Below are 144,179 nucleotides of genomic sequence, written 5' to 3'. Positions count from 1 at the left end.
CAGTACACATACAGAAACAACAAGAAAGAAATCAGATGATGTACATCAGTACACATACAGAAACAACAAGAAATCAGATGATTTACATCTGTACACATATAAAAACAAAAAAGAAAGAAATCAGATGATTACATCAGTACACATATAGAAACAACAGGAAAGCAATAAGATGATGTACATCAGTACACATACAGAAACAACAAGAAAGAAATCAGATGATGTATATTAGTACACATAAAAAAACAAGAAGAAGAAAGAAATCGGATGATTTACATCAGTACAACAGGAAATAACGAATTCTTCTTTGCTTTAATTTTACGGTAGACATATTAAGGCTATATGTCATTCATAGTCGAGAAGAACAAAGGAAATTAGCCGACAACACCCCCACCCCGAATGATTTGTAGGAGAGAACAACACCGTAATACCCTCACTGTTGAGGCAGTGAACATGTTTGGTACCAGTCTTCCATCCAGCGACCTGCAGGTTGCGAGTAATGTGCCTTAACTGCCAAGTAATGCTGATTTCGTAATGAGTAAGATTTAGAGCTATTTTGTGTTCTTGTCGCATTTATTTGGTATATTTGGAATGCTCCGTTTCTTTCCTCAAATAACTGGAACAATGTCTAAAATAAACCTATGTTATTATGATGGAAGAGGGTGCTTGTCACTGGGAGCTTACCAACAAAAATTAGAATTTCATTGCATTATGTTGACTTTAGAAAATGTGTTTGTAGTGGTTTCTTCCAAGGCAATTGGGCCCTAGCATGGCCAAGTGGCTGAGACGCTAAACTTATAACCCGTCACATCAAACATGTTCGCTATTTCAGCCGGGGATGGGCGCTATAATGGTACGGTCAATACCACTATTCATTGGTAAAAGAGTAGCCCAAGAGTTGGCGGTGTGTGGTGATGACTAGTTGCATTCCCTCTAGTCTTCCACTGTTAAATTAGGGACGACTAGCACAGATAGCCCTGGTGTAGCTTTGCACGAAATTAAAAAAACAAAAAACGAAGAAAACAAAACCAAGGAAATTTGATAAAGAGTGTAGTAAACAACCTGAAAAATGCAGTTTTCTGTTATTTAATGTTACGAGCTAAGTTTTATTGACGTCTCTGGGCCTGCACCGATGTATTTTATAGAATCCTGTTGTAGATAGGTGGCGTTGAAAATCATGTTTTGTTTTCAAAGACAGTTTGTTTGATTTCACTCAAATCGAATCGAATACTATCCACACTACCTCTCTATAATTTAGAAGTGATACACTAGATAAGTAGGCAGCTAGTCCACACTACCCACCGACAATTTTCTGGTTATTACTCTTTAGAAATAAATAATATGATTTACCATCACATAACAGTAACCCTACAAACGATCCTAACAACTAGACCATAGCAAGTTTTTAAAGACACCAATATAAAGATTGTATTCTTTTAATTCTTCTCTTATTTTCCATTTTAAACTGACATCTTGTCAAAGTAAACAGACTAAACCACACCAACAACAAGAAAATTAATTGAGCTTTCAGTTTTGTTTAAATCAAACAGAAATTTTCATTACAACTTTTAGTGAATTACAAAATGTAAGATAAACAAACAAAATTAATCAGAGAAACTCTGTATCCTCGTCCTGCCACTCCTGTTTAGGGATTGCATATTTTTATATTGGATAACGCCAATTTTTACCTTCGAAAATTCAGATAATTCTCCTCTGATCCAGAATGATCAACGACTTCGGATCATTTCTGTTGTTGTTTTGTTCTATGATGAGAAGCGTTAACATTAGTGTGCCCATGAAATACGATACAAGTGTGATCATACTTTGCGAAGTTATTCACACTAAACCACAAAAAAGCTCTATCTCTCAGCTATAAAGAATGCTTCAAAGTGATCCAGAATCTAAATCCAAAACTTGATCTGGATCAAATTTGGGGAGAACTGTCGCACACTGACTTCACCTCTTATGCAAAATGTTCGTGTTTTAAATTGTCTATTTGTTTTTATAGATACGCCTAACATACACAAATCGACCTGAAGACCATACTCTTGCCTGCCACCTATGGGGTCGAGGGTAAAGTATAATTAACTTTCAAAGATCATGCTTAGCTTACTTCATGGTAGCAAGGGTATGCCATCTACCACAATAATAAATTAAAACTAATGTTTATTTCATTGTCAGGGCTCACTTGTATGCTGTACTTGCTTGACTTACAAAAACGGATATTTTTGTGTGCTTGACTGACATGATAAAGGGCGTGTCTGTATGCTTGATTGACATGATAAAGGGCGTTTGTATGTTTGTCTGACATAACGTGTTTGTTTCTTTGCTTGACTGTTAAGATAAAGGATGTGCCTACTTACTTCTCACTAACAAGGTTATTTTTTAGGGTTATTATTATAGTAAACACAGTGTACTTGTAAGGTATTTTACTTCATCGTTGCGGATTTAGAAATAACTGTATACTAAAAACCCAAGGCTTTTCCATATCTGGACAAACATATAATTAAACAATATCAAGCTCTGACAGCAAAGATATGGTGAAACAAAAACTAGAACGAAGACAGTGAACACAACAATATGTTTTCCTTCAGAATAAACTTAACTATATACTATTAAATAACACCTAACACAACAGAATAGAACGAAGACAGTGAACAGAACAATATTTTTTTCCTTTAGAATAACCTTAACTATGTACTGTTAACTAACACCGAACACAACATACTAGAACGAAGTCAGTGCAACAATATTTTTTCCTTTAGAATAATCTTAACTATACACTGTTAATTAACACCGAACACAACAAACTAGAACGAAGACAGTGAACACAACAATATGTTTTCCTTCAGAATAGCCTTAATTATATACTATTAAATAAAACTGAACACAACAGAATAGAACGAAATCAGTGAACACAACAACATTTTTTTCCTTTAGAATAACCTTAACTATGTACTGTTAAATAACACCGAACACAACAGAATAGAACGAAAACAGTGAACACAACAATATGTTTTCCTTTAGAATAATCTTAACTATGTACTGTTAAATAACACCTATCACAACAGACTAGAACGAAAACAGTGAAGACAACAATATTTTTCCTTTAGAATAACCTTAGCCATGTACTGTTAAATAACACCGAACACAACAGAATAGAACGAAAACAGTGAACACAACACCATTTTTCCTTTAGAATAATCTTAACTATGTACTGTTAAATAACACCGAAGACAACAGAATAGAACGAAAACAGTGAACACAACAATATGTTTTCCTTTAGAATAATCTTAACTATGTACTGTTAAATAACACCGAACACAACAGACTAGAACGAAAACAGTGAACACAACAATATGTTTTCCTTTAGAATAATCTTAACTATGTACTGTTAAATAACACCGAACACAACAGACTAGAACGAAGACAGTGAACACAACAATATTTTTTCCTTTAGAATAATCTTAACTATGTACTGTTAAATAACACCTAACACAACAGACTAGAGCGAAAACAGTGAAGACAACAATATTTTTCCTTTAGAATAACCTTAGCCATGTACTGTTAAATAACACCGAACACAACAGAATAGAACGAAAACAGTGAACACAACAACATTTTTCCTTTAGAATAATCTTAACTATGTACTGTTAAATAACACCGAACACAACAGAATAGAACGAAAACAGTGAACACAACAATATGTTTTCCTTTAGAATAATCTTAACTATGTACTGTTAACTAACACCGAACACAACAGAATAGAACGAAAACAGTGAACACAACAATATGTTTTCCTTTAGAATAATCTTAACTATGTACTGTTAAATAACACCGAACACAACAGACTAGAACGAAAACAGTGAACACAACAATATGTTTTTCTTTAGAATAATCTTAACTATGTACTGTTAAATAACACCGAACACAACAGAATAGAACGAAAACAGTGAACACAACAATATGTTTTCCTTTATAATAACCTTAACTATGTACTATTAAATAACACCGAACACAACAGACTAGAACGAAGACAGTGAACACAACAACATTTTTCCTTTAGAATAACCTTAACTATGTACTGTTAAATAACACCGAACACAACAGAATAGAACGAAAACAGTGAACACAACAATATGTTTTCCTTTAGAATAATCTTAACTATGTACTGTTAAATAACACCTAACACAACAGACTAGAACGAAAACAGTGAAGACAACGATATTTTTCCTTTAGAATAACCTTAGCCATGTACTGTTAAATAACACCGAACACAACAGAATAGAACGAAAACAGTGAACACAACAACATTTTTCCTTTAGAATAATCTTAACTATGTACTGTTAAATAACACCGAACACAACAGAATAGAACGAAAACAGTGAACACAACAATATGTTTTCCTTTAAAATAATCTTAACTATGTACTGTTAAATAACACCTAACACAACAGACTAGAACGAAAACAGTGAACACAACAACATTTTTCCTTTAGAATAATCTTAACTATGTACTGTTAACTAACACCGAACACAACAGAATAGAACGAAAACAGTGAACACAACAGAATAGAACGAAAACAGTGAACACAACAATATGTTTCCTTTAGAATAATCTTAACTATGTACTGTTAAATAACACCGAACACAACAGACTAGAACGAAAACAGTGAACACAACAATATGTTTTCCTTTAGAATAATCTTAACTATGTACTGTTAAATAACACCGAACACAACAGAATAGAACGAAAACAGTGAACACAACAATATGTTTTCCTTCAGAATAAACTTAACTATATACTATTAAATAACATCGAACACAACAGATCAGAACGAAGACAGTGAACACAACAATATTTTTTCCTTTAGAATAACCTTAACTATGTACTGTTAAATAACACCGAACACAACACACTAGAACGAAGACAGTGAACACAACAATATTTTTTCCTTTAGAATAACCTTAACTATGTACTGTTAAATAACACCGAACACAACACACTAGACCGAAGACAGTGAACACAACAATATTTTTTCCTTTAGAATAAACTTAACTACGTACTGTTAAATAACATCGAACACAACAGACTAGAACGAAGACAGTAAACACAACAATATTTTTTCCTTCAGAATAGCCTTAATTATATAATATTAAATAAAACCGAACAAAACAGAATAGAACGAAAACAGTGAACACAACAATATTTTTTCCTGTAGAATTACCTTAACCATGTACTGTTAAATAACAACGAACACAACAGACCAGAACGAAGACAATGAACACATAAATCACTTCAACTTCGTTATGGTGCTGCTAGCTGACAACGAACTCAACAAAGATGTTAATTTGTGACCGAACTGGATAACTTAGAATTATAGGTTGACGCGTAGTGTTAAAAGACATGGAATACTTCGATGTCACGTGATAGTGAGTACTCAAATATGAGGTCAGGGTTTTCCATAGTGACGAGAAACCCGCTTGAAATAAAGATGTTTTCTCAAGACGGCTGGTATGGGTATTAAAACTTTAATTAAAATATAATACAGAACAACGTTTCGACCTTCTTAGGTCATCTTTAGGTCAAGAAAAAGGATTTGTAACTCTTTGTTAACCAGAAAATGACCTAAGAAGGTCAAAATGTTGTTCTGTACTTTATTTTAATTAAAGTTTTAATACCACTACCAGCCGTCTTGAGGGTTGTGTAATTATTTTTTAATTTTATAACAGCATATTTGGCCTGGCATAGTCAGGTGGTTAAGGCGCTGGACTAGTAATCGGAGGGTCGCGGGCTCGAATCACCGTCACACCAAACAGTCTCGCCCTTTCAGCCGTGAGAGCGTTATAATTGACGGTCAATCTCACTATTCGTTGGTAAAAGAGTAGCCCAAGAGTTGGCGATGGGTGGCGATGACATTTTGTCTTTCCTCTATCTAGTCTTACACTACTAAATTAGGGATGGCTAGTGCAGATAGCCCTCGTGTAGCTTTGCGCGAAATTCAAACGAAACCAAAAACAGCATATTTATACACACATTACTGTTTGGACATATTCTTATTGTCACATGCTAACCAAAATATACACATGACATTCAAGGAAGGTTTCGAATGTTCTATGACATTTAACACATAAATATGATATCAATAATGTGTTACTATTACTCTTTGACAGTTGCAACATAAAACTAACAGTCATGTAGCAATGTTATACGACAGTTGACAGGTAACATGTGTTGCTACTTGCATCACAATCCATGCAGCTCTACAACATGCACTAAATAAACACCACAATCATGTAATTGTTTGCCAGCGAACATGTAAAGCATGACAATCGTGTAGTTATATTAGCTTAAATGACATAAACATGACAGTTGTGCAGTTCTGTGACATTCAACAGATAAACATAACTACCATGCAGTGTTTGCATTGGTTTTATGACTCTGAGAATGAACAGAGTTTCGTTAAATCTATTTTGTTTCCAAAACTAAGCAAAAAAGAAAACGCTTTTTCTTTCTCAATCTTTCTGATATTTTACGAGAAATGTTACACGTGTATCGTCAAAGGAATTCATAGAAAACAAGCAAAAGCTTATTCGAAAACAAGATTAGACATGAGAATCGCTCTAAGAGAAACGTGTGATCCCGTGCTTCCATAAGTCTAAACAGTATCAGTTTTCAATTTTTACAAGTCTTTCACTAAGTTTGCTTGGAACTTGTTAGAAGCTAGTGTGAAGAAAAAGTTGAATTTGGTAGACATTCGTAATTTGTGTTTGTATTTTTGGTTTTAGATAAAGTCAAAAGCTACTCCTGAAACCAGAGGATGAAACTTTGTTCATGTTTTATTGAGTTAGCTGACAAAGTCTTATAAGTTGATTTAACCAACCTATATATATGTGAGTGTGTAAAAATAAGTAACACGTTTAACAAATGGATTTTTTGGATTAAGTAGTAGTACTGTTGTATCTACAGGGTTTATCAAAGATAGGAATATTTGTAACTTGTTGGGTTAAGCAACACTTTGGTAAAATTTTCAATGTTTTTTTTATTGAAAATAACAATTTCTTAGCTTTGTATACATTATTTTAATCTCATTACATCTTACTAGAAGGTATTACTCAGAAGTGGTAAGCCGAGAAAGTAATTTGAAAGATGACCCTGGTGACTAAATATTTATTCTTTAGATGTTTACCTCCAGCAAATTAAGTAATCGAAGTTTTCCAAAGCGAACTTAAAATGATATTTGTTGTAGGATCACAAATAATTCCTGTCAAAATGTTTCATTCAATTTAAAATGTTATCGAGTATTTCTCGCGCGTCTTCCATTTTGGTATCCGTTGTATGTGTAACCATCTATAGATTTAAGCATATCTGATAAAAAATTAATTCTAATTCAATGACTAGTTTTGCATCAGTGAAAAAAATCCCCAGACAATGTTTTTGGATAAAGAATTTGAAAAACCTATGGTAAAAACTGTTCCCCTCAAACACAGAGCTGAAATCAAACAGTCTTGTCCGTACTTAGAAAAAGCTTTTAACTACATCTGTAATAACTTTCAATCTTTCACAAGTTTACATAGAAAATATGAAAAACAAATGAATATTATTTTTAAATGTACTATTTCACACTTAATTTCGTTAACGCTCTCTATTATTACTAGTCAGAGTACCCGTACTCTGGACGGATGTTATGTAAATTCATGATTAATGAAAGGTTATCTTAGGATATGAAAAGTTTCCTTTATACACTGCTGACCAAAATCTTAAGGCCAAAGAACACAAAGAAAAAGTATGCATTTTGCGTTGTTAGACTCAACCACTTACATGAATAGAGCTTCGTAAGATGAAAATAAGAAAAGGGAAAATAAAACTTTTTTAGCATTTAATAGGGAAAATGTGAACACTATGAAATTAGCCTAAATACAAGCTGGTCAAAAGTTTAAGACCATACTGAAACGAAGCGTTAATCGGTAAACACGTAACGAAATTTAGTCATTTGTGTTCAAGCATTAGCGTTGTCAACATTTCCCACTGACATCTCCTGTGTTACGTTGGGTAAGAACATGGTAAAGGCTAAAAGGTTGACAGAGTTTGAACGTGGCAGAATTGTCGAGCTGCAAAAGCAAGGTCAACGTGCCATTTATGGTGAGAATGGGCGTAGAAAACTGCTGTTGCAAAGGTCTTAAAAGACCTTGAGTGATACGGAACGAGAATTTCAAGTGGTCGGTCCAAGAACATTTCGCTGGCGTTGAGCAGGAGGATTCGACGGGCTGTCTGGCAAGACACCAGCCGATCGTCGAACTAGATTAAGGCTCTTACGGATGCAGAATGCAGCTCAAGAACAATAAGACGGCATCTACGAGAGAAAGGCTTTAAAAAAACGTAAACGTCTTCAAAGGCCATGCCTCCTTTCACACCACGAAATAGCTCGGTTAAACTTTGCTGAGAAGCACCAAACATGGGACGTAGAAAAGTGGAAAAAGGTTTTGTTCTGTGAGGAGAAAAAAGTTAACCTGGATGGTCCAGATGGCTTCCAACATTACTGGCATGATAAGGATATCCCACTGGAGACATTTTCTGCATGACACAGTGGAGGAGATTCCATCATGATCTGGGGTGCTTTCTTCTTCCATGGAACAATGGAGCTTCAGGTTATACAGGGGCGTCAAACAGCAGCTGGCTACATTGGCATGTTGGAGAGAGCATCCTTATTGACTGAAGGCCCTTGCTTGTGTGGAAATGGCTGGATCTTTCAGCAGCACAACGCTGCAATCCACGATGCCCGCAGGATAAAGGATTTTTTCATGGCGAATAACGTAATTCTTTTGGACCATCCAGCGTGTTCGCCAGAACTGAACCCCATTGAAAATGTTTGGGGGTGGATGGCAAGGGAAGTCTATAGAAATGGACGTCAATTCCAAACAGTGCATGATCTTCGTGAAGCTATCTTCACCACTTAGAATAACATTCCAGCCAGCCTTCTGCAAACGCTTATATCGACCATGCCAAAGCGAATGTTTGCAGTTATTCGCAATGACGGCCGTAAAACTCACTACTGAGACCTCTTGTTGGGCACTTGCTACCCTGTTTAGGACTTCTTTTTAGTATGGTCTTAAACTTTTGACCAACTAGTATTTAGGCTAATTTCATAGTGTTTACATTTTCACTATTAAATGCGAGAAAAGTTTTTTTTTCATTTCACTATTCTTATTTTCTTTTTCGAAACTCTAATCAAATAAGTGGTTAGGTCTAACAACGCAAAATGCATATTTTTCTTTATGTTCATTGTCCTTAAGGTTTTGGACAGCAGTGTAAATATAATTAAAAAAATGAAAGCAGCAAAAACAAAATGTGAAACGTAAATTTGCATATATCTTCTCATGGACCTAACAAACCTTCATGCCAGATTTAGTAAAGATCCATCAACAGAGGCAAAGTAGCAGTAAAAATCCCCGCAAAAGCACTCATAAATACCGCAAAATGCAAAATGGAAAATTTGTTTGTATTTCCCCATGGACCTGATGAACCTTCATACTAATTTTGGTGAATATCCATCCACACCCTGCGAAGTATTTACATGGACATAAAACAGACAGTACTACTACATTTTAAAGATGACGCCAATGTATTATATCCGTGTGTGATGTATTCATGACGTCATATCTGTATGGAAAAAATAAAGTTCTATGTGAAGGGAAACAGAAGCAAAACCGGAAAATCGTAACCCCTGCTGCAAACCTACATGTGCACAGGAAGAATTTTTTATGAAATAGTAGGTTGCATATTGTGTAATAAAAACGTTTTTCCAGTATCATATAAGCAAAAGTTTCATTATAGTATGATAAACAGTGCCTCAATAAAAGAAGAAAAAGATTGATCACCTACCATGTCAGTTTCTGTGGCACTTAGTGTGAATATGTATGGTAACATCAAACCCTTACGACGCTTCATTGGCACTTAGTTTGAATACGTAAGATAGTGTCAAACCTATATACTTTCTGTGATACTTAGTGTGAAAATGTAGTATCAGACCTTTATGACACTTTCTGTGGCACTTAAGTGTGAATATATATGTTTGTATCAAATCTTTATATCACTTTTTATGGCACTTAGTATAAATATTTTGGTAGTATCAAATCTTCATGTTCCTTTTTAAGGTACATAGTGTGAATATGTTTGGTGTTTTCAATTTTTTATGCCTATTTCTCTCTGTATACAGTAGTTAAAAACTGATTTTGCAAGTTATTTTGTAGCACTAAAATATACATTTATAATACAAATGAATGACTAGAAGTGTTATTTCAGTGAGAGAAAGAAGGTAAATAAAACACCATTCACTTCAATATACATTGACCATAGTTTACTGTGAAAAAATCGATACGATAGGTTGGTTTAAACGGAATATGGTCTGTTGCTTGAAGAGGTTTAACTTTGATCTTCCCACGTGCGATCGACATAGATTCCACTGAAAAAAAACACAAGAAAAACGAACATCACATCATCAAGTATCCACCTCAGGGTGCTATGAGAACCAAGGGATGCATCGCGTTAGAGTGACATAAACCTACTTTTGGAACAGCAATATTTTACATTCTCCTTTGAAAGCTGAACAAAAGGAATTAATTTTAGTTTCTTTTTCGGGTGAGGTTTATGAAATTAAATGTAGGCAACGCTTTACGTCACTTTGGATTGAATAAATAAAGGATATTTGTATACTACATGTTTTGTTCGAAACTCTTCTTTTGCTTTCACTGGACGAATGAATCATATTTCAGTTTTTTCAACATCTTGAAACATATTTCAGAGTTTCAGAACGGTATAGATCTTAAAATCATGTGAGAGAGTGGAGATACAGATCACATCATTAGATAACCTATGATATGCTAATAAAGATACAGATCACATCATTAAATAACCTATGGTATGCTAATAAAGATACAGATCACATCATTAAATAACCTATGGTATGCTAATAAAGATACAGATCACATCATTAAATAATCTATGGTATGCTAATAAAGATACAGATCACATGTTTACATAACTTGTTGTATTGTAATAAGGATACTGATCACATGTTTACATAACCTGTTGTATTGTAATAAAGATACTGATCACATGTTTACATAACCTGTTGTATTGTAATAAAGATACTGATTACATGTTTACATAATCTGTTGTATTGTAATAAAGATACAGATCACATGTTTACATAACCTGTTGTATTGTAATAAAGATACTGATTACATGTTTACATAACCTGTTGTATTGTAATAAAGATACTGATCACATGTTTACATAACCTGTTGTATTGTAATAAAGATACTGATTACATGTTTACATAACCTGTTGTATTGTAATAAAGATACTGATTACATGTTTACATAACCTGTAGTATTGTAATAAAGATACTGATCACATGACCCGTTGTATTGTAATAAAGATACTGATTACATGTTTACATAACCTGTTGTATTGAAATAAAGATACTGATCACATATTTACATAACCTGTTGTATTGTAATAAAGATACTGATCACATCATTAGATAACCTATTGTACTGTAATAAAGATACTGATCACATCTTTAGATAGTCTGTTGTATTGTAATAAAGATACTGATCACATCATTAGATAATCATGGTATGCTAATAAAGATACTGATCACATCTTTAGATAACTTGTTTTATTGTAATAAAGATACTGATCACATCTTTAGATAATCTGTTGTATTGTAATAAAGATATTGATCACATCTTTAGATAGTCTGTTGTACTGTAATAAAGATACTGATCACATGTTTACATAACCTGTTGTATTGTAATAAAGATACTGATTACATGTTTACATAACCTGTTGTATTGTAATAAAGATACAAATCACATCATTAGATAACCTATTGTACTGTAATAAAGATACTGATCACATCTTTAGATAACTTGTTGTATTGTAATAAAGATACTGATCACATCTTTAGATAATCTGTTGTATTGTAATAAAGATATTGATCACATCTTTAGATAATCTGTTGTACTGTAATAAAGATACTGATCACATCTTTAGATAATCTGTTGTATTGTAATAAAGATACTGATCACATCTTTAGATAACCTGTTGAATTGTAATAAAGATACTTATCTCATGTTTACATAACCTGTTGTATTGTAATAAAGATACTGATTACATGTTTACATAACCTGTTATATTGAAATAAAGATACTGATCACATGTTTACATAACCTGTTGTATTGTAATAAAGATACTGATCACATGTTTGCATAACCTGTTGTATTGTAATAAAGATACTGATTACATGTTTACATAACCTATTGTATTGTAATAAAGATACTGATCACATGACCCGTTGTATTGTAATAAAGATACTGATTACATGTTTACATAACCTGTAGTATTGTAATAAAGATACTGATCACATGACCCGTTGTATTGTAATAAAGATACTGATTACATGTTTACATAACCTGTTGTATTGTAATAAAGATACTGATCACATGACCCGTTGTATTGTAATAAAGATACTGATTACATGTTTACATAACCTGTTGTATTGTAATAAAGATACTGATTACATGTTTACATAACCTGTTGTATTGTAATAAAGATACTGATCACATGTTTACATAACCTGTTGTATTGTAATAAAGATACTGATCACATGTTTGCATAACCTGTTGTATTGTAATAAAGATACTGATTACATGTTTACATAACCTATTGTATTGTAATAAAGATACTGATCACATGACCCGTTGTATTGTAATAAAGATACTGATCACATGTTTACATAACCTGTTGTATTGTAATAAAGATACTGATCACATGTTTGCATAACCTGTTGTATTGTAATAAAGATACTGATTACATGTTTACATAACCTATTGTATTGTAATAAAGATACTGATCACATGACCCGTTGTATTGTAATAAAGATACTGATTACATGTTTACATAACCTGTTGTATTGAAATAAAGATACTGATCACATGTTTACATAACCTGTTGTATTGTAATAAAGATACAAATCACATCATTAGATAACCTGTTGTATTATAATAAGATACATATCACATCATTAGATAACCTATTGTACTGTAATAAAGATACTGATCACATCTTTAGATAATCTGTTGTACTGTAATAAAGATACTGATCACATCTTTAGATAATATGTTGTATTGTAATAAAGATACTGATTACATGTTACATAACCTGTTGTATTGTAATAGATACAAATCACATCATTAGATAACCTATTGTACTGTAATAAAGATACTGATCACATCTTTAGATAATCTGTTGTATTGTAATAAAGATACTGATCACATCATTAGATAACCATGGTATGCTAATAAAGATACTGATCACATCTTTAGATAATCTGTTGTATTGTAATAAAGATATTGATCACATCTTTAGATAATCTGTTGTATTGTAATAAAGATACTGATCACATCTTTAGATAACCTGTTGTATTGTAATAAAGATACTTATCTCATGTTTACATAACCTGTTGTATTGTAATAAAGATACTGATTACATGTTTACATAACCTGTTATATTGAAATAAAGATACTGATCACATGTTTACATAACCCGTTGTATTGTAATAAAGATACTGATTACATGTTTACATAACCTGTTGTATTGTAATAAAGATACTGATCACATGACCCGTTGTATTGTAATAAAGATACTGATTACATGTTTACATAACCTGTTGTATTGTAATAAAGATACTGATTACATGTTTACATAACCTGTTGTATTGTAATAAAGATACTGATCACATGACCCGTTGTATTGTAATAAAGATACTGATCACATGTTTGCATAACCTGTTGTATTGTAATAAAGATACTGATTACATGTTTACATAACCTATTGTATTGTAATAAAGATACTGATCACATGACCCGTTGTATTGTAATAAAGATACTGATCACATGTTTACATAACCTGTTGTATTGTAATAAAGATACTGATCACATGTTTGCATAACCTGTTGTATTGTAATAAAGATACTGATTACATGTTTACATAACCTATTGTATTGTAATAAAGATACTGATCACATGACCCGTTGTATTGTAATAAAGATACTGATTACATGTTTACATAACCTGTTGTATTGAAATAAAGATACTGATCACATGTTTACATAACCTGTTGTATTGTAATAAAGATACAAATCACATCATTAGATAACCTGTTGTATTATAATAAGATACATATCACATCATTAGATAACCTATTGTACTGTAATAAAGATACTGATCACATCTTTAGATAATCTGTTGTACTGTAATAAAGATACTGATCACATCTTTAGATAATATGTTGTATTGTAATAAAGATACTGATTACATGTTACATAACCTGTTGTATTGTAATAGATACAAATCACATCATTAGATAACCTATTGTACTGTAATAAAGATACTGATCACATCTTTAGATAATCTGTTGTATTGTAATAAAGATACTGATCACATCATTAGATAACCATGGTATGCTAATAAAGATACTGATCACATCTTTAGATAATCTGTTGTATTGTAATAAAGATATTGATCACATCTTTAGATAATCTGTTGTATTGTAATAAAGATACTGATCACATCTTTAGATAACCTGTTGTATTGTAATAAAGATACTTATCTCATGTTTACATAACCTGTTGTATTGTAATAAAGATACTGATTACATGTTTACATAACCTGTTATATTGAAATAAAGATACTGATCACATGTTTACATAACCTGTTGTATTGTAATAAAGATACTGATCACATGTTTGCATAACCTGTTGTATTGTAATAAAGATACTGATTACATGTTTACATAACCTGTTGTATTGTAATAAGGATACTGATCACATGACCCGTTGTATTGTAATAAAGATACTGATTACATGTTTACATAACCTGTAGTATTGTAATAAAGATACTGATCACATGACCCGTTGTATTGTAAAAAAGATACTGATTACATGTTTACATAACTGTTGTATTGTAATAAAGATACTGATCACATGTTTGCATAACCTGTTGTATTGTAATAAAGATACTGATTACATGTTTACATAACCTGTTGTATTGTAATAAAGATACTGATCACATGTTTGCATAACCTGTTGTATTGTAATAAAGATACTGATTACATGTTTACATAACCTGTAGTATTGTAATAATGATACTGATCACATGACCCGTTGTATTGTAATAAAGATACTGATCACATCTTTAGATAACCTGTTGTATTGTAATAAAGATACAAATCACATCATTAGATAACCTGTTGTATTATAATAAGATACATATCACATCATTAGATAACCTATTGTACTGTAATAAAGATACTGATCACATCTTTAGATAATCTGTTGTACTGTAATAAAGATACTGATCACATCTTTAGATAATATGTTGTATTGTAATAAAGATACTGATCACATCATTAGATAACCATGGTGTGCTAATAAAGATACTGATCACATCTTTAGATAACTTGTTGTATTGTAATAAAGATACTGATCACATCTTTAGATAATCTGTTGTACTGTACTAAAGATACTGATCACATCTTTAGATAATCTGTTGTATTATAATAAAGATACTGATCACATATTTAGATAATCTGTTGTACTGTAATAAAGATACTGATCACATGTTTAGATAACTTGTATTGTAGTAAAGATAGAGATCACATGTTTACATAATTTGTTGTATTGTAATAAAGATACTGATCACATCTTTACATAACCTGTTGTATTGTAATAAAGATACAGATCACATGTTTATATAAACTGTTGTACTGTTGAAGATAATGACACAGATTGTATCCTTAGATAAACTGTTGTACTGTAGAATATAAAAATTACATATCACGTTTTTATATAACCTGCTGTATTGTAGGGAATAAAGACAGAGATCAAATCTTTTGAAAACCTACCGTGATAACAAAGATATTAGTAATCAACCAACAAATACTGTGATAATAAAGCTATAAATATGAACCAATGAATACTGTGATAATGGATATACAGTCACGTGAAAAAGTTAGAACACCCTATGAAAGCCTGTGTATTTTTGTAACATTTTTGGATATATAGATATTTAATCTCAATTTTAACAACACTGAGAGATTATTGGAATATAACTAAACAATTAAAACTGAAGAAAAGACTTTTCAAGATCTTATGTAAATGTAATTCTACAAAAATGCATATTCTAACTGAGGAAAAAGTTAGAACACCCTACCCCCTAATAGCTAGTGTTACCCCATTTGGCTGAAATAACTGCAGTGGGACGCTTCTTGTAGCCACCTAACAGTCTCTGACATCGGTCTGAAGAAAGTTTGCCCCACTTCTCAATGCGGAATTCTTTCAGCTGTGAGATGTTTGAGGGGTTTCTTGCATGTACAGCCCATTTCAAGTCACCCCACAGCATCTCAATGGAATTAAGATCTGGCTTTGACTCGGCCATTCCAGGACTCTCCATTTCTTAGTTCTCAGCTAGTCCTTGGTGGATTTACTGGTATGTTTTGGGTCATTGCCGTGTTGCAGGGTCCAGTTCCGCTTCAGCTTTAAGTTTCGTACAGATGGTCTCACATGATCCTCAAGTACCCTCTGATACAAGTAATAAATATTTATGTAAATTCATGGTGGATTCTATGATTGTCCTGCTGCAGCAAAGCAGTCCCAAACCATTACACTTCCACCTCCATGCTTTAGAGTTGGTCTGAGTTTTTTTTTTCTTTCTGGAATGCTGTATTTGGTTTACGCCAATCATGTTCTGGTCCTCTGTTCTGGTGTCCAAATAATTCAATTTTGGACTCATCTGTCCAAAGAACATGATTACAAAAGTCCTGATCTTTGTCTACATTCTCTCTGGCAAACTTTAGTCTGGCCTTGGTGTTTCTCTTAAAGAGCAAAGGTTTGTTTTGTTTTGAAATTTCGCACAAAGCTACTCGAGGGCTATCTGTGCTAGCCGTCCCTAATTTAGCAGTGTAAGACTAGAGGGAAGGCAGCTTGTCATCACCACCCACCGCCAACTCTTGGGCTACTCTTTTACCAACGAATAGTGGGATTCACCGTCACATTATACGCCCCCACGGCTAGGAGGGCGGGCATGTTTAGCGCGACTCGGGCGCGAACCCGCGACCCTTGGATTACGAGTCGCACGCCTTACGCGCTTGGCCATCCCAGGCCTAGAGCAAAGGTTTCTTCCTTGCACACCTCCCATGCAAGTTAAACTTGTGCAATATCATTCTGATTGTAGAGGCATGCACTTTCACATCAACAGTAGCCAGATCCTGCTGTAGGTCCCGTGATGACATGTTAGGGTGTTTGGAAACCTCTTTTAGCATCTTGCGGTCTGCTTTCGGGGTGAACTTGCTTGGACGACCAGACCTGGGCATGTTGGCAGTTGTTTTGAAAGCCCTCCCCGTGTTGACTATTTTCCGGACAGTGGAATGGCTGATTTCAAAATCTTTTGGGATCTTTTTAAATCCTTTACCAGACTCATAAGCTGATACAATTTTATTTCTGAAGGCCTCAGACAGCTCTTTTGCTCTCACATGGTGCTCACTCTCACTTCAACAGTCAGGATCACACTAAACTAAATATCTGAGGTTTAAATAGGGCAAGCCTCACTCAAAATGCTGAGTAACGATCTTCTAATCATGTGCACCTGGTGTGATACACCTGTGTGTGAGTTGAGCCAGTTTTCCTCAGTTAGAATATGCAGTTTTGTAAAATTACATTTACAGAAGATCTTGAAAAGTCTTTTCTTCAGTTTTAATTGTTTAGTTATATTCCTATAATCTCTCAGTATTGTTAAAATTGAGATTAAATATCTATATATCCAAAAATGTTACAAAAATACACAGTCTTTCACAGGGTGTCCTAACTTTTTCACATGACTGTATATACAGATTAGTATCAACCAACGAATACTGTGATAATAAAGGTATTGGTAATGAACCAAGGAATATTGTGATAATAAAGATATTATTATAAATCAACGTATACTGAGATAAAAAGATATTAACTTGAACCTATAAATACTGGGATGAATACCTGAAAGTAAGATTGTTCAATTCAAGAACCAATAAAAATTATTCCATGATCTATTTAGGCAATTACATGGAGTTAGAGCTTATAAGTACAGAACTGAAACATCTATATCCGTATTAAGCAATAAAGACCGATTTATTATACCTGTACGTCACAACGTGCATCAGAAGACTAATAAATAACCATAATGGGAACATTAATTATTAATAGCTACACAAAGATTTTATGACAGCTTGTGTTACAGCATAGTTACTGTGGACTGTCTACTATGTTCACCACAAGGAGTAAAATCAAGGATTTTATAGTTGTTGTCTGACTTATCGCTGTCCCACCAGGTGACTCTAAATGACAGTCCATAATTTGTAACACAAGAAGATGTATGCTTCAAACATTTTTGAAATACTAAACGGGGTTTATGTTTGTTTTAGAATATCATAAAAAGGGATGGTGTAACTAAGAATGTCATAGAAAGGAATGGTGTAACTAAGAATGTAATAGAAAGGAATGGTGTAACTAAGAATGTAATAGAAAGGGATGGTGTAACTAAGAATATATTAGAAAGGGATGGTGTAACTAAGAATATATTATAAAAGGATGGTGTAACTAAGAATGTAATAGAAAGGGATGGTGTAACTAAGAATGTAATAGAAAGGGATGGTGTAACTAAGAATATCATAGAAAGGGATGGTGTAACTAAGAATGTAATAGAAAGAGATGGTATAACTAAGAATGTCATAGAAAGGGATGGTGTAAGTAAGAATATTATAGAAAGGAATGGTGTAACTAAGAATATAATAGAAAGGGATGGTGTAACTAAGAATATATTAGAAAGGGATGGTGTAACTAAGAATATATTAGAAAGGGATGGTGTAACTAAGAATGTCATAGAAAGGGATGGTGTAACTAAGAATATATTAGAAAGGGATGGTGTAACTAAGAATATATTAGAAAGGGATGGTGTAACTAAGAATATATTAGAAAGGGATGGTGTAACTAAGAATGTAATAGAAAGAGATGGTATAACTAAGAATGTCATAGAAAGGGATGGTGTAACTAAGAATGTAATAGAAAGGGATGGTGTAACTAAGAATATATTAGAAAGGGATGGTGTAACTAAGAATGTAATAGAAAGGGATGGTGTAACTAAGAATGTAATAGAAAGAGATGGTATAACTAAGAATGTCATAGAAAGGGATGGTGTAAGTAAGAATATATTAGAAAGGGATGGTGTAACTAAGAATGTAATAGAAAGGGATGGTGTAACTAAGAATGTCATAGAAAGGGATGGTGTAACTAAGAATGTAATAGAAAGGGATGGTGTAACTAAGAATGTAATAGAAAGAGATGGTATAACTAAGAATGTCATAGAAAGGGATGGTGTAAGTAAGAATATTATAGAAAGGGATGGTGTAACGAAGAATATGATGAAAAGGGATGGCGTAACGAAGAATATCATAGAAAGGGATGGTGTAACTAAGTTTGTTTGTTTGTTTGTTTTGAATTTCGCACAAAGCTACTCGAGGGCTATCTGTGCTAGCCGTCCCTAATTTAGCAGTGTAAGACTAGAGGGAAGGCAGCTAGTCATCACCACCCACCGCCAACTCTTGGGCTACTCTTTTACCAACGAAAAGTGGGATTGACCGTAACATTATAACGCCACCACGGCTGGGAGGGCGAGCATGTTTTGGCGCGAACCCGCGACCCTCGGATTACGAAGTGCACGCCTTAACGCACTAGGCCATGCCAGGCCCATGTAACTAAGAATAGTTTGAGAGTAAATAAAAGAAAAACTGTCAGTAGTATTGAGAGATGTTTTGTGTATCAATATTCAAGGAATGGATCGCTGGTCTACATAACTGTAATCAAAATGAAAATGCAAATTTTGTCGTAGGCCGAGAGTGGTTTCCAAATTGGAGGATATTTATTACTCAGTTTAGAAACTATCCTCTTGTGAATCTTTCCTGGTGCGACTCTTAATAAACTTTTATCCATTGGGTCTTTTAAGAGAGATATTTAAAATACATCCACCTTGTGGACCATGAGGATTACAGGGGAAGTGGAAGACACAAATGATATCTTTTCCTATCTCATCCCTCCTCTTCAGAATCTACTTTATGGAAATAAAAACATTTAGAAAGTAACATTTCGTTTTGATCGCCGTCTGTGGACAAATAGTTTTATATTTATATTTGTGGCCAGTTGGAGCTTCATCAGGGTTTACTTTACCTCAACTAATCTTTTGGTATGGAGTTAAGATTAAACACACTAAATAATTAGTTTACTCAGGCTAAATGATCTTTTAAATAGCCTTCCATTGTAACAGTGGTATGTCTGCGGACTTAAACTACTAGAAACCGGGTTTCAATACAAGTGGTAGCGGAGCACATATAGCCTATGTGTGACATTATATTTACTAACAAACAACAACGGTCTTCTATGAGATATATCGTAAAGCTCCGTATGTAATATTTAAGTAGAGAGAAGATTAGATAAACTAGTATTCGTATAAAACCTGAAAAATCTCTTCTAGCCCTCATTCACATAAACCTCATTAGCAAACTCAACATTCACTTAACAGCCCCCCAATCAGCATCCATTTAACACTCCCTTCACAAAAGCCACTTGAGTACTATGAGACGAATTGAACATTGTTTCGAGCATTCTCTTACTTTAGTAACTACAACGCTAAAATTCGGGGTTCGATTTTCAAGGCGAACATAGCACGGATAATCTGTTTTATAGCTTATCCTGAAAACAAACGAAATATCTATTAATGAATAACTTAGTCTTAGAATAAAGAAGGTATTTCGTAAAAACCAATCTTTGGAAGATAAAATGTTCATAATGAAAGTTGACTAATAATGAACGTTAGTGTGATAAATTAAAGTTTAGTTTTGAAACAAAACAGTAACAAAGGTGTCTTGTATTCAGTTCAAGCAATTAGAGACAGGACTTGAGGAACGTTGGTGGAAGTTTCTATGTTAACTGATATTTGAACAGTGTGAAGTCATGCATAACTTTAGGTTGTGTGGTTAAACGTCAGGCTTAGAAGTCAGACACATCCGTTTAACCGCGCAAAACGGAATAATCATAAATCAACATCGGAGTAATTGGATTATTTTCGTTAGTAGTATTAAACTGCTGACACAGTGACATCTGGTGTTTCCTGGTAGACCAACTGTACCATGTACTTAAACCTTCTCAAAATTCAAATTTTGTACATGAATACAAGAAACTCTCTAAAGCTGACTATTTGTCTGACGATTTAATCTTTAAAACTGCAAGCTATAATAACGTCTCCCACACAAATGTATAGAAATTTCGTCTGAATTGTTTGTTCGTTTTGAATTTCGCGCAAAGCTACACGAGGGCTATCTGCGCTAGCCGTCTCTAATTTAGCAGTGTAAGACTAGAGGAAAGGCAGCTAGTCATCGCCACCCACCGCTAACTCTTGGGCTTCTCGTTTACCAACGAATAGTGGGATTGACCATCACATTGTAACGCTCCACACGGCTGAAAGGACGAGCATGTTTGGTGCGACCGGCATTAAAACCTGCGACCCTCGGATTAGGAGTCGAACGCCTTAACCCACTTGGCCATGCCGGGCATTTCATTCAAAATCAGTCTTTTAAAAATAAACAAAAAAAAAAAAAACAAATTTGAAAATCAATCCACACAAACTTCTTGTGATGAGATATTCTAAAGTCATATTTAATTTATTATCGCTGCCCAGAGAAAAGCAACCAGTGAGAACACTCGCCGCCAACAGCTGAATAGTGGGATAGATTTTGATAACTGTCACACTCCCAAGGACGAAAGTGACATTTTACCCTCCTATTCTCACCCCAGCACTACAATAATCAAGCTACACCATGTCATTTATTTAATAGAATGGTAAAGATAAGAATTCTAAAGAGAAAAGATCAACAGTTTTCCTGTTTTTGAATTTCAAGCAACGCCACACGGGGGTTATTTCCAATAACCATCTCTAATTTAGCAGTGAAGGCTAGAGGAAAGGCATCACCGTCCCCCGCCAACTCTTGGACTACTCTTTTACCAACGAATAATGGGACTGACCATCACATTATAACGTTCCTGCGGTTGAAAGGGCGAGCATGTTTGGTAGGACGAGTCAAACGTCCTAACCAACTGGCCATGTCGGGCCTATTTTAAGAAATCTATTAAAAAACAGAATATACATAGACATTATTATTGTTGTAGCTTGACATTTTAATACATAATTCCAAAATTGCATAAAAATATCGTTAGCTTCAGAATCTATATCTATTCTGTAAACCAGTTACTAAATCTATCTCTATTGCACCCTATAATATTCCAGGTGTTTTGTGTGAGAAATAAAGACACTGTTGTTAAACAATCCGGATAATTATTTTCGGAGTATTAAAATAACATTTCAGTTTTGGAATATTTAAATAATTAAAAATATTCAGTAACAACCAACTCTATTTCTACCTATAATTTCACCATACTATATAATAATGTAGATCTGAAAGACTTAATGTATTCAATGACTTATGAAATAGGTTTGCAAATACAGAAAAAATATTCCAAAAGTTAAATTTACTGAATTTCAGTGTCAAAATACACTTCACGTCTGTATTTATAATAGTTATATTACTTTCTGGGAACAAGTAGGCCTCGCATGGCCAGGTGGTTGAGGCACTCGACTCGTAATCCGAGGGTCGCGTGTTCGAATTCCAGTCATACCAAACATGCTCGTCCTTTCAGCCTTGGGGGCGTTATAATGTGACGACCAATCCCACTATTCGTTGGTAAAAAGAGTAGCCCAAGAATTAGCGGTGGGTGGTGATGACTAGCTGCCTTCCCTCTAGTCTTACGCTGCTAAATTAGGGATAGCTAGCGCAGACAACTCTCGGGTAGTTTTGCACGAAATTCAAAACAAACCAAACGAACAAGTAAGCATACAATCAAACAGTGAGCATTCCAACGGGATCGAATTTCTCTTCAAACATGGCCATCCTGTATTTCTAACAAGTGTTAAATGCTAATTTAAACATTTACAACTTCCTTTACATACAGGGGCGGACAAAAAAGTGATCATTTCCTTGAAAATGTCATTAATTTGTTATATCTTTTATTAGATAACAGAAAAACATGTAAAACTATGTCACACAAGGAGATCTCTTCAAATACGATCTCAAATCTTAATATTAACATTGAATTTAATAAACAACTCAACCTGTCATGATTTTAGTGTTGTACACCTGCTATAGTTTATTAGATCTTACTCCAGTTAACTTACAAAATTATCAGTTTTAGGGTGGTTTAATTTATACTTTATACAACAGACAGTGAGAGGCAGTAGGGGTTATGGTTCTAACCACTCAGCTCCTTACATTGATCGCTGGCCTGTTTATCACCAGCAGTTGGATATCTGGGAGCTATTACTACAGGCATTATTTCTTATGATAACGAGTTGATAAGCAGGACTAACAACGGCGCGATTATTTTATATTAAGTTTATTGTTGTTTTATAGTGCTGATTAACCACCTATCAGCAGTTATGTAACTATTGTTCATCTGTATTTGTAAAATTACGTTATGTATCTAGCCCCTTTGAGGTTTTCAAACTTTAAAAGAATTTGTAATAATAATAATACTTCAACCTTACTATATTTGTTGGTCTGGCATGGCTCATAATTTGAGAGTCCGTATCTCGTCACACCAAACATGCTCGCCCTTTCAGTCTTAGGGGCATTATTATGTGATGATCAATCCCACTATTCGTTGTTAAAATAGTAACCCAAGAGTTAGCAGTGAGTGGCGATGACTAGCTGCCTTCCCTCTAGTCTTACTCTGCTAAATTAGGGACGGCTAGCCCAGTTAGCCCTCGTGTAGCTTTGCGAGAAATTCAAAAATAAACAATATTTGTCATATCCGTTACCGACAATGAGTTTCCAAAACTCCTCAAGTCGGCCACGACACAAAAGTTGCGGCAGTGATCGGAACACTCGCTACTTGTGTACCTCATTTGATACAACAACACAACTGTGAAGCGTATGATCGGAACACTCGCTACTTGTGTACCTCATTTGATACAACAACACAACTGTGAAGCGTATGATCGGAACACTCGCTACTTGTGTACCTCATTTGATACAACAACACAACTGTGAAGCGTAGTCTATGATTACTTTTAATAATTAGAATAACGTACATTTGTTGGACTGATTTTGTATTGAGGATTTTGTCTTTTGAATTTCGTAATCTGTAAAATGACTTTTCAAAAGATACTACGGAATATTACTTTATAATGAAGAGGTTTCCTATACGGTATCCTAGTATTACTTATTGGTTACCAAAACAAGTTTTAGTGTACAACAATAAAAGAACGGTTTTGTTCTGGTGTCACATTCACCTGCATTAAATCTTAAGTGTTTAATGTGAAATAATTTATTCTTGCATTTGGAACAATGGTAAGTTTACGAACTTAGAACCCTAAAATCCAGCGTTCAGTTTCTCGTGGCAGACAGAATGCGTTTAGCTTTTTTTGTAGCTCTGCGCTCAAATAAACAAATAAAGAAGAGCATTGTGTTGAGTTCTAGTTACTGTTGGTCCCTTTATATATATTTTAAGATTTTATCCTTTCTTCTTGGTCAGTTATTGAAACGGAATGTTGTAACAGGTGAATACAGTTTGTGATACAGTACGGACCCTACGACTGTTGACTAGTATAAAAGCAAATGGTGGTGAGAAAGTCGAAGAAGAAATCAATAATATACGTCTAGTTTGAAGTAAAAGAAACAAATTCAAATGACGCGAATCAAATGTAGTTTTTAAAATACTCCCCAGTTGAATGTTTAGTTATATTTCTGACAGTTTTATATAATCTTTACTACACTAAAAGTTTAAATTACTTCGTGGACGCGTTTCTATGTTTAATGTTTTTTATTAAGTTAAATTGTACCCGAAAAATAGTTGCGTTTTATTTTATTTTCCAACTTGTCTTAGCATTCAAAGGTTACTGTTTAATAGTTACTAAATATATTTAAAACATGAGAATTACGTTGGTATTGAGCTCAAAGATATACAGTGAGCTATCTTCGCTGTTTATAGTGTTATAAGCTTTCAGACTTACTGTTGAGTAGCTTGGGGGCTGCTCTGGCCAGTTTGATCTTTATCAGAAGTTAAATATAAAAATAGCAAGGGATTGTAAGTGTCTAGAGAGAAATAAGTGATCGTGGAAGGAATGAAACAACCACCTTTAAAGTTAGTTTTCGTAACTTAGTTAAAGAGTTTAATTGGAACTAATTTGAATCGCCCGAGCTATCTTGTCCGTGTAATCCAATGGCTTAGGAGCACAATGTGGAGATTGTGTGATTTAGGTCTTCTGATTTCTGTCATCCAGCGGCGGCACACGTTACAAAAGTCTCTAATTTCAGAGATATTTTGAGCAGTCTGTAATTTTCGCTATCTCTACTGTCGACTGTGCTCGTCTTATCGCGTGGACTCATTAGCAAATAGACTAGTATTGAAAGTTATATATATCACCATGCCCTATCTGCTTAGTTAATAATGCCGGGGAACTCCACGAAATGTTATTTTCGCAAGATTTACCTTCAGTACAATGTACAACAGTAACCCATAACAAACACGTGTCAATAACAACGTTGAATTTTGTTTTACCCACCATCGTGCCCAAAATTAAACAAAAAAGAAAACGCAGTCTAACAAATGAATATTTACTCCACAATTTTTATCAATGCTATAAGTGTAGTTACCAGTTTGGCTGCAAATTTTGATTTCATTTCTTTAAGTTGGGTGCTGGCCCGGCATGGCGAAGCGTGTTAAGACGTGCGACTGGTAATCTGAAGGTCGCGAGTTCGAATCCCAGTCACGCCAAACATGCTCGTCCTTTCAGCCTTGGGGGTGTTATAATGTGACGGTCAATCCCACTATTCGTTGGTAAAAGAGTAGCCCAAAAGTTGGCGGTGCGTGGTGATGACTAGCTGCCTTCCCTCTAGTCTTACACTGCTAAATTAGGGACGGCTAGCGCAGATAGTCATCGAGTAGCTTTGTGCGAAATTCAAAAACAACCAACAAGTTGTATGCCCAATTCTTCTTTGGTTATTATGCCTCTTTCTTCCATACCTCCGGGTATTTTTTGGTTAGATTATAGTCTTACATGATCTGTGTTGCTGCAATAGATGTGTAGGACACAACAAGTTTCCAAAATGGCGTACATTATGAATATTGTAGTATTTAATAGTAGGGATTGACTAAGATTCCAAATAATTCACGTGCCGCAAAAAATACCCTATCGAATTCCTAAGTGAAAAACTGACAGTTCAAAGTATTGGTTATTATATATTACAATCATATATACTAATATTGTGGTAAAAAGGTCGATGAATTTTTCGGTGTAACAATTAATATATCAAAAACAGCAACATTTTCGTTTACTACCTACCTACCCGATCAAGTCAGTGGGACTAGCCCCTAGACGTCTCACACTATCGTTTAAACATTTCTTCAGCTTATTTGTTTGATCTATGGATATCTGCTTTTGATATTCCTGTAAAGATATACAGATTTGTTCTTTTATAAATGGTAAACATATGTATATAGTTAAATCGTTTTCAACCCAACAGATGGGGCTACATAACGATGGATAGACAGGTGACAGTTTCTAAAGGCAAAGTATATACTTTGTACAAGTATGACAAAATGAAGGGTATTAAAGAATATAAAGTTTAAAACGAAGTAAAGATTCTATTACAAAAGTAATGAAACAAGAATCAAAAGCCCATTCACTAATTTATAAAATTAATTCTTACTTCAGCAGCTGTATATGCTTGCATAAGTAAAGAAAAGATTATATTCTATAAGTTTATGATTGTGGCTTTAATTCGTGTAAAAGTTATAGTTATCGTAAATAGTGAAAGTTTACAGACGTTGTGTTCATTCCATGGGCATATAGAAATATAAAATAAATAGGAAAGAAATTAAAATGTTAAGGTAAGGTAAGGATCATTTGTTTTTTTTAGGACTGACTACTTTTTATTTCAGCATTTATTTTGTTTAGGATACTTTTCATAACAGTTCTACTAATAACCAATAATTCCAACTTTCTGTTAAAATGTGAAAATTATTAAGCCAGAAAACGTAAGTGCTGTTTCGAGTTTTTGATTTTTGACGAAACGTCACCTTTTAATGAAAAGCAACACATTATAACTGACTTTTTCCAATGTGTGGTGTTTCGGAAAGTCTGAAAATAGGAATTTGGTGATGTAGAGTGCGACGGTCTATCTGACGAGCTTTAATTAATAATTTTTGATTAAAATTATTATATGCCGCATCGATACATTAAAACGTGGGTGTTCACCGCTTTTTTTTTAACACCGAACTTGACGTGATTACGAAAATAGCTGAAATATGTGGGCGGATGATTTACGACTTCTAAATTCCAATTAACTTTTGAATAAATATAACTTATTAACTGACCATTACCGCATACGTGGGTGAATTCGAAGTTATAGTTTGTTCATAATGTATCATCACTCTTTATTGCACGTGGTAATGAAGCTCGTGAATTCGTTTAGTCAGTTTCCTTTTTTAAAGTTGTCATGATCTTTAAAATTATCATTTATACGAATTTTGCAGTGTTAGTTTCACCACTATTGAAATATGGAGTCCCATAACCATCAACACAATGTTAAAATATATTCTAAAGCTATTCACGATGACCGTATCATTACACCTTAACTATGTGGTTCTTCACCACCAACTCATTGTTAACAGTATATTAGTGCCGCTAGCTTCAACACTCCTGAACTATAGGTTACTTTTCTCCAGCACGGTATTATATTACTGGACACCATCGCGTACTCAGGTTATGTTATTTGGACATTAAAATAGTGTATGACGATTATTATGTGTTACCCCACTTGGCATCGCCACACTTTTAAATTAAATTGTTTGTTAAGTGTATACATAGAATTATTATGTCGTGTTATCACCCTTGTCCAAGTAATTAGAATAAGTGGTAGAAGTAGGATTATTATGTCATGTTATCACCCTTGTTTAAGTAATTAGAATATGTGGTAAAAGTAGGATTATTATGTCATGTTATCACCCTTGTTTAAGTAATTAGAATAAGTGGTAGAAGTAGGATTATTATGTCATGTTATCACCCTTGTTTAAGTAATTAGAATAAGTGGTAGAAGTAGGATTATTATGTCATGTTATCACCCTTGTACAAGTAATTAGAATAAGTGGTAGAAGTAGGATTATTATGTCATGTTATCACCCTTGTTTAAATAATTAGAATAAGTGGTAGAAGTAGGATTATTATGTCATGTTATCACCCTTGTCCAAGTAATTAGAATAAGTGGTAGAAGTAGGATTATTTTGTCATGTTATCACCCTTGTCCAAGTAATTAGAATAAGTGGTAGAAGTAGGATTATTATGCCATGTTATCACCCTTGTCCAAGTAATTAGAATAAGTGGTAGAAGTAGGATTATCATGTCATGTTATCACCCTTGTCCAAGTAATTAGAATAAGTGGTAGAAGTAGGATTATTATGTCATGTTATCACCCTTGTCCAAGTAATTAGAATAAGTGGTAGAAGTAGGATTATTATGTCGTGTTATCACCCTTGTCCAAGTAATTAGAATAAGTGGTAGAAGTAGGATTATTATGTCGTGTTATCACCCTTGTCCAAGTAATTAGAATAAGTGGTAGAAGTAGGATTATTATGCCATGTTATCACCCTTGTCCAAGTAATTAGAATAAGTGGTAGAAGTAGGATTATTATGTCATGTTATCACCCTTGTCCAAGTAATTAGAATAAGTGGTAGAAGTAGGATTATTATGTCATGTTATCACCCTTGTCCAAGTAATTAGAATAAGTGGTAGAAGTAGGATTATTATGTCATGTTATCATCCTTGTCCAAGTAATTAGAATAAGTGGTAGAAGTAGGATTATTATGTCGTGTTATCACCCTTGTCCAAGTAATTAGAATAAGTGGTAGAAGTAGGATTATTATGCCATGTTATCACCCTTGTCCAAGTAATTAGAATAAGTGGTAGAAGTAGGATTATTATGCCATGTTATCACCCTTGTCCAAGTAATTAGAATAAGTGGTAGAAGTAGGATTATTATGTCATGTTATCACCCTTGTCCAAGTAATTAGAATAAGTGGTAGAAGTAGGATTATTATGTCATGTTATCACCCTTAACGTCACCATTATTTTATCCATAATTTTATCCTCAAATTAATGTGAGAAAAAATCTGTGAATTATCTTGAATAAATTTATCTTTTTGAAAACAGCGACCCTAAAACAAAACTGGCACCGTTCCGGAACGTACACAGATAGATTGGATTGATTAATTCACACTTCCTGCACCTATTGCATATTTAAACGTCGGTAGGTAAGTAAACCCAGGGTACCGGCATGGCTAGGTGGGTTAGGGCATTCGACTCGTAATCTGAAGGTCGCGGGTTTGAATCCCCGTCGCACCAAACATGCTCACCCTTTCAGCCGTGGAGACGTTATAATGTGACGGTCAATCCCGCTGTTCTTTGGTAAAAGAGTAGCCCAAGAACTGGCGGTGGGTGGTGATGACTAGCTGCCTTCCCTCTATTCTTACACTGCTAAATTAGGGATGGCTAGTGCAGATAGCCTCCGTGTAGCTTTGCGCGAAATTCAAAACAAACAAAGTGAACCCAATACCCACTTTAGGCTGTCGCAAACATTACCAAATTTGTATAGAAACAAATTACTCGCTGCTGCTTTCCCTCTTACTTACCGGTTTTACGAGTAAAACAGTTTGGCAGGGATATTACACACGCTGTTCAATTAAACTTAAATAAATAAAGGCAGATTCAAGTGGACAGACAAGTGTGAAATATTTCATTCACGTTGTATCAACCAGTGTTTCATGTTGGTAACAAGTGTGGAAACAGCAACCTTTACGTCCAGATAATCTAACTGTTTGTAAATGTGTTTCAACCAACGTTTTTTTTTGCGGCTTCATCGGTGGTCACATTCACACGTGTTTGATATTAGAATACTTGTTAAATTATAAACGCAGCATGCACAGCAAATTTTGAAATTTTTTTATTTTTATGAGAGAAAACACAATAGAAAAGACGGCAAGACATAGAACATAACGAAACAATAGAAAAAAATGTTTAAAATTGTTTAGAATATAAAGATATTCTAATTTACGTAGAGAAAAATATTGTAATAAGGAACATTGTTGAAGCGATTTTATAAATAATGTTTTACAAAATCACTTAATAAAACATAATTTTATAGAAGAAAGCTAACATAGATGGATTTACTGAAGGAAAACCTTATATAGCCGATCGATTAATAAGTAACTTCCTTATAACTGTTTATAGAACCGCTTGAATAATGTTTCTAAACAATATTTCGTTACCGTGCTCCACGCATTATGTACGCAATTTAGGATTTCTTTATATTCTAATCCTTCAACAATTCTGTCTTAGCCTTTTTTATGTAACACGATTTAACCTAGCATACGAAGTAATTTCGTCATAGACGTGTGTTTTATTTAACTTAGAACACTTTTCAGTTATTTCATTTTCTGTGAGAGATTTTCAAGTGTATACATAAATAATACATAGTAGCCGTTAGTCCTAACAATGCATCTCAAACAGTACATAGAAACTGTTAGTCCCAAAAATGCATATTAAATAATACATAGAAACCATTAGTCCCAACAGTGCATCTTAAACAATACATAAAAACCGTTAGCCCCAACAATGCATAGAAACCGCTAGTCCCAACAATGTCTCTTAACTAATACATAGAAACCGTTAGTCCCAACAATGTCTCTAAAACAATACCAAGAAACCGTTTGTCTCGACAATGCTTTAGCAAATGATATGTTTGCATTAGTATAACTACACAGTAAGTCTGGTTTTACACATGCACACACTGATTGTTGTAATTCTTTATCTAATAGCCCTTCTTTAACTTTTGTGTTTGCCTTTTTCCCTGTTTAGGATCTTAATACCATTAGAAGAGAAGCAATTATCTCGTTAAGCTGTGTAATATCCTCAGCAGCGTATACAATGTAGCAATGAAAACAAAACTTTATTTAAAAACCAGGCCTAAAAATGAAAAGTACATGAAACAAATTAATCATATTAATTGTCACTCAACTTACACAGGAGAAACAGATACGTCTGTAATAACGAGCTTTTTTAATTTTATGTATTAATAAAATTTTAAAACTATCGTCAACTTTCCAAGATCCCAAACAGAAAACGAGAAATATATAAGTGAAAAGTTAACGAAATATTATTAACCGCGCGAGTAAAACAACATGAATATCTCATCTATACTTATAGTGATGGCGCTGATATTGCTTTGTAAGACTTTACAGAATATGTTTTGTAACTAGAATGTAATGTTTAAGTTTGCATTTATTTTACTTTGTAGGATACGATTAATAAATTAATTTTTAATTTACCAGTTTAAGCTGGTTTTTTTTACTAACAAACTTGTGACTTTATCCAACTTTCAAAAATAGACTAAAATAATTAGAGTAAATGGTACTTCTTAAATGTTTAATTACATTAATATACACCACGTTAAAACTGAATGCACAATGAAATTTTAATAATATTAATATAAAAAGGGCATTAAACTCTTATATGATCTGCAGCGCCATCACCAGGAAAATAAGGACTTGAGAAACAACTTACGTACCTAAAAAAAACAAAAAACGCGTGCATACAATATCTAAATAATAGTAACTTACATAGTTGGACACCAATCCACACCTCGTGCATTTACAAAAAAGGATATCAAAAACCAGTTTATATAAATCTTAAATTAAGACATTTATTTAGAAATGAAATTAAAGTTTTCACGATTTCAAAAGAATGTCTAGCGCTAAATTCGTTTTTATGATAAACGTGATCATCCAATGGAATATTATGCCAGCTGACAAAATGAGTAAAGTCTAGTCACACGTTCAGTCAAAGTTGTTTCATTAACTTTACAGTATGACATGTTCATGACTGAACACTACATTTCTGCATGTACGACCAAAGTGATAAAATTACATTTAAATGTGGCTTTATTTAGATTGGCTGGACATAAACAAACGTTCTAAAGTATGTCTCTTGAGCCAGATTTAGGAATATATACCAATAACATAAGCTGTAGCGTTTGAACCAACTTAAGGAATATATATATACTAACAACAAGAACCAGCTTGTGGAATATATACTAGCAATATAAAGTGTATCACTTTATATACGTAGTGAAAACGATTTATTTTCCCAGATGGAGATCTTTCTTGAATATGATACATATTCACTTGAATGTGTTTTTTTTTTCACATCCCTTTGTGTTCGCAGATTCTCACCTCTTACATGATGCCACTTCTTTGCTTATCACGACTGTGGAACAACTTGCTGCAGGTCTTTTTCTGGATGGTCCTGATTTCTTTACATAATGCATATTCTTATGTTTTCAAATGTAATTAAGTACAATGGATTCTAGATTTTCTACTTGAACCACCCTTTATTATTTAGATGTATGAGTATTTTATATCAGAAAATATTGTTAAATACCATTCCCATACACAATCAACTGTTGATGGTATCAACTACCGACGTAACGCCAAGCTATGTCAAAATGTAGTCACGATACATTCTCTTCCATCGTAACTTTATACCAGTTGTGTTTTTCATGTGGTAGAATTCCCCTGCTCATTTAATTAGCTTAGCGTTTCTTGGTATTTTGATTCAGATAATCAGTCCAGGACATCCTACGTCCATAATACTAAATAAAAGTGAATAACGTATTTTCCCTGTGTTCTAGTTAGTGAAGGACTTTACTCATGCCATTGGATTTCGACTTCAAGCAAGAAATAAAGTTCTACCATCATGTGTTATAACCTATTTTGCTTAATTGCCTTTGATCAAAGAAAGCCGATGTATTCCATGCAGAATTACTTGGAATTTCAACAACCTAAATGTACAGCATTGATTATTCCTCTTTACTTTAGAAGCACGAGCTCTAACCACGAGCCAAAAGTCGTTACGCGTTAATAATTTCTAATATAAATCGATTTCTTGTTATTCATTTGATTACGCTGTCTTATTTGTTACACCTGCGTCACGAAGACTAGCGAGGTATGTGGGTTGCAATAACTAAGCTTCACTAGTTTCACATTAACTGTGAATAATAAGTAGGAAATTAGTGAGTAAATTAGTCAGTACAGAAAGAGTTAGAATCATAGTTTCAGTATGGCCATGAAAAGCATGATTCAACTTCTCGAAACTTTCCGCCCGATTCCGGAAACGTACATCAAACTTCAAATGTATGAACTAGATTAAAATGCAGATAATTCTCATATTTATGTGCCTTATAACTCTGAATTAATGCCAGCAAACGCCTAAAATTGAATCTACAATTTTTTCCACCGGTTTCTAGATTTTTTCTTCTGTCACTGTTTTTAGATTCCTTAGAGTGAATGGTGGTGTATTAGATGTAGTCTCTTAGTAAACATAGAACCTGGTAGTAAAAATTACTCAGATAAGCAATATTATGTTGGTCTTACTGGCATGTCAAAAACTATTACAACAGGAATGGCTACGTTATAGCTAATGGTATTTAAGGTTGAAAGTTTTGAATGAATACAAGAGGTGTGGCTGATTTCATCCTTGTGTATTTGCCATTTTACTTTCTAGATGTTTTGACTTGACCTTGATGTCATTAAATTTAGAAAGGTTATTTCATCTGAAAAGGTGAATACTGTTTTAACAGTTTCTATTGTTGAGTGGATTGTTTAGTGTTCTTCTATGACAATAAGACCACTTAATGAAAGCAACAGCGTCTTATTTCTTCGACCACAAGTTCTACAACTTGTAAAAATTCCGTGTAACCAATAATATATTCAAGATCACAAAAACTAACATTTAAATAGAAATTCAACTTATTTGCTTAACTCTATTGGCTCAGCAACAGGTCTGCAGACGTAAAACGCTAAAAACCTTGAAATGATGCTTGTGATGGACAGAACGATTATGTAGCTTTGTGTTTAAGAATCAAGTTATTTGCTAAATTTCTCATATACGTAATATTTCTCGTATCATTAACATTTCATTGAAAATACAAACTTAGCATTTACGAGGATGATCCTTGGTTCCGACCATCTGTTTATTGTCTATGTTGCACTTGATATTGGATGTAATCCCTATATCACGGCATATATTATTCCTTCTAGTCATTGTAAATTCATTCAACCTCTGTTTTGGCAGGTGTTATGCAGTACATAATACTTCCCCGATCATATGATATGACAATATTCAGATACATTTTAAATGTTCATACACATCTCTGCATAAAGTCTTTTTCCAATGTACACTCTTCCTATGTGTAAGTTCCCACACATCGTTTTGCTGCGTAGAGAAGCTTTCCATAGTGAGGGTAACTTTTAACCTTCTTTTGTTGGAACTTCATGACTATTGCTGATTACATCAATCCATCCTATTGTTGGAACTTTATCACCATTGCTGTTCGTATGAATCCAGCCTCTTCTTGAAACTTATGACCAAGACTGTTCGTATAAATTCATCTTCTTGTTGGAACTTTATCACCACTGCTGTTTGCATCAATCCATCCTTTCGTTGAAACTTATGACCATTGCTGTTTGCATCAATCCATTCTTTTGTTGGAACTTTATCACCCTTGTTGTTTGCATTGATCCATTCTCTTGGTTCATCTCTGTAGTAACTGTATCACATTTTTTCCTTTGAAAGTAATGTACTCCTTGTTTCAATTGGGGCAGATAGAATCACTCATCTACAGAGTATCCTATCCAGGGTTTAATATCAATAGTTGATTTATCAAAACCTCTTAAGTAACATATATGTTTTCACAGTTATAATAGTTTTGTTTTGCTATACATTATGAACAGTTTTTACTTTTAAACATTCACAGTAATTTATATTTTAAAGTCGTAATTTAAGCATTTTAGTCTTGTAATTTGCTTCATCTGTTCTGAGTAAACAGCTATCTAACTCATGTCCTTTTAAATTCCAGTGGAAACACCTTCGTCCATGAGGTTTAATTCTTCTAGTGAGTAAACTTTTGCCGACTTAATTTTACGTTTTCTGAGCTTTCACGAAAGACAGTTGATGTTCTCACACTATTAAATCATGCTTTTACTTCTTCCTCTGCAACTTTAATTGATTTAAGATCTATGACCAACTATACAGCTCCCTCTAAAGATGTGTATCTACTTTGCTTTATCATAATTTATATATCTTTATCTTCTAAGGTATTTATAACTTTTTCGCAAGCAACGAATCCACTTCACGTAGAGCATCTGAATAAGATAAGTTTGCAAGCCTTTCCAAATATTAACAAGTTTTACTGAAATCTGTGTTTCTAAGTTTTACTAAGGTCTGCGTTTCTAAGTTTTACTAAGGTTTGTGTTTCCAAGTTCAACTGAGGCCTGTGTTCCTAAGTTTTACTAAGGTCTGCGTTTCTAAGTTTTACTAAGGTCCGCATTTCTAAGTTTTTGTCTCCGGATTTACAACGCTAAAATCAGGGGTTCGATTCCCCTCGGTAGGCTCTGCAGATAGCCCGATGTAGCTTTGCTATAAGAAAACACTCACATTCATTCTAAGTTTTGTTAAGATTTGCGTTTCTAACTTTTGCTTTAAAAAATTCTTTTGTTGTGACAATCCTCAAGGTAGCCACTAAACGTCAATAAAATGGTTACTATTGTAATGTTGCTTAAAGCAGTTAATGCTGGCCCTTATAAACCTGCAATAAGATGCATCAATTGTTGCTTACCACTCAATCCATTCACTTCAGAAATTATTTCAAAGTGTCCTATTGCATATTTCCATAACAACTTATGTTGTTGTTTTTTTCAATTGAGCAACGTTGTTAAACTGGCAAATCATACTTCGTAACTTGACATGAAGTATAGGAGAAGTTGGAGTGGTCCAAGAAAATCATGCAGTCATAGTTGATAGAGAAAATGTGACAGGTGTAAAAGATGTTAGTTATTCTATTCCATAATATTTGAAGAAGGAATTCTTTAGCGCATATAGACAAAGAACGGTGTAACTAGCTTCATATGTACATAAAGAACGGTGTAACTAGCTTCATATGTATATTTGCCACTTCGGTTTCAAGATGTTTTATTCTAGCAGTAATCCCTTCTTCATTTTGTGTTATTACATTTATGTACTTATTCTCAGTCTTATTATAATCTTTTTATACATATTGTACGGCTTCTTGATTATTTTTTACTTTTAGTGAAGTTGATCTTTTGTAAACTTCTGTAAATTTCATGTCTTGATATCGCAATTCTTCTCTCAAATTCCTGTCTATTTCATTTACTTTTACCTCTTTCTTTTAACCTTCTATCTCATGACCTTCTTTAACACATTGTTGTTTTTCTTTATTCTTTCCGCTGTTTCATTGCTAACAAACTTCGATTTCACTTCGAGTCTATGTCACCATACTGAAGTTCTTTCTAGATGCGTTTTCATTTGTAACAAAATAATCCCACTTCTGACACCGCTGTTATAGCGTTTTTTCTCTCTTTTACTGTTTTTTTCTCTCCTTAAATCACAAGTAAATAATGTCTCGGTAGATATTCCATTTGTTACTCGTCACGTAACTTATACTTCACGAATCTATGGTACTTCGTCGAAAACATACACTCGTAATTTAGTGCTGAGCTAAATAACTAACCCAATCAGGCAACGCCTTGTTATAGTTTTGTCTAAATATCTTTAAATTCATTTCCCACACTTTCCGGAAAATTCCTGTCATTAAGACTCGCGCTGTCCTGTTATACTTGGAAAGCATACAGGGTTACTATTGTCAACAGACAAAAGAAGTCAGGAATACCTGGAACTTATTTAGGATTATCATATATAGTTACTAGAACAATGTGGAGAGATCAGGAAACAGCTAAACTGTGGTAGTGTTTCCTTCACTGTTTCCAGATTACCAATAGCACTCCAATGATATGTACTACTCAAAATACAGCATATAATATGGTTATGGTCGCTACCTTTAAAACGACTACAGATATTTGTAGGTTGTTCTAAAGCATGAATAATGTGTAATCTCATAAATATTAGATGGAGTCTGGACAAAACTAAACAGCTGGTATTGTTTGAGTCACTGTGTAGTTAAACAATGTGCAATGTTTGATTCACTTTACGGATGAACGGCTGATAACTTCAACCACTAAACAACTGGTATTGTTTGAGTCACTGTGTACAATGTGCAACACTTTAAGGATGAACGATTGATAACTTCAACAACTAAACAGTTGATAATGTTTGAGCCACTGTGTAGTTAAACAATGTGAAGTGTTTGATTCACTTTATGGATGAACGGTTAATAACTTGAACCACTAAACAACCGGTAATGTTTGAGTCACTGTGTAATTAAACAATGTGCAATGTTTGATTCACTTTACGGATGTACGGCTGATAACTTCAACTACTAAACAACTGGTAATGTTTGAGTTACTATGTAATTAAACAATGTGCAATGTTTGATTCACTTTATGGATGAACGGCTGATAACTTGAACCACTAAACAACTGGTATTGTTTGAGTCACTGTGTAATTAAACAATGTGCAATGTTTGATTCACTTTAAGGATGAACGATTGATAACTTGAACAACTAAACAGTTGATAATGTTTGAGTCACTGTGTAGTTAAACAATGTGAAGTGTTTGATTCACTTTACGGATGAACGGTTAATAACTTCAACCACCAAACAACCGGTAATGTTTGAGTCACTGTGTAATTAAACAATGTGCAATGTTTGATTCACTTTATGAATGAACGGCTGATAACTTGAACCACTAAACAACTGGTAATGTTTGAGTCACCGTGTAATTAAACAATGTGCAATGTTTGATTCACTTTATGGATGAACGGTTGATAACTTGAACCACTAAACAACTGGTATTGTTTGAGTCACTGTGTAATTAAACAATGTGCAATGTTTGATTCACTTTATGGATGAACGATTGATAAATTGAACCACTAAACAACTGGTATTGTTTGAGTCACTGTGTAATTAAACAATGTGCAATGTTTGATTCACTTTATGGATGAACGGTTTATAACTTGAACCACTAAACAGCTGGTAATGTTTGAGTCACTGTGTAATTAAACAACGTGCAATGTTTGTTTCACTTTATGGATGAAATGTTGAATCAAACGCGAACGGCTATATGTAGTGGCTCAATGTTTGAACTCCATTATTGGTGTTCAATGTGCAAAGTGTGCTGCTTGAGTCACTAAATAGCTGGCAGTGTCGAGTCGCTATGTAAGAACCAATGCTTATTATTTGAGCTACTAAAAATAGCCCAGTGTTTGATTCACAACCTAGCTACACAGCTTCATGCATATCTTAACATGCCACCAACGTCCAGTCACTAAATAATATGCACGACTTGTGTTAGTTGTGCATGAAAATAACACGTTTTAGAGAAATATATTGACAGTCTCGTGTTAATATAGCTTGTTGCCTGTGCACCTAAGGCTGTGTTCTAACTGTAGCGGATCAAGATCATTCTAACTGGTGATTTGATTGATTAAGCAGGTGCTAGGGTACGTTCAAAGCACTGTTATGGTGTTACAAACTTCTTGCCTATGTACTTCGAAACACTCCATGTTACAATGGAAAAATATATAAAAAAGGAATACTAGAAATGATAAGAAAGCCAGACAACATAAACGTAGGATTAGGACATCCAACATAATAGGCGCACGCGCATGAATGTGTAGGGTGTGGGCATCCTTGACAGGTGTTCTTCCGTCATCATGATTCTGTCCAGTCAGATTCAGTATCGCCAATGGAAGAGTCATACGCATGCGTATACTTCGGCTCCGGTGAAACTTCCCGTGTGTTGCGTGGGCCAGCCAAAGCCTCAAAATCTTTGCTTAGCTGTTTGTAGTTGTAGAGACGCTTCCCAGCTCTTAGATTAGACATCAGTAGAGACGTCACAGGCTTCACCTGTTCACAACCCTGCCTGAACCTGTATCACTCCGAAGCTGCATCAAGATCCAGCATATCAACTTGTTTCTGTCCGAGCTCTTCTGAAGCCTAGACTAGTACTTTAAATCATGAGGGCCTATCTAAAAGTTTCGCATATCAATATCTTGATATTCATTTTAATTGGCATAACGAGGGGGGCTTCTGTGTTCGACTTCACGAACATTTTTCAGAGAAATCTCGAAAATGTCAAGAGAGAAGGTAAGATATGTTCTTCCAACTTTCATTTTTAATGCCACAAAAAGGAACTTTATAAGGAATTCGTCCGCGACTTTTCGCAGCGAATGCTATGGTTAAAAAGTTGGAGTGTAAGTTTTATTGTAATGTTGGAAAATTTATGAATGAAGAAAAATGGTGTAATTACATTTACGCTCCACTCCAAAACAACAACAACAAGCATAAATTAATTTTCCTATAATTAATCTCTCAAAGTTAACTTATTCCAATATGGTAAATGGTTTCAAAGTTCTTCTCTGACCACATGGTGTGATGTATTATTTCCAATAAGGATAACAATTATCACATAAGGTAGAAAACCATTTTATATCAGAACTAATTATTTTACTTATAGAACTTTTCCGTTTAAAATAGTGTTAAAAACACGCAGGTTTAAGTAGTCTGGATGAAAATGAATAAAAACACTGCAACCCGAACAAAATAATTCCCAATTTGCCCCTGAAGAAGAAAGATCCACTTTCCGAAAGCGCTCGGATTGTAGTGTTTTAATTCATTTTTAATCTAAAACTATTAGTGTAACATACAGTCCTAACAGGATAGTGGACGTAACAATTTTCAATTGTATTGTTAATTTGAAAATAAACTAACTTTAAGAATCCGAAAACCAAATCTTAGAAATAAAGTAGAAAATTTTAAAAATCTCGTATTTAATTCCAGAGTAACAAACAAAATCCCAGTAGCACTAAACGTAAACGAGAAGTATGAAACAAAATCCCAGTAGCACTAAATGTAAACGAGAAGTAATAAATAAAATCTCAATAGCACTAAATGTAAACAAAAAGTAAGAAATAAAATCTCAGTAGCACTAAATGTAAACGAGAAGTAGGAAATAAAATCTCAGTAGCACTAAATGTAAACGAGAAGTAGGAAATAAAATCTCAGTAGCACTAACTGTAAACGAGAAGTCAGAAATAAAATCCCAGTAGCACTAAATGTAAACGAGAAGTAAGAAATAAAATCCCAGTAGCACTAAACGTAAACGAGAAGTAAGAAATAAAATCCCAGTAGCACTAAATGTAAACGAGAAGTATGAAATAAAATCTCAATAGCACTAAATGTAAACGAGAAGTAAGAAATAAAATCCCAGTAGCACTAAATGTAAAAGAGAAGTAATAAATAAAATCTCAATAGCACTAAACGTAAAAGAGAAGTAATAAATAAAATCTCAATAGCACTAAACGTAAAAGAGAAGTAATAAATAAAATCTCAATAGCACTAAACGTAAACGAGAAGTAAGCAAATAAAATCCCAGTAGCACTAAATGTAAACGAGAAGTAAACGAGCACTAAATGTAAAAGAGAAGTAATAAATAAAATCTCAATAGCACTAAACGTAAAAGAGAAGTAATAAATAAAATCTCAATAGCACTAAACGTAAAAGAGAAGTAATAAATAAAATCTCAATAGCACTAAACGTAAACGAGAAGTAAGAAATGAAATCCCAGTAGCACTAAATGTAAACGAGAAGTAAGAAATAAAATCCCAGTAGCACTAAATGTAAAAGAGAAGTAATAAATAAAATCTCAATAGCACTAAACGTAAAAGAGAAGTAATAAATAAAATCGCAATAGCACTAAATGTAAAAGAGAAGTAATAAATAAAATCTCAATAGCACTAAATGTAAAAGAGAAGTAATAAATAAAATCTCAATAGCACTAAACGTAAACGAGAAGTAAGAAATAAAATCCCAGTAGCACTAAATGTAAACGAGAAGTAAGAAATAAAATCCCAGTAGCACTAAATGTAAACGAGAAGTAAGAAATAAAATCCAGTAGCACTAAATGTAAACGAGAAGTAAGAAATAAAATCCCAGTAGCACTAAATGTAAACGAGAAGTAAGAAATAAAATCCCAGTAGCACTAAATGTAAACGAGAAGTAAGAAATAAAATCCCAGTAGCACTAAATGTAAACGAGAAGTAAGAAATAAAATCCCAGTAGCACTAAATGTAAACGAGAAGTAAGAAATAAAATCCCAGTAGCACTAAATGTAAACGAGAAGTAAGAAATAAAATCCCAGTAGCACTAAATGTAAACGAAAAGTAAGAAATAAAATCCCAGTAGCACTAAATGTAAACGAGAAGTAAGAAATAAAATCCCAGTAGCACTAAACGTAAACGAGAAGTAAGAAATAAAATCTCAGTAGCACTAAATGTAAACGAGAAGAAATAAAATCTCAGTAGCACTAAACGTAAACGAGAAGTAAGAAATAAAATCCCAGTAGCACTAAATGTAAACGAGAAGTAAGAAATAAAATCCCAGTAGCACTAAATGTAAACGAGAAGTAGGAAATAAAATCTCAGTAGCACTAAATGTAAACGAGAAGTAAGAAATAAAATCCCAGTAGCACTAAATGTAAACGAGAAGTAAGAAATAAATCCCAGTAGCACTAAATGTAAACGAGAGGAAATAAAATCTCAGTAGCACTAAATGTAAATGAGAAGAAATAAAATCTCAGTAGCACTAAACGTAAACGAGAAGTAAGAAATAAAATACCAGTAGCACTAAATGTAAACGAGAAGTAAGAAATAAAATCCCAGTAGCACTAAACGTAAACGAGAAGTAAGAAATAAAATCCCAGTAGCACTAAATGTAAACGAGAAGTAAGAAATAAAATCTCAGTAGCACTAAATGTAAACGAGAAGTAAGAAATAAAATCTCAGTAGCACTAAATGTAAACGAGAAGTAAGAAATAAAATTCCAACTTTTTGTAGCCCTTATTTGTTCTCTGGAGTAAGATGCAGATTTTTTGAAGTCTTACTTCAACCTGGGAACAAAATAAAGTCTTGAAATTCCACGTTCTTAACCTTTATTGCACAAGCAAAGTAAGCTCAACCGGAAACCAAGATAAAAACCAGGGAACATATCCCCAACTGAAAACTGAATTTAGAGATTTGCAACTTAGATTAAAAAAACAAAGTTACCACAACTGGGAATGCCAGTATGCGAAAAGGTTTCTAAATTAGATCTTCGAAGGAGTAAGTTTAAACCGAAAGCGTAACGTTTTGGTTTCACTAACACTGGTAGTTCTCAAGTCATTTGTATCTATTTGTTTTAGTTATTTCAGTGTAGATGAAGACATGTGTGCTCGCTGTTAATAGACAATCGTTGTCCGAGTTACGTTTCGATGAGCAGTAAGTAGTTGGTAAAAATGCGAAGAGTAAAATAATGCTACGTAAACATGCATTTTACGGTATTAGTGTTTAAACCTCACGTCTTTTATACGCACATCTGCTAAAGACCAGGTCAGAAATTCCTATGGTCCAGACACACTTATTCATAATTTGAAATTTAATGACAGTTCACAAATAACAAATGCCTTTATCTAGCTTATGAAGACGTATAATGAAAATGACTGACACTCCTCTAACGCGTGCACAGCTAAAGGTAGGGAGCGTGTTCAAATATAGTTTGCTATTACTTCTTGTTTCATTCACTTAGGGTACGCCGTTTATGATTGTCGTTATCGAATCATTACCAATATATCAATCTTTGGAGAACAGAACAGTATTACTTGAAAACCAACTGTTTTGTCGTTACTTTTACTAAAAGAAGTTGAATCGAATATTCTGATATCCAGTCTCACTACCATGGATCTGTACTCGGGACCTTGTCATCTAGGTGATTTAATGGAGATACTGAAATTTCAGCGTTGAATTTAAGAAAGGCTGAAGGCTTATGAGCTTCCCATTAACTTAACCTCTAGACATTATCTTCATGGGTCGGAAGGTTCTTTTTCATAATCACGCTTTTACTTTGCGGATTATGACGTTTTTTCAGAATTCACTTGTGGTGTGTTTTCATAGCCCACTGTTATTCCAAACGTTCTGTTGTAGCTTTTTCCGTCTCTGTGAAATATATCAAAGTTTCTTTTCTTTTCCAAAATATCATTGTATAAACTCTACATCATTTAACAATCTAACTATGCGAATATACTTTTTCTGTACACGGCTCTGACAATTTCGTATATTTGTAAGTCAATCGTGTTAGCATTGCACTCTCGAATAATGTAAGAGTCATAGTGAACCATGTATACAGATGTTAAACATGTCATCCGTGGCGACTTACTACTGTATTAGAATGTGTAGATTGTTCTTATAAAAGGTGTTTAACTTTTGCTTACTACTCTTTGATCATTAAAATAGCTCTTTTATTTGACGTGCAAGAAACTATACATTGCTAATGTCTGTAAAAGACATATGGATTTTCAACATCTATGCAGTTTTTACTACACGCGTTTTTTCAAATACTTAAATGTACCACAATCGAAAGCAATTACAACTTGTGTTCAGTTACGCTTAGAAATTATATACTAAGTGTGCTGTTGCCCACCATTGATATCATAACCTGGTTTTTAGTGTTATAAGTCTTCAAACTAATCGCCGAGCAAGTGCACAATTAAAGGTATTTTCTTTACCCAATTATCTCTATGTGACTTGAAAACAAGTTTTGAATTTGAAAAGAAAGCCTCTTAGTTTATCTTTACTGTATTTCATGTATTTTACCTAAAAATCAAATAATTTCTTCAGGCAACAAACATTTTATAAGTAGAAAATCGCTTTTACCTCGAGTTTTAAAACCTTTAACACCCGAGAGAATTCACCAAATCTGTTTTGTCTTTTTTTGTCTTACTTATCCCATTATAAGTTCTAGTTTTCGAACACAAAGCGATGCAGAAGATTACATCTTAGTGAGTGATACCTCCGGAGAATCATGGAATTTGATCTTACGCTATCCTAATTTACAACCTGAGTGTTTCTGCGACAAAGAACTCGGAGCTATTTCACTTTTTATTTTAAACAAAATATACTATTTTATGAAAACAATTTGTTTGGGTTTTGGCAATCGAAAAATTCCCAGTTTTTTAGTTGAATTTAATTTTCTGTTCAAACTTTTGCTTGTAGAGAGATCGAATCACAGCGGTTATCCATATTTAGTTATTTTTGTATTTTGAAACTTTCTAGAAATGTTATACCAGAAAATTAATGTTCGTTCTTCATCGTTTTCATACTGAGTCTCAGTCTCTTATATGTTCCACCATTACGTTAGGATTTAGGTAATGAGCCTATAGGTTAACGTAGGTACCATCAGAAACCATATTCTGCTTGTTTGTTTTTGAATTTCGCGCAAAGCTACACGAGAGCTTTCTGCGCTAGCGGTTCCTAATTTAGCAGTGTAAGACTAGAGGGAAGGCAGTCAGTCATCACCACCCACTGACAACTCTTGGGCTACTCTTTTGCCAATGAATAATGGGATTGACCGTCACATTATAACGCCTCCACGGCTGAAAGGGCGAGCATGTTTGGTGCGTCGGGGATTCGAATCCGCGACCCTCAAATTACGAGTCCGACGCCTTAACCCACCTGGCCATGCCGGACCGCATATGCTGCATTATTATGATTGTGTAATAATGTTTTGTCGATAGCGAGTAGAGATGGACACAATGATTCATATCTGTCAAGAGAAATATGACAGTTAACGGAGCCCTAAACGGAAATGGTTTACTGTTCATGCTTGTATAAGTAAAACAGAATCGTCAGGTTTTATCGATATGACAGTAATAAATAATATAATCCTATTAATTTCCTCTCGCACGAGCACTTTTTGTTTGATGAACGTCCCTTTACACCTGTTTGTTTATCTGGATGTCTCGTCGAGGTCCGTTTGTTCGTTTGGAGTGCATGAAACAGATGCATCTTCTAGTTGCTTTGTTTTTAAGGGCTATCTATGCTCTGCCTACCACGGGTATCGAAGTCCTGTATCTAGCTGTATAAGTCCGCAGACATATAGCTGTGCCACTGGGGTCAGCTTCTAGTAACTGATATGGTTACAGGACCAGTGACAAAGACCAAGCTAGAAACAATGTGAATGTCCGAAAGAACATTTTGCCGTTGAAAAAACAAACAAACAAAAAAGAAAACAGATATTATCTATAGTAAATGCTGTTCTTGACGTCAGTACGTTTAAACTGTTAAATATTCGCCAATGTGATTCATTTAGTATATCATCTGGAGGGTAAATGGTAAGGTAACGCACTTACACCATTAAGATTCAGGGTTCGATTCCACTCGGTGGACAGAGTGCATATAACCGAATGCGTAGCATTGCGTTTAAAACTAGTCTCTAGAATGGTCCCTTCATGACTTACTTCCCAGGTGGCTCGACTGATCAGTCAGAAGGCTTATACGCTAACAACTTGTTTTTGATACTCTTCGTGGACGCAGCACAGATAGCTCATTGCGTAGGTTTGCTTAATAAGAAAAAAAAACCCATCAAAGATAAATATAGGAATTGTACGAATTTTTTTTTTTTTACACAGCACGAAAAACCACCTCCTACGTCTTCATCTACTAAATGGAATAAACCAATTTTTTTTTTCATAAAAACAAAACAAAGACACGAGCAGCTCGCGAGTGACGAGACTGTCGTAGAATTAATCGAATGATTCTTATGAGCCACTAAAATAGCTAATGGCACTATTTTAGTAGAGCCTGAAATGCAATAGAGGTTATTTTATTCAGTAAGCTCGCAAACCTGAAACTGCATGTTCTTCTAGTAGCTTGTGTTGCTAGAGTAACCTGTTGTTGATAATTGTTAATGGTGAAAGGTTGCTGGTTTTATTCGATTAAGTTAAGAGGAATCACAGCAACGTATTCAGCTATTACTTAAAGTTAACTAATGTATCGTTTGTTTATATTTTTTTTCCTTTCAAAATAAAAGTTTTAATTCAGATACCGATTGGTTTCTCATGCTAGCTTTAGATTACACTTGTTTTATAACCTGCTATTACTCACGTGCTCTGGTTCCTTGTGGTTTGGACCCGGCATGACCAAGTGTTTAAAGGCGTTCGACTCGCAATCCGAGGGTCGCGGGTTCGAATCCCGGTCGCCCCAAACATGCTCGCCCTTTCAGCCGTGGGGGCGTTATAATGTGACGGTCAATCCCACTATTCGTTGGTAAAAGAGTAGCCCAAGAGTTGGCGGTGGGTGATGATGACTAGCTGCCTTCCCTCTAGTATTACACTGCTAAATTAGGGACGGCTAGCGCAGATAGTCCTCGAGTAGCTTTGCACGAAATTCAAAACAAACAAACAATCCTTGTGGTATGTGAAGACATTTCGACTTCCTTTTGCCTATCCTTATATCAGTATGTTTGTGTATTTGATATATGTCCTTGACGGTCACTTCACGAAAGAAATTGAGTCAACATACTTTCGTGTCTGTTTATCGTCACGAGTAACAACAATTCGGAATGTTGTCGTATCTGATCACACATAATCACTGCCTCTACTACAGAAAAAAAGAATACACTTAAATGTCTCATAGTTGAACTCCAAATATGGCGTGGTCTTTCAATCGTACAATTTTCTCAAAACGTACTTAAAATTAAAATTAACTGGTCGATATTCTGTTCTTTTATTTCAACACAAAGCTAGACGACAGGTCATGCCTGCTGTGTCCATCAGCGTTGGAAGTTCACGAGTTTACGCTGACCCATTGTTCGACAACGTTATTTGTAATAAAAAAAACACCATTTTTATCACCGTGAGCAATGTTTATTGTCATGTGTAAAGTGTATTAGTTTTGGACATGTAGCCATCAAATGTCTCTTACTTACAATGTGTTACAAAAACATTGCTATAAAATATCGCTTTATCTTAATATGTTAACATATTGTCGAATGTCTCTTTACAATAACATATCCCAGGTGGATCAGCGATAAATTTATGGACTAGCAACGTTAACATCTGGTGTCCAATTTTCCGCAATGGGCAGAGAGCAGATGGTCCATTGTGTAGCTTTGTATTAAGAAAATATTAAAGAACAACCGACCAAAATAGCATAAATTTTACAATAACAATGATTACAAAACACCTGGTATCCATATTGCAGTGATGGGCTATAAAATATTTAATCACCAAATATAACTGTGCGATATTGATTTGTTATAAACATTCCCTAATCCACAACCTTTGGAGTGTTGAAGACACTGCTGTTGTACTGAAACATAACTCGTATTTTGGCAATATTAAAAACTGGTATAAAAGCACCTTCTAGTGATCAAACCACAAAACACTTGAAAATAATGAGACATCAAAATATCTTTGATAAAACCAGATCAGCTATTTAGATGAAAAGACGAATTACACAGATTCCAATATTTAGTAATACTCTCGTGAACAGATACGGAGCTGAAAGTTATCTTTTGTAAAAGGAATCTATAAAATCAATTAGAACTTTATTCTACGAGAATAAAAACAACAGGGTTATGGACATTTATTTGTAGGTCTAGAATTGACTGATATTTAACAATCGTATCTAACGTTAAAAACTTAACTATTCTACTAAGCATTGGTTCTTACTGTTTGTTATTAAGCACAAAGCTACATAAAGGGTTGCTCTACTCACCGCGGATACTGAAACCCGGTTTCTAGCAGTACAAGTCCTTAGACATATCGCTGTTCTATTAGGGGATCTCTACTGGGTCAATTCAGAGACTCCGTTTTACCCCATCTCTGTATTTAGATGATTCACATACAAAGAGATTTATTAATACCCACCCCCATCAATGGCACAGTGACATGTCTGCGGACTCACACGGCTAGAAACCGGCTTACGATGCCCGTAGTTGGCAAATCACAGATATTCAATTGCGTAGCTTTGTGCTCAAATATAACCAAACAACTTGTTTTAACATTAGCGATATATTAATACAGTTTTACTTTACTAGTCACGCTCACTCGGCCCTCTAGTGGCGCAGCGGTATATCTGAGACCCGCGCCGCTAGAAACCGGATCTTTTTAATTATCTGTTTCAATTCATTTTATTCTTTTTATTTCTATTTCACTTAAGGGTAAATTGCTCTGTACAGCTAACTTTAGGGTAAATGTTTCAGTGTTTTAATACCCATTGTTTAATTTCACTCCCAGTAGGAAGTAATAAATTCGAAGGTTTATGATTCTGAGCCAATTGCGAATTTCCAAGATTCAAATTCTGTTTCATGTGTGAGAATTGAGATTTTGGATGAAATCTAATTGCCATTGTATCCCCACTGAGGTATGGACCCTTTTTTTTCAGAGACCTCTTCCTACTATAAATCCTGTTCATATTTCTTGTATTTTATATTTATTATGTATTTATCTTAATTTTACAAACTTCAAGTAATAACTGATTACCCAGCCGGTTTAATGCTGACAATACAAGTCTGTTTCTTTATGTTTCTAATTCATAAATATAATCAGTTTTCGAATTTAAATATTTTAGACTTTATTATCCAAATATAGATGTAATTAAAAGTGCAACGTGCCAGTCAGTCTATGAATGTTCGCTCACATGGAAACCCAGTATTCTTACTGGCTAGTTATTCAGTGGTATGTTGTTGCATTTACACGAGTTCAAAAGTGAACGACGTTTAGTGTCCATTGTTCTATATCAGTTGTGGCCAAACTTGCTCAAGGTAAGAGCCACATACGATAAACTTCAGATGTTTGAAAGCCGCAAGACATGTGCAAATATTACATACACGTTTTTATTGTTAAATGTATATTTTATTACATAAATTATATATAAATATTAATAAATAAATGTAGTAATAATATTTATTCATGTATGTAGTTTTTAAACTGTTGATTTGTATTAGTTTCAGTAATTGCAAAGTACACATATATATATATACCAAATGTTTTCAAAATCCTGGCTGATTATTGTTATAACTATATTAAGAGTATTTAATGCGGTAATGAACTACGGAAACATCTAAGAAAAATATGCAAATTTGCATTTCATTAATATCAAATGAAACTGCCAAAAATAGGTAAAAACAGATATTTTTAATGATATTTATTTGTCTTAGTAAATATCTGGTCAAAACATGGAGGAAAATATGTAAAACAATGAAATTAGAGATATTCTAATAAGATATAACCTTACAAAATTTTATTCTTTTCATATTTTTCTGATACAAGCAGACATTGATACAATTATCAGCTTGTTTACTGCTAGCAGAGGTCTTGTGAGTTTCCTTCTTGGTTGCGAGTCGTTCAAATTCCGGCTGATATGTTGTAAAGGCTGAACGAATTAGCTCCGTTAGGTGTTGATTTGTAAGTATTGCACGATGCTTCGACCTCACAAACTTCATTACAGAGATTCACAGCAGTATGCTGTGCTAAAAATCGAGATGAGTCATGCACCGGTTTTCTTTAGTTCAGGATATTTTATTTCTGTATCTTGCTTCCAAAACTCAATTGTAGAATGGGATTTATGGATCATCTTTAGACCCAGGTTCTACTGTATTTCTATTAGTTCCATTTTAACAGCAGATGATTCTGTAACCATAGATTCGAGAATTGGACAACCATCATTGATCACATCAACCATGATTGGATTTACAAGAAAGGCGAAGCAGGGCTTCAGCTTCTGTAACTCCTCAAACCTATCTAGGAAATTATCAAGCAGTTGTTATAACTTATCTTTGTGTTGTATTCTTCCAGTTTGTGGTCTTTTATTTCAATATCAAGGAATGTATTTACTCTCCTTTTGAGATTGGAAAGTAACTAAAGTTTCTTGAGAAACTGTCTCTTTGAAAATGTCTTATTTTATTCTGAAAGCTGATAACTGTCTGGAGTGCCAAGTTGAGAGTTTGTAAATGATTCATTATATCAGTAAGGAACATTAGATCTTGCACCCATTCATCATTTCCCAGTTTAGGATAGAATCTTTTCTTTTCTTAAAGAAAAAATAATAATAGGTAACAACAGATCCACAAACCTATTTAAGACATTGCTGGTTCACAGCCACCTCACAATGCAGTAGAAAGAGAGATCACTTGGTTTATCTTCAAGCTCCAGATGTTCAATAAACTTTTTGAACTGTCGGTCAACCTTCCCATTTAAGTGTATGAAAATGACAATATCAAGAACAAATTTCATAACATCTTCATACTTGAAGTATCTAGCTGCCAGGTGTTCATGATGAATAATGAAATGAACAGGGAGAAAATCAAAAAGCTGGTTTCACTTTTCATAAGTGCAATTAATCCTGCATTTTCCCCATCATTGCAGGTGTTCCATTTGTTGCAACACTGATGAGTTTATCCAGTGGAATATTAGCATTTGTTAAAGCTCTGTCAAGCGCATTTTTAATATCAACACCACCAGTTGTTTCTTTTAGTGTCAGTAAGTCCAACATCTCTTCTTTCACAGATAGAGAAAACATAACAAAAAATTACCGCCAGTTGTGGGTTGTCTTATATATTTGTAGATTCGTCAATGGCTAAGCTGAATGCAAGGGAATTCTTTAAATCATTTTGCATTTTACCTGCAACATTAGCACTGATCTGGTAGATACGTCTCTCTGTAGTATGGCGTGAAGCTGGTGTTTGTGTTATTAATCACTGAAGTTTTGTGTTATTTTGATCTAACACTCCAACAACTTCAGCTATATTCTTAACACATTCACCATCAGAATACGGGCGTTTAGCACGAGCAATATTCCATGATATAACAAAATTAGCTTTAGTCGTTGTATCAACTTCCTTACTGTATGTTGTTAACAGTGTCTGCTGGCTATTTAGTGATGATTTTAACACAGTTAACTTGTTTTTCCGTAATTCTGATTTAGGTGGACAATCAGACGAAAAATTTTTGCGATTTGTTTCATAGTGGCGTTTCAAGTTACTGGTTTTGTAATGACTTGGTAACACATGACAGATAAGACACAAAGGTTCACCTAACTTATAGGTGAATGCAAAATCTTCCTCCCATTCTGGCTTAAAATTTCTGTTTATCTTCATACTTTCGCTTCTTACATTTTGATGATGCCATCTTCCTTCACAAAATTTTCACATACACTTCTAAAAAATTAAGTTGAAAAGAAACAATAAGCACCAACACGCGCAACGCAACCAAACTCTACAGCACCCAGTATCACACTAACACTCCGCTAATATCATTGCCCGCAACACAGCCACAATCATGCGATCGCAAGCCACGCCCACTAAAACTAACACTGTCAGCAACGGCTTGTATGGTTACCGATTCTCCAGCGCAATTCCTCCTTGATCCCTGCTTGTACGGTTTCCGATTCTCCAGCGCAATTCCTCCGTGATCCTTGCTTGTACGGTTACCGATTCTCCAGCGCAATTTCTGCGGGATCCTTGTTTGTACGATTACTGATTCTCCAGCGCAATTCCTCCGTAATCCTTGCTGATTCAAAGTTTTCTTAATCCCTGACTGGTATCTTGCATTAAAATTAGGACTTAAATTCTAAAATATATTTAATCACCATGAACATTGAACTTGTTTTAATCCAATGGACTCTCAGTTTATACCTGGTAAATAATATTAAAGCTTGATTTTTTTTTTACCTTTTATATTAATTGTGATGTAAAAAGGAACTCAACCAACATATTTCCGCGAGCCGCATATTATATGTAAAAGAGTCACGTTATGGCCACCCTTGTTCTATATGCACTCGAAACTAAGAGTTTATAGTATTGCTTTTAAAGGGAATTACTTCACAAACAGACACGAAAGGAAATACGTTAATTTAATTATCTACCTTTCAGTGGTTTATAAATAACGGAACACCGTTACGTCTCAATAAAAATTCCAGCGGTCGCCTAAAAATCGACTTTTAAGCCTAAAATTCATAGACGATTCGTACGCGAAATATGAAGTTATCTTTACGTTAGGCAGTTAAACTCGTTCGAAAGTGTAGTTATCCGAGTTATTCAGGAATTGTTTTACTTTCAGGTTCCTTTAATAGTGTTCTTCAGTTGTGTTAATTTGAGTAGAATTGACAAAGTTAAACCAATAGCAAGGACTGTTACAAATGTTGACTGTTCCTCCATAGTTTATCCTGGCAACGATAACATAATTAGATTAAAGTATACTTTAAAAGTTTCCGTGTAAAGAGTATAGCGCTCAAAGTCAAACTTTAGCAAATTGAGTTACATCGAGCGAATTCAAACTATAACGATTAAGATGTTTTTAAAAACAACAACAACTTGTGTGTAAGTTTATAATGGCGATCGGATTAACAGTATACAACATTAAAATCTAGTGTCTGATTCCACGCTGTCGAAACAGTGGATAGTCCAATATGGCTTTGCTCTAGAACAAACAAACAATTTATTTTCAAGTGAAAGATATATTTTAAAAACGCAGGGTCACGAAAATAATTATGGATATTCATATATCGAAGTCACAAATAACGAGTAATGACCGCTTGGTTGTACTAAAAATTATGACAGAAGAACAAAAGGAAAATGATAATTCGTAATGACGAAAAAACACATTTGTAGAGAACATTAATAGAGAAGTTGTTCGCTCCTCTATTAGTGCTTTCTAAACCACGAATAAATAAATAATAAAACGAATATAAATAAATTGCAAAAAAACTTTTTTTTGTATCTAAGCCCACTGCTTTAGTGGGAGAAATACATCTGGTTTTTACATGGCCGGTGTTAGTGCCTTGCAAACCGCTATTATATTAATTTTGCGACTTTTTTTCAGCCAGTGTTGAGTTCTACACTCCCGTTATGTGGAATTTTAGTCTTAAGAACTATAAATATATTTATACAGTATTCCTACTACTACTGGGCATAGTATGACTACCTGTATATTGACGTGGCTTGTTTTCGGTTAGATAAATGACAACCAATCACAGTGCATGCTATCACTGAATGATTATAATGTAGTTTAGTTAATTTTCTTAATTAAATGAGTGGCATTTCCTTAATAACTATGTCTTATATTGTACCTTAAGAAAGTAAGATAACAAGTGTTATATATTGTAAGGGGCTAAATATAAAACACACCTTTAAAATCAGGGTCCAATAAGTTATTCTTCACATTAACAACACTTAGAAATACATTCAACACGTACCAAAACACAGTTAAAAACAAATACCTACCCCGGGCATCATATTAATTTTAATAAGAAATTTACCACAAATATTACTAAATCCATAATGACGGAATCAGAGAAAAGAATCAGGAAGAAAAACCCAATTAAAAAACATTCCGATTGGCACAGCGGTATTAGGGTTTATAATGTTAAAATCAGGAACTCATTCCCTTCGGTGGACAAAGCAGTTAGCCCATGTGCCTTGGTTATAATAACACACACATACACACTCAACAAAACTACAATATTCCCATCTTTCAACAATACATTTCTACATCAATAACAATATCGAGTGACAAACAGCTATAACTGATATCCTTATGACACTATCGGGGTATTTTTTAACAGAGTAGGTCACGAGATTACAGACTCATGTGAGTATAAATTCACATACTATTCTGGTACATTAATAGTATCTATACGTAAACTGCTGGGGAAGATGGTGTCAATTTCATCATATATACATATTTACTCGAAATACAAATAATTACGTACAAGGTGAGTTAGACTTTTAATGCAACTAAAAATTTTTAAACTAACTGATAGATGTTTGGTTTGAATTTCGCGAAAAGCTACTCGAGCTCTATCTGCGCTAGCAGTACCTAATTTAGCATTGTGAGGCTAGAGGGAAGGCAGCTAGTCATCACCACCCACTGCCAATTCTTGGGCTACTCTTCTGCTAACGAATAGTGGGATTGATCGTCACATTATAATGTCCTCACGGCTGAAAGGGTGAGCATGTTTGGTGTGACGGGGATTCGAACCCGCGGCCCTAAGATTACGAGTCGAACGCCGTAACCGCCGAGCTATGATACAAGTAAACTAACGACGACCACAATAACAAACAAATAACATTTATTTAAGTTTTCACATTATCTTGACATTTTTTAGGACTGAAGATGCATTCTGTAACTGTTGAAACTGAATTACCTGGGCTTTCGTTGTCTCAAAATAAAACGGCAAGTTATTTCAAGACTGGGTACAATATACAGCAAAAAGAAACAACAACAAAAATCGCGACTTTTATTATTTTGAGGTAATTGAAGTATTTCACACGGTTACTTAATTGTATTTAGTTACATTTCATGCAACGCGCAAAGTTTCACATTTGTCACTGTATTATAAGGGTAACAGTGAATTGTATTGTTTGATTCAAAGCTACACAAAGCCCTTGTGACAGCGAGGGCTTCGAACTGTCTGTCTTCCCTCTGGTCAGTAGTTAAGAAATAAGGCGACATTAACTTATTCGTAGACTTTGACCTGGTTATTTAGCCTGTATATGAATAAAGTGTCCTTCTGACTGAAAAACAACTAATTCTGTGTGGAAATTTTAGAAAAAACAAACTATTTGCACTATTAATCTTAGCTTTCTAACGTGTACATGCATGTCCAAGTGGTCAGAAAACTCGGACCATGAAGTTTCAATCCGCAAAAATACAGTTCGCACTTTTTGGCCATGGGTACATTATAACGTGGCAGTCAAATTCGGTGAGATCAGAGTAGTCCAGTAGCTGAAGGTAGATACTGTTGACTAGGTGCCTTCTCTATCTCTCTTGTCTATCAGCTCAAAACTATGAACAACTACGCGCCGATAGCTCTGAGTAGTCTTCCCCACAACTAACGAAGTAAATATAAAAATAAATAAGAAAATATCTTTGTTTCTCACATTGTGGTACTTATTAATTATACAAACACAAATTGTTGGTTTCGTTCGGACATTTCTGAAATATCAAACTTCTGTATAACAAACTAAAGCGGACATATTTAAGGAACACCGCGGTAATGAATTGTTCCTAATCCACCACTAGAAAAATAAAAATAATACATTGTGTCGTAGTAATGAATCACGACAAGTAGTTTTAATCGGGGCTATATTCTAGTGAGAAAGTCCAGCTGTGTAGAGCTCACCACCTGCTGTTACTACAGATGATTTAATTTCGGCTCAAATACATCTGTCTTTAGTAAGGTTCTTTTTGTTACATTTGAAAATAAAGCATAACAACATGATTACATCGACTCTGGTGAATTTCAAATTTAAAAATAATACTTTCATTTTACTTTGCTTCAAAATCGCATACACTTCTACATTATAAACCGTCAATTTTGTAGAGAATGATGTTTACTGATGAACAAAAACAAAGATGGAGGTTTGAAGATCGTGTAGTTAGTTGTGGTGAGGAGAAAAACAAAGATGGAGATTAGAATATCACGTACTGACGTGTGATGAGGAGAAAACAAAGATGGAGATTAGAATATCACGTACTGACGTTGATGAGGAGAAAACAAAGATGGAGATTAGAATATCACGTACTGACGTGTGATGAGGAGAAAACAAAGATGGAGATTAGAATATCACGTACTGACGTGTGATGAGGAGAAAAACAAAGATGGAGATTAGAATATCACGTACTGACGTGTGATGAGGAGAAAACAAAGATGGAGATTAGAATATCACGTACTGACGTGTGATGAGGAGAAAACAAAGATGGAGATTAGAATATCACGTACTGACGTTGATGAGGAGAAAACAAAGATGGAGATTAGAATATCACGTACTGACGTGTGATGAGGAGAAAAACAAAGATGGAGATTAGAATATCACGTACTGACGTGTGATGAGGAGAAAAACAAAGATGGAGATTAGAATATCACGTACTGACGTGTGATGAGAAAAACAAAGATGGAGATTAGAATATCACGTACTGACGTGTGATGAGGAGAAAACAAAGATGGAGATTAGAATATCACGTACTGACGTGTGATGAGGAGAAAAACAAAGATGGAGATTAGAATATCACGTACTGACGTGTGATGAGGAAAAACAAAGATGGAGATTAGAATATCACGTACTGACGTGTGATGAGGAGAAAACAAAGATGGAGATTAGAATATCACGTACTGACGTGTGATGAGGAGAAAACAAAGATGGAGATTAGAATATCACGTACTGACGTGTGATGAGGAGAAAACAAAGATGGAAATTAGAATATCACGTACTGACGTGTGATGAGGAGAAAAACAAAGATGGAGATTAGAATATCACGTACTGACGTGTGATGAGGAGAAAAACAAAGATGGAGATTAGAATATCACGTACTGACGTGTGATGAGGAAATAAATATGGAGATTAAAATATCACGTACTGACGTGTGATGAGGAGAAAAATAAAGGTGGAAATTAAAATATCACTGACGAGAGTCCACCACTGGGACAGATATAAGTCTTCCGATATACAACGCTAAAATCAGGGATTCGATTCCTCTCGGTGGACACAGCAGATAGCCCGATGTGGTTTTGATATAAGAAAACACACACATTGAGGAGAAGATGGATGTTGTACCTGATGAAAATCACACTAATAATAAAACTGGAACAGAACACACAGAATTTAAATGAGAATAGTGGTGGTCGGGTTGTGTTCATAGGCTGTCCTTATACGGTAAGAACTTCAAAATTGAAAACGTCAGCAAATGGTCTTAGCCTCCTGACGACAAAAACGTATACATGACATCACAACGATTAAACGTTTGTTTCAAGTATTATCTCCTGAAAAAAGGCAACGTTTTGATATGTTGTTTTTTTTTAATGCGCTCAAAGGAAGCCTTAGTATGGGCCTTATCACTATAAAAGCACAGTCAAATTGGGTTTAGTTTTGCAACGGGTAAGCGCTCGTCAGACGAGAGTTGAATAGTTAGTTTACTTAACCTGCCAGTGGTCTATCAATAATAACTTTCAGATCGATTATTTAGGAAGCACTCCAGTTAATTATCTTAAAAGGAACTAAATAATGGCACATGGAAATCTAATAAAACCATTAGACGACGAAATGCAGGGTATGATGGGATCTTAAAAAATAATGCACAGAAAGACAGTCAATCTAATTGCTAGATTTTTTTCTGTTCTGACGTGCCAATGGATGTCAATGGTTTCATGACATCAGTCCATACTCTTAAAGTGAATGGTGAATGAAACACTCAGTTCCAGAAGTTAAACAACAAGTAATAAATATTAATGTATTAGGATCTGTGGCTGTAGGTGTCTCTGCTGGATATGGGTTTAGTTTTAATGGCAGTTACAGGCCACTCCTTGCTCTTTGTTCTGAAGTTCGACGAAGACAGTGAAGCATGGCTTGATGACAGCTTACTTAAAACACAGAGTTAAAGGACCACACACATACACATACAAAGTTTAGAAAGAAGTCGCCCTCAGTATCTTTAATCTGGAAACAGATGTTACGAATGTGGTTGTATACTACACATATATTTCCAGAAAACTCTGCAACATTTTAACAACAGAGACAAAAAGGTGAATTGTATGCAGCAAGATAAGAACCAAGACTGACTTAGTGACTGAGAAATTACATCACAATCAACATACACAACAGAAGGATTGTCCAGTCATGTTCTTCCAATAATTACAACACAATCAACAAACACAATAGAAGGATTGTGCAGTCAGGTTCTTCCAAAAATTACAAATAATCAACATACACAATAGAAGGATTGTCCAGTCAGGTTCTTCCAATAATTACAAACAATCAACATACACAATAGAAGGATTGTCCAGTCAGGTTCTTCCAATAATTACAAACAATCAACATACACAATAGAAGGATTGTCTAGCTAGGTTCTTCCAATAATTACAAACAATCAACATACAGAATAGAAAGATTGTCCAGTCAGGTTCTTCCAACAATTACAAACAATCAACATACAGAATAGAAGAATTGTCCAGTCATGTTCTTCCAATAATTACAAACAATCAACAAACACAATAGAAGGATTGTCTAGTTAGGTTCTTTCAATAATTACAACACAATCTTCTTGACACAACTCTGTAATTACCCCAGAAGATGGCAAGATGAACATCCAACTGTAAAACTGTGCAGAAGAGCTGAAACGATGAACAAGTTACAAACCTACATGATAGAACTGTGGTTTAACAGACCAATAGAAGCACTCCACAAAGCCTGAAAGAAAGTAACTGACGTTGTTGCAATGGGTACAAAGAATATGGACTAAAGTTGTACGTTAAAATTACACTTTTGAATTCTGTAATGAAGAGAAGGTTGCTGTGTTGCTTTTCTAATTCACTAGAATGGTGTACTAATTAACAAAGATGTAAAGAGAGCCTTACGCTAAGTCCAGCATGGCTATGTTGTTAGGGCGCATGACTCCCAATCTAAGGATCGCGGGTTCGAATCCTCGTCACACCAAACATACTCCCCAGTTTCGTCATGAAGTTTTTTATTTATTAATGTCATTTATTTGATTTTTCTTCGTGGGCAATAATTAGAGAGTTATATTACGCTATTTATGTCTTGTCTCTTGAGAAATTGGCCCGGCATGGCCAGGTGGGTTAAGGCGTTCGACTCGTAATCCGAGGGTCGCAGGTTTTAATGCCGGTCGCACCAAACATGCTCGTCCTTTCAGCCGTGGGGGCGTTATAATGTGACGGTCAGCCCCACTATAAGTTGGTAAAAGAGTAGCCCAAGAGTTGACGGTGGATGGTCTAGCTGCCTTCTCTCTAGTCTTACACTGCTAAATTAGAGACGGCTAGCACATATATCCCTTATGTAGTTTTGTGCATGCACACAGTTTTATAAATGCATAAGTTATGGATACGAGAAAAATAAATGGGCAGAAGTCGTACATTACAGGGTAAGTAAAGCACCTCAGAATATACTAATGTACAGTTGTTCATACATTTCAAACTGCAAACTAGAGGTATAGGTCTAAATAGTCTAACCTTATAATGAGTGCTCTCTAATATTATAGTTGACTTTCTGACACTTAAAATATTAGGACTCGGTGGCCTATAATAGCAAATTTTACGACACAAGTTAAAAGAATAAAGCATACCGAATTATTAGAGCATGTTATATAGTTTTGCTCTTACTTTTATTTAAGTTTATCCACGCTACAAACGAATGTAAAAAAAAACCCAACAACTTAGACCGTGAGCGGTCTAGTATTTAGCGTGCTCTGACTACGAGTCCAAGGGCTCAGGGTTAGTTTCTCGTTGTCTCAAAAAGACACCATGCGCTTTGAGGGCTGCAGGTACATTATAGAAGCAACGGTCAAATCCTAGGTAAGTCTATGCACATATACTCTTGTATAGCTTTGCGTAAAAATCCTAAAAGAAACAAAATGGTGCAAATGATTTAATCTTATTAGAAAGACAGAAATTGTACAAAACATTACACAACTAAATCGATAATTTGAGCTTAGTTTAGTGCAGTGTAATCAGCATATGAAAAAAATCGGTGTGTGGGTGGGAGGGGGGCGCGAAATCAATGTGAAAATAAGGAATTTCATGACCAAAGCACGTGAACCTTCATTCTTTAGATTATCTTTTATTTAAAACTTTTATCTCTAGCTTCCAAAGCAATTTTGCCCCCCAGTGGCACAGTGGCATGTCTGCGGACTCACACTGCTGGAAACCGGGTTTCGACAGCAGTGGTGGGCAGAGAACAAATAGCAATTCCAGTAGCTTTGTGGCTCAATTCCAAACAATCAATCAATCCAAAGCAATTTTAGAATCTTTACCATTTTTATTATAGCAAATGAACTTCTGAAACCCGTCCGTCTATAAAAGTGTTGAAGGAAAGGAATTCTACTTTCCTGTATTGGAGATAAGATTCCCCATCCCATTTGGTTCCAATAGGATCCCCACTCCTGGTTCCAACGTCCACTCAACAAAGAGCCTTCTTTCTTAAATCTTCGTTAAGTAATTTCGTTCATCTTTTATTTATAATGATGAAGTATTTAAGTAATTTAGATAAAAGTACCAAACCTTTACATTTCCTCAGTGGGGCTCACCAACTCAACGCCCCCCACTATTACCATATTTTGATTTGTCATGATACATGGTCTTTACGTGATAACACGTTACATCCAGGTTTCTTTACACATACGAAGTTGTTTGTTGTTGTTGTTTTTTTTATAAATATCGAGATTACCCCAGACATTTCCCAAACCTCATGAACGAGTGCATTAAATCTTGGACTTCAGCTCTCGGGCACTGACTTCATTTTATGACGTAACCAAGTCGATTCAGTACAGCACTAAGCCTAATAAGGAAAAGGGCAATTTCAGTAATAGCAGTCGTCCAACACGTGCACGCACACACAATCTTTTCTCACGGAATTACTATTAGCTACCACTTATTAATATTTCATGTTGCTTTACTGGTTAAAACTTGCATTTCTTTGTTATTATTTTTATGTCCGTGAAATTAACTGTTCCATCTTTTGACGTATTCGTTTACGTATTCTTAGTTGATGAGAAAGTTTCGTGTTCCAAGCTTCAGAACGGGGCTGAGTACGAACGAGATAAGCAAGATGGTTTTGTAGTCTTTATTCAACAGGAATTTCTTTAGTTTTCATTGAAGACAATAATTGGACGTGAATGCTTCTGCAAACGAGGCTATGAAATTAAAACAATTTGTGTTTCTTAGGGTTTCAAACGTACTCTTACTTTGCGTGTTTTTGTTTCTTTTATGAATAAATTATCTTAAATGCATTCGCTTTGAAAAGCATCACACACAGAACTAACAAAACCATTTTACCCATTTCCATCAGCACTGATTACTCCAACAGGTTGAGTTAATTGTATTCAATGTTACAGTCGATGTCGTTATGTCCGGTCATACTCTACCTGATGATCGTGCATCCCAATAACAGCTCTGCAGCGTATTTTCTACTGTATTGTAAAATGGTCTGTTGTAAGACTGTCACCATACGAGGACGACTTTCTCAGACCCAGCTTTCCAACGTTCGATTGCACAGAAATCGATACGGGCTGCATTTGGTGGCTTCACCGGTATGTCTTGGAAAAGAATAGTATGCCCATCTATTTTGTTGTCAAGCTAGTTTATGATTGTACTGTTACATGAGGCACACGGATGGATTTTGACCACTGACCATTATGTTTCTTGATGCTTACCTCAAGACATCTCACTCTGGTTACCGTGGCTGCAAAGTACTTGTTGCGGGACTCTTTCTAGTCGTTCCTTCTCCCCAAACTAAACGATATCGCTTTGTTTTTTGAAAAATGTAGCTCTGATACATGCCGGTCCACCGAGAGTTTGCATCAGCAATGTTTGTCAGATGACTTGTTGATTTCCAAATTTCAAGACCGTTTTAACACAACATACACAACCTTCCGTATCAATTTCATTTGATTACATCAGTGAAACAAGTAATAATTTAACATTAGAATTAAGTCACTAATAAATAGCTGGGTGTGTATTCTATATTACTCTAAGTTTCGCCACGTGATTATCTTTACAGGAAAAGATTCTATGTGTCGCCACACGATTATCCTTGCAAGGGAAAAATTATCTTTCTGAAAATATTATTCTAAGTATACGAAAGTGATTATTCTTATACTAAAACAAAACGACTCAAGTTGGAAAACATTTTTATTAAATTAATATAAGCCACACAACTGTCTCACAAGACAATTCTTGTTAGGGAGACAAAAGGGTGAAACTAGTGGTATTCGTATGATTATTTTCATGTAGAATAATCCTGTTTGTAAGTTATCAGACTAAGTGTCGCCACACTATTATTATTACAGGAGGAACTGTCGAAAAAAATATAAAAGTAAGTGTCCTATCACAATTATCCTCACCTGAAAATACACAGCTGATTGCGCAAATACCAAATTAGTTCCGTCACACGATTATTCTCGATTATAAGTGAGAGGGGAGATCAAAGAAAGAGTGCCCCCCACGATTATTCATTCCACAGTTTCTACACACCTCTCTTAGTGAAGGTTAACAATGTAAATGTTGTTCCATAAATCTCTACACACATCTCTTTGTGAAGGTTAACAATGTGAATGTTGTTCTACAAATGTTTACACACCTTTTTTATTGAAAGTTAACAATGTGAATATCGTTCCACAATTACTACACGTCTCTTAGTGAAGGTTAACAATGTGAATATCAATCCACAATTACTATACACATCTCTTAGTGAAGGTTAACAATGTGAATATCGATCCACAATTACTATACACATCTCTTAGTGAAGGTTAACAATGTGAATATCGTTCCACAATTACTACACACATTTCTTAGTGAAGGTTAACAATGTGAATATCGTTCCACAATTACTACACACATCTCTTAGTGAAGGTTAACAATGTGAATATCGTTCCACAATTACTACACACATCTCTTAGTGAAGGTTAACAATGTGAATATCGTTCCACAATTACTACACACCTCTCTTAGTGAAGGTTAACAATGTGAATGTTGTTCTATAAATATCTACGCACCTCTCTTAGTGAAGGTTAACAATGTAAATATTGTTCTATAAATCTCTACGCACCTCTCTTAGTGAAGGTTAACAATGTAAATGTTGTTCTATAAATCTCTACACACCTCTCTTAGTGAAGGTTAACAATGTGAATGTTGTTCTACAAATATCTATATAACTTTCCTGCCAAGAACAATTTTATATGACACACAGTTTGTATCTTATGTTACACGTATATGATGAGGGTGTGTGTGTTCTAATTTTACGGACAAAACTTGGTGAATTTATGATAACAGCTTGAACAATTTCCTTAGTAACGAACTATTTTAAATGTCGTAATCAAGGTTACAGCACATTTGCCAGTGAAAGTTGAACTTCATTCAACCCTTCGAAACAAATATCGCTTTCACTTTCGAAAATTTCTCGTAGACTCTACATGTGATGCCAGATATTAGTTGAAACACACACACCACTAGTTGAACAAATGTTTCTCAAAACAGCCTTGTCCGCTAAAATGTAGAGATAGCTATAAGTTTTTTGTTTGTTGTTTTTTTGGAATTTCGCACAAACCTACTCGAGGGCTATCTGTGCTAGCCGTCCCTAATTTAGCAGTGTAAGACTAGAGGGAAGGCAGCTAGTCATCACCACCCACCGTCAACTGTTGGGCTACTCTTTTACCAACGAATAGTGGGATTGACCGTCACATTATAACGCCCCCACGGCTGGGAGGGCGAGGATGTTTAGAGCGACGCGGGCGCGAACCCGCGGATTACGAGTCGCGCGCCTTACGCGCTTGGCCATGCTGGGCCAATAGCTATAAGAGTAACTTTTATTAGAAAAAATAATAAAAGTAATTTATTTGAAACTAAATTCACGTTCAAGACGTCAATATATATATTTCAAGATAAATATCCATTACTTCACATACAATTCTTTATATTTAAGTGCCAGATACATAATAATATCACTACTGTTTGTTTTTTGTCATCATTTTTGTCCATATTTTTAATAGTTTCTTCGCATTACATTATATCTTCTTTCGAAACATGCCCGAAAAGAATCAAATCATAGATAGCTTTGTTAGTTACGTCTTGTGTGTCTCTGAGGGCTTCTTTGTAACGTGTATTATGTGTTGACCCTTCTGTGTGACTCAATATCGAAGGGGCCCGGCATGGCCAAGCGTGTTAAGGCGTGCGACTCGTAATCTGAGGGTCGCGGGTTCGCATCCTCGTCACGCCAAACATGCTCGCCCTTTCAGACGTGGGGGCGTTATAATGTGACGGTCAATCCCACTATTCGTTGGTAAAAGAGTAACTCAAGAGTTGTCGGTGGGTGGTGATGACTAGCTGCCTTCCCTCTAGTCTTACACTGTTAAATTAGGAACGGCTAGCGCAGATAGCCCTCGAGTAGCTTTGTGCGAAATTCAAAAACAAACAACATCGAAGGTGAAAGTTTATACTGGAATCTCAACGTAAAGTAAACCGATTTTAAGTCACAGGCAAGTAACGTTTTCGTCTTAATCAATATTTTTGTATAAATGCCACAGATGAGAAATGGACGAGTACAGAAAAGTTTTGGAATACTTTATGTCATAAGATTAGTAGTTATATTTTATTCGCCCTTTTTCTATGTTTTTCTAAAGAAAAGAAAAGTAGAATTGGTATTTACTTTTTCTTTTCAATGTTTTGTTGCGCTTTTGTGATGAATAAGCACACATTTCCCTAGCACTTATGATTATTTATTAATCAACATGCTGTGAGTTGATGATTTACAAAGTGAACAACACAAGCTAACAGTAGGTAAACAATAGGCATCTTTTTACCCATTCCTTCAGTTTCTAGTTAAGCCTAATTTTGAATGTAAAATTTGAGACTTGAGCTAACATTGCAATATTAGAATTTTGAAAGTTATGAAAGCAACTAGTCATATTTAAACACAAAATAATATTTTATGTTTTTGTGTAATTATAGTAACACCGATTTTCATTTTTTAAATTACTGATAATGAATTTTTTTAACTATTGATATCACGACATAAATATATTTTAGCTTACACTAATTACCAAAGCTAAATTATTTTCTAGTCAAGAATCAGTTCAGGTTGAGTGTCATTGATAGGAAAAGTTCGATCCCGGTCGGTTTTCATTCTAATTAGTTTCGTTATTATTCAAGTACGCTTTGCAAATAGTCACGTAGTAAAAGTCATTAAACTACTTTTTTAAATTATGTATCTTGTACATTGCTGTTTTTTTTACTTCATTTCCTTAATGATCGGCTAAGCATCTTCATATTTATGCATGAACAAGCATTCAACCAACATTTAACTAAACCATATGTATATATATATCAACCAACTAGAATTCGCGATCTATTCATTTTATTTACAGAAAGTTAAATATGGAACACAGATGAAAACACTTCCGAAAGAAAAAATTACAAATATTTTAATTAGGTCATTAAAATTCGTCTCAGCGTCCCATTAACAATGCATAAAATTATTCTAATTTCAAACCTTGAAAATTGAAACAAGGAATCACCTAATATTTCCCTGTGAGTTTTTAAATCGTGTTAGCATTCTTTGATACTTAGACATGATAACGAACTAAAGAACAAAAAGAAAAAAAACAAGACTTACAACGTACAACGCGAGGAACCGAGTTTCGATACCTGTGGTTGGCAGAGCACAAATAGCCCATTGTTTTGCGCTTTACTTCAAATAAACCAATCTTGTCACCGAGATGTTAAGAAAACAATATTTTAACAAGAGTACAAGAAACCTGAGTTAAACAAAAAGTAAAAAGTAACATTCTGTTCTAAATACAGGTTTGGTTTGAATTTCGCGCAAAACTACACGAGAGCTATCTGCACTAGCCGTCCCCAGTTAAGCAGTATAAGACGAGAGGGAAGACAGCTAGTCACTATCACCCACCTCCAACTCTTGGGCTACTCTTTTACCAACGAATAGTGGGATTGACCGTCACATTATAATACCCCCACGGCTGAAAGGGCGAGAATGTTTCATGTAATGGGGATTCGAACCCGCGACCCTAAAATTACGAGTCGAGTGCTTTAACCTCTTGGCCATGCCAGGCCTCTACATACAGCAAGTGCAGCTTTAATGTCACAACAAAAACAAAGAAATTAATTTTGTAAAGGTAAATTAAAAAGCGCATAAAGTTACACAATAAGTGATATAAATATCTTTTTAGTACAGTATCAGCTCTTTAATTAGAATATGTGATAAATTCATAATAAGGCCTTTGTAATAAGAACTAAATTATAAGCTTGCAATTGTTTAATTTAACATGAAAACTAATTACGTATACTAAAAAAATAGCCTCCCTCCCAGTGGCCTAATATTCGATACTCACGGTTGGCACAACACAGATAACTTAATATATAACTTTATTTTATAACAAAAAGAAACAAAAACTCTAAAAAATATATTTCTTACGTGCTGGTAGAACCCTAACTAGGCCTAGAACTTGGCGGTCTAATATTGCTGCTTCATTCGAATGGAACAAAAAGTAAGCAAAAAATGATTACACACGTAGTTTTGAAAGACCATTTAAACGTTCTTGTCAGTTTTCAAGTAAATCCGTAAACTTAAGTCACGTAGATTGTCTAAACCTCGGTTCGTTTATGATAATACGAACAATAAATTGAAAAAAAAAAGCCAAACTAAATTCTGGTCGTGAACGGCCAACTTTCTTAACAACGTATACCATACTATCTCTTAAAGACGCAATTACAGTATTGAGATCGGTTAGAATTCGAAAATCCACGGCTGCTTTTTTTTTTTTTTTTTAGAAGCTGCTTTAGCCAATTAAATAAACACGCCACATTTCGGCATCATTTATTGGTTACTCATACTCGAGTTCTACCAATCAGTAACGGATAAACTGTAAGCGTGAATTCTCAAACATGGGAATGTACATCTATATTATGAAACTAAAACCTCACTATTCTGTTTGTGGGCTTACAATCTTATTAACCAGACCGACACGGGCTTCAATAAAACCAAATCACTCTTATATCCGCGAGTTCGGTTCTAGAACTCGCCAGTCGCCAGTCTAAGTAGCGTCATTAATTTGCCAGCTCATGTGTTTTACATTATTTAATACGTGTGGATATAAAAGTGTTTTAATAGATAGAAAAATAAAACTCCTTAGAATCACTACAAGCTTCACTGTTTGATGAACACTACTGGCTAGTGTTAGCTGTATACCATTGGCCAATATACGTTAAATGCAATTATAATACTGAATTCCTTCAGTATTCACTAAATATCACCAACAAGTGTACGCTGACAACTGATGTCCTGCTAAATTTAACTAGATACACAATGTTGTTACCTAAACTACACAATACGTGTAACTAGAGCTATCAAACTGGGTACTAAGATAATGTAACTCGCTTTATGAACGGATGAAAAACGTCAAATAAACAGTATCAACACTGTACAGGAAGTGACGTATTCAGTTTTAATTCTTATTGTTTAAAAACAGATTTGGAGTATGAAAATCCAATGTTTTTAACCTGTTGACTGCCAAGTATTTCAGCTTCTACAATACAACTCTATGGCTTCTTCATTTTGTAACTTTTTTCGTGACGCCATTTTGGATCAAAAGTGAAACAATTTGTAAGTATGTAAATGCATGTATGGTGCTGACATCTAGCGTTGAAGTTAGGTATTGTTGAGAACGAATTAACTCGCCCGTGGCACTGTGTTACCGATGTGTTAATGTTACTAAAACACAAAGACAACATACAAAATACTTTAAAACAACAATAGTCGTGATGCATAATTTAAGTGTTTGTAAGAAAGAAGATTGTTGTCGTACGACAAACCCAAAACTGCCCCGTTTTTAGTCCAAGTGGAAGGCTAAGTGGTGTTCACTTAAACCTGATGCAGATAAACTTTGCGTGACCTGTCGTAGTTTGTGGTTGCAACAGTGTCGATTCAAATGTCACGCGTGACTCTGAACTATAGGCAGTGTAAGGGACTCATTAGATTAAAAAAAACACTCTCTTCAGTTATGCATTACCTATAAAAGTACTGTACATTGTTGCTGTGTGTGGTGTTTTGTAAAGTTCGTGCGCGTTACGACTAACGCAAAGACTCATCAGCCAAAAGATAAGAGAACAAACAAGCGATCATAAGTGCCTAAATGAGTAAACAGAAATGCATTACCGACACAAATGGTTTTGAAATATTTTTATAGGACATAAATTATGAGGTATTCTTCTCATTAAATGTATTTTCATGGATTATTTTATGAAATATCTTGTCTGAAGTTTTATACAGTACACTGTTTTACAAAATATTTTGCCTCAAGTAAAGATTTATTTGTTTATCTGGAATTTCGCGCAAAACTATACGAGGGTTATCTGCGTTAACCGTCGATAATTTTGCAGTGTAAGACAAGAGAGAAGACAGCTAGTCATCACCACTCACTGCCATCCCTTGGGTTACTCTTTCACCGCGAATAGTGGGATTGACAGTAACATTATAACGCCCCCACGGCCGAAACGGCGAGCAGCAGGATTCGAACCAGCGACCGTCAGATCACAAGTCGAGCACCCTAACCATCTGACCATGCCAGGCCTCAAGTGAAGGAATTACCGAAGTATACGAGAAACTAGTCAGATTAGTAAAACATGAGAGTCAGAGAAAATAAGTCGAAACAGTTTGCTGATTCATCTTAATGTTCTGATAATGAATGATCTTATAACAATGGTGCACAAAGTCCGACCCGCGACGAGTCGGCGAGTGGCCCACAATGTCCAACGGGAAAGTCAAACATAGAGAGTTCGCGCCTGCGTGAAGATTAAGCGCTATAGAAGAATATGCATTAGATTAGATACTGGATGGTTCCATATTTGTGTCGAGCAATAAAGAAAATTTAATAAGCAAATCTCGTTAACCCATAGGCATTTAATCATTGGCACAATGATGTAATATTTCCGTAATTACGAAATCTAAAGCATTCCCATTGTTCTTTGAGATTTACTTACGAGCCCTATTTTGATATTATTTCGTAACAAAAATGGCAGCTCATCGTAAAAGAAAAGTTGACGACGAAAACCGACAGTTTCATGAGATTGAACTGCGCAATACTGTTTTGTTCAACAACAGAAGAACGTGATTTGTCTGCTGTGTCATTCGACAGTAGCAGTGGCGAAGGTATCCAATATTAAGCGTCATTATGAATCGAAGCATAAAGATATCCATAACGTTGTCGGTGATGAACAAACAGCTCGAACTGAATCTCTGCGGCGATCGCTGAATCACCAGCAGAACGTTTTCTTAAAGCAGTCAGCAGATTTAGGTGCATCATGTGAGGTCAGTTACGATACTTCGTTGATGATAGCGAAATCTGGCCGACCGTTCACTGATGGTGATTTTGTCAAGCAATGTATGATTACTGCATCGGAAAAGTTGTGTCCGGAAGCAGTTCGCAAGCTACAGACGATGGCTTTGAATCGTATGACAGTTCAATGAAGAAGTTCACACCTCTCAGCAGACGTGACAAGGCAACTTATAAATAAAGCAGCCAACTTTGTCTACTTCTCTTTGGCAGCAAACGAGTTGACTGACATCAATTCAACAACACAGCTACTAGATTTTGTTTGTGGTGTGTGGTCATCGTTTGAAATCACAGAGGAACTAATCGGCATGAGTTCCATGAAGGGTCTGCTCTATTCATTGGATTTCACGAAACTGATAAATGTGACAACTGACGGAGCACCAGCCATGATCGGAGAAAGTAGCTGGCTGGTAGCACTGTTGTTGAAGCATCGAGGAAAGCAGAACAGACAGTTGGTGAAGTTGCTCTGTATTATTCACCAACAGAACCTGTGCAGTAAAGAACTTGGTTTTCAGGCACTGATGGCATTCGTGACGAAAACCATTAATTTCATCAAATCACGAGGGCTCAATCACCGTCAGTTTCGAAGTCTTCTTGAAGAAATTGATTCAGACTGTGGTGACCTTGTGTATCACTGTGAAGTACCCCGGCCGAGTGGAGGGAAGATGCTCAGAAGATTCTGGGAGTTGATTGATGAGATGACAGAATTCCTCAGAAGCAAGAACAAAAACACAGAGGTGATTTCCATGACTGATCCAGCATGACAAGCTGATTTGACCTTTCTGGTCGACATGACACAACACTTGAATGATCTGAATTTGAAGTTGCAAGGCAAAAATCAGCTTGTCTGTCAGCTTGCAAATCACGTCTCAGCTTTCAGGACAAAGTTGCAGTTGTTCCGGCAGCAAGCAGCATCAGACAACTTCGTGCACTTTCCCACTTTTCAGTCACAGCTACAGAAGAATTTGGACATTGACACACAAGTTTATGCTGGGAAGCTAGATACTTTGATTCAATCCTTTAACTCACGGTTTCATGACTTTGACCAATGTAGATTGTTGATGACACTTTTTGCTGATCCGTTCAGTGTGTCAATGGATGACTTGTTAGCAGAATATCAGCTCGAACTTACTGATCTCCAAGCATCTGATAAACTGCGTGCTATTTACCGAGAAAACAGTTTGCTTGACTTCTACAAAACGTTGCGTGATACATTTGCTAATTTGAAAGCGAATGCACTTTCCACACCAGCATGTTTGGCAGCATGTACTGCTGCGAATAGGCTTTCTCGCATATGAAACTGAACAAAAACAACACCTGCAATCAGCTGACTGATGATAATCTGGAAGCAATCTTGCATCTTTCAACATCAAACATCAAGCCGAATATTTCTAAGCTCGTAGATGACATGAAGCACCATCCATCGCATTGACTTTGTGACAGTTTATGTATCATAGCATTTCTTAGAATAATGTGCAAACTCTTTGATGTAATCGTTATCTGTGTGTTCTTAAATGTGATGTCCATCTTTTGTGAAACAACTGTGGTACGATTTTAATCTTCACTTTTTTTTAACCCCCAATGGTTACGAGTAGTCTGTTTGTGGCCCCTGACTCAAAAAGTTTGTACACCACTGTCTTATAAAGTTTTACATGGTTTTAAAACCCATATTAACACATGATTTTAAAATATATACGTAACAACTGTTTACATGTGCTCAAATTCTTATAACTTGCATCACTGAATTTGAATTTTTAAACTTCCCTTCACTTTAGCCACACCTTGAACCCCTTTATTCAGTTTACACATACCTTAAACCCCATTTTTTCAGTTTATACACACCTTAAACGATCTTTCTTCAGTTTATCCACACTTTAAACCACCTTTCTTCAGTTTGTCTCCACTTTAAACACTATTCCATAAGTTTATCCACACCTTAAACCATCTTTCTTCAGTTTATACTCACCTTAAACCACCTTTCTTCAGTTTATACTCACCTTAAACAACATATATTCAGTTTATACTGACTTTAAACACACTTCCTTCAGTTTACCCACACCTTAAACCTCTATCTTTAGTTTACAGTCACCTTAAACCCCTTTTTCAATTTATCCACACCTTGAACCCCTTTTTTCAGTTTATCTACACCTTGAACCCCTTTCTGCAGTTTATCCACACTTTAAACCACCTTTCTTCAGTTTATCCACACCTTAAATCCCCTTTCTTCAGTTTATTCACACCTTGAACCCCTTTCTTCAGTTTATCCACACCTTAAACCACCTTTCTTCAGTTTATCCACACTTTAAACCCTTTTATTCAGTTTATCCACACTTTAAACCACCTTTCTTCAGTTTATCCACACCTTAAATCCCCTTTCTTCAGTTTATCCACACTTTAAATCCCCTTTCTTCAGTTTATCCACACTTTAAACCACCTTTCTTCAGTATATATATACATTAATCCACCTTTTTTCAGTTTATCCACACTTTAAACCACCTTTCTTCAGTTTATCCACACTTTAAACCACCTTTTTTCAGTTTATCCACACTTTAAACCACCTTTCTTCAGTTTATCCACACTTTAAACCACCTTTCTTCAGTTTATCCACACTTTAAACAACCTTTTTCAGTTTATTTACACCTTTTTTCTTTTTCAGGTTTATCCACACTTTAAAACACCTTTCTTCAGTTTATCCACACCTTAAACCACCTTTCTTCAGTTTATCCACACTTTAAACCACCTTTAATCCACTTTGAACCACCTTTTCTTCGGTTTATCCACACCCACCTTTTTTTTTATCCACACCTTGTTTATCCACACTTTAAACACATCTTAAACCACCTTTTTCGGTTTATCCACAAATCTCTTTAACACTTTGAACACCTTTCTTTCAGTTTATCCACACCTTAAACCACCTTTCTTCAGTTTATCCACACTTTAAATCCCCTTTATTCAGTTTATCCACACTTTAAACCACAATTCTTCAGTTTATCCACACTTTAAACCACCTTTCTTCAGTATATATATTAATCATCCACCTTTTTTTCAGTTTATCCACACTTTAAACCACCTTTCTTCAGTTTATCCACACTTTAAACCTTAAACCTTTTTTTCAGTTTATCCACACCTTGAACTAAACTTCAGTTTATCCACACTTTAATCCTTTTTTCGGTTTATCCACAAAATCCTTTCTTTCAGGTTTATCCACACTTTAAACCTCCTTTCTTCAGGTTTATCCACACTTTGAACCCCTTTCTTCAGTTTATCCACACTAAAATCACCTTTTTTCAATCCACACTCAAATTTTCTTTCAGTTTATCCACACTTTAAACCACCTTTTCTTCAGTTTATCCACACTTTAAATCACCTTTTTCCACACTTTAAACCACCTTTCTTCAATTTATCCACACCTTAAATCCTTTCTTCGGTTTATCCACACTTAAACCAGTTTATCCACACCTTGAACCACCTTTTCTTCAGTTTATCCACACCTTAAACCACTTTCTTCAGTTTATCCACACTTTAAATTTTTTTCAATCCACACTTTAAACCACCTTTCTTCGGTTTATCCACACTTTAAATCTTTAATCCACACTTTAAACCACTTTTTTCGGTTTATCCACACTTTAAACCACCTTTCTTCGGTTTATCCACACTTTAAACCACCTTTTTCTTCAGTTTATCCACACTTTTAAACCACCTTTCTTCAGTTTATCCACACTTTAAACCCACTTTCTTCGGTTTATCCACACTTTAAACACCTTTTTCGGTTTATCCACACTTTAAACACCTTTTTTCGGTTTATCCACACCTTTTTAAATCCACCTTTCTTTCTAGGTTTATCCACACTTTAAACCCACTTCAGTTTATCCACACTTAAATCCTTTCTTCAGTTTATCCACGCGGTTTATCCACACTTTAAACCACTTTCTTCGGTTTATCCACACTTTAAAACTTTTCTTTCCACACTCAGTTTATCCACACACTTTTGAACACACCTTTCTTCTCTTTGTTTATCCACACTTTGAACCCACTTTTTCTTCGGTTTATACACATCTTAAACCACCTTTCTTCGGTTTATCCACACTTTAAACCACCTTTCTTCTTCGGTTTATCCACACTTTAAACTTTTAAATCCACCTTTCTTCCAAGTTTATCCACATCTTGAACTTTTTTTCAGTTTATCCACACCTTAAACCACCTTTTTCAGTTTATCCACACTTTAAATCCTTTTCTTTATTCAGTTTATCCACACTTTAAACCACCTTTTCTTCGGTTTATCCATATACATTAATCCACCTTTTTTTTTTCTTCGGTTTATCCACACCTTAAACCACCTTTCTTCAGTTTATCCACACTTTAAACCACCTTTTTCAGTTTATCCACACTTTAAACCACCTTTCTTCAGTTTATCAACACTTTAAACCACCTTTCTTCAGTTTATCCACACTTTAAACCACCTTTTTTTCAGTTTATTTACACTTTAAACCACCTTTCTTCAGTTTATCCACACTTTAAAACACCTTTCTTCAGTTTATTTACACCTTAAACCACCTTTCTTCAGTTTATCCACACTTTAAACCACCTTTTTTCAGTTTATCCACACCTTAAACCACCTTTATTCAGTTTATCCACACTTTAAACCACCTTTCTTTAATTTATCCACACCTTAAATCCCCTTTCTTCAGTTTATCCACACCTCAAATCCCCTTTCTTCAGTTTATCCACACTTTAAACCACCTTTCTTTAATTTATCCACACCTTAAATCCCCTTTCTTCAGTTTATCCACACAGTTGAACCCCTTTCTTCAGTTTATCCACACCTTGAACCCCTTTCTTCAGTTTATAAAAAACATTGTTCCTATGCTCCGTGTATACAGACCTTAAGCCTAAACAATACCAGACGTTCATGGCAATGTATAGCACAAAAACAAATACTGAACTTAGATAATACGAATTTGTCGTTCTTGAAGATGTGGAGTGGTAATCACTTGGCTGCTGAGCCTCGAACGTCAGAACAAAGGGATAACGACTCGAGAATAAATGAAATCTGTACTGTTAGGCTTATAGACAGATATATCTTATTAACGTACTGTTAATATCTGAAGAGTAGTCGCGAAAGTGTTATTAGATTCTTTCCTCAATACACTGAGCGCTTAATAAGATGTCTCCGGATTTACAACGCTAAAATCAGGGGTTTGATTCCCCTCGGTGGGCTGAGCAGATAGCCCTTTGTGGCTTTGCTATAAGAAACACACACACGCTTAATAAGTATTTGTCAAAATATTTCTCTCCCCCCATCGAAAGTTGAGTCCAGGAAAAAAAATCTAGGGGGGTAGATGATTAAATAACTTCAAATCAACTCAACATATAACTTATCATTACCGAAGAAGAGACCGTTGATGACGCCTAACAATCATGAATGATTGATATGTTTGGTTAGTCTAAAACGACTTTCATAAACGAGGTAGCCTAGTTACCTTTAATAGCCTCGCTTCGTAAGTGGAGTTGTAATAATTTTTATCTTTCATCCTAGCCATCCACGTGTTCTCGTTTATCAATGCTAGTGTTTTGTGAAATTATATTAATCTTCCATCAGACATCCACAAGAGCTATCGCTACTTTTAGCTATGGTTGCTTTTTTCGTAAGGTTTGCGTAAAACATCTCAAACGCTTGTCTCATATATTTATGTAAACTAGCGTTTGAAAAAAAGTGCATTATCTTCGATTTGGCAGAAAATATATACCATAAAAGGTGGAAGTGTAGCCTGTCACATCTGTACATGGTGTTCAGCAAATTTAGTGTTCGACTGAACATTATTCTAATATACATCAGAACCTTATAAATAAGAAATATCCAAGAGAAAGAATCCATTCAGTGTCAGAGCAAGATCCGTTAAGTTTGGCAAATACTGAATTACTTATTCATTCGCTCACAAAAGAGATGTGTTGCTATACACCAGTAGAGCAAAATTTTTGTATACACCCCACTGAGTCTTAGACTAACATTAGTTTGTTTGCTTTTAAACATAAAGCTACACAAGGGGATTTCTGGTCCTGGACACACAGGGGGCATTAAAACCGTTTTTTTAACGTTATAAGTTCTCAGATTCAACGTTAAGCTAGAGGAGGGAAGGGGGACAATGGGGAATATAAAGCGTAAAAATAATTTAAAAAACAGCCATTTAGTATAGTTATATATGTCACCACCAGTTGCTACTTTGTGATGTATAGTGAGCAATACGTGATTCACTGATCAATGTGATGAGCTGCGATTAGAAACCCAAGGTTTGAGCCCACATTATGTCGCTCCAGTTAGTTGTTCAGTTGAGAGTTGCAATGCAGGCTTGTTTCGTTGTTTTACTGCATACCTACATTAGGCTATGTGTGTTCCATTAACTGTGGGTAATCGAACCTCTGATTTTAGCGTTGTAATCCTTCAACTTACCGCTGATCAAACACAGGGCCAACGTAAGAAGAAGATGTTCAGATCATCAGTTTTGTCTGTACCTTGGGTGGGGGTATTTTATGTCAAATATCAAAATTACATTATAATTATATACTCGCAAACCTGACATCTTTACGATGTCATTCCTCATGTAATAAGGTGTAAAATCGTCTCTCAATGGCGGCAACTATGATTACCAGTTTCCCTCAGAAAGCATGATGTACAACACCAATCAATCCACTGTTCAACACTGATCACATTCTAAATTTTATAGATTTATATATTTTCGATAAGACGAAATATAGAATCTTAAATATGCTGTATTTTAGCGTGCATCAAACTTAGGTTATGGGTGTGGGACATGCGAACTATACCAGGTGTTTCTTTTTCTTTCAATCTCAAAACGTGCACATTTCTTGTTCGCCAAAATTTACAAAAACAAAACAGAACATTTCCACACGGTGATTTAAAACATGAAGGTAACCGACTTTGAATTAAATAACCTTAATGTGATTTGTTTGCTTGTTTTTGAATTTCGCTCAAAGCTACACGAGGGCTATCTTCACTAGCCGTCCCTAATTTAGCAGTCTAAAACGAGAGGGAAGGAAGCTAGTCATCACCACCCACCGCCAACTGTTGGGATACTCTTTTACCAACGAATAGTGGGATTGACCGTCACCTTATAACGCCCCCACGACTGTAAGGGCAAGTATGTTTGGTGTGACGGGAATTCGAACCCGCGATCCTCATATTACGAGTCGAGTGCCTTAACCAACTGGCCTTGCCGGGCCCCTTAACGTGATACGAGTTCAACATTATCGATCATATATATATCAATTTGATGTATGTAGACCTCTCTGATGATATAACTGGAAAATTATTTACGCTTTTACTGATGAATTTTCTGGTCGTATCAATTGTGAACAAAGTCTTGAAATGCACGAATCCATTTTCTTCCCTGTTTTTATTAACGAGAGTGGAAATCGCGTGACCTGTTGAATAGGCATGTGGCTCGCAATCCTCTCATCAAAAAGATTCAACTTTTTAGCCATGAGTGCGTTATAAGTGTGATAGTCAATCACACGGTTATCGAAAGTAGCCCAGAGTTGGTACTGTTTATTAGCTGCCTTCCCTCTCTATTCTATAACCTCAAATTTAGAACGACTATCGCAGATAGACCTCCAGTAGTTTTTTTTTTACAAAATCGAAAACAACACAAATTAATAGGTGTGGTAAAGCATCATAGGTAAAACAGTCATTCCGGGAGATGAACAAGTACCTGTATATCGTTTGGTTCTCTTAACCCGGGTCCACATCTTTGTTGACCATGTTTCATTTAATGTTTCAGACAGAGACTATATATTATCTTTCTACCTATATTTTGTTTTCTGAAGTATATGTCAACCGATGAACCTCATTGACCGCTCTCTTTCCTTTGGACATTATTTAGTTTTTAGCTCGATTTATTTCTACTTTATATACAATTTTCCGTTTACGTTTTTACTAGTTGTTGGGAGCAGATAGCCTAGTTGTTTTGTGCCGAACAACAACCGACCTCTTTACTTACTTCAACGAAGTCATTCCCAACTGTAGCCTCTAGTTCAAGTGGTTACAACCCTAACGTATAGTAAATCATTGTTACTGAGAATGTCGCAAGAGAACTAAACCATTTCTGATACTTATTTCTACCCAACTTAATGACGATAAGAAATATTTATGATCAAGAATGTCTGAGAAATAACACAAGATTCATTACAGACAACGTTATAATTTTGTTCCACGAGATGTCTGTTTTGTAATTTTCAGAACGTGATCACAGGAAAGACTTTAAAGATTTAATACATTTACTTCTATCGTAACTGTAATCGGCGTGGACCCGTAACTACATCCTTATAAGGTATAATTAATAACAATTTTCTACATTCACTACACTTTTTAACAAGTAATAACACATTACTTTAGCTTTCTGTGTTCACTAAATTTTTATGTAGTTAACAATCATTGTTGTAGTTTTCTACGTTCTCTACATCTTTATGTAGTAAGAACACACTGTTATAGTTTTATACATTCTTTACATCTTGTTGTAGTTTTCTACATTCTCTACGTCTTGTTGTAGTTTCCACGTTCACCGTTCTTAAAAAGTAGTAATATGTTGTTGTAGTTTCCACGTTCACCACACCCTAATAAATTGTTTCAGGTTCCTATTTTTTAAAATATACGCGATGAGTAATCTGTTGTGTATTTATGATTGTAAAAAATGGAAACCACTAGAAGCGTATCACACAGAGATTATTTCTGTTTTGATTTTGGTAAGAAAGTACTTTATAATCCTATAAGAAGATTTATTATTTAATTAAGTAAACATTTTATTTAAATGTTTAACAGTTTTCTGCTCGGAGTTGACTAGTCAATGCTAAGCTCAGAACACCCGTCATTTCTAACTATTGTTTCTGTGCTTTTACAAGAATCGTCTGCCTTAATCTGTCTTCACCACAATCTTATAAAGAGAGATAATAATAACCACAACAAAATGCAGATGTTTATTTTACAATTATTAGACCTGTTGGTTTTCATCTCTTCTCCAGTTTTCAGGGTTTAAAATCGTGTTTCTAAGTCATGGAAGATTTCGTAAGTTTACTTACTGCTTACTTCGTTATTTACTTAAAAGGTCAACTATTTCCGTATCTTGTTTTGAGTTCTAAACTAAAGTTGAATTTTTTCAATATCGTTAGAACTTCAAAAAGAGGTGGGGGGGATTTTAGGACAGGAGGGACGAACCACAAGGACCACGCAGGAGAGACGAACCGCAAGGACCACGCTTATGCCATCTCCATAATCACGTAGAGTTCTTTCCAACTGAATAACTCGAGTCAGGTAAACGAAACACAAGCTTCGAGAAGAGAACGTATAGTGGTTCGCACGTGTGTTATTTCCACATTTGCTATCGCTCTATTACTTAGACTCCGTGAGAGTGCATACTAAGATGAAAGAACCGAAAGATACACACACAGATAGCTCTTCTGGAAGGTACATTTATTCTCCTAGAATAGATTGAGTAATTTATTTACTTCTAAAGAACTAAGATATATCCTTAAAAAAAAAACCAGTCCTCTGAGGAATTACAAACACTTTTAGATCTTGAAATTCCACGCACTTTCTTGCACGTTGTGTGAAGTTTTACTTACAGCTTCTAGAAAGTTCCTAACGCGACTTCTGTAACATTCACGCATTTTATAATGGATTCTTTACAATTCATTGTACTACTTGTAACTTTTCTGGTATACGCACGTATATCCACTTTCTCGCCCGTTATTTTACATTCACACAATTTATCGTGACTTCTATAGAATCTCCACACGTTTTTTTACTTCTATAACATTTACCTATGGCTTGTATAACACAAACACACTTCATGATGTCTATAAATCCTCCAGGATTTCTCGTGACTTTCATATTATATTTCTTTGTTTTGAAGAACAGTTAAAAAATGGGTTGAGCCACAGGTGGAGGTCTTGTTGTGTTGTTGTCTTTTTATTTCGAGCAAAGTTACACGAGGGCTATCTGCGCTAGCCGTCCCTAATTTAGAAGTGTAAGACCAAATGGAAGGCAACTGGTCAATACCACCCACCGCTAACTTTTGGACTACACTTTCACCAATAAATTGACCGTCACAATATAACACCACTACGGCTAAAAGGGCGAGCATATTTGGTGTGGCGGGGATTCGAACCCGCGACCCTAACCACTTGGCCATGTCTGGCCCTTGGGAAATAAGTACATAAAACAATTGTAAGTGTTTGACTGTAATACGAATTTCATCTGTTGTCATTAGAAAAAAGTATCGAAATCTTTACAGGATTGTACACTCTACTCCATCATCAATCAATTAAGGATCACTTTAAAACCTCACGGGATGTGCACATAACATTACCTTACACATACTGGAATAACTTCGAAACATTGTAGGGTTTGCACATGCCATCATCTTGCGTGTATTGGAGTCTTATTTTATATATTTGTTAGAATTACTATAGGCCCGGCATGGCCAGGTGAGTTAAGGCGTTTGACTCGTAATCTGAGAGTCGCGGGTTTGAATCCTCGTCACACCAAACATGCTCGCCCATTCGGCCGTGGGGGCGTTATAATGTTACGGTCAATTCCACTATTCGTTGGTAAAAGAGGAGCCCAAGAACTGGCGGTGAGTGGTGATGACTAGCTGTCTTCCCTCTAGTCTTACACTACTAAATTAGGGACGGCTAGCACAGATAGCCTTCGTGTAGCTTTGCGCGAAATTCAAAACATTACGTTCATTGCATTACGTTTCTAATAGTCACTGATTAAGCTACATTCACGTATCACAACTAAAAATTAAACGTCTAATTAACATAGCGAATCTAATACACGCATCCATATACGAGCAAGCAGTGTTGTTAGTCAGAAATTTATACTGATTTATCGGTTTGTTACCCTCACGATCCTAATCCCAATATCATCACTAAATACGAACATTTTAGGTTCATTTCCTCACACATGGCACAGATGCCCTAGTTGCTTTGCGCTATAAAACACCACCAAATCAACCAATCAACATTCGTTATATATGGGAAACGCAGACATTCACAACAGAAGCACGGTGATCACTTCTGTCTGTTTATGTTAACATCTGTACAATTTTTAATTCCTCCACTAGAACTATTATCAGAACTTTCCATATTTGTAAAGCCCATGAGAGAATACGCTAACAAATTTATGAAACATGCACGCACATATGTATATATATATATATATCGCGTATGTAGATTCAATGAAACTCTATACGTCCTTACTTATAAAAACGCCCTCCTTCTGTACAAAGTAGCCAAGGCAAGGCTATTTCCTAATGTAATGAATGCTTATAGGTGAAGCCACTACTAATGGAAATATATGTTTGAAACGAAAATAAAATTTGATTAAATTATACTCTGAATGAGGGAAGCTACAGTGTTTTATCAGTTTCTTGGGCGTTTTAGTTTACCAGGCTTTTCTTATGTTGTTAGAATGATGGGGGATAAGACCTCCCAAGGGATTCTATGTATCATACACCTATCTTGATGCCAAAACCCATTAAAGAAACTTAATTCTAGGAATATGCGTTTTGCCATCAAACTCATTCCAAAAATAATCTGAAGAAAATTCGAGCCGGTAGGGGCGCGACATTCGGGCAACATGGCGGTGAGGTAATGACTGGTAAAATCATATGTTTAATTTTTAGGGTGGAAAAACGTTAAAGATAAGGTCGTCAATATTAAATTTTTGAAGCCAAAATACAGCTTAATAGTTTGTTTAAAAAAAAACACTAGAAAGTAATCCCCTATGAATAAGCTATAATAAATTTTAAACCAGACAAAGAAAGTTAAGAAGTAAACCCATGATGTTATTTTAACAAAATTAAACCACTTGATTATAAGCACTGGAAACTGATCAACAAGACGCTCAGTGCCACTAAAAGGAAGTAGTCACGTGCTTAGGAACACTAAGAAAAACACTAACACGTGTTTCGTACCACTAAAAGCATGCTAGTCACGTGCTCGTTAACACTGAAAAAAAAAAAAGATTGTTAAAGTGTGTCCTTCGATGGCGAGTCGGGTGTCTTAACCACCTGTCATTGCTTGAGAATGACTGGCTGTAGCATAGTGTTTAGCGTCATTGAATTGTGGTTCTAAGAGTAAAAGTCATGTCAAACTGTTCCGTCAGACAAGATAATAGCCAATGGGTTCATAACGTTAAAAATCGGGCGTTACTACTCGCAGTTTACAAAGTATACCTTTATGTTGTTTTTTTTAAACTTCGCGCAAAGCTACACGAGGGCTATCTGTGCTAGCCGTCCCTAATTTAGCAGTGTAAGACTAGAGGGAAGGCAGCTAGTCATCACCACCCACCGCCAGCTCTTGGGCTACTCTTTCACCAATGAACAGTGGGATTGACCGCTGTATAACGCCCCCACAGCTAAAAGAGCGAGCATGTTTGGTGCGACGGGGATTCGCTCCCGCGACCCTCAGATTACGAGTCGAACGCCTTAACCCATCTGGCCATGCCGGGCCGTACAGAGTATACGGATAGCTCATTGTGTAGTGTTTGTGCTTTACAAGAAACAAATAACCTAGTGATTCATAGCAGTCGCTTGTCTATTAACACTGAAAAAACAAACATGTAATTAATAGCACACAAATAGTTCAATCGTGTGTTTCAGTGTTATTAAAAAGTGACTATTGTTTTACTGCTAATAAACACTCACGTTTTGATGTAATGCCAGTGAGCGGAGTCCCCACTTTAAGACTGGTTTACCCCTGACGTTGGACAGTGTTATTGACGATGGTGACACTGTCCAACTTAATTGTGTTTAACATTTTATAGAAGCCGTTAGCTTTATTATTCCTATTTGAGTCTTTTCTCTGACCTTAAAACACTGTTTAGTTTTAACTCGATTTATTTTTACATTTTATGGAATGTCACTTTTTACATTTTTACCGGTTGTTTGGCACCGATAGTCTCCTTGATTTCTGCCACAGACTATCAACCAACTAATAAACGTTTACATGTTCACACAAACTAAAAATATCACTACAGAGGCGAGAGCTATTTCAACCATTAAAATGTTTTATAATACCTCCAGTGGGACAGCTGTATGTCCTGCTGACTTACACCAACAACAACCGGCTTTCGATATCCGTGGTGGGCAAAGCACAGGTAGCCCATTGTGTAGCTTTGTGTTTAATTCAATACAAACAAAAACGTTTTATAAGTATCCTGTTTTATTAAAAGAGTTAACTTATGATAGCAGGCCTATATAAGAACTTCTTATAATCACAAGAACCCATCGTTATTTTCCAAGTTACTTCAAACCATTTAAATGAACCAAGTTATTGTCGAAATCTTAGTGGGTATTGAGTTTGGATCTGTGAACATTTTTTTATGGGGCGTAAATACCGTTATTTTGACATATTGCCCAAAACGTTATTTTAAACAGTGTTATATTGTTAGTATCGTGTATACATAAACATGGTTTTGCTGTTCGATACCGTGGTAGAGGTAATATATACAGACTACAGGAGAGATTTTTCTGCGGCTCGTCATGGCTAGGTGGTTAAGACACTCGACTCGTAATTTGAGGGTCACGGGTTTGAATCCCCGTCACATCAAACATGTGTTATAATGTTACGATCAATCCCACTAATCGTTGGTAAAAGAGTATGCGATGGTTGGTGATGACTAGCTGCCTTCCCTTCTAGTTTTATACTGCTAAATTAGGAACGGCTAGTGCAGATAACCCTTGGGTAACTATGGGCGAAATTCAAGACAAAAATCGAAGATTTTCAACCGAAACGTTGTATTAAACAGCAATTGCTTTGTTATTAAAAGATATATACGTATCTGTGGTTAGCTCTTCGATATCTTGTTAAATAGGTTTGGCTTCGATAACATAGGAACATCAAATATGGACTGCGATATCTATTGTTCCAGTTTTTAATCGAAATATTATTTTGTGCCACTTATAGTAACACTACGTTATTCTGATGTCCAAGGATTTATTCGAATCTCCATTTCTCTACACATCCTGTAGTCCTGAGATCCAGGTTTTTCAGAAATTGTTACATTTATTTTTTATTTATTTCAGAAGCTTGGACGTTTGGGGGCTTCACTCGCAATCTTCTAATCGCGGGTTCGAATTCAACCTAACATGTTAGCCATTCAGCCATGCAGATGCTAAAATCTCAAGGTCCATTACACTATTCGTTGGTAAAAGCGTAGCCCAAAAGCTGACGGTGGATGGTGTTGACTAACTGCTTTCCGTTTTGTTTGTCGCTATTAAATTAAAAACGGATAGCGAAGATGAGCCTCTCGTAGCTTTGTGTGAAATTACAGACAACTCATAAATTTTAATTTAGATTTATCAATGAATAAGTAATATCATCATGGAACAATGTTTTTATTATGTCAGCTGAAGACGACAACTAAATATCAACCCCTCTACTATGCACAGAGGGGACGGGGGAGAATCACCCAGCATGTGATCTATAATGACGTATGCAGACTAAACCTCTGCCTGCGAGACAAAGCTCTAAAATGTACTGCATACATGAATGTATAAAGTTTTCATAAGAGACTTTCCTGGAAATCCATCTAGCGAGCTGAAAAAACGAATTACACTAGCTGCCCTCTCTTTTTAAGTAACAACTAAATATGTGGTAATTTCAGACGGAGAAAGAGTTTGTTTGTTTGTTTGTTTTGGAATTTCGCACAAAGCTACTCGAGGGCTATCTGTGCTAGCCGTCCCTAATTTTGCAGTGTAAGACTAGAGGGAAGGCAGCTAGTCATCACCACCCACCGCCAACTCTTGGGCTACTCTTTTACCAACGAATAGTGGGATTGACCGTACATTTATACGCCCCCACGTCTGAAAGGGCGAGCATGTTTAGCGCGACGCGGGCGCGAACCCGCGATCCTCGGATTACGAGTCGTACGCCTTACGCGCTTGGACATGCCGGGCCAAGAGAAAGAGTTAAGAGGGCAATTGAGGTCCGTAAAGGCCAATATTATTCGAATAGTTTTGTTTAAAAAGCTCATTTAAATTGTTGAATCTTGACTAATTCAACCTATTTGGACATTACGTAACCTTAAAAATCAGGCTGTTTCATTTGGGCAGGAAAACTAGCATATTTCATGGGGTAAGTCGTACAAAAAAAAAAAGAAACACACGAAAAGTACAATACACTTAGCAGTTAAAGACTAGAGGGAAGGCAGTTAGTCATCATCACCCACCGCCAACTTTTGAGCTACCATTTTACCAACGAATAATGGGATTGATCGAACATTATAAAGCTCTCACGGCTGAAAGAGCGAGAATATTTGGTGTGACGGGACTCGAACCAGAGACTCCCAGATTGCGAGTTGTGTGCTATAACCACCTGGCAGTGTTTTAGAATGGCTGGTTGTATGAGCGACAGTCAATTCAAACTGTTATGTCAGACAAGAACAGTCCAAGAAATGGCGCTCGGTGCTGTTGATTTGACACTTCTAATCTATCAACTCCAAATTATAGATGGCTATGGAAATATAACTCCATGCGTAACGTTTTGCCAAATTTCTGAAACAAATCGTTTTTAAATACGTTTTTCTTTTAAATTGCTTAATTAACTTTAATTTATAGAAATAACTCGACTTAATTATAGCCAAGTGCCAGATGCTATATTCTGGTGGTGTGTTGTTGTTTAGTATTAAGTACAAAGCTACACAAATGGCTATCTGTGCTCTGCCCACCATAAGTATTGAAACCAGGTTTTAGCGATACTTACCAATTTGCTACTTGGGACAGGTGATGTGTTACAACCAGCTTCTCGTTACTTCACAGAGCCGCTTCTGTTGTGAATGTTAAGAAGGGGCCGTTTTATCAAACCTTGTGCGTCATTCATTTCACTGGTATTAGTTAACTAATCCTATCTTGTGTCATAAATTCCGTTCATGAAGTCAATACAATATCCTACGGCCAGTCTTAAATCTCTAACGTGAGCCACAAATTGTGAGTGAACATTATGAAAGGGAATTTAAATCCTGAGATTATGCTTGCACAAATATATTTTCGAATAAAATTATAGCTCTTTGTAGCCTACATATCAGTTCAATTTTCTAGTTATCGGATAAATTCCGAAGAGAAACACTGAAGGCACTCCAAACAACGAGGCCTAATAAGACTACATTAGGAAACTTATAACAAATCGAACTTGTTTCGTCACAATACTGCCTTTTATCATTCACTTGATGAAATATACGAATTTGGTTAAAAGTGACAAAAGCATGTACAAAATAAGATACCTTTGTGAATTTGTTTGAAAGAGAAACAAATGTTAACTTTTAAATTTCGCAATCACTTACACTCTTCTTAAAATATTCTAAAAATTTGTTTTTGAATTTCTCGCAGAGCTACACGAGAGCTATCTGCAATAGTCGTACCTAATTTAGCAGTGTAAGACTAGAGGGAAGGTAGTTAGTCATCACCACCCACCGCCAATTCTTGGGCTACTCTTTTACCAACGAATAGTGGGATTGACCGTCACATTATACGCCCCCACGGCTGGGAGGGCGAGCATGTTTGGTGTGACGGGGATTCGAACCCACGAACTTCAGGTTACGAATCGAACGTCTTTACCCACTTGGTCATGCTGGGCCATATACTTTAGAAACATTAAATACTCGAGTTATTTAGAAATCACTCTTCCGCTGTTTTCTTCCTGTTTTTCTTAACTTTAACAAACTTAATAGTCTTTAGATTTATTCAGAATTCTTCACGTTGTGTTGTTCTAAATATATGTTTTCTTTAGTCGAATTACCTTTCTTTTAAATCATATTACGTCTTACCGAATAATTTCACGAACATTCCAAAACAATTATTTTATGAAAGAATAAAAAAAAAATGTGAAAACTGTCAGGTCATCCCATAGTTAATGTCTGAAAATTTAATACAGAAAGTGCATCATCATTTCTGTCTTTATAGAAGTCTTTAATGACTAAAATATGTAGTAGGACGTGTATAAAAATGTTCAGACAAAGAAAATAAACTAATCCAACTCCACTTTGTTAAATCATTAATCAAATAAACCCTCAAGATGATGGATGTGTCTGAGGAGCACATTAGACATATAATGCTTGATGAATTTGAAAAAAAAAGGTAACAGTCCAGCAGAAACTACACGAATTATTCAAGGAGTCTCTCAATGAAAGAAAATGTCGAAGGTGGTTTCAGAAGTTCAGATCAAGTGACAACAGCTTAAGTGATGCACAAGTTCAGGTCGTCCTGTTGAGTTTAATTATGACTTGCTGCTGGCTGCACTTGATGAAGATTGTGCTGTAACCGTTGAAAAACTAGCACAGAGGTTTAATTCAACCCAGTAAACAGTTCACCGCCATCTGCAACAGCTTGGAAAGGTGTCAAAACTCGGAAAATTGGTCCTCCATGATATGACAGAAGTCAACCTTAGAACAAGAATGGACATTTGCAATTCTCTGCACTCTCGTGAACGTAACTCACTTTTTCCGGACAGGTTAGTGACTGGAGATGAAAAATGGATGTATTATAAAAATGGTAAGAGCTGAAGACAATAGCATAGTGCAGATAAGCTGGCTAAAGCACAGCCCAAAATGGACTTCCACCCAAGGAAAGTCTTGTTAAGTGTTTCGTAGATAGTGTTGGTGTGATCTACTTTGAGTTTCTGCCACTCAATGTAACGATTACATCAGACTTATATTGTTAACAGTTAAAGCGTTTGAATATTGCGCTGAAAAAAAAAGGCCTGCTTTGATCAATCGTAAAGGTGTTGTGTTACACCAGGATAATGTACAGCCCCATTCACCAAGGATCACATCTGTAAAGACTGAAGAGCTAGACTGGGAAAAACTTCCACATTCTCCTTATTCTCCAGATCTTGTCCCATCTGATTATCATCTATTCTAAAGTTTGGAGAACTATCTTGATGGAAAAGAGCTTGGAACACATGAAGATGTCAAAACTACCCTCCCTCAGTTCTTTTCCTCCAAACCCCAAGAATTTTATAGAAGTGACATTCAGAAGCTTGTGAATCGTTGACAGGAAGTAATTAATAAAAATGGAACATACATTATTGATTAAATAACATTAAAAGCGTTTCAAATCCTTTCTCTTTTTCTGAACCTAAACTTAAGGGATGAGCTGATAAAAAAGCCAAAATGAGAGTTCTTGGTGGATTGTTGTTGGCAGGAAGCCAAGTTGCTCATCTATATTATGTAGGTGATCTGTATAAGCTCAGTGCTATAAATATTTAATTGAATAGCACGAGCGATTATTATTACAAAAATTATTTTAGTTTCTGGATCGATATCCTTATTGAGCTTCTTGTCTTTCTAACGTTATAAAGATTTTTGCATTGGTAATAAGCTAATACTTAGGTCCTTTCAACAAAATTGGCAAAGATTAGACTTTAATATCTAAACATACCACCATTTTCAGTTTATCTCCTCCGGAATCTGAACATCCACCTGTGTGTTTATCGTGTCAGCATCACGTGAAGGGTGGGAGAGGATCATGGCGGCTGAGGGGTGTCATTGATGGATCATTTTATACCAGTGACTCTTTTAACATACCAATTTTGTCTTGAATTTCTGTAGATGGGCAGCCTATGAGTGTCTCTCCCCTGGGCCAATCGGATGATCTTGTTGGGCTAGGGTCAACCAAGTATTAGCGTTGGACATTCTCGAAGTGTGTTATGGATATTGTGTCTGATGACGACGTTTAGATAGGGTGCCCACGAGACACTGGCGTCTTCACAATGCTCGGCTTTTGCAGTGTAGTACGTCCCGCAGTTAGACTCCATAATAGGCCGGTTCATTAGACACTGAAGTTTTTCTGTTTTGTACAGATTATGCAACCAATAATCAAAATAACAACATAAAAACACCTTGATCGGAAATCGACCGCGTTTGGAAGACTGAACAGCAGTCTACACCTCTACCTCTTTTTCTCATCAAGCATTCTTCATCAGACACACATTTAAATCAAATGTCTCCCTTTTTTATTCAAAACAAATTATAGGGCCTTGCCGGATCTCCAAAGTCAGTGAAGAAGCTTTGTTCTGGAGGCATCTTGATGGAAATACCTACATTGAAGCACAGTGAACTTCTTCTGAATTCGAAAACCATTGAAGAAATGCCCACTGAGGTTACTCCCCTTGTTACTTTGAATTCCTCAGTAGGAGTTACTATTAAGAGGGATTTAAAGAACATTCCTGATTCATAGATTCTCTCTGGTTTCTCCAATTAAGGATTTTCTCTAGTTAGAAGTATCTCCACTCGTAAAGAATGAAGTATTCTGCTTATCAATGCTTTTATTTTGACGTTTTCATCACCATGTTTGCCTGACTCTGTTAGGGTAAGTTATCTGAACTGTAAGGTTGAGCTATATGTTCTTAATCCTTCCGGTTTTCCAGTGTCAGTGGTTCGGACATTCTAAGGCATCTCGTTGTGGTTCTTTGATATGTTCTTCTTGTAATAGCAATGACCAAGACACCTACATTTATTATCTGGATCATCACTGAGTCGATTGTAGTGGTTCTCACCTCTCTTACCTTCGATATTTTTCTAAAGTTTTAGAGGAATAAAAGTGGTAAATTTGTAAGTACTGTAAACAACATTTCTTACCCTGAGGTTCGAAATTTGTTGTCCCATGGTGCATCAGGGACGTACTCTGCTGTTCTCAATTCCACTTCTACAGTGGTAGTTTAGACAGATCTTTCCATGTCTGCATCAGAGTATTTCTCACACCACGTGAACAGTTTCCTTTTTGCCCTCTGTGAATACAACAGTTGACAAGTCACCGTCTTCTACAGTCTTTGTTCCCACCATTGCTTCCAGTGACTGCTCGGGTTAATCCTCCTTCAGCCCCAAGATGTAGAAGCATCATTCAGTTACACCCTTAGTCATTAGAGCCTGTTTCTTCTAACAAAGATTACTCTATCGGGCTAGTACAAGTTTCATAGATATCGACAGACCTCAGTTTATTCTGAAGAAAAACATTGTGGTCACATACAAAAGGGTTCTCTTCCCGGTTCTCCTCCGCTTAAATAAAAATGACAGCTTTAATACGGGAAAAGTATGTAGATTTTAGTTCTGATTTGGATGACATTAAGACCTCGATTAATTCCTATCATCACGTGTGCCTCACTTTATAGGAAGCATTTCTGAACCCTGCTGATACTGTCCCCTCTTGATAATTTCCCTTACACCAGAATGACAAGTTGTGTGTTGAATTAGTTTATGAAGGTGTGTGCTAGTTGATCAACATGCACCCACATTGCCTGTGATCCTCGATATACCCTTGGAGGCTGTATCATCTGCACCTCCTTGGGTTGTACCCTTACTGTTTGTTCTTTCTGCCTTTCTCCAGGACTTTCAGTCAATCAGACAATAATGCCTCATAAACCAGTGAGCCACCTCCCTTTTGCTTCTTAGGAGACTTTAATGGACATAATCCACTTGAGATGGTGGTAATATTGATGGGGTAGCTGGAGGTCGTTTTGTAGAATGTATGGTTATTTTACATATTTTCATGCATCTAGCCAGTCTTTGCTGCTTTTGAGCTATCTATTTCCTTCCTTCACTTTTTCCCATTCTTGTAGGAGGTTGACAGTGGATCAGTGATGATTTTCCCATTTTCTGAGTGAGATTCTAGCAGTCAGGTTATGTGGCATTGACCACACCTATTGGAAACTAAAGCATGTTAACTGACTCTCCCTTAGAACTATATTCTGCTGTTGTTAGTCTTTCCTCTATTAATGACATGTGGAGACAGTAACTGATTGTGTAGTTCAAGCAGCTGTTTATTCTATCTCCCAAACTTCGAGATCTTTCCCATGGTATCCTCGTCCATGATGGTCTCCTTCTTGAAAATAGGTACGAGAGGATCAGTAACGGGCCTGGGGTACCTTTCGCAAGTACCTTACTCTTTTGAACCGTATTGCTTTCCAGCAGGTCTATATTCCTGATCGATGGGCCAGATATCAGAGCCAAAAGAAATTTTGGATTATTAAGTTCACAATCAGCATCTCTTCCATCATCACTTCCAAAGTTATTTAGGACAAGATTCGAAAGGTCAACGAAAAGTATGCTCCATCCCTTTTCCATCTTCCTTTCCAATGGGCAGAAAATTAATAATGTATAGAGAATCGCTAATACTTTAAGGGAAAGTTTTTCTTATCATTCCAGCATTTCCCTCTCTCTTCTTCCGCCTACTTGGCCATCAAGTCTCAAGCAGAGCGATCGCCTCTTTCCTCTTGGGCTGATTGTTTCTAGGACTACAATCGCCCATTTACACTGGTGGAACTTTAGCTTGCTCTACATTAGTCTGACAGTACTTTAGTCAAACGTAATGGCATCCACTGTGATATGCTGTGCTATATCTCTCTCTCCTACCTCCCTTGCTATTCTTCTGGTTGTTTTAACCGGATCTGGCAGGAGAATGTTTTTCCAGATGTTTGGCACAGGGATTTTTCTCAAAACGCGGGAAGGATCCCAAGATTCCTTATAATTATCCTCAAATCGCTTTGATTAGCTGTCTCTGTAAAGTCTTGCAAAGGATGGTTAATGCTACCTTCCATCTTGCTCATCCAATGATGTTTTTGTCTTCTTTGATCTTAAGAAGACTTATGACATTATATGTTTGGAATATTGCAAGACCTCTATTTATATGGGTTGCATGGCCATCTACACATTTTCATTCATAATGTTTACTCGACGGGTGGCTCCAAGTTTGTGTAGGTTCATCCTCTACCATTTGCAGTATTTTTTACAATATGCTACCTAGCTTCGATCCTTTCCAGAGCACACCACCAGGGTTTATGTATTCTTTTCTCGATTCGTTGTCCTCTTTCAAAATAAATGGGCTACTATTCCTCGTTCATTTCATAGAACATGTGACTGAATTGGATCTCTCATGGATGACATTGATGAGTTTAATGAGAAACCCATCCTGCCATGGTTCTCTGGGCTTATCAACAGGGTAAACTAATCATCATATGAATATTTACAACCACTTTACAAGAGCTATTTGGGTCTTCTCCAGATAGGAAAACACTAAATTAATGGATTTTCAATACTAAATCTGAAATTTGGTTCCTAGTGGTGGACACAGCAACTATCTCTGACTCAAAGATTTAGTTGTTTATTTTTAATGTCCCATATTTCCCATTAAATTTATTAAAATTTCACCATAATTCGCTATAAAAATTACAAATATGTAATACTTTTCCTTGAATAATCGGACATCTTCACAGAACCATAAATTATTTACTATTTCAAATCACTGTTTATATTTAGGATCGAAATTCTTGGAAAATATTTTGTGTAAGTGCTTTAAACTCGTCTACGTTGTCTTTGAGACAAGAGAAAAGGGCGAAGAACATAATAGCTAATTAACCAAACATAAACATAAACGTAGCTTGTATGTATTATTTTTGAACACTTCGCCAGGAGATGTATATATATATGTATATAAAGGTATTTTAATCTTTGTTAGCTAACAAAGTAACTTAAACCGATTTACTGAGGTTGTCATTGTTGTAATATTTGTTTTCACCGGTAGTGATACAATCACAGATTCAGTTCTGCTTCTCGTTGTATCCGAAATTTATAAAGTTACTACACGTCTGTTGTTTAAGCAATGAAACTTTACCAGCTTCCTGCTGTCACTGAAGTCTTTTTCTCAAATAAAAGCACCTTTTGGGTTTTGATTGAGTGAATTATAGGCCTAAAAAAATTGCCCTTACAGTGTATGTGACTCCAACTTCCTCGTCGGTGATCATGGTCATGTCTATTAAAGAAAAGGAAAGGTTGAACGAACGATTCAGAAGTTGTTATTAAGAAATATAAGACATAATTTTATTATTTTTATTATCTTTTGCCACCAGAAGAAACAAACATTCTAGAGTTTTTCTTTCTAGGCCTATAAAGATTTGAAAATAAAGCTGAACATCATGGACTATCAAAAAAACCAACTGAAGTACAAAAGAGCTTGTTTTTTCTTGGGCCTACAAAAAGCAATAACAATTGCTGAGAGACATCAAATACCAAAACAAATTAAATAGAGTGTGATTTCTAAACGTTAATAACCGGAGTTCCGTTGTCGAAAAATTGCGTTATAAGTGATAGTGAAATCCCACATTTCGACAAGAATATCTCATGTTTGACTGTAGGTGCCGTTGACAAGCTACCTCCCCTCTAGTTTATCAATTAACAGTTAAAACGTGACAGCAATCTAGTTCTTGTGCAGCCTTGCTCTAGCATACAAAGTAAATAAATACATGTACAGTTCTGTTTCCAGCACAAGGAACAAAGCAAACAAACGCAGAAGAGATTGTTCTTCAGAATCTGACCCGTTATAGCCAGGTGGCGCTCAACTCACAATATGCATGTCATAAGTTCAAATCTTTGCCATTTCAGCCGTGGGGGCATTATAATACAACCGTTAATCCTACTATTCATTGGTAAAGTAGTTCAAGAGTTGACTAGCTGCCTTCCTTTTAGTCTTACACTGCTAAATTAGGGACGGCTAGCGCAGATAACCCTCGTGTAGCTTTGTGCGAAATTTAAGCCAAACAAAGAATTCCAAAGTATATAACGTGAATAAAAAAACTGGAAAAATTTATAATTTTGTTTCTTGTCGCTAGGGTAAATGCACAAGTACAGATAACTCATTTGCTTTCTCACTAAATCAAATAATTCTTATAACTACATTAACGATATCTACTTTTTTGCGATTGTTTTCTGTGTATGTGATTTACACATTTTTTTTCGTGAATACTTATGTACATGTTCTCTATATTTGGGTACGTTTCCCTCACGATAAAACGATTAATGTAATAAAAAACAATATTAACTTTCGTTTGTGTTCCCCCACCCTGACTGCCATCATAACTTCGACAGCATTTCATCAAAACAAGTTTCACTTTAATTATACAATTTTTTGATCCTGATCTCCCTTTATTTACATTTTCTGTCAAGTTTCTTTGCTTGTTTGTTTTATGAATTTCGCGCAAAGCCACTCGAGGGCTATCTGCGCTAGCCGTCCCTAATTTTGCAGTGTAAGACTAGAGGGAAGGCAGCCACCCACCGCCAACTCTCGGGCTACTCTTTTACCAACGAATAGTGGGATTGACCGTCACATTATAACACCCCCATGGCTGGTGCGACGGGGATTTGAACCCGCAACCCTCAGATTACGAATCGAACGCCTTAACCCACCTGGCCATGCCGGGTCCTTCTCAATTTCGATTCACCTCTAACCTCGCCGTTCATTTTCAATAATTTTTGCCTTCAAAGCCTGGAGCAGAAGAGTATTTAAATCCATTTCAAGTTTTGTTTTTGTTACAGGACATGATCCAGTTTACCAGGACATGATCCAGTTTACTAGCAAGGAATTACTGATTAGTCCTCATAAAAACACGAAATATTTAAGTATAAGAAGAAAAAATACCCTCCGTTCTTTCTTAAGTAACAATGAACAAAGGTATTTATATAACTCGTGTATTTAAGGTTCCAGAAACTACTAACACATACACAAAAACACTAAGCGTGATCTAAGACTCTGGAAAATTGCTTCTATTAATTTCCAAATAGAAACGTGTGCATGCTACACGTATACAACAAACGTACTTTCAGTCTTCAAATCCTTTGTGACGTGTGTAAGTACACGTTTATATATTTATTCTGCGTAGCTAATACTAGTTGTAACAGCTACTTCAACGAGCTGAAACCAATTTCATGTAAGTATATTTCATTTAGACAACCTGACAAACTGGTTCTATGTGATATTTCCCATCCTAGTGCATCTACGACAGCCTATGTTTATAACCATTGCTTCGTGGAGTTTTGAAATGGTTTTCATGTTCGTCACAAGACGACGGAGAGAGACGAGGTTTAATTTATTTTGTCGTACGATTAAGTTCGATATTTAAAGGACCTGAAAGGTTTTTTAGTGCTTACGTAGTAGTATTCATGACGAATTTAATAATCCGCCAAACATTTAAAATCTTTTCAGTTATGGGTTCAGTACTCTCTCTTGAAGAAATAAATATTTCTGATCACTTATATAAATATATTTTTTTTTCTGTAAGTGATAAACCAAAATTTAAAACAGCAGACCAATATAGAGCTATGGGCTGTAAAGAAAACAAAACCATTACAATGTTCCACGAAATGAATCTAATAATTTTCTAACAAAGAAAAATCTAATAATGTTATTACAAAAATAATCTAACAGTCTTTTCACAATGAGATAAGTACCAATGTTCAAACGAATAATGTTCTCCACAGTGTTTTTAAAAAGTACAATCTAAAAATTTTCTCGAAAAAGATCAAACAATAAAATTGTCATAAAATTAATCTAACAAAGTTCTCATGAAAATAATAATAATATGAATGTAATAATGTTCTCACAAACAATAATCTAATAATGCTTTTACGAAGAATACTTTAACAGAGTTAGATTTTTCTTTGTGAGAACAATGTTCTTAGAAAGAATAACATAATGATGTTTTCACAAAAACGAATTGAACAACATTATAACAAAAATGCCTCCGAGTGGCACAGCGGTATGTCTGCGGACTCACACTATTAAAAACTGCGTTTCGATACCCGTGGTGGGCAGAGTACAGATAACCCATTTTTACTTATTTCTAAATATCTAACAACAACGAATTTAACAATATTCTAACAAAAACATTTAACAATACTCTTACAAAGAAAAATCTAAGAATGCTCTCACAAAGAAGAGTACCCCGCTAGTATAGAGGTAAGTCTACGGATTTACAACGCTAAAATCAGGGGTTCGATTCCCTCGGTGGGTTCAGCAGATAGCCCGATGTGGCTTTGCTATAAGAAAACACTCAAAGAAGAAGCTAAGAATGTTCTTTAAAAAGAGAAATACATTTATGGTATAAAGGTAAAAGATGTTTAAACACGTAGTAGATATGTAAAACAAACAATGTTTTGTACGTATTATAATGACCTGATTTCTCTGTAACGATAGCCCCAAACTTTTCTCCGAAACAATTTTTGCATTTCTCGATATCATACGAGACTTGTGCCCTTTCCAATACCAGAAGAAACATATATGTATTCCAGTTTAAGATGAAAGACTACAAGGTTATCACACATTGAAATCGACAATCGACTTCGTATATCTCTTAACTAAAAACGCGCGCTTCTCCTGTGTGGTATCTCAAGAAGTGAGAATATTTGTTACCATGGTTACTTTCACTTGTTGATTCTCCGCGAGATCCTCGTAACCAAGACAGTGGAACTAACAAAGCTGTCAAGTAATAGTATATTTTAAGGTAAACACATATTCTTCAGAACAAATATGTTATTTCGTTGTATTATAACACGAACAACTGTTCCATTAAGTTATTAATATTTTTTATTGTTGTTTTATATAGGTTGTTGATAAAAAAAGGTGTCGCTTCGCTCTGAAGAACATTTTATTGCTTTAAAAACAAAACAGGGTTTTTTCACTATTTAGTTCTTACAGAGTTGTTTTTAAAATCGCTCGAACGATAAATTAAATACTATATATAAACAATATTTACTCTGTTGCACTACAACACACGGCATTCACGTCGCAAAACGTTTACAGAGGTTTGACACGTATTACATTCTAAATACTATCATTTCCTCTTCTTTTCAGATGAAATGAGCTCTCTTCTTAATTTATGAGGCCCGGCAAGGCCAGGTGTGTTAAGGCGTTCGAGTCGTAATCTGAGGGTCGCGCGTTCGAATCCCCATCGTACCAAACATGCTCGCCCTTTTAGCCGTTGAGCGTTATAATGTGACAGTCAATCTCACTATTCGTTGGTTAAAAGGCTAGCTTAAGAGTTAGCGGTGAGTGGTGATGATTAGCTGCCTTCCCTCTAGTGTTACCCTACTAAATTAGGGATGGCTAGCGCAGATAGCCCTCGTGTAGCTTTGTGTGAAATTAAAAAACAAACAAACAATCTTATTTTATGTGTTCCTGGTGCAACAGCAGTAAGTCTACAGATCTACAACACTAAAAATCGGGTCTCGATTTGTCAATGTGGATACACTAGATAATTCAATGAGGCTTTGTTCTGGATAAGACAAAAAATGTCTTAATTTTTGCTGTATCACGGTTTGATATGTTATAACTTACATTACATATTCAATTGTAAAATCTTAGTTATTAGGATTACATTCCGGTTTAGTGTTTTATAATCGATTATAGAAAGATCTTAGCAAAACTAGCTGGGACTACATTCCGGTTTAATAGGTTAGGATCGATTGTTGCACGACCTAGGTAAAACTAAGATTATATTCCGGATTAATATTTTAGAATCGATCACGCAAACAATTTAAGTAAAACTAGTTAGGACTACATTTCGGTTTAACATTTTAGAATTATTCATCATTGGTCCATTGGTCTCTGTTTTATTTCTTGAACGGTATGATTATACCTCCAGAAATATCACCTAAACAAGTACTTATTTTATTGAACCCACCTTGTCCTTTCGAAACAGTTCATTATTTCTACATGTATTTCTATATCATTTTTAATGCACTTATACAAACGCACGACATGAAATATCAATTTTATTTTTGTGAAACTCTTATACATTCTTCACTTTGGTGTCAAAAAGGTGACACCAAGAAACACGCTCACGGTCGTTATTACATTTCTGTGATTCTTAATGCAAAATGAACTGTATGGAGAGTGAATTATTTTAGGTAGTTCGTTTTCAACAAAATTAAAAACTTACAGCGCAAATCTCTGGGGTTCTATTTTTCGCGGCGGATGGACAGAGCGCAAATAGCCTATTGTGTAACTTTGCGTTGAAACAAACTTGCCATTTCCATCCGAAAACTCTATATTGAGGGGTTTCTAGCATACGTCATTATAAACATTTCAAACTTTATAATACCTGCTTTCTCTTGCCCCTACTACGCGAAATAAACAGAAAACTTTCGTGGGAACGTGCAAGTAGTTCTTAACTTTTTATACTACCACATTTCCTACAAACAAAACCTGTCCTCTAGCCTAATCACGAGGACTTTGGGTGCTAATTATTCAGTAGAAATCTCACACTTGTAAGTTCTGGGATCAAACCTTACTCTACCAAATGAGATAAAGAATCAATCGTCTTACATCTTCTAGCTAAGCCCTTTTTATAAAGAAACCTCAAAACGTCACGAACTACTTTTTTTAAGCAAAAAAGACGCACAACGGGATAGTAGCACCGTGCTGATTACAAGAATCGAAACTCTAATTTTAGTATTATAAGCCCACGTTTTACTGTCGTGCCATCGTTACAACTCTGAACGAAGACACCACTTTAGACGTTTTTTTTATCTAGGGGTTTACTCCTGACGCTGGACAGTGCCATTGGCGATAGTAACACTGTTTAATTTAGTTGTGTTTTAAAGTTCTAACAAGCCATTGGCCTTTTCAATTCTACTCGAGTCTTTTATTTGACATTTGTTCATTATTTAGTTTTAAATTTGATTTATTTTTACGTGTTATATGTTTTTTTCTTTTACGTTTTCTTTGGATGTTTGGCGCAAATAACCCAGTTGTTTTGCGCCAAAAGCTAACCAATCTGTACGAAGGATTTTCAACTTAAGTGCCATCACAGTTATTCTATACGATTGAGATGCATTAAAAACAACATTTTCGTGGTTTTTGTAATGTTGGTCATGAATAATGAAGTGCATTTTATAGAGTTTTTTTTTTAGGTATTGGTTTCGGATGATAAGATATAATCTAAAGCTAATGATATAAAAATTCAGTACAAATATATATTTTTAAACGTAGTCATGCCTTTAGGCAGGATTTATGATCTTAGCACGTTGTTAAGCTGTAACCCTTTGTTATTTTATCTATCGCAGCTTTGCATCTAGTGGTCTTAATATTGAAAGTTGTATCAAAAGTAGATGTTTTATCTGTAGTAGCTTTGCATCTAGGAAGCTTAATAATGGAATTTTTGTCAAAATTATATGTTTTATCTATAGCAGTTTTGTATCTTGTAGGGTTAATATTGGAAGTTTTGTCAAAAACAGATGTTTTATTTGTAGTAGCTTTGCATCTAGTAGGCTTGGTGCTGGAAGACTTATGAGGTTTTACACGTTTCAAATCCTTTCTTGGTTTCAAACTTTACCTTCAAAACAGAACTTAATGTGTGTTTGTTTGTTTGGTTGTTTGTAGTTAATGACAAAGCTATAGAACAGGTTGTATGTACTCTGCCCACCTAAGGTATCGAAACCCGGTTTTTAGCGTTATAGGCCTGCAGATATACCACCGTGCCACTAAGTGGGGGGAAAATTAAATGGGACATTTAATGTGTATAATAATCATTACTGTATTTTTACTGTTAATTTTTATCTAATTTTCAAATTATACTCATCTTCTGTTAGTTTGTGTATTCATTGGCAGGTTCGAATCCCCGTCGCACCAAACATGCTCGCCCTTTCAGCCGTGGTGGCGTTATAATGTGACGGTCAATCCCACTATTCGTTGGTAAAAGAGTAGCCCAAGAGTTGGTGGTGGGTGGTGATGACTAGCTACCTTACCTCTAGTCTTATACTGCTAAATTAGGGACGGCTAGTAAGATAGCCCTCGAGTAGCTTTGCGCAAAATTAAAAAAACAAACAAAAGCGAACAAACTGTATTCATTGTGACACATGAATTTATTGTTTGTTTTATAACTTTTCAGTAAAGCTACACAAACTATTTACACGTAGTCATTTAGAATTGTGAAGTGGTACACAAGAGGGGAGAGAGCAGCTACTCAGCAGGACTTACCATCAGTGGCGGCGCCAAGGGCGGCTTGGGGGGCTTGAGCCCCCCAAATGAGCCAAGCCCCTCCCCCCAATATTGTTACCTACATATATTCATAAAATATGGAAAACACAATCGTCGTTGTTGCTTAACAATTAACATCAAAGAGACATTGATCTGTAGAACTCAACGTCTTCATTAAGACGGAAGTATGTGTCATGCGTCCCATAGCAACGTACTGAATGCACTGAAACTCATGCGCTGTACTGCCGCTCCCTGTGTAATGCCATTCTATCTTGAGATTTGATGAAGATTAGACAACCACATTGACTTCAAGTTACAACAGATCATCAGAGATTTTACTTGATAAACCAAAGGTTTCACAGGTATTTACCCATTAATTTCATTTATCTTTTATTGAAAAGTAAAACATAGCATGCATGTATAAGTGTATTGTGTATAGGTCAAAACTATGAAACATTTAGCCGGTGTTGTGTCCTCTGTGAGATCATTTTGCATTGTGTATCAGCCATCCAAAATTGTACTGATGATTGTGGCATACACTTAAAATTGTGACTTACAATACAATTAATGTTATACTTATTATGAGATAATAACCTTACATGTTAACTGACCAAATAATATTTCTAAACAATTCTAGAATGAATTTTGAAATTGTCATTGGGCTATTTAGAAGTGCCTAATTTAATGTAATGTAGTAGTTACATTATTGTAACAGGTATTTGTCACACTTACGATAATAAGAACAATATCACAATCACAGTCTGGCCTATATGAATAATGTATACATATACGCATATTTTCATAAACAGATTATTTCTAATTTGTAATAATGAATTATTAATCAGAGTATGAGTTTCCAATGAAAACTGCATTGAAAACGCAGTTCAAAATAGCACACCTTTCTGAAATGTACCTTGGTATTTACATTATTATAATTTACCATCTATACTTCATATTGATGGCATTTTGGGAAGTCCCTCCACAGTTTACCTCAACCCCTCCAACGAAAATATCCTGGCGCCGCCACTGCTTACCATAAGAAGTTCCCTCAGTTATGATAAGTTACAATGTACGTGAAGGAAACTGAGAATGTACACTAGCTGGAATATCCGTCTCTTGGAGGAAGGTTATGTGCATTTATAATTAATGAAAGTTACTTCCCTTACAGGTAATTGTATAAACGCCCATAGAAACTGTAAAACACAAAATATAAAACCGCAAGTTTGCTAGTGTCTCCGCATTGACCCAATAAATCTTCATACTATATTTGGTGAAGATCCATCAAGGGAACCGAAGTGGTCGTAACAAAACACAATACATCTATAAAAACCACAAAACTGAAAATTTCTAGATAACCCCCTCACAGATCTAGTCAACTTCTATACCGGTTTTGGTGAAGATTCATCGACGCCCTGCGAAGTAGTTACATGAACATACAACAGACAGCACTATTATATTTATATAAATAAGTAGTTACATGAACATACAACAGACAGTACTATTATATTTATATAGATAAGTTGTTACATGAACATACAGCAGACAATACTATTATATTTATATAGATAAGTAGTTACATGAACATACAGCAGACAGTACTATTATATTTATATAGATAAGTAGTTACATGAACATACAACAGACAGTACTATTATATTTATATAGATAAGTAGTTACATGAACATACAACAGACAGTACTATTATATTTATATAGATAAGTTGTTACATGAACATACAGAAGACAATACTATTATATTTATATAAATAAGGTAATTACATGAACATACAACAAACAGTACTATTATATTTATATAGATAAGTAGTTACAAGAACATACAACAGACAGTACTATTATATTTATATAGATAAGTAGTTACATGAACATACAACAGACAGTACTATTATATTTATATAGATAAGTTGTTACATGAACATACAGCAGACAATACTATTATATTTATATAAATAAGGTAATTACATGAACATACAACAAACAGTACTATTATATTTATATAGATAAGTAGTTACATGAACATACAACAAACAGTACTATTATATTTATATAGATAAGTTGTTACATGAACATACAGCAGACAATACTATTATATTTATATAAATAAGGTAATTACATGAACATACAACAGATAGTACTATTATATTTATATAGATAAGTAGTTACATGAACATACAACAGACAATACTATTATATTTATATAAATAAGGTAATTACATGAACATACAACAGACAGTACTATTATATTTATATAGATAAGTAGTTACATGAACATAAACAAACAGTACTATTATATTTATATAGATAAGTAGTTACATGAACATACAACAGACAGTACTATTATATTTATATAGATAAGTTGTTACATGAACATACAACAGACAGTACTATTATATTTATATAGATAAGTAGTTACATGAACATACAGCAGACAGTACTATTATATTTATATAGATGTATTAAACGTTTTCATTATTTTTTTTATTACGTTTTGTTTGATTCAAACTATAAACAAATCTTTCTTTTTTTGCCAGTTACTGTTAACTTGGAAATTCATCACAAGAATATCTGTGTCACTGTTTACCATTTGTTTTCGTATCATGTTAGTTGTCTCCTACTCACAGAAAACAAAATTATGGGAAATGTACCTTATGGAACAAATTTATCGTGCTGCGCGTGCTTTCAGGCATCGAAAATTCATGGTAAAGTGGATTATTCAGCCAGCAAGACAACAGAGAATGATAACAAACCTTTATGTAACGCCATCTAAACATACATTATATATATATATGTTATTAATATGTGCTTGCATATCTGTTTCTATATATAATGACACGACATGGTGTTTTTGTTTGAATACGAAATATACAATGTGAATACATAATTTTTTAAACAAAACTACTTACGTCATCACTGTTTGCAAAAGACAGATATTTCAACTTTCTTTAATACTATTCTGTAAGGCACATATCATAAACCTTCTGTTGCTATACGCCATTCAAGTCAGAGAAACTTCATGCTTTTTTTATGTTGCCCGTTGCTTAGCGTGCGGATTGGAGAGTCCGACATGCTACTATGCACGATCTATACTTTCTGCTGTGTCATGAAAGTAATTATATGATTAAGTATATAACGACTTGCTGTTGAATAATGTCCCTTCCTCTTATTAACAATCCTAAATTAGGGATAACTACGAGTGGCCTTAGGTTCCCTGAGTCGTTTATGGTCCATGTGGAAAATACAAAATACTGGTAAAGGATATATTTTCAACGAGTCGTTAACCCTAAAAGCGTTTAATTTATCCCTGTTTAATGTTTATAACTTTACCTGTTTAACGTTTATAACTTTATCTGTTTAATGTTTATAACTTTACCTGTTTTATTTTTATAATAAATCCAATTTTTGATTTTAACTAAATTACTTTAAAACAAACTAACATTTCATGTAACCTAGATAATATTCTATTTATTTTCAGCTTGTCTAATGTGTAAAATTCGTGTGTGCAAAATAATTTGAGTCGACTTTGAGTCGGACTAATTTAAGAAAAAAATAGGTGGCGTTCTAGATGAAAATATTGTATAGTGATTTATTTCGGATAGAATATTTAATAATAGTTATTAAGAGAACAATGAAACGCTAGTGATGCTTTGGAAATTAACAATGAGGCTAATCTGTACTTTTTCTGTAAAAGCTTTAGCTTATTTCTAATCAGTATTCATAAGTGTACACAGGGCTATGCCTACCTTATAAGATCGTTTTACTTATAGATGCAGCCTCAGACACGGGTCGTGGCACCACGGGTAACATTCTTAACTCCTCTTTGTGTGGTTCACATAATTCTGGACTCTTCGAAAAATAATGTCATGAAAGCTAAACTTTTTAGTAAGAAAACATATGAAGCCTTTCTGAACGGAAGTATTGATCATATAGCGAGGCTTTTAAACGATATATCCAAAAACATAGGGTTGCGAACAAAGTTGCCCTCAGTGGTCTCAATGGAAGTGGGAGAAGGCAGAGAGAGAGAGTTCGTGCAAGAATAGCATCAGGTTTCTAAACTACATATCAATCTGAAAGAAGCTCACATTTGCAAATTGGAGTTGGTGGTTACGATAGAGAACCTTCTAACCCACAAAAACCTTTTGCGATTAATGTGTAAATACTTTAGATACTATTAACAAAGTAATAGTTGATGTTTTGTAGTTAACGAAGGCTCTTAAATAACGATTGCTTTCATGAAAAATATCGTGGAATAAACTCTCATCAAAGCGATCCCTTTCGAATTAATGCCCTAATATAACACAAGCAGAATTTGTGTTTTCTGTTTCATTAACCTGGCCACATTTCACGGCATCTAGCCACAAAGAAACTGTAACGTCAAACAACAGTAAGTAATAATGGCTTCAAGTCTGGAAACTGCAGTTTTGAACAGCAATACCTAATAACAATAGTCAAACTGAACGACCATTTGTAGCTCAACGATAAATCTGAAGATTTATAGTATTCAAAACCAGGTTTCGATACACGCGGTGAGTACAGCACAGGCATTCCACTGTGTAGATGTGTGCTTATTAAATACAAATGAACAAATTCAGGCTGAGCACGTTTGACGTAGGAGGAATTAGATCCATAAGTAACATGGAATCTGGCGTTGGGTTCCTATATAATGCGATTGATGTCAGTAGCATCAATCATGCGTATGCATCTGGAATTACATCCAATTTAATTTCCTTGGGTTTTGAGATGTTTCGTTTCCTTAAAGATAGTTTTGTTCGAGATTAATATAGGATGTCACATAATTATCATTTGATGTGGATACTTTAGACTGAAATTCAACGTTTTAACAAATCAGCAAAGCTGTATCAACAGTATTTATTTATCAGCTTTTCACTCACTGTACATTTGAAAATCCACATTTGTTGCTATTCGTTCACTAAAGTTTCTGTTTTATTTGAGTCTAGATCTAATATTCGATGACAGCAAAGTTCAAAGCACATTCAATCCATCTAGATGATGAAAACTTGCACTTTATGTAACGAAGAATTGTTCCCGTTATTTTAACCACGCTTCTTTACGTGTTGTTCTTATTTTGTTTTTTATCTGAAACGTGGAGTTGTCGCAATACGGGTAAAGAACAACAACTGTTCGAAAGGGATCAACTAATCACAAACCACAACGTGAGAGAACTGCCTTTAATCCAACTTAATTTCTTGCTTGAGCACTTGGAATAAACCAATCAAGTGTCAGTTTGTCTAGATTATGAACAACATCATAGTTCGCTAATTAATCTGATGTTGAATATGGATATTCAAGAAATAAACATAAAGAACATTATCTACTTATTATGCACAATATCTAGCTATTATTTATATTATCTAGTTATTATGTTTATTATTTACCAATTAAGTACATTATCTACCTCTAATATACAATATCTATTATTATTTACATTATATAGCATTTATGTACAATATATATATATTATTTATATTATCTACCTATTTTGTTTATTATTTACCCATTATGTGTATTATTTACCTGTTATGTACATTATTTACCAATTATGTACATTATTTACCTGTTATGTATATTTTCTATTCATTATGTACATTATCTACTTATTATGTATAGTTTCTATTCATTATGTACATAATCTACTTATTATGTATATTATTTACCTATTATGTACATTATCTATCTTTTATGTATATTATAACCAATTATGTATGTTATATATTTATTACGAACACTATCTACCTATTATGTACATTAGCTACCTATCTGTTTTTAATAGTTTTGTTCCCTCATTGAATTGTATTAAGCTACTTAACTGTACTTAAATCAAAATTAGATATTCGTCAGTTGTTTTTTATTTAAGTCAACAGGCTATCCAACCTTTAAGGTTAGGAGTTCAGGCTTCTAACTGTGTGGTGTTCAGTAATTTACAAACATTTGGAGCTCGTAAGACGATCTCTTGTCATTTTACAGAGGGTTCAATATGTTATAATAAAGCGATTTTGGATATGCAAGTAAGAAAGTCACGTCACACCTAATATATAGTCTCATTGGGCCGACATGTATTATAATTTCATTTTGCAATCAGGTAATGTGGTGTCACAGAAATCTAATCGTTTGACTCGGCATGGCCAGGTGGTTAGGACGCTCGACTCGCAATTTGAGTATTGCGGGTTCGAATCCCCGTTACATCAAACACGCTTGCTATTTCACTCGGGAGAGGGCGTTATAATTCTATGGTCAACCCCATTATTCGTTTGTAAAAGAGTAGCTCAAGATTTTGCGATATGAGGTGATGACTAACTGCCTTACCTCTAGTCTTACACTGCTAAATTAGGGACGGCTAGCGCAGGTAGCCCAGGTGCAGCTTTATGCAAAATTCAAAACAAACAAACAGTCTAATTGCTTTTCTAAACGGCATTTATCAGTTATTTCCAACGTAATGTATTCATACACTTGTATCAGGTTATTGATACAGATCTTTCAAAACAAGTCTATCAGACTTAAATGCAAAATCTTTTCTATACTGAGATGGCACATAGGATAAGATGACGTAAGCCAGCTTAATGTCATAAACAGATGAGGTTGGTGAACCTTTCCCACCTTTCTCCTGGACCGAATGCTACTCCTTCGAAGATTAACATCCCCTGACCCACCAGCTAACAGCTAGTACTCGTGTATCGCTCAAGCCATCCTCGACCTCCTAACCATCCGACTCTGAGTTCAATGCGTTTTCACCAAGACGAGATTTGATTGATTTGGTTTGAATATTGTGCAAAGCTACACGAAGGCTATCTGCGCTAGCCGTTTCTAATTTAGCGGTGAAAGACTAGAAAGAAGACAGCTAGTCACCACCACCCACCGCCAACTCTTGTGCTACTTTTTACCTACGAACAGTGGGATTGAGTTTCACCTTATAACGCCCCTTTGGCTGAAATGGTGAGTATATTTGGTGGGAAGGATAGTCGAGCACTGCAAATTAAATAAACATAACATAACCCTAGAAAACACCCAAATACTAAATAAAGAAACAAACGCAAAATTAAAGCCTTACTTATACAACAACTCAAGCCCAAAATAAACCAATACAAAAGAACACCTTTGTGCCTATATTAATAAATATATCCAACATCTAAGCACGCCCTCTACATTCTTACACTCAATTACACAACCGCCTTCAAACAAATGGTCAGCTACTGGTCAGTAACCCTTTCTTTCTTTGTGAATCTGACGATGACCGAAGAAGGTCGAAACGTTGTTCGCTCCTCAAAATAAAAAAAAAAAAAAAAAAATTCTCAACCCATACCAGCCGTTTTTACATATATGTATAATTAAGAAGGGTCTCCGTCTGGAATTGTGACACAAGTTGCTTCCATGACATACACGTTTTACTTTCATGACATACGCGTTATACTGTAATGACATACACGTATCTCAAGAAGTTGGAGAATGAAATTGGTACTCCTGCTTTCAAACGGATAAAACTATGGAAACCAATACCACTAAGTCGTTTTGAATTTCTGTGTTATCTGGCCGTTTTAACGGAGGCTGAAAACTGTCGTCCTCGAATGTGTGATTGAGTACTGATTGATCGATTGAAAAATAGAAAATTAAACAAACTATTACAACGCAGTATGATCTATTCAAAGGCCAACAAGGACGACGAGTATGTTTTGGACAAGGCCTTCTTACAATGGAGCCTTTGGAAATGGAATGAGCAATGTTATCAATACGCATGGTCATCAGACATGGCATTGTCGGGGTGGACAGTGATCACGTGGTTAGGTTTCAAAATCGTTCTCAGCCTCAGTAATCATAAACTAAGTAACAAATCACTTACAACTGTTACCAAAATGGATATTCTGTTGTTGCAGTAGAATTATTAATTTTTGTTTCCTCTACCATTCATTTATTAGCGTCCCCCGTTTGCTTAACAGTAAGCATGTAGGCGTATGATGTTAAAACTCAAGTTTCGATACTCGTGGCTGGCTGACTACAGGCAGCTCTTTGTGTATATTTGAGGTTAACAACCAGTCAACCAGTCTTTTATCAGCAAAAACAAACCCGAACCCGTAAAGTAATAGGTGTTGTGAAAACTACTACACAAAATTACGGTTTTTAGATTATTATAACCACCAAATACACTTAGTTGTTATAAATAATCATATAGGACAATTAAGATAAGTAAACAAGTATTACAACAAGATAAATATAAACTGGAAGTTATAAAGACTTGCAAATAGAGAACGTAAATAAGTAAGAAAACAATGCTGTTGTCTGGAGTTACATTTGGAGTCAAAATAAGGTTTGGCAGTTTGAGTAATGTCTATAATATCACCAGTAATGTGTACAGTATCTTCAGTAATGTCTACAATATCTCCAGTAATGTCTACAGTATCTTCAGTAATGTCCATAATATCTCCAGTAATGTCTACAATATCTCCAGTAATGTTTGCAGTATCTCCAGTAATGTCTACAATATCTCCAGTAATGTCTACAGTATCTCCAGTAATGTCTACAATATCTCCAGTAATGTCTACAGTATCTTAAGTAATGTCTACAGTATCTTCAGTAATGTCTACAATAACTCCAGTAATGTCTACAATATCTCCAGTAATGTTTACAGTATCTCCAGTAATGTCTACAATATCTCCAGTAATGTCTACAGTATCTCCAGTAATGTCTACAGTATCTCCAGTAATGTCTACAATATCTCCAGTAATGTCTACAGTATCTCCAGTAATGTCTATAGTATCTCCAGTAATGTCTACAATATCTCCAGTAATGTCTACAGTATCTTAAGTAATGTCTACAGTATCTCTAGTAATGTCTACATTATCTCCAGTAATATCTACAGTATCTCCAGTAATGTCTACAGTATCTCCAGTAATGTCTACAGTATCTTAAGTAATGTCTACAGTATCTCTAGTAATGTCTACAATATCTCCAGTAATGTCTACATTATCTCCAGTAATGTCTACAATATCTCCAGTAATGTCTACAGTATCTCCAGTAATGTCTACCGTATCTCCAGTAATGTCTACAATATCTCCAGCCTCGTTGCCATACTTTTGTTTTACGATCCCTGTTCGTAGGTTTTTAAATTCCATATTTTTATTTATTTTGTGTGTTGGCTTTTTTTATGTTCATTTATAGCCATAGTTTCACATGATGTGGTAGCTAACCTTATACATTGTAATGATAATAAATCTAACCAGTAGCAAGCTGGTACGGTGTACGATGATTTACTGTAGCAGTTGACTATTTGATCGCATTAATTCGCAATGTAAAATGTTAGGCTGCAGCTGCAGATTGTCATGAAGATCTGTGTTACGATTTTTGCCTGTTGTTTGGCGGAGATAGCCTAGTTGCTTTTTGTCACAAAACGCCAAACAACAACAACATGATTTCTTTAAGAACATAGTGAGCATTTATAGTTCATGCGTGATTAAATAATCTGTAAACAATGTAGAGCAATAGGCAAATACGTGCCTAGACTAAAATACAATTCCCATGAAGTACGAATAAAGTTGTGTCAGTAGAAAGAAACCTTTCAAATAAAAATATACGTCAGAAACATCGTTTTGAATAAACCTTTGAGTCTTTAAAGCAGTTATTCTTCAAACGTCTTTCTTGTAATCTCATGTCATATATAATATAGGAGGTCGACTCCATAAAAACACACCTACATATATATAGTTTACAATGCGTTGAATATCGACATGTTACAGTCATTTAATGTCCATCTGTTATTGGCTGATAATTCCTGTTTGACCCCGTACTTAAGCTTTTCAAAGAAACAGTGGGTACATGTTAGAAAACTAACTTCAAGGTGCAATTACAACATTGTTTATATTAAAATTATGATATCCTTTTACTCATGTAAAACAAATCGACTTTTCAATACCTTCTCAATATCTTATCTTACAAACTCTTTGGCTGAAATGTACCAACACATTTTTGTTGTAGAATAATAATATCGAGAAAAATCTAACATTGCGCTTCTGTACGTTATTGTTTGTGAAAAGTCTTAGCAGTCAATAGTAAAGGTTTTGAAGTCTTGCTTGAAATGAATCTGTATGCTGCTTTTTGCCCGAACGTTGTGTTAGGGTTTCTTGCAGTTCCATGCGATCCCTATTATCAACCACTATGGTTCATAGTACTACTTTGTGGGTGTATGGAACGTGAATCAATTTGTTTTTGTTTGAAATTAAGTAAAAGGCCTCACAATGGGCTATAAAAAGGACATACTTCTGTTATATTTCTCTGCCTACAACGAGTATCGAAACTCGGTTTTTAGTGTTGCATGTCCGCAGACATGCCGATGTGTCACTGAGGGGAGGGCTAATGTGAATCAGAACAGCTTGTCAATGCTATTGTTTTTGTTTGTTATTAATCACAAAGCGAAAAAATAAGATATATATGCTGTTCCCATCATGAATATAACACCTGCTTTCTTAGTGTTATAATCCTTCATATTTACCCCTGAGCTGCTGGAGTCTAAAGTACCACAATGCCATCATTTTTGTTTTGTCTTTGAATCAAACGAACTTAAGCCAGTTCATGACAGATCAAAAGTTGTTAATATGTTTGTCTGTGGTAAAGGTTTCAGCCCTCTTTCTGTATCTGAAAAAATAAAGTAAAACGCGTAAAGGATATTTAAAAAAAAAAATATTTAGTGTTTGCTTCTTACAGCAAAGCCGCATCAGACTATCTTCTGTGTTTACTGGAGGGAATCGAACCCCTGATTTTAACGTTGTAAATTCGTAGACTTACCGCTGTACCAGAGGGGAACAACATTATTTAGCAATAAACGTGTTTCGTAAATTTTCTGTCAAACGTCATCTATTAAGTCATGAGTATGGTCTATCCATGTTCCTTCATCCTCACCCTCTGCCAATCTTCACAGGGTCAAAAACCGAATGTTTATACTAATGATAATAATAAACATTTAACATGTTACATTATACGGAGACAAAAAGGGATGATTTGACAGTTTTGGGGTTGGTTTTAAATCTTGATACAATTTTATCTTTCCCAAAACAAATAAAACATTCCAAGTACTTTTACGTGAATACCCAGTAAAACTGCATAGAAAAGTATTATCAAAACAACTGTAGAAAGATCTTGAAACAGGAAGCACATTGTGGATAGCTAAGATTTATATGTATGTGCTTTTTTTATTTCTCTATACGTTGGCTATACTCCAAGCGACAAGACTATTTGAGGCGTAGTTATACACGTATAGACTTATAACGCAAAAGTTTGGAGTTCGAATCCTTCAATAAGTGCATTAAATATAAGCCCATTGTGCATCTTTTTGCTTAACAATAACTAAACCTAACCTTTTTTTTTTTTCCTTTTTAGTGAGGAGTTTATGACTAGAGCAGCAGCTCCAACCAGCATCATTGTATTCTCGACTAAAATATTGAAATTGTATATTAAATGATGAGATAGAAAATAACATGTATTATTCAGGGATTTCTTTGAGAAGTTTTTGGAAGTATTTCCTTTATCCGCTCATGAAATGTGGATATCCGACCAGGTCAGAGCCTCTAAAGTTCAGTTTACTGATGACTGGAGTGATGACTGTGGAAAGGGACCACTTAGTACCACCCCTAGCCTAGTCGTACACCCATTGGATTGGCTGCCTCTTTCGTGAATCAACCCACAGTTAAAACTGCACAGCTTTATCGCGTTATCGCATGTTCGAACCTTGGACTTCTGTTTTGCAACACGAATCACAAAATATCAGGCCATGATCAACCCGATTTTAAAAGACATCAACAGATAGCTTCCAGTTGACAATCTTTGACATCTTTTACTGACCTCAGAAACTGTGGTCATAAAATTTGGAAGATAATAAACATAAGAAAGATATCCAGTAAACTCAATAAAACGTGAACTTAGAAAAGTAAGTTCCTCCCGTCTTTTTATTCTAAAATGAGAAGAAAACAGAAGTTATTTAAAAGTAAACAAAAACAGGGAACATGTTGATAGTTTTCTTACACGATTTGTTTGTTCGTAATCAAGCGCAAGGCTACACAAAGAAACTAAACTATTTTGTATTATATATGTAAAATCGGTTCGTTTGGGTTGAGAAAATATTTTACGTAGAAGAGCGAACAACGTTTCGACCTTCGGTCATCGTCAGGTTCACAAAGAAAGAAAGAGGTAACTGACCACATGTTTGGAAGGGGTTGTGTAACTGAGTGTCGGAATGTAGAGGGCGGTGTTAGATGTTTGAATATATAATTTTATATTATTTCTTTTATTGTAGTGAATATAGGTATAAAGGTGTTCCTTTGTATTGGTTTATATTATGACCGTCAATGGTATCAAAAGCCGGTTTCCAACGTTGTAAGCTTCAGACCTAAAGCTATGCCACTGGGGAGGTGGGGCGGCGTCTTCTCACACGAAAAAGCAACAATAACAAAACTGTGACATTGTAAAGAGAAACTGTATTTATGTTAATTGGTAACCTTTATGTACTAGGTATAGCAACGCTTCTAAAGATTGCTTCGATACACTGTTTGTTTTACACGGAATAATGGCGCGTGACCTAGTGGACGTCCTCAGAACTGTCATTAATACTTACGGTCGCCAACTCGAAGAATAATATTACATTAAGGGTCTCTAAGTAAGTAAACTGCATGAAACGCCTCCGTGTCTCGCAACTCTATCGTTTTGTTTTTCTTGGAATGTGTGTAATTCTAATCGGCTTATCTAAGTCACGAATCGTGTAAGGTTTTACTACCATGGGCAATGTTAGTTTTATATCTTCGTCTATTAAGGCCGCTCTTTCTGTTGGATGAGGAAAACATTAACTGCTACAAGCTACCTGTAGAAATATAAAAAGGGCAAAATAAGTCGTATCGTTTATATTATAAAAGCTTCCCGTTAATAAGTGGAAGTAAAATGCTGGACAAAAGTCTTAAATAACTCCCGATCCACGCTGATGAGTCCTGGATCCACACTACTAAGTCCTAGATTCGTACAAATAAGCACGTGATCCGTAGTAATGTCCTTTATCCACACTAATTAATTCGTGATTCGTAGTCCTCCACACCTACTAATAAATCCTTGATAAATACTAATAAGTCCGTAATTCACGCTAATACGTTGTTGATCCATAAAAATAAATTTGTTTGCTGGTGTTTAAGTGCAATGCTACACAATGAGCTCTCTACGATGCACCTACCGCGAGTATCGAGCTCCGATTTCTAGCGTCATTAGTATAGAACTTTATCCCTGAGCCACTGGGGGCGCTAATAAGAGAAAGAGGTGAAAAAAACAACAATAAAAACTAAAAACGATCAAAGTTCTAATCACAAGAAAATAATTTTAAAAAAGGGAAATTATAAGTCACAATAAGTAAACAAAGACGAGCGATGTTTAGTCGGGGTCTTGAATCAAAATTTAAAAAAAAACCATGAAAAACAAACACACTCTTTTAGATTAAAAGAGAACATAAAAACAGACAAACTTTCAGATACAAAAATGACACAAAGTAACAGAAGTCAGTTGGTTTTTCGAATCCATCTTTTTTGTTATAAACCTTTCTTTAAGTCACAGTGCGATAAACAAAAGTAGAAACAAATTTTGTTTGTTTGTTTTTGAATTTCGCGCAAAGCTACATGAGGGCTATCTGCGCTGACCGTCCCTAATTTAGCAGTGTACATCTAGAGCAGTGGTTCCCAACCAGGGGTGCTCGCATTTCTTGGGAGTGCGAGATTTCATTTCATGCATGGATGAAAATTTATTTTTTTATAGGCCATGCAGGGTTTATGCAACTTTTAGTTTGTTGTAATATTTTTTTTCTTTTCCAGATGTTTCGGTTTTGTTTATATATCATTAAAAACTAATTATAAAAATTTGTTTTGGCTACCTTCACCTTTATTCTTAAATAAATAATTACTGTGAGGGGTGCGAGAACAAATTAAAATTTTTTAGAAGTGCGGGGTATAAAAAAGGTTGGGAACCACTGATATAGAGGGAAGGTAGTTAGCCATCACCACACACCGCCGGCTCTTAGGCTACTCTTCTACCAATGAATAGTGTGATTGACCGTAATATAACAACGCCCCCATGGCTTAAAGGAAAACATCTGTAGTGCAACGGGGATTCGGACCCGCGACACTCGGATTACGAGTCGAGCGCCTTAACCAACTGGTTATACTGTGCCAGAGGAGAAAACCCCACAGAGAGTCCTAAATGAAAATGAGGGTGTAAAAATGAGAGATTTCCAAATCACAGTAGCTCAGAGAAGCAAACAGAAATTAAAATTGAAATTTCCAACAAAAACGATTTGCAACGAAACTATTGAAGCACGTGGATTAAGAATGTACAAGTTTAGTAAAATATGTCGTAATTATAAGCGTTCTGAAACAAAACTTTTTAACTACATCATCATTTATGACAAGTGTGTGTTTTTCTCATAGCAAAGCTTGGCCAGGCATGGACAGGTGGGTTAAGGCGTTCGACTCGTAATCTGAGGGTCGCGGGTTCGAATCCCCGTCGCACCGAACATGCTCGCCCTTTCAGCCTTGGACACATTATAATATGACGGTCAATCCCACTATTCGTTGGTGAAAGAGTAGCCCAAGAGTTGGGGGTGGGTGGTGATGACTAACTACCTTCCCTCTAGTCTTACACTGATAAATAAAGGACGGCTGGCGCAGATAGCCCTCGAGTAGCTTTGCGCGAAACTCAAAAACAAACAAACTCCTAGCAAAGCCACATCGGGCTATCTGTTGTGTCCACCGAGGATAATCGAACCCCTGATTTTAGCGTTGTAAGTCCGAAGACTTACAGCTGTCCTAGTGGGGGACCTTTATTACAGTTTAAAATAATTTTAAAGTTTATATCACGCATATTTTACAGTTGAAATCATGACTTGGCAGTAACTTCAATAACCCACTTTAGGCTTCACGTGAATACTTGCAAGACACGTAGAAACTATAAGGCATATCTCAGATTTGTATTTTAAAAACTACGTCAGAGATGGTCTGGTAACTAGAATTGTCGTCTAACAATGTGTAGGTTGCAGATTCGAGTCCCTCTGCCGAGAATGTTTGCAGATTCAGCGGTGGAGGTGTTATGATGCGAGGGCAAATTTTACTTGTAGTTGGCAAAAGAGTAGCCCAAAAGTTGGCGATGGGTAACGTTGACTACCTTTCTTCCTTCTAGTTTTTCACTGCTAAAGTAGGGACGGATAACGCAGATATACCTCGTGTAGGTTTGCGCGAAATTGAAACCAAATCACTTCTACATCTGGTGAAATTGTCTTTCCCTGGAACAAATAATTCACAAGATATAATCGTTTTAAACACGACGTTTTCTTAGCACACATTCTGTAGCAAATGTAATTATTAGAGATATGGCGACCATAGATGTATTTATTTACATAAACATGAAGAATATTACTGTAGTACAACTGTAATTAATTGTAAGTGTTTGTGTAAACGTTTACACTGGATTCACGCAAGCTTTAGGTGTAAACACAAACGTATATTGTAATCACACGCACTCTGTAAGATGACAAAGAGAAATACTATTGATTTCCCTTTTTGACGTTCCGCTGCTTCAAGAATCAACAGAAGCAAAGGTCTTGTGCAAATTTATCATTTCTTTCAGATCTTATTTTAATAAATGTGTGTGTTTGTGTGCATGTTTATCTTTCAGACAGTTCTCTCATCAGGGCATTAGCCGTTCAAACCTTAAAGAGAGGGATTGTTGTAGGTGACAGCATAAATTGATGATGGCCGCCCTTTAAGGGTTAACTATAGTTAGTTGGTAGAGCTTGCTATACATTATCTGTTTAAATTTTAATGTTACGTAAAACAATTGATTTGTTAGCTTCTTTTCGAATACCAGAGCAAAGTAACAAAAAATCTATCTTCCTGCGTTTGTCATTCCACGGATCTACATTCTTGTAAACCAGCCACTAGGCCACGCCTGGCCCAAAAGCAGTTTTAACGTATTACGAAAATTCCTGATGACGAGAAACCCACTTAAAATAAAAATGTATCTCAGAACGGCTGGTACAGGTATTAACACTTTTATTGGCGAGCAGAGAACAACGCTTTGACTCTCCTAGGTCATCTTCAGGTTAACAAAGAAGTTAACCGAGGTTAACCTGAATATGACCTAGGAAGGCCGAAACGATGTTCTCTTCTTTATTAATAAAAGTTTTAATACCCATACCAGCTGTTCTGAGATACATTTTTTGTATTATGAAAATGTATATCACAACTTTTGGGCATAATTGAGCTGTATATTTAGAGTTGAGATAAATCCAAGACGGTTTTTCTATCTCATTTTACATTTTCTGGAAGTACTGACAGAAATCTGAGGTGAGAAATAATTACCTAAATTAGTCAATAAGTTTTTGTGTGTTTACAAGAATATCTCAAAATAAAAATCACTTCATCTTCAAGAAAAACTGATGGTGAAAATTTGTGGTTAATGAAACTTTGTTTTCAGTTTTTCCTTTTTTGTAAATTTTGTAAGTTGCAAAGAAAAAAGCTAAATTTTATCAATATTTTAGTGTTGATGGTAGTCTATATGCAAAAACAGCTCGTTTGGGTTGAGAAAATATTTTACATAGAAGAGCGAACAACGTTCACAAAGAACCTGACGATGACCGAAGAAGGTCGAAACGTTGTTCGCTCTTCTATGTAAAATATTTTCTCAACCCAAACGAGCCGTTTTTGCATATACATTTCTCTACAAGTGGGTTTTCTCGACATCACTTGATTGTACTCTGTTTTCAAACTACATAAAATCTGTAATTATGATTTTCAAGTCGTTAATATATAAATATATATTCTGTGCTTCCCGTTAAAAGAAGAGGAAGACATGGAAACCACGAAAGGTGACATATGGGGTCAAATTCGACTTTTGAAGCTTTTATGTCACTCGTGGAAGGCTCTAAGCATATCTGAAAAGTTTCTCACCAGTCCGTCCAGCGATTCAACACACACACAGAGTTATGCCAAACAACGGCTTAGATATAGATATTTTGTTGATATAAATATGTTTATTTCATAACTTTAAACTTGACTTAAATTGTTTTCTTTGACGACGTACGAGACTGTCATATTTAAGTCATTTTTAACTCTTTTTACTTCTGCGTTCGTTTGATACAATCACTTACTTTTATTGTTATTTATGCATGATTCCGTTCTTGCTAGGTGGCGCCACATGAGGCCTGATCCAGTAAGATGGCGCCGCACATGATTCTTGATTCACACTACGTAATATTCTTTATAACATGATCAAGGGTTATCTCTGCTACCTCAACATTATAAACTAAGTAAAACAGCATATTCCATCAGATATACTCAGTTCAGGGTTAATTTTTATTTGTGATCTAAGCAGACAGTTTGCTTTGAACAGAAATTGACAATATTCTGAAATATGCCATTTGAAAACACTTAAAAATAAATTATTCATTTATTTGGTTAATTTCAATGATTTGTCTTTTTTTCATGATTTTCAAGTTTGAAAACATTTTAAAAATTAATTATTTATTTCTCTTATTAACTTCAATATCTTCTCTTTTTCTCATGATTATTAAGCAAGCTACAGAGGGCACTTTTTAACAGTACCAAAATCGTCAAACATAAACTGTATTATACTTACTTTAAATACAAATATATATGTTTCATAGGTGTTTATTTGTAATATTATGTTTTCTAATTTAAAATCTATCTTGTCATTACTAACCGTCACTACACACATTTTTTTTTTTTTTTCATTTAGATGATTATAATCGCTGCCCGACAACTCGACCTTTCCGTTGCCCTGGGAGACGCACCATTTGTATCTCGATCCAGTATCTGTGTGATGGTGCTCCTGACTGCTCTGATGGTTATGATGAAAACCCTAAACTCTGTACCGCAGGTATGTCTCCACTGCTAGAGCCACTGTGAGGTTTTAATCTGTGCGGAGAACGTAGGTTATGTACAGAACCATAGATGTAATACATACAATTTCTTATTTATCCGAGATTAATGTTCTCTTGCAAGATATTTCACAAAATCGTTAAAACTGCCAAGTATAGCTCACAGGTACAAAGAAAACTGTTTTACTTTTAACCATCATTGGTATTCAAACCGCTTATGATAAACACAGGTAAGCAAACTGGCGAAACGTTTAAGCATATTGGTATGTCAGAATTGTTGCTACTATACTCTCGAACCATATACATATACGTAGATGTTTATAGCTGTATTGTTGTTACATTGCTTTTTTACCATATGTGTTGATGTATGTTTGTTTGTAGCAGTTTACAGCCGTATTGTTGTTACATTGTTTTTAATTATATGTGTTGATGTATGTTTGTTTATAACAGTTTACAGCCGTATTGTTGTTACATTGTTTTTAACTATATGTGTTGATGTATGTTTGTTTATAACAGTTTACAGCCGTATTGTTGTTACATTGTTTTTAACTATATGTGTTGATGTATGTTTGTTTGTAGCAGTTTACAGCCGTATTGTTGTTACATTGTTTTTTAACCATATGTGTTGATGTATGTTTGTTTGTAGCAGTTTACAGCCATTATTGTTGTTACATTGTTTTAATTATATGTGTTGATGTATGTTTGTTTGTTTACAGCCGTAGCAGTTTACAGCCGCATTGTTGTTACATTGTTTTTAATTATATGTGTTGATGTATGTTTGTTTGTAGCAGTTTACAGCCGTATTGTTGTTACATTGTTTTTAATTATATGTGTTGATGTATGTTTGTTTGTAGCAGTTTACAGCCGTATTGTTGTTACATTGTTTTTAATTATATGTGTTGATGTATGTTTGTTTGTAGCAGTTTACATTGTCGCATTGTTGTTACATTGTTTTTTTTATTATATGTGTTGATGTATGTTTGTTTATAACAGTTTACAGCCGTATTGTTGTTACATTGTTTTTAATTATATGTGTTGATGTATGTTTGTTTGTAGCAGTTTACAGCCGTATTGTTGTTACATTGTTTTTAATTATATGTGTTGATGTATGTTTGTTTATAACAGTTTACAGCCGTATTGTTGTTACATTGTTTTTAACTATATGTGTTGATGTATGTTTGTTTATAACAGTTTACAGCCGTATTGTTGTTACATTGTTTTTAACTATATGTGTTGATGTATGTTTGTTTATAACAGTTTACATATTGCTCTCCAATAGCCAAGACGTTGCTGATGTACAGGACATTATAGATAATAGGGCAGAAAGCTTTTCTCGTGCATCTAGTACTTCTGTTTCTTCCCCTGCCTTCTTGGCCACCAAGTCTCAGGCAGAGTGATCACCTCTCTTTTCTGGGTGATCATCTCTATGACTTTAAACTGGTAAAACTCAAGCTTGCTCTCCATCTGTCTGGCAATACCTCAATCAGACCTGATGATACTTACTATGAGATGCTGTGCTATCTCTCTCCTGCCTCTCTTGCTATTCTTCTGGTTGTTTTTAACTTGATTTGACTGGAGAAAAAATTTTCTGAAGCTTGCACTAAGCCTAACAAGGATTCCACGATTCATTTTAATTATTATCCAATTGCTTTGATGGCTGTCTCTGTAAGGTCTTGGAGAAAATGGTTAATGGTCGCCTTGTTTGGTTCTTTGATTCAAACAATGTCCTCTCGCCCCTTCACTGTGGGTTCCGCCAAAAATACTTCACCTTGGACCATCTGATTTGAATTAAAACGTCAATCAGAAAAGACTTCCTCAAGAAAGAACATCTTGTTTCTGTCTTCTTCGATCTGGAAAAGGCTTGTGATCCTACATGAAGGTTCAGCATTTTGCAGGACTTTCGTTCATATGGGTTGTTGTGTGGCCATTTTGCCCATTTTTATTGGCAATTTTTTACTCGACGGATAATTTAAAGTCCATGTAGGTTGACTATTTCCCGATCTTTCACATAAGAACTTGCAGTCCTTCATTGCTGTGTTTTAATTGTCATACTTTTCTGTATTAAGATCAATGCTGTTTCTTACTAACGTCCTCCTACCGTTGCAAACTGGCTCTATGTCGACAACTTTCACATTTTGTGTCTTTCGTCGAATACAAGATTTATCGAGTGACAACTTCAGGCTACTCTCAATTGCTTGTTGAAGTGGAACACACAAACAGTTTTACCATTTCTGTCTCGAAAAGCATTTGCATAAACTTTCGTCGTCGACTGGGTATTCATCCCGATCCGGAGCTCTGTCTTGGTTATCGATGTTCTTCTTCTCCTGGTTCATAGGGCAGAATTATTGGGCTTATTTTTGGCCATAAGATGATCTTCATTACTCGCAACAGGTGTACAAGGAAACTCAACATCCTCCGAGTCCTCTTTTACACCTCCTCAAGCAGATCGATGTTCTATGCTCAAGATCCATTGTGCCCTCATTCGATCCAAACTTCTGGTCTTGAAGATGCTGGAACCCATTCACCATCTGAGGATTTGGCTCTGTAGGGGGTTTTCACACTTCTGCAGTTCAATGTTTGTACATTGACACCCACAAACATCCTTTTAATCTCCACTATTTGTAATCCCTGTAGTATGCTACTAAACTTCAATCTTACCTGGAATTGTGTCCTTCGTCGTAAGTGGGTTATCCTCTTTCAGAACAGACAGCCTTCCATTCCTATTTTTAGCCTTCGTATCCAGGCACAACTGGCTAAATAGGGTCTGGCACTGGATGATGTTGGTGTGTCCACTGATCTGCCCACCCTACCATGGATTATTACCCTCCACACCTGTGGCATGATCAACTTTTCTTTGCTCAGCAACTTTCAAACCATTTTCCATTTCTATTTTTACATATGTTTCAAAATCAAATGACTCTGTGAGCTCCGCCACGGTTTTTGTAGCTTGGTGGTTGCTCACAGGATCCATTCTCTAGTTTCTGTGTTTTCTGTCGAGTTTTACACCATTTCTCTTGCTCTGAATCACGTAGAACCTATACAGTACACTAATTGTACTACTTACACCGACTCTCTTATCTTTCTACTGGACCTGAAATCACTTCATGTCGACCTTTCAACAACTACTGCCCTATTTCTCTTCATCGTCTAGTAACATCCAGTTTTTCTGGATACCTGGCCACGTCGGTGTTTGTGGGAAAGAACTTGCTGACCAAGCAGTTAAGTCTGTCTGCTCTAGTGTCATAACACATATGCCTATCTCGCATTTAAGCAACAGTCTTGTATTAAAGGCTCAGCTTCACGCCAACTGGCAGTCAACTTGGGGTGAGAAACTTCATAACAAACTCTTCAAGAACAAACCTTTTGTTGTTCTTTGGCCGTCTCATTTCAGTAAGGATCGGAACTTATCTTTTGCAAGCTAACCAATTGTCACAGTTTTCAACTGATCGTTCTCTTTTATCTGGGACCGATCTACCAATGTGTGACACTCAAGTCACAATACTTTTATCTGGGACTGATCTACCAATGTGTGACACTCAAATCACAACACTTTTATCTGGGACCGATCTACCAATGTGTGACACTCAAATCACAATACTTTTATCTGGGACTGATCTACCAATGTGTGATACTCAAGTCACAATACTTTTATCTGGGACTGATCTACTAGTGTGTGATACTCAAGTCACAATACTTTTATCTGGGACTGATCTACCAGTGTGTGATACTCAAGGCACAATACCCCACATTTTACTGTCGTGCCGTCTTTTTACCCTGAACGGCGACACCAGTTGAAACATTTCTTTTCTACGGGTTTACCCCTGATGTTAGACTGATGATGACATTGTCCAACTTAATTGTGGTTTTAAGTTTTTACGAACCATTGGCCTTTCTAATTCTACTTAAATAATTTATCTGACTTTTATACGATGTTTAGTTTTATCTCTATTTTTTTTCATTTCATAGTATTTAACTTTTCGTTTTTACCAAATAGTCTTGTTGCTTTGCGCTATGAAACGATAATCAACCACTTATGTAACCATTTCTAAAGATTAACACATGTTTGTGGAAGTCTAAATGTTCCTATATAATTCACTCGTATCTGCAAATTGATATATGTAATTAATTTATATTATGTCAACATCTATATACAGCCTTGTGTTGGTAATTCACAAAGGGCTTGCACTTAGTGCATAGTGTTATATTGAAACTTTGAAGAATGTATGAATTTGCATACAAGTTACTTGTGTTGGTGCATCAGAACTTAAGTAAAACTAATTTAATAAAGAGAACAAGTATCTTACTGTTTGTTTACTTTATCTTAAAACTTAGTTTGATTATAACCTCCCGAGAAAAGATAGATTTTCTAGCTACCTTTCATGAGTTTGTTTGTTTTTTTAATTTCGCTCAAAGCTACACGAGGGCTATCTATGTTAGCCCTCCCTAATTTAGCAGTGTAAGACTAGAGGGAAGGCAGCTAGTCATCACCACCCACCGCTAACTCCTGGACTACTCTTTTACCAACGAATAGTGGGATTGACCGTAACATTATAGCGCCCCCATGGTTGAAAGGGCGAGCATGTTTGGTGTGACGAGGATTCAAACTCGCGACCCTCGAATTACGAGTCGAGTGCCTTAGCAATAAATAATTAATTTAAGATGGATAGGAGATATTCAGTTTTTAAAAAACACCAAAACAGGTTTATGATGGTACTGCTTATCTGAAATCACGTGTTCTCTCTCTCTCTATTAAATGTTTATCCTACTTTCCTTAATTCTGAACGGAAAACCTGAGAAACTGGGATAACATCATCAATACGATGAAAAGTTGAAGTGATTCAGCTAATGATGTACACAGAAAGAAAGAAGTTATAAGAATGTTGTTTCGCTGCTAATTTTAGCGGTACCGCTACAAACAATATGGTATCGCCTATGTAAAATATGGTTAAGCCAATTGTATCAAATTAGTAGCTCGTATTACAATAATAAGAGATACGAAGTCACGGTGAAAGGTTAAGTCTCAAAACAACATGTTCACATTTTTTCATGTTCGTAGGTCGTGTAATGTCTCCGAAAATTAATCATTCCGAGGCAAAATATTGATACATTGATTGTATAAAGACATGTTCTAATCTCGGACATTGGATTACTAACACAGGAATATCCCTTGGGCTTTACATTATTTGTGCTAAATTGTAAGAATCAATAGCCTGATACACTTCCAATGGAATTATTGTCTTGGATACTCATTTCTGTTGAGAATGAATAATCTGTGGCAAGTTTGTAAGGATACGTGGTTTAAACGTGAACCTTCCATCTTTTGCAGAAACTTGTTACAATGGAAATTGCTTAATCATGTACGTCGAAACGGACATCGTGACGAGTGAAGGAAAAGAGGGGCTGACACCCACAACAACCTTCGTTCAACTTATGATGAACACTTAGTACAACTGAAGATCACTATCTTGTTGATCATTTCCTATATTCACCTTCTTGAGACTAAAATCAAAAGCTGAATCCATAAAAAAAAATTGAAGAGAATCTATAAACTGTTCGACCATCTTTAAATTCACTCCGAAACTCTAACAAGATATAAGCAGATAAAAATTAGACCTTCTCGCGATCAGGAACTTGTACAGTGTTATATATACACCTGATGTTTCGAATATTTAGTACTTAAAGTTATCGAGTATATGTGATAAAGAACATTGTGAGTAGACAAACAAATATGCTTGTAAAGCCATAAGTTAGAGCACTATTGTAGACAATTTATCAGCTCCTAATGTTTATCCTAATAAAAATTTATTAAAATTGTTGGCAAAGCTATGAAAGTAATAATAACAATAATTATGTATATATATTATCATCTAACACAAAAATTCCTTCTCTCAAGATAAACAACCTTAATTGCTGTGAGGGACCAACCATAAGAAATTCACTTTATTCAGCTAAGACTAACATAGTTGCAGAAGGTACTAACTTTTGGAGAATTATTCTTTTTTCCTATGTAACTAAGTGCACTTGCTTTGGCATGTTTATTCTCAAGAGTAAAATCTGATGGAAAAGATGCCCTTGTATATCTTTAATGTTCAGGGAATAATAACTAACTTTCAGTTTTTACTTCCTTATCTTCCTGTATAGTGAACAGCAAACATAATCTTATTATACACTTGTACCAGAATACAAGAAGTACCATCAGTTGGTTTTTCTTATCACAATTGTTCCCCCGAGGTTTGTTTGAACGTTAAGATAGCGTCGTGGACCGCACAAATGTTTCTTAACAAACGATTTTAGCTTGAATTAGAAACGGAGAACTGCTGACACGAGCCGCCGCCAGTAGTTAGAACCAGTATTATTGAATTATTTAATGCGGGTTACATAATAGTTTGTTAGGTTTCTCCTGCTTCGTCTCGAAATTTGTTTGTTTGTTGAATTTCAAGGGATATTTATGCTAGCTAACCCTAATTTTGAAATTATATGATAGAGGAAAAGTATCCAATTAACAACACCCACTGCCAAATCATGGGCTACTCTCTACCAACAGATAGTGGAATTGACTCTCACGTTATAACGTCCCCATTTAAAAGTACGAGTATGTTTGGTGAAAAGATTTATTCCGTAGGTTGTGAGCCAATTGCCTTAACCACCAGATCATGCTGGGCTTTTATCTTTATATGTTTTAAGAAAAAACAATGTTCTTATCGAATCTAACAAATCTGAAATGTGCATCTTAAATCTCAAAAGCCTGCAAAATACTAAAAAAGCACTAGGCCTAAAACCTTTTGTAAAAACAAGTTATAATGTGATAGTCAATTCCACTATTCGTTGGTAAAAGAGTAGCCCAAGAGTCGGCGGTGGGTGGTGATGAATAGCTGCCTTCCTTCTAGTCTTATACTGCTCAATTAGGAACTGTTAGCGCAGATAGCCCTCGTGTAGCTTTGCACGAATTTCATAAACAAACATAGAGTGAAAATCCAGAAGTTAACATTTTATTTCTATTCGATTGGTCTTATAAACAATTTTAAAATGTAAAACTAAATCGTGAATTTTTGCGTATTAATAATTAATAGCATATATTAGCTAGAGTGACGCATGCCTGTGTCATTATCTCCAAATCTTCCGTATTTACATGAAAAAACCAAATATTCACCGTTTTTTTAACACTCAGTGGTTTTAGCGAGCAGTACTGGCAGCAAACGTTCGCAGCGCCTCTTATTGATTTTTAGCGATACTATGCTAGAAGAAGAAAAAAAAAGGTAGCCTGATGCAGGCTTAAGTTGGCTTAGACCGATAAATTGTTTAGTTAAACTAAGACTAGGTAAGCCAAATCCGGGTGCTTAAGCAATAATTTCTTGCTTGTTTTTTAAAGTAAAGACAAAAATCTGTAGAAACTGAAAACACAGAAAGAGCACTGTATATTAAACTTCGCTTTATATATCAACAATATTATTTTAACATGCTCAACAGTTACATTATTACAAAAATAAATGTATGCTGACTCAAATTATATTACTACAGTATTTCTTAAAGAGATATACTTTATATTGTTGTTATATACTCATGATTATGTATGTTATAATAAAAATACGGAAATGACCAAGTCACGTGACGTCAACATCCACTATGAAATCTAATTAGAATGTATCAAAACGAGATTTTGACACTATTTAGTTGGTGTGTCATATAAAATGTAATTTCGTCGTTAATGTATCGTTTGAGAGAAGAGGTTTATAAGAGCACTTCAATTCACTCAGATGATCATGATTTATTCAGATCAAAGACTTAGAATACCCAAGACGGAAATATGTTTTGCACTAAATGACATTGGAAAATCAAATGAGCATGGATCAACTTAGGGTATCTGGACCAACCAGAAGGAAACCTTCAACAATATGCATGCCAGCATAGTGCGATTTCTGGTAACATAGGTCTGCGGGAAAAGTTGTCCTAGTGCCCTAGGTAACAATACGCAACATACTCAAGAAAGATCTCCACGAGGCCAATAGTTTATGGAGTCACCATAATATTAAGGTGTGGCTTTCAGTCGTAACTCTCGTTCAAATGTCACATATTTAATAAAATTTATTAAATAAAATTTAATAAATAATTATGAAAAGTGAGCAAGAAAAGATAGCATGCTTTGGGTGTGATAGCATTACGGTTGAACTGTTTGGAATAGAAACTACACTGCAGACCTATTGACAAGATGTGCAATGGTCAGATAGAGCTTGTCCGGACGCATCAACATGAACTGTAACCAATATGTGTATTCTTGAAACAGGTTCAAGTAGAATACTTTGTTAATATATATTCTTAAAACTGGCGCCACATTGCATAATTCTAACAACAGTCTTCGATAAACATGTTAGTCACAAAATTAGGTTTATATCTTAATCTATTTTCTGTCTCGTACGCTGGTCTAATTTGGCCCAACGTAAAGAAGTACATCGTTAATTAACTAGGCAGGTTCTAATCAGAAAAATCTTAAATAATCTCAACACTGAACTAATTACATACAGCGTGAACTCATCTAATGACCTTTTGAATACGATATGCTTGTCAATATATGTTGTACAAAGGATTCGCTCCATGTATTTTGTCTCTACTATTACCGAATCGAGTTCGAAAACAGTTCGCCGAAGGCCGCATTTAGTTTATTCCAACAAGGATTCCGAAATAACTGTGTTAATGAAGGGGACTTATAGTTGGAACTGAATAAATCTATAAACCAGAACTACACACACTGTTACCAGATTTAAAGCTTCTATTGCTGAGTAATCCATAAATCAAACTGTTACGTCTTGTTGCAAGTGAAGTCTTACAAATTTGACTTGATTTAATTAACGATTCTTAAGTGCGTAAGTTGCTGCCAGAAAAGTGACGCAAACCTTTTTAAAGTTTGTATCTTAGGTTTAACTTCGTTGGTGAAATCGATATTTCCGTTTCGACTGGGAACCGAAAAATTGAAGCCTTCCTTCCAGGTCCTGATTAAATTATCAAATGGTTTAACATTTCGTACAGAAATCATAATAATAGTTTTAAATAAAAAGATGTAGTTTTTCAACTAAAATTGTAAAACTCGTCATAACCATAGCACTTCTAAACAATAAAACTCATCATAACAATAGAACTTGTAAACAATAGAATATGTAAGTAGTGATAAGTAAGAGATATGACGTTGGTTACTAACATAACGTCAGAATATGTAAGTAGTGACAAGTAAGAGATATGACGTTGGTTACTAACATAACGTCAGAGTATGTAAGTAGTGATAAGTAAGAGATATGACGTTGGTTACTAACATAACGTCAGAGTATGTAAGTAGTGATAAGTAAGAGATATGACGTTGGTTACTAACATAACGTCAGAATATGTAAGTAGTGACAAGTAAGAGATATGACGTTGGTTACGTTGGTTACTAACATAACGTCAGAGTATGTAAGTAGTGATAAGTAAGAGATATGACGTTGGTTACTAACATAACGTCAGAGCATGTAAGTAGTGATAAGTAAGAGATATGACGTTGGTTACTAATATAACGTCAGAAGTTTTCGTTGGTTACTAACATAACGTCAGACGTTTTTCTCGCTTTTTTAAGAAAGTTTTATGGAGGAAACTACTTCTTTCTTAATATGTTGTTAGTTTTGTTTATTGTTTTTATATATATATTGAATTTTGTTGATTTAAAATATTTAACATTATGATCAAACACTAAAGTTAGCCTTCACATATGACCCTAGGATTATCTTAACAGTGGACACAGCTTTGGTGAACATTCAACACTTCTCTCGATACAATGTTAAACACATCATTCACGTTCCAGGCTTATTTCAACATTCTATACAACATTAGAAGTCAACATGATACATATAATAGGCTTATCCTCTGTCAAAATGAGCATACAAATAGTATTAAACTCTGTACTATTCTCTAACAAACACACTTTACCAATTATACGTTATTTGAGGCCATGATGTTAACGCTTTGGTATTTTCAGTATTGAGGCAAAAAGGGGTAAACGTTATTTTCTCAAAGCATACAACCGATAGATAAGCCATGAAATAGGCATCGACAATTACGGATCTCTCTCAATGCATACAGGGTTCACACTGACCCATTCTTATAGATACATACACAGAGAAACAGAGTTCACACAGACACATTCTTATTCACGTTGAGGTTCCAGAAGTTACCTTTTATTATATCTATTATTATTTACAGACATTCAAGTGATAAAATAAAATAACAAATATTCAAGTCAATAAAATAACAAATAAAGAAGAACATTTTGTTAGAGTTAAGTGTTCGGTAAGATTCAAAGGGAAGCAGTCACTTAAATATCAAGAAAAAATCACATTCTGTAAATATCATAAATAGGAAATTACGTCATAAAAGTAGCAACTAGTGTCAGGAATTGTAGTGACCCTCTGACAATATTAGAACTTTCACCTACAGAAATTGTGTATAATAACAGATAACAAATATGTCGTCAATTTTTAAATAGGAGAATAATAATCAATTTAGATCTCGAAAACGAAAAATACAACGAAATAAAACAAGAAAAAAATATCAAACATCAGGGAGAAACATACATAGACACTACTGATAGTAGTTTCAGTATATTTAATTTTAAGCGTTTTATTGTTTATTTATTCTAGCAAAGCGCCCTCCCGTGGAAGAAACAGCCAACTTTCTACAGACTCTTTTGGCCAATCATGGACCAAATTATCTTGAGAAATTGTTCGGAAGCAAAGCCCGAGATGCCCTGGCACCTCTTGGGGGAGTTGAAAAAGTTGCGATCGCACTTTCAGGTAAAAAGATTGTTTCGTTGTATTTCCACTGATGTTCTATTGGTATATATTTTATCTCACGTATTACCAAACGTTTCTTTTACGAAGTATTATTTAAATGCAATAACAATTTGTATACGTTTTATTTAATTTTTCAAATATATTTCAAAGTGAAAATACTGTGAACACACATAAGAATCGCTTTGAATAATAATAAAACAGTTTTTTATTACTTTTACTGCTTATAAAATTTTGTTGATTTACATTTTTCCAGAGTCTGACACCATAGAAGATTTTGGCAAAATTCTAAACTTGATGAGGTCAGACTTAGAACATCTAAGGCACGTTTTCATGGCCGTGGAGACTGGGGATTTGAGCATGCTCAGAGCTCTAGGCTTCCGAGATTCGGAGCTAGCTGATGTCAAGTTGTTTTTGGACAAACTTGTAAGCACTGGCTTTATGGACTAAAGTTTCACTTCTCCCTGCTTTTAAAATCTTTTGTCTTCTTCTCATCTGCCTCGACTGTACGGCATATATTATGTTAAGCAATTAACCAGAACCGGTTTCCACAAGTTAAATTCCTTAACATGCAGAAAATTCAACTTACTCGCATAACCTGGAACCTTTACGTTTACAATTCATTACTCTTTGGTACCAATGATTTCAAGTTCTTCTTGCAAGTAAATTTCATATATCAAAGAGATCTATCTACTCAGTTAAGATTTATTTCAAAATGTCAGAGACGAAGACCGACTCTGTTTCGACAGCTAAGAAGTTCAAAGGACTGTGTTTTTAAGTTATAACCAAGGTTCTCTTACCACAATGTTGTATTCCTCAAACTTCCGACATCTGTGTATTAAATAAATCAAATATGTAAGTTATGGCAGAAAGTGATGCATTTCGAATAAAAACCTTTCTTCTGACCTAGAGGTCGTTCAAGTGTTGTCAATTACTGATTCGTTGCGATACTACACATGTTAGGCTTATAACAGAACAACAAAACATCCAATCAAACATTTTTTTCTGACTTCTATGACTGTATTTAATATTCAGTCATCAGTTAGTTAGTGCTTTCTCCAGTGCATAGGATGTATAATGTTGTAAATAATCATACATTCAAAATATAAAACATTTCTTTTGACTTCTAACATTGGATTTAATTTCCTACTTTTTTGAGACACTATATTAACTTCTGGTTAAAAACAAGGCACGTGCGTGGGTCACACCTAAAATGCATGCTTAATAATGAGCACATCTAATTACATATAACATTCAAATTATATGAGTTATAATAATTAGAATGTGTTGCTCCCACCACACTGTAAGAGTTGTGTGTTTGCCGATTTACATCGCTATAAACCAAGTTTTCATACCTGTGGCAGACACAGTACAGATAGCCCATTGTGCAGTTTTATGTTTAACTACAAACATTAGTTAGGTATCCTTGTTGTAAATAGCATTTTTGGTCGTAAATGCAATAATATCTTATTAGCTTCGGCCAACTCAGTAGGCTTAGCTTAGCATATTAGTTAATGACCAGCCTAATAATGCACAATAATCGCTGTAATAAAATGTAAAATGATATTAAAAACCCAATACGTATAATTCAGAAATAAATAAAAATAAAAGCATCTATAAAGTATTCTAACCAAGACTTTGTGTCCTCGCTATTTTAAAATTATTACTTGTTTAGAACCGAGAATAAATAGCAGCTATTATACTTTGATTTAATAGATATATCAAAAAATACTGTTAAAAGAAGGTAACCATAAAGAAAGGATAGGTTGTGACTAACATATTATTGTTTCTGTGAAATAAATAAACACAAACTGCCCTAAGAACTAATTCAAATTGAAAAAGCTACACACTGTCTGTGACTCTTAAAACAGTGTTTTCATTCCTAGAGATCATGCGAAATTCACGTCACTACTTGTGTCTTGATTATAATAGTCATGAAGTATCACCCCCACCCCGAAGTATAGTCTGATTTACTAGTTTTTTTTTAATTACAATCCACTTCTACGAGGTCAATTATATCTAAGAGTTGTGTGCAATGATTTAGAACAACAGGTAACTAGAGTGAAAGGAATTTAATCAACTTCTTTGAACAATCCACAATACATATATGTTCTACGAGATGAGATTTGGTAAATTTCGTACTAATAATAAAACAAAGAGATATAGGAAAGGAATCAACAGAGTTGTGAATACATGATTAGGTGAAATTAATTCAACTTACCAAATGATGTAATGTTACAGCATATACCATAGTAAAAAATTTAAATAACAAGAAATAAGACCAAGGATGTCGTAATATTATGATGGTGCTTTACTGCCTTGTAAAATTAATTTAAAAAATATACGTAGAGATGACGGTGTTGAAGAAAACATGATTTTTGGTAAAGCTATGAAGAGCACAACTGGCATTAAGATAATTACACAATTTCTCGCAAAATTTAGTAATAGGTTTTACAAGAATCCTGGTTTGTCCATGTAATATTTCAAAGTTGAACGAATTGTAATGGATGTAGAAAAAGTATGGGAGAAGTAAACGTTGTAATATAGCTTCGCTTTTAATATTTGTAGATGTAAATGAATAGTTTATAACTTCAAAATTAAAAATATCTGTTTTATTGAAAAGTTATACGTTTAGTGAAAAGTATTGATATCCATGTCTTGGTGATGTGTTTTGTTATTAAGGAAAATGTATGTGTTTGTTGAATTTAGTGTAAAATCGCTTGAAGCCTCTCTGTAATTAAACGATGGGGTTGGAGGGAAGTAGACAAGAGGGAAGACAATTAGTTAATACTAGGCACTGCCAATTTTTGAGCTATTCTAATAGAATAGTGGAATTAACCGTTACATTATAACGTCCTCAGGATTTAAAATGAGGTCATGTTTAGTGAAGGATTTTGAGTCCACTAACCCATTAGTTGAAGGATTTTTATTTCCTTTATGATTAGAGTTTGTTTGTTCAGAGCTATCTGCTGTGACCGTCACCAGTAATCGAATCCCGGATTTTAGCTTTGTAAGTACGTAACCTTACCGCTGTCCCACCGATAACTAGATAAAAGAATATAATCTTTATATGTACAAGTACCACATATTTTACCATGATCTTAAATATGGATTGTTATGTATAAAAAGTAAAACTCAAATAAACGTACATCCATGACAGTTACCTCCCATAAGTGTTACTATGGAGAGTCAATACACTATGTAACAAAATGTTTACTTTTTCTTGTCCCTGGGCAGAAAGTGTTAGTTTCTAATTGCTTATGCCTAAAGTAAATCGAACAGACCTATTTTTCTCTTCAAAGTTTGCTTTTGTGACCTGGGAGATATAATGAAAACATGATGGGAGACTATATTTGGGGGCTGATACGTGAAAGTGATTTACATTACAGTCGCAGATCTCGAAAAACTACACACTTCTAAATATTTTTGTATAACTTTAGTATAAATACATGTAAATCTTGATTCATCTGCTGTTTTATTCAGACTTTACGTAAATGAAAATGTGCAAATTTATTCGTTTTTACATAGAAAATAGGTTAATTTCTAAATTTCATCATCCAGGTCACAAAAGCAAAGTTTGAAGGGAATAATGGCCATTTTCTGTACTTTTACAACATAAGCAATTAAGAAATAACACATACTATCCAGGAACAAAATTTGTGTTACATAGCGTTATTAGCGGAACTCTATAAGCCCGTTGTTAACTAAAGACACACAGCTTATAAGAATGTGTTACTAGAATTTTATGTAAAGACATTACTGGTGAAACTCTACAAGTCTGTTGTTAATTAAGGACACACAGCTTGCAAAAATGTATCTATTATGAAACATAATTTATTATGTAATATTATCATATAAACATTTGTTTTTACTAAACAAAAGCCCTCCCCCCCAGTATCACAGCGTCATGTCTGCGGACTCACACCGCTAGAAACTGGGTTTTGATATCCATGGTGGGCAGAGCAGAAATAGCCCAATGTGCAAATATGTACTTAATTTCAAACAAACAAAACTAAGACATAGCATTAATTTCCCAGAATTGTTAAATGGTCTTGAAATTGCAGAAGATTACTTACCATTTTTGCCCAACAACTAGACGTGTTCTGTTAAGAAACCGCCTGTCAAGAACCTTTCGCTGTCATCATTATATTTTAAAATACGTAAGGTTTATTCAGACTACAATGTGCTCAGTTGGCCTGGCGTGGCCTGCTGGTTAAGGCGCTCAACTGGCAATCCGAGGATCGCGGGCTCAATTCTCCGTCACTGTACGTGCTCGCCCTTTCAGCAGTCGAGGCGTTATAATGCGACAGTTAATCCTACTATTAGCTGGTAAAATAGTAGCTCAGAAATGGGTGTTGGAGACTATCTATCTTCCCTGTAGTTTATCACTGCTAAATTAGGGACGGCTGGCGTAAGATATCTTTTGTGTGACTCAGAGTAGTAGTACAAACAAACCATTTTATCAATAGAAAGACCTGTATGAATATTATCAGAATAGATAGTTTCTATTGCTCTAGTCTCAAATGTTCAGATTTATTGCACTGAATAATAGTAGTAGTTCATATTTGGTTATACCTTAACCACTGTCTCGGCAAGCGTGTTAATAATACAGCTCTTGTTAGAGAGTGAGGTTACCAAGGCAACGGTGGTGAGAAACACGATAATTAAGCGTATGTTCATTACCTCTTGTTGCATTTCTTATTACGTGAACAAGTTCGAATAACAACTAACATTTGCTTGAAGCCATACATCCCATAGATTACTAATGACTAAATACCTCATTAAACAACCAAGATCATACTGCGAAATAATGAAGAGAAAATCTAGCTATCGATGGCACACAAATTGCTGGTATTGAATATTACCTCATCATTCCCTTAAATGTATCAATTTTGTCTCGTTAACAGCAATACACATACAAAAATAACGTTTCTAAATTTTTTTTCCTACAAGTAAAAATTCAAGTTTGAGATTTGTCTTTAGATCTAACTTAGCAGGTTCAACATCTCAAAACTACATCCCTCTTAAAACTAAAAACACGATTAAATTAATACTTGGCTCATGTGTTACATTGTTACGTAATAACTAAGTATTATACTTGTATTTTTGGTACAATTTTGAAATGTACCCTAACACCGACGGTCCCCATAAATTATTTTTTCAAGGTGCTTGAAACACGACGTAATAATATATATTAAAAGTCTTCTGTTCCTTGTTTCGTAATATTTGTTCTAAGTTTTCACTTGATAACTTTTCACTAGTACAACGCGGTGTTGTTAAGGGATATCCAATCAATCAGTCGGCCGTAAGAAAAATTCGATTGTACCTCCCGTCTGAAAAAGTTCCATCAATTGTAATGACAAATATCGACGTCAGCACGAAGTCTAGGCTCGAAGCAGTCTGGTTCGTAGTTGGTTGAAAGAGATTGAAAGTACTCTCCACGCATCGATTCTTTGTTGTTACAGGTAAGTGTCTAAACGCAATCAGTAAATTATGTTGTTGATTCTTATCTCGTGGCAACAAGAAGTGCATTGCCGGGAAGCCTAAATTCAACTTAGTTTATTTACAACGTTTCAATTCCTGTTGACGTTTGCAATGTTCATCAAATCCATAAACAAGATGTGCAACAGCTTTTATGATCCAACTGTTAAAATGTGTTTAAATATATAAAGTGTATAAGCTCTGATAAATCTTTGGGATTTAATTTGTGTAGAAAAAGGTTCCCCAAACTTCTGCCTCTAGTTTCTTTAATCGCTTGTATTCATATCCGAGACCTCTTCCCCCCGCGTTCTACATCATATTATATTTATAACACCATATATTAGTATCTATGGATACAGTATATATAATCGTTAGTTGAGTGGATACACTAGTTTCATGAAATGTATACAGAAGGGTAGTGGAAGCTTTCTTATTGTCTGAAACCTCGCCCCACTTAACACCCTTGTTTTGGTATTTGACAACAGTGTAAAGTATATTCTCAACCATTGGTCTAAATATTTAACTTTATTAAAATTCTATTAAAGTATATGTTTAAAGTCAATATTTTTCGGGAAAGCAGAAATAGTGACTTTTATTTTTTTCAAATTAATTATAATATTTATTTTACCACGCCCTCTACAACCGTTACTTCGTCAGGCACCATAAGAACCTGCATGCCATAAAACAGGCCAGATTAGGCCATCTGATTTGGATTCAACTCACAATCTATTAATCTCGCTTTTACAAACGAAGGTTTGGAATTATATGGATTTCGATATTTCTTTTTAATGATATAATTTATGATGATATTAGTGAAACGAATTACACAGTCAAATTGTGGTACTAATTGCAGTATACGAATTACAGTCAAACTGTGGTACTAATTACAGTATACAAATGGCACAGCCAAATTGTGGTACTAATTACAGTATACAAATGGCACAGCCAAACTGTAGTACTAATTACAGTATACAAATGGCACAGCCAAACTGTAGTACTAATTACAGTATGCAAATGGCACAGCCAAACTGTAGTACTAATTACAGTATACAAATGGCACAGCCAAACTGTGGTACTAATTACAGTATACTAATTACAATATGCAAATGGCACAGCCAAACTGTAGTACTAATTACAGTATACAAATGGCACAGCCAAACTGTAGTACTAATTACAGTATACAAATGGCACAGCCAAACTGTAGTACCAGTATACAAATGGCACAGCCAAACTGTAGTACTAATTACAGTATACAAATGGCACAGCCAAACTGTAGTACTAATTACAGTATACAAATGGCACAGCCAAACTGTAGTACTAATTACAGTATACAAATGGCACAGCCAAACTGTAGTACTAATTACAGTATAGAAATGGCACAGCCAAACTGTAGTACTAATTACAGTATACAAATTGCACAGCCAAACTGTAGTACTAATTACAGTATACAAATTGCACAGCCAAACTGTGGTACTAATTACAGTATACAAATGGCACAGCCAAACTGTAGTACTAATTACAGTATACAAATTGCACAGCCAAACTGTAGTACTAATTACAGTATACAAATGGCACAGCCAAACTGTGGTACTAATTACAGTATACAAATGGCACAGCCAAACTGTGGTACTAATTACAGTATACAAATGGCACAGTCAAACTGTGGTACTAATTACAGTATACAAATGGCACAGCCAAACTGTAGTACTAATTACAGTATACAAATGGCACAGCCAAACTGTAGTACTAAGTACAGTATAGAAATGGCACAGCCAAACTGTAGTACTAATTACAGTATACAAATTGCACAGCCAAACTGTAGTACTAATTACAGTATACAAATTGCACAGCCAAACTGTGGTACTAATTACAGTATACAAATTGCACAGCCAAACTGTGGTACTAATTACAGCATACAAATTGCACAGCCAAATTGTGGTACTAATTTGTTGTGTGTATAGAGAATTAAACAACAATTTTGTTATAGCTATAGAGAATTAAACAATAATTTTATTGTACATATAGAGAATTAAACAACAATTTTGTTATAGCTATAGAGAATTAAACAATAATTTTATTGTACATATAGAGAATTAAACAATAATTTTATTGTATGTATAGAAAATTAAACAACAATTTTATTGTATGTATAGAGAATTAAACAATAATTTTGTTGTATGTATAGAAAATTAAACAACAATTTTATTGTATGTATAGAGAATTAAACAATAATTTTGTTGTATGTATAGAGAATTAAAAACAATTTTGTATAGAGAATTAAACAATAATTTTGTTGTCTGTATAGAGAATTAAACAACAATTTTGTTGTATGTATAGAGAATTAAACAATAATTTTGTTGTATGTATAGAGAATTAAACAACAATTTTGTTGTACATATAGAGAATTAAACAATAATTTTGTTGTATGTATAGAGAATTAAACAACAATTTTGTTGTACGTATAGAGAATTAAACAACAATTTTATTGTATGTATAGAGAATTAAAAACAATTTTATTGTATGTATAGAGAATTAAAAACAATTTTGTTGTATGTATAGAGAATTAAACAACAATTTTGTTGTATGTATAGAGAATTAAACAACAATTTTGTTGTCTGTATAGAGAATTAAACAACAATTTTGTTGTATGTATAGAGAATTAAAAACAATTTTATTGTATGTATAGAGAATTAAAAACAATTTTGTTGTACATATAGAGAATTAAACAATAATTTTGTTGTCTGTATAGAGAATTAAACAACAATTTTGTTGTATGTATAGAGAATTAAACAACAATTTTGTTGTATGTATAGAGAATTAAACAACAATTTTGTTATATGTATAGAGAATTAAACAACAATTTTGTTGTATGTACAGAGAATTAAACAACAATTTTGTTGTGTGTATAGAGAATTAAACAACAATTTTGTTGTATGTATAGAGAATTAAACAACAAATTTGTTATATGTATAGAGAATTAAACAACAATTTTGTTGTATGTATAGAGAATTAAACAACAATTTCATTGTATGTATAGAGAATTAAACAACAATTTTGTTGTATGTACAGAGAATTAAACAACATTTTTATTGTATGTATAAAGAATTAAGCAACAATTTTGTTGTATGTATAAAGAATTAAACAACAGTTTTGTTATATGCATAGAGAATTAAACAACAATTTTATTGTGTGTATAGAGAATTAACAACAATTTTGTTGTATGTATAGAGAATTAAACAACAATTTTATTGTATGTATAGAGAATTAAACAACAATTTTGTTGTATGCATAGAGAATTAAACAACAATTTTATTGTACATATAGAAAATTAAACAACAATTTTATTGTATGTATAGAGAATTAAACAACAATTTTGTTGTGTGTATAGAGAATTAACAACAATTTTGTTGTATGTACAGAGAATTAAACAACAATTTTATTGTATGTATAGAGAATTAAACAACAATTTTGTTGTATGTATAGAGAATTAAACAACAATTTTGTTGTACGTATAGAGAATTAAATAATAATTTTATTGTTTGTATAGAGAATTAAACAACAATTTTATTGTATGTATAGAGAATTAAACAATAATTTTGTTGTTTGTATAGAGAATTAAACAACAATTTTATTGTATGTATAGAGAACTAAACAACAATTTTGTTGTATGTATAGAGAATTAAACAACAATTTTGTTGTGTGTATAGAGAATTAAACAAAATACACGAAACTTTGCAGGGTTTTGTTTTAAGAATCGGTATAGTTAGAGAAAGTAATGTTTATATGCACAAGACAGACTGTATTAAACAGAAGAAATTCTAAATATCATAAAGACAACGTAATGTAAATATTATAAACTATGTATAAAGTGAATATTCGTCAGAGTTATTGGATACAACAAAATTTTAACTTAAGTGTCATCAGAGATAATCTAAATGACAGAGTTTTAACTGAAATTTTAACAGAGTTAATCTATATGACAGAGTTTTAACTGAAGTGTCAACAGAGTTGGCCTATACAACGAACCCTGAACGGCTGAACCCTTTTAGACATGTATTTTTTATGGGTTTAACTCTGACATTGGACAGTGTCATTGGCGATGGTGACACTGTCAACTTAATTGTGTTTTTAAGAGCCATTGGCTTTGTTAATTCTACTTAACTCATTTATCTGATTAATGTACATTGTTTTGTTTTTAACTGCATTTATTGTTACACTTTATCGGTTGTTTGGTGCAGATAGCCAAGTCGTTTTGTAGTGTCAATGTTATATAGCCACTAACCCAACGTGCCATTATACTGTTGTATAGTCACTAACCCAATGTGTTGTTATACTGTTGTATGGTCACTAACTCAATGTGTTGTTATACTATTGTATGGTCACTGACCTTATGCAATTTTATCGTTGTATGTGATGAGGCTGCAACATTTTTGGTTTATTAAGTGTTTCTAACACTAACAAATGAAGAGATGGACATATTGATAGAAACGTTTATGTCAGTTGCAACAAGTCAAAATAAGACCCTTATGAATCTGGATTTGTATATCAAACGATTCTAATATCAAACAAAATTTCTAGTCTAAAAAATATAAAGCTTACACCTGCATCCTACTTATAAACGACTTATTCTCTTCATTTTAGTTAGACTAACTATTGCCTTACATCACAAACGAAGAGCAGACGCCGACGAGACACAGGAAATTTGCCAGGCTACAACTGCGACCTTTCCATAATTAACAGTCTGTGTGTTCTGTTAAACAACACCTTACCTGTTGCGTTAAACAGTAACTTACGTGTTATGTCAAACAATGCATTACATGTTACCTTCATGATCTTTCAGTGGGGTCAATTTCACTTTCACCTAAAAGTTGGTATGAATAAATTTTAATGTCCTTTAACTGTTTAAAAAAAGTTAAAACTAAACAAAAAAAATAAAAAAAATAAACATGTTTACCACAATTCAAACTTTTTATATTATAAAAACCAAAAATTATAGTAATTTCATGAGTGTAAAATTTAATTTTAAAAACTATTAAACTTTATAATCATAATATTAATGAAACTAAGTTCAGAGTAACAGCTTTACGTCTTAACTTATTGCATATGTAGAGAAGTTGTTTCTAACGTATAGAACCAATTATTTGTAAGACATAGAATGAACCGTTAGTAACATACAGAACCAATCATTTGTAAAACACAAATCGAGTTATTTGTAAACAAATCTTCAAAAGAGATTAACACCAAACTCAAAACATATTATCAACGTATTCAAAACACATTATCAACGTATTCAAAACACTTTATCAACCTATTGTTTGTTTTTGAATTTCGCACAAAGCTACTAGAGGGCTATCTGTGCCATCAACCTTTTCAAAACAGGTTAGTACCACGTTATATGATATATGAAGAGAAAAACTATTGTAATTATAGGGGGTTTAGTCATCAGTTGGATACGCTAAAAATCCGCTTTTACACCAGCCGTAAATCCTCGTATTAGGCCAACAATAGAAAATGATATAAATTAGCGTGAAAACTGATTACAATTTGTGGACATTATAAACAATAGTGTAAATGAAACTAAGGTTAAATGAAAAGGAAACACTTAATTGTGAGATAACAAACTCTATTGTTTTATCATTTTGATTGTGTTTATCGTACATTCATTATTTTTCTTCTATCGTTTAGTTTATCTATGAATTTTTAGTTCTGTTAAAACGCTAAGTGCCCTTCGTAGCCACTTGTATTTTGATTAAATACGTCTTTGTGATAAAGTGTTGTTATAACTGGATTAATTGCTTTCGTTGTTGTTATGGAATCCTGATTGTTTGTTTTTCTTTTGAATTTCGCGCAAAGCTACACAAGGGCTATCTGCGCTAGCCGTCCCTAACTTAACAGTTTAAGACTAGAGGGAAAACAACTATTCATCACCACCAATTCTTAGACTACTCTTTTACAAACGAATAGTGGGATTGACCGTAACATTACAATGCCCCCAGGCCAAAAGGACGAGCATGTTTGGTGCGACGGGGATTCGAACCCGCGACCCTCAGATTACGAGTCGAGAACCCTAACCACCAGGCCATGCCGGGGCCCATCCTGATTGTAGCAGCACGTGTTTATTTTAGACCGTTACATCATTACTTACAACACTCACACACCCAATCTGTCCAACGTAATTGTGTTTTTATATTTTAAAGGGTCATTGAACTTTTTAACCCTAAATTGAGTCTCTTATCTGACTTTAGGTTTTAACTTGATTTATTTTTACATTTCATATAATTTTACTTTTCGTTTTTACCGGTTGTTTGATGCAGATAACCCAGTCGCTTTGTGCCATGCAACGTCAACTACCACCCTGTTGTTTGATCGTAAGATCAATGTAATGTACTACTACCAACACACCAGTCATGACCTTACTGTTTTATCAGTAATGCGTGTCCAGCAGCAAAAGCCTATGAAAGAATTTATATTCGTGGAACACCTGGACGGATTGGTTTTATCTCAGTGCTTTTTGTAACAATGAGACCTTTTTCACTAAACAGATTATACAGACCACATGCTGAGAACCGCTGGCATAAATTTCATTGCGGTAACAAAGAGTGTGACAAACCTAGAAATTCATAAAATATCTTAAACGTCAGGTATATGTGTATTGTTACTGCAGTAGAGAATTCTACACTTTTCTTTCATTTGCTAAAGTTTCTTGTTTGATTGTTTTTGGTCACGCAGAATGTCTCTGTTCTTCTCACTTTAAGTGTCAAAACCCAGTTTTGGCCTGGGGGCATTATAACGTGACAGTCAATCCTACTATTCGTTGGTAAAAGAGTAGTCTAAGAGTTATAACAACACTTCATCACAAAAACGTATTTACTCAAAATACAAGTGGCTACGAAGGGCACTTAGCGTTATAGCTTAGCAGACTTACCACTGAGCCACCAGGGAGCGTTTTTTTGTGCAACACTTTGAAAGATTCAAATCGTTCAAACTATAGAACATTAACAGTAGTTGCTCCGGTATGACCAGGTGGTTAGGCGCCCTTATTCGTAATTTGAGATGTCGCGAGCTCGGATCCCCATCACACCAAACATGCTCGCCCTTTCAGCCATGTGGGTGTTATAATGTGACAGTCAATCCCACTATTCGTTGGTAAAAGAGTTACCCATGAGTTGGCGGTGAGTGGTGATGACTAGCTGCTTTCACTCTAGTCTTACACTGCTAAATTAAGGACGACTAGCGCAGATAGTCCTCGTGTAGCTTTGCACGAAATTCAAAACAAAGAAACACTTATAAACAGTACAAATTTCAAATACTGTAACCGTTCAGTGGTTAACAACAACAAATAATCCAGCTTTATAACGTCAGGCTCTCAATGTTTTGTGTTTCTTTTTATTAAGCTAGCAAATATAAGGTTAAGGCTATTGATCATTCATCACCCACATGCTCGTGTTTGTGACTTTTAAATCTGTGTATGCGTCAGTTGAAGTCATTCAATAAATAGATTTTTTTTCTCTCTCACGTGTTCCCAGAAACAGCAGAAAACAAGTACTTTAAAAAGTAGAAAACAGTATAAAAATATACTGGAAAATACCGGAGTCTACCTCTCACGCACGAGAAACATAAGCCAGAACTGCAAAAAATAACGTGATAAGTAAACGTTAAAAGAACTGGGATTATGGCCGAAAATGTAGTTAAAAGCGAATGTATAACTGATGTTTATGTACATTCTAAACGAAATTTAATTGGATTTCTAAGCTTATTTGTTTGTTTTTCATATTTCGAGCAAGACTACACGAGGGTTATCTGTGCTAGCCGTCCCTAATTTAGCAGTGTACACTCCCCATACTTCTAACTGTGGGCACATTACAAAATTTACTTAGAAGTAATCGGGACAAGTTATCTTGTCTCTAGTTGCCCACCTTGTGGCTCAGCGGAAAGCTGAAAATCAGAGTTTGATACTCGCGATGAGTACATCATAGATAGCCCATTGTAGCACTTTGCACTAATCTTCCAGTTAACTGCCCCAATCGTTCATCCCATGTGTGTTATGAGGTGTCGTCGAAATCGCTAAAATAAAGCAAGTTTTTAAGAACTTTATATTTGCTGACCTGAAGACAAAAACCGCAAAATACACGAACCAGCGAAAACAAATTGGTCTGTTTAGAGAGTTTAACACCAGGATATGCCAGCAAAAGTGGAGGGCAAATGTTTGTCTTCATCCCTCACGAGCGCCTGTTTTTCTTATTAACGTATTTCAGTATTCTAGGCACGTGATTTTCACGGAAGCAGCCATGAACGATGCATCACAATTTCTCACCTACCTCTGCACGTTCCCCCGAGATTTCCCTTCGAAACATAAAACATCTGTTTTCAGAGTCCTGTCTAACATGGAAAATGAAACTGTAGATTCCAAAAGCAACATTTGTTTTATGCTGTTAGACCATCGTTCTTGATCGTTAGGTAACCGAAAATCTGGCCTGCCTCTGAGTTGGATATTTTTTAGTCGCGGCATAGTGGCTCAGAAGATGGATTTGAATTTTCTGTCGTTTTTCTCAAATGAAGACTTGAATCAGTTCTCAAATCAGGGATGATGAAGCTATGAGATTACAGTTCTGGACTCAGAAACTAAAACACCCCTCGATTGATGTATTGTACCACGCCCAAGGTCTCATATTTTAATTTACTCTAATCCTGCTTAAAATAATGTAAATTTGAGGGTTGATATAGATCCTGATGAGTAATATAACAGATCAGGTGTACCCGAGTTCTACCCGTACAAAAATATAGTTCATAAAAAGGAAGTCTCGTAGATTAATTTAAGCTAATCCTACCCGAAAACATTTTGAGTGCCGCGGCTATTGAGAATTTCTTTTTGTTCCAAATGAGATTAAATTTATAAAACAATGCTCATGTATTACTGGGATCTGGAACATGGATTGTATAATACATTTCAACCATTTACTTACTCTCGAAGGTCTAATGTATTCACTTGTGCAAGGCTAACATTTTAATACTTGACAACAGCTAACGACTGAAAGCTGTGAACTCGTGAGGGTAAAATACTGTATTGTTATTATGGTGACGGGGCATTAGAGTTCTCGAATAATATATATTATATTAGTTATTACAGTGCGATGTTCTAGATTTAAGTTGTGAATTAAACTTTATCAGGAGATTCGTTCAGGAACACCATCCAAACTTCGCTAGGGTAAAGGTTAAGACAAGGGTCATGCACGAGACAACGGACGCCATTTTTTGTTGTTACCTTAAGTCAGTAGACTGACTTGAAATTCTAAAGCTGAGAAGAAGAGCAAATTTGAAGACGTTTTTGCTATGAACGTGATATAACATTTAATATTATGATATTATTTATTAAAAAAATATTATTTTTCTCTACAATTCATTTTATAAAATTTTCAAAATGCTTGAGAAATTTTCTGACATGCGCTTTCCCGCGTTTCTCAAATACCCAGGACCGGAATGGCCAGGTGGTTAAAACACTCGGCTCGTAATCCGAAGGTCGCAGGTTTGAATCCCCGTCACACCAAGCGTGTTCGCTCTTTCAGCAGTGGAGACGTTATAATGCTACGGTCAATCCCACTATTCGTTGGTCAAAGAGTAGCTCAAGAGTTGGTGGTGGGCGGTGATGACTAGCTGCCTTCCCTCTAGTCTGACACTGCTAAATTAGGGACGGCTAACACAAATAGTCCTCGTGCAGCTTTGCGCAAAATTCAAAACAAACCAAATCAAACTCAAGTACCTAAAGCGCGTGATCTGTAACTGAGCTCATTTGTTCGTTTGTTGGTATTAAAATATTTGACATATTCATTTTACGTGTTATTGTATTAGTGCTTTCGTTACGGCTAAACTATAGGCTTCAAGACTTATAATAACGGACGGATTTACTACCTTTGTTGGCCCTAAACACTGAATAGATTATGGTTCCATATATATATATATACGTAATTTAAAAAAAAAAAAAATACTAAACTGTAAAATAAATTTTTATCTTTCGAAATGAAACAAAACTTAGATATACACTGAAATTAAAACAGCTCAATTTTATATTGACCAATGGAGGCCTGGTTTGAGTGTACATAAATAATAAAAAGAGAAAGAAATGGGAAAAGAGAGTGAAAGAAAGTCCAACAAAGGTTTGCTGGTGCTCTATAGCACGTGCTTAATCTGCCTATTGGGTAATCCAGGACTGGTTATAATGTTAAAATCCAAGATTCAATCACTACAGCTGTCTCAATACAGACCGTCCATTGCGCAGTGTAAGGCTTACAATAAATATACAAGTAATAAGAAAATTATGTTTGGTGTAAGGATAGCGATACACAAAACCATACAGAAATCCCTGTCTTATTTCTATACGTTTAGGTATTGTCATCTCTAAAAAGCCATACAGAAATTCCTGTCTTGTTTCTATACCTTTAGGTATTGCCATCTCTACAAAGCCATACAGAAATTCCTGTCTTGTTTCTATACCTTTAGGTATTGCCATCTCTACAAAGCCATACAGAAATCCCTGTCTTGTTTCTATACGTTTAGGTATTGTCATCTCTAAAAAGCCATACAGAAATCCCTGCCTTGTTTCTATACCTTTAGGTATTGCCATCTCTACAAAGCCATACAGAAATCCCTGCCTTGTTTCTATACCTTTATGTATTGTCATCCCTATATCGAACGTAAGATTTGTACATTTTTAAAAACTTATTTTATTACTTGTTTCTCACAATTTCGTTGAAGTAATTTGAAAAGTGAACATCTGTTTTATTTGTATAGTTTTTTAATATCTGTTGTTATTACTATAAAGTTTTGGTTAGTCTCTCCACGAACATACGTAGATATTGTATTATACGATTGGCTACGATAGGTCAATTATCATTACTGGTTATAATGTTGAAGAGCCTACAGCAAGGAAATAACATATGAAAAATGTATAGCTGTAGCATTTCTATATTAATGTTTGTATTCTTTTTGGCACTATATGAGTTTACATTTAATGTTTTTGTGATTGTTTTGTGGCGTTTTTATCCTTCCCTGACTGAAAGTTAGTGTTCTATGAATGTGTTTGTGTGTGTAAATAAAACTTAATATTACGTGTACTGATTTTTTATTACTTCTTTATAGGGGTTGGCTCCCTAAAGACACCAATTGTACAGTGTACAAAGCATTGAGTATTCTA

At 34.9% G+C, this 144,179-nt stretch overlaps 1 protein-coding gene across 1 annotated transcript; it reads left to right on the top strand.

Moving 5' to 3' along the window:
* The first annotated feature begins 39,033 nt into the window (after positions 1-39,033).
* LOC143231128 (IDLSRF-like peptide) lies at positions 39,034-128,419 on the top strand. The gene is made up of 4 exons (XM_076465751.1): positions 39,034-39,374; positions 116,561-116,701; positions 127,361-127,513; positions 127,767-128,419. Exons 1-4 carry the CDS (start codon positions 39,245-39,247, stop codon positions 127,958-127,960), a joined length of 618 nt encoding a protein of 205 aa, XP_076321866.1. The 5' UTR covers positions 39,034-39,244; the 3' UTR covers positions 127,961-128,419.
* Positions 128,420-144,179: the final 15,760 nt, after the last annotated feature.

Source organism: Tachypleus tridentatus, chromosome 10 (genome assembly GCF_004210375.1).
Source record: "Tachypleus tridentatus isolate NWPU-2018 chromosome 10, ASM421037v1, whole genome shotgun sequence".
In the NCBI taxonomy this organism is placed as follows: Eukaryota; Metazoa; Arthropoda; class Merostomata; order Xiphosura; family Limulidae; genus Tachypleus; species Tachypleus tridentatus.
This window is presented reverse-complemented; position numbering and strand designations above follow the sequence as displayed.

Bases quoted from the DNA above. Each gene is read 5' to 3' on its own strand.
- LOC143231128 (XM_076465751.1), top strand. From the start codon at position 39,245: ATGAGGGCCTATCTAAAAGTTTCGCATATCAATATCTTGATATTCATT. The intron at 39,375-116,560 runs GTAAGATATGTT...TTTTTCATTTAG, and splicing joins CGAAAATGTCAAGAGAGAAG to ATGATTATAATCGCTGCCCG. The intron at 116,702-127,360 runs GTATGTCTCCAC...TATTTATTCTAG, and splicing joins CCCTAAACTCTGTACCGCAG to CAAAGCGCCCTCCCGTGGAA.